At 39.3% G+C, this 144,179-nt stretch overlaps 1 protein-coding gene and 1 non-coding gene across 2 annotated transcripts; both read right to left on the bottom strand.

Moving 5' to 3' along the window:
- Positions 1-6,598: 6,598 nt before the first annotated feature.
- On the bottom strand, positions 6,599-6,670 carry TRNAS-GGA. Its single transcript has one exon. It is a non-coding gene; the product is annotated as a tRNA-Ser (tRNA).
- A 14,968-nt stretch (positions 6,671-21,638) lies between these two features.
- On the bottom strand, positions 21,639-76,728 carry DHX15 (DEAH-box helicase 15). The gene is made up of 14 exons (XM_040237937.1): positions 76,460-76,728; positions 68,771-69,206; positions 63,846-64,039; positions 49,798-49,957; positions 47,896-48,114; positions 42,171-42,338; positions 32,649-32,735; positions 31,524-31,673; positions 31,022-31,130; positions 30,320-30,511; positions 27,231-27,353; positions 25,747-25,937; positions 23,393-23,562; positions 21,639-22,203 (listed from the first exon to the last, which is right to left on the bottom strand). Exons 1-14 carry the CDS (start codon positions 76,528-76,530, stop codon positions 22,086-22,088), a joined length of 2,388 nt encoding a protein of 795 aa, XP_040093871.1. The 5' UTR covers positions 76,531-76,728; the 3' UTR covers positions 21,639-22,085.
- Positions 76,729-144,179: the final 67,451 nt, after the last annotated feature.

Genomic DNA, 144,179 nt, shown 5'->3' on the forward strand with positions numbered 1-144,179 from the left:
TTGAAGCTGAAACTCCAATACTTTGGCCACCTGATGCGAAGAGCTGACTCATTTGAAAAGACCCTGATGCTGGGAAAGATTGAAGGTGGGAGGAGAAGGGGACGACAAAGGATGAGATGGTTAGATGGCATAACCAACTCAATGGACATGAGTTTGGGAAAACTCTGGGAGTTGGTGATGGACAGGGAGGCCTGGCGCACTACAGTCCATGGCGTCGCAAAGGGTCGGACACGACTGAACAACTGAACTAAATTGAAAACTGAAAAGAATTTAAACCAGTATATAGAGGATTACTCAGTTAAACAAATTCAAGTCAACTTGAAATAAATTCATCAAAACACAAACCAAAAAAAGAGAAAAAGAGAGAAAAAAGGAAAGGAGGAGAAAATTAAGAGAGAGAAAAAGAAAGAGGAAGGAAGGAAATAGAGTCCACAGGGACAGATGGTGAGACCCACGGCTGGCTCTGAACCCTGCCTTCTCCAGGTCAGTGAGAGGCAAGAGGAGACACGTAGGGAACCAGCTGCTGCCACACAGCTGGACGTGCAGGCCTGCCCCCGAGTGGACCTGTGGTCAGCGCCAGAGCCCAGCAGCCTATGCTGACCGCATGCCTCCGCACATACAATAGCAACTACAACTTTCTGTTGCTGGTGAGTTAAGTGTAAATCCTTCCATACATAAGTCCTCCTTCCAGTATGTGTGAATCCGAACTGGCCCTAGTGGCCTGCCTGATCAAGACAATGCAGCAGCAAGACTGTTGTGGCACCTCTGAGGCTGGGTATTGCAGCGTCCGTCAGTTTCTTGGGACACCTTCTTAGAACCCAGCCCCTCTACTGTGAGTACTATGCAGCCACGTGGAGCTCCAGCTGAGCTCCAGCCATGTGAGAGAGCCACCCTGGAGAGAATCTGCAGGCCCCAGTCAAGCCGTCTCAGCCACGGACCCCACCACCACCACCACCACACCACCCAGCCAAGGCTTCCCTCCAAATAACCTGACTGGCCACGCATGGAATGTGGTAAGATGGTTGCTTTAAGCCACTGAATTTGAGGCCATTTTTAAAAGAGCAACAGATAACTGGAGCACAGTTTTACTGAGCTACTGCTATATGTCAGGGATCAAAATAGGTAAGTGCTCTTGTATGTTATTTGCTGCCATTTTCACTAGAGCCTCCATGAGGTAGATATTTAATCATAAATATGTCAGAATTAAGACTTTGGCCTTGGGTGAACTACGAAACTCACCCAGAGTCACACAGCAACCCTGTTTTCTCTGTCTTGAAAATCTTGAATGATAGGAAGCTCTTGAGGGGAAGAATCCATGAAATATGCTAGGGATATAATAGGTGGGAGACAAGCAGTGAATGGTGAGTTTGTGTGGGTTGCAAGAAATACACCTCAGATTCTGCCTTAAAATAAAAGTTGTAGGCAATGGAGAGTTTTCATGAAAACATGTGCTCCCTCTGGCTGCAGTTTTATCACCGCTCGGTGACTGAATAGAAAAATGGAGGGAGAGAACGTTTTCACAATATTACAAACGTTTTCCCCTTTAAATTCCCAAGGCTGGCACACCAACTGCACCCTGGCGTTTGTCTTTAATAACAGCACCCGTGCATTTAGCACCTACTACCTATAGGCGTCGCTTCAGGTGCGTCACCTGTCAGGTAACCACAGGCACATTTCTTTACATTTGTAAGTGCTTTTGAGTTCACAAACTACATTTACCCACATGCTCATTTCCTCGTGAGAACAGACGCTTTTCCTGGGGAGCAAACAGAGCCAAATTAATCAACAGATAATTAATATTTATCAGGTACCACCTATGTGATTGAGAAATATGACCCTTCCTTGCTTCCCTCCCCCAACTAGCGAGCTGATTTCCTCTTGCTTTCTTACTTAACAGCTTGCATTGTAATGGCATATGCATGCTTCCTTCCTGAGTCTATAAGCTTCTTTTGCATATACGAAGAGCCTAAGCGCCATGGCTGGAGAGAAGAGCAACCACCATTAGTCGGAAGGATGGATAGATGGATGCATGCATGCATGGAAGGATGGAAGGACTGTATGTCTAAGTGGTTAAGAATAGTTGAGACCTGTGGAATCACCCAGTCCTTACTACAGTATTGACATGTGATTGTGGGCTGGTCTTAACCTTTCCAAATGGAGATTCTATTACTTTTATAGAGTTGTCGTTGTTGTTGTTGAGTCTCTCAGTCATGTCCAACTCTTTGTGACCCCATGGACTGCATGCAGCATGCAAGGCTTCCCTGTCCTCCACCATCTCCCAGAGTTTGCTCAAACTCATGTCCACTGAGTCGGTGATGCCATCCAACCATCTCATCCTGTTGCCCCCTTCTCCTGCCCTCAATCTTTCCCAGCATCAGGTTCTTTTTCAATGAGTCAGCTCCTCTTTGCATCAGGTGGCCAAAGTATTGGAGCTTCAGCATCAGTCTTTCCAATGAAAATTCAGGGTTGATTTGCTTTAGGACTGACTGATTTGATCTCTTTGCTGTCCAAGGGACTCTCAAGAGTCTTCTCCAACACCACAGTTCAAAAGCATCAATTCTTCAGTTTGCAGCCTTTTTTATGGTCCAGCTCTCACATCTGTACATGACTACTGGGAAAACTATAGCTTTGACTCTGTGGACCTTTGTCAGCAAAGTGATAACTCCATAGAGTTACTGGGGATTAAATGAAATAATACATATCTCTTATAGTGGCTGATACATTATTAACTCTCAAATGCAGAAGCTCGGAAGAGGAGGAGGAAGATACTTCAGAGGGTAAAGAGCTGGAAGAAGAGAAGAAAGAAGTCAGCCCAGGGAAGCACCTGCCTACTATGTATGAGCAACAAACAGATGCTTCTAGACTCTTCCCCTAGGTATTTACACATAATGTGATATCTGCTCTCTTTTCAACCATTTCTTTCCTAACTTGCCAGGTTGACTGAGGCCAACCAGTCCCCCTGTAAAGCATGCTGACAATGCCCAGGGCCCATGAAATGCTCAGAGTGGGTTTGCTCTGCTTGAGTTCACCCACATATTCCCCAAAACTGAGTCACTCTTTTGTTTCCAAGACCTGTGGATGGCAGTTTAATTTATTCAAACAACAGACACTGAGCACCTGCGATGTGTGGGCACTGTTCCATGCTCTGGTGAGTAACACAGAGAAGGCCTGCCCTCAGGGACCTTCTATTCCAATTATACTTCTTTTATTTCATACTTAAATCACAAAGTAGGAAACTAATGAAAAACGAGTGAGAAAAAGAAGTTCTCGTTCCTATGAAAACCAGTAGAAATGTTTTGCCATGACTGAGGAGGCCTAAGTTGCTAGAAGAATGTGTGCTAAGTCACTTCAGCCGTGTCTGACTCTCTTTGCAACCCTGTGGACTGTAGCCCGCCAGGCTCCTCTGCCCATGGGATTCTCCAGGCAAGAATACTGGAGTGGGTTGCCACGTCCTCCTCCAGGGGATCTTCCCGTCCCAGGGATTGAACCCATGTCTCTTGTACCTCCTGCACTGCAGGTAGATTCTTTACCGCTGAGCCACCAGAGAAGCTACTGAATTTGGTGTGGACCAGACAATCAGATAGTGTTAGGGAAATTGGTGAAAATCCAAGATTCACCCTTGCAGGTGTATTCAAGTTCTTGCTGGTCTTTAAAGAAACTGAAAACAGAAGTTAGAGATGACTTCAGTGTATGGCTTGTGCAGACAACAAACAAGAAACTTGAACCAACAGATGTGGACTGGTGGGACACTGGTGAGGCAAGCGAGGAGCCCAGGGTGCAGATTCACAAGAGGACTTGCCGTCAACACTGTGCGAGCACAGAGTGGCATCTGACAGTGAGCGCCTCCTTTTATTTTGTGCCCTAAGTATCTCGCTTTAGAGAAGGAAATGGCAACCCACTCCATTTAAGAACTGAGCTCCGAATGGAGAGTCTGTTGGAAAGAGAGCTTCTGCAGGATCAAAAATATATATTCAGAGAACTTTCTGGTGGTCCAGTGGTTAAGACTCCACGTTTCCAATGCAGGGGGTATGGGTCTGATTCCTGTTTGGGGAACTAAGATCCCACATGCTGGGATGCCCACATGTGATGCAGCCAAATATGTATATATTCAGCTTCTATAATACTAGCAAGCATTTATCGGGTGTTTCCCATGGATCAAGCAATGCTCTAAGCACACAGTGTGGTAACTCATCAATCCTCTGCTTCGTTCCAGATACCAGTGTTGTTATTCCTATTTTGTAGATCAGGAAACAGGCACGATGAGCGTAGGTGCCTGGTCACAGCATCTGGCTGCAGGGTCTCATTTCTCCGAGGAGCCCCTCACACTCAGAGGCCACGTGAGCCATGCAGGGCTTGACCACCCCCACCTCATGCTCTACCAGCTCCCCTGTCCAGACAACCAGCAGGGTTTCACCTCCTTGGCCACAGCGACTGGCTCAGGGATGGGTACAGAGGATCCCAGCAGATGCATCCTGAGGCCAGGGCTCCCAAGAAGAGCCACTGTCTTCTCTGTTGAGACAGCTGGCAATGAAGTTGATGAGATATCGGTGGCGTACCCAAGAAAAGCCTAAAAAAGCCAACAGGGAGAGGAAAGCAGGAGCAAGAGGAGAGGAGAGACCGAGTTCTGAGGCCATTGTCTGAGCTTTGGCTGGAGCCTACCTAAAGCCAACGTACCCTAGATTTTTCTACTGTGCGCACCAAAACAGTCCCCATTTTACTTAACCCTATTTGAGCTGGGTGTTCTGTCATCCACAACCAAATTTTTTCTAATTAAAAAATTTCTAATCACAGTCTCTTTTCTGAGTTCTTTGATCTTTGAATGAGTATTTGTTAAGAACTTAATAGGTATCTGGCCCAAAACTATATGCTCCAAGGGAAATTATCAAGTGTAAGACACAGTACCGGGACTTCCCTTGTGGTCCAGTGGCAAGACTCTTGCTCCCAATGCAGGGGGCCCGAGGTTTGATTCCTGGTCAGGGAATTAGATCCCACATGCCACAAAGATCAAAGATCCCATGTGCAGCCACTAAGATGGGCACAATCAAATAAGTTAAATAAATAAATGTTTTATAAAAATTTTAAAAAGACATACTTCCTGCAAACCAGGAACTTACTCTCTCAGTGGGAGTGATATGCCCATCCTATCCACCCTGACTCCATCAGATGTTCGATAATATTGAGCTGTTGCAAGACAGAGAGTACATACTGAATGTAAGATGGGATATCACTGCTGAGAAAGGAATGGGCTGGAGTGGCCTGAAAAGGTAAGGCTGGGTCTTGGAGCACAGGGAAGATGCAGCTAAAAGAATAGGACTTGGGCAGGAAAGAACGGAAGTGGCAGACCCCCAAAGCAGACGCTGAGATGACAATGCAGTACGTGTGTCTTATTTGGAAGATGATTCCTAGAAATACTGGTAGGAAAGTGGGGTCAGGGAAAGGAAGGAAGCCGGTTAAAAGGGTCACCATTAAGTTCATCACTGCAAGGGCACTGGGGCTCTATCGAGTGTGAAACATGTTTGAGAATCACCCCAGCTGTGGAGCGGAGACAGAAGTATTTATCTGCAAACTTGCCATCCCATACTAGCTCAAGGCTGCTCTTGGGGCCATTGCCTTGCTACTGGAAAATCAGGAACAGCCTGGGCAGCTGGGCACAAGTGGTAGCCCCACAGGTCTGCGACAGCCACCCCTCCATCTGCCTGCCTCTGCATCGAGCCAGCCCAGCCAGGACTCTGTCCCCAGTGGTATCATAAAACCTGTCAAGTATCGTGCTGAGACCTGGGCTGTTCGGGGCCAGCTCAGAGTGGGAGAAGGGATGTGGGGGATGGGGTACTATTTTTTTTAACCCTAGAACCTAGGGAATGTTTCAGGAGTCATATGGCAAAAGCCGGGAGTGAATCCAGATAATGCCCCCCAACTCCCTCCCAGCTCTGCTGATCTCTGAGGGTGAATTAGAACGAAACAAATCTGCTTCTCCAGGGAAGCCCAGGTGAGCCATCAGATCACCTGCCATTGAATTCATGTTTGTCCTCTGCCCAGCACAGTGGCCCAAATCCCCACGATTATGGTTTTAAAAGGCTGCTAGCATTGGATAGGTACTTCTTTCTCATTGGCAAAGTAGAATTACTGCTGATTTCTTATGGGAACACACGGTGTGTTTGAAGCACTTGATTTAAGCAGAGTACCCTCATCTTAAGGAAAGATTCAAGGAAGAAATCCACGAACTACACTAAGAATACAAGCAAATGGGGAATGTCATTTAGGAAGCCCTTGAGAGGATTCATATCATAAGCATTATCTTCCCTTCATTCAACGAGTGTTTCATGGAGTCCCTACTTTGTGCCAGGTAAAGTGAACAAAACAAGCTTCTGCTCTCATATATAAATAAATTATGCATTTGAATGTATATATTGTCAGGTTATCAGTGCTATGAAAAAAATAAAGTAAGGAAAGGGGAGATACAGTAATAAGTAAGCAAAGTCACTCAGTTGTGTCCGACTCTTTGTAATCCCATGGACTGCAGCCCACCAGGCTCCTCAGTCCATGGGATTCTCCAGGCAAGAGTACTGGAGTGGGTTGCCATTTCCTTCTCCAGGGGATCTTCCCAACCCAGGGATCGAACCTGGGTCTTCCGCATTCCAGGCAGACGCTTTAACCTCTGAGCCACCAGGGAAGCGGTAGAGACCCAGGAAGGTACAGAAGGTGGAGGAGAAACCCAGGCAGGTAACTGGCAGAAGGGCATTTTAGCAAGAAGGAACAAGAATACATTATTATATTGATTTACAGCTTTTACATAAAGCATGTGATGATGGTTGTATTAGCTTCCTATTGCTGCTGTAACAAATTACTACAAAATTAGTAAAATTAAACACATTACTGAGACTTCATTGGTGGTCCAGTGGTTGGGAGTCTGCCTTGCCATGAAGGGGACGTGGGTTTGGTCCCTGGTCGGGGAACTAATCCCACATGCCACAGGGGCGCCCATGAATCACAATGAGGATCCTGGATGCCATAGATAAGGCCTGATCCAGGCAAATAAATGAATATTAAAAACAAACACCACCACCCCCATGCTCCCTGAAACATATTATCATCTTACAGTTCTAGAGGTCAAAAGTTCAGAGTCTTAACAGGCTAAAATCAAAGTGTCACCAGATCTGTATCCCTTCCATAGCTTCCAGGAGAAAACCTGTTCCTTGGACTCCTCTAGCTTCTAGAAGCTGCCTGCATTCCCCGGCTTCTGGCTCCTTCCTCAAATCACTCCAAACTGTGTCCGGCTCAGTCATTAAATCTATTGTTCTGTGACCCTCTTGCCTCCTTTGTATAAGGATTCTTATGGTTTTAGTGGACACACCAAATAATCCAGGATAACCTGACCTTCTCAGTTCAGTTGCTCAGTTGTGTCTGACTCTTTGTGACCCCATGAACTGCAGCACGACAGGCCTCCCTGTCTGTCACCAACTCCCGGAGTCCACCCAAACCCGTGTCCATTGAGTCGGTGATGCCACCCAACCATCTCATCCTCTGTCGTCCCCTTCTCCTGCCCTCAATCTTTCCCAGAATCAGGGTCTTTTCAAATGAGTCAGCTCTTCACATCAGGTGGCCAAAGTATTGGAGTTTCAGCTTCAGCATCAGTCCTTCCAATAAACACCCAGGACTGATCTTTAGGATGGACTGGTTGGATCTCCTTGCAGTCCAAGGGACTCTCAAGAGTCTTCTCCAACACCACAGTTCAAAAGCATCAATTCTTCAGTGCTCAGCTTTCTTTATGGTCCAACTCTCACATCCATACATGACTACTGGAAAAACCATAGCCTTGAATACACGGACGTTTGTTGACAAAGTAATGTCTCTGCTTTTTAACATGCTATCTAGGTTGATCATAACTTTCCTTCCAAGGAGTAAGCGTCTTTTAATTTCTTGGCTGCAATCACCATCTGCAGTGATTTTGGAGCCCCCCCCAAATTAAGTCAGCCACTGTTTCCCCATGTATTTGCCATGAAGTGATGGGACCAGATGCCACGATCTTAGTTTTCTGAATGTTGAGCTTTAAGCCAACTTTTTCACTCTCCTCTTTCAGTTTTATCAAGAGGCTCTTTAGTTCTTCATTTTCTGCCATAAGGGTGGTGTCATCTGCATATCTGAGGTTATTGATATTTCTCCCAGCAATCTTGATTCCAGCTTGTGCTTCTTCTAGCCCAGCGTTTCTCATGATGTACTCTGCATAGAAGTTAAATAAGCAAGGTGACAATATACAGGCCTTGACGTACTCCTTTTCCTATTTGGAACCAGTCTGTTGTTCCATGTCCAGTTCTAACTGTTGCTTCCTGACCTGCATACAAGTTTCTCAAGAGGCAGGTCAGGTGGTCTGGTATTCCCATCTCTTGATTTTCCAGTTTATTGTGATCCACACAGTCAAAGGCTTTGGCATAGACAATAAAGCAGAAATAGATGTATTTCTGGAACTCTCTTGGAAAGATATAGTAATATAAATAAAGAAAATAAGCAATAAAAAGAGACTGTGATAAAAACAGAGTCTAGCCAACTGTCCCACCCATCTAGGAGTCCCAAATTGCATGGGTGGCCCTTTAGGTCTTGTTATATTGAACTTTACCTCAGAGTGACTTTTTTAAAAGGCCAGTGAGAAAGGTCAAGGTGCAATGGAGAGATTTACATTTTCCCTTTTAAATCCAGAATAAGAGTAATTAACCCTTAAGCTGAGCAACTAGACTTGGGCAAGTAGGTACTCCTAACCAACTTCTAGGTTTAAGCTGAAATTTAGGCTTAAACCTAGAGTTTAAGGTTGTATATTATCACCCTGCTTATTTAACTCATATGCAGAGTACATCATGTGAAATTCAAAATGCTGGGCTGCATGAAGCACAAGCTGGACTCAAGATTGTCAGGAGAAATATCAATAACCTCAGACAGGCAGATGACACCACCCTTATAAGCAAAGAGGAACTAAAGAACCTCTTGAAGGTGGAGGAGGAGAGTGAAAAAGCTGGCTTAAAACTCAATGTTCAAAACACTAAGATCATGACATCCAGTCCCATCAGTTCATGGCAAATAGATGGGGAAGCACTTCTTCCACCTTGAAATAAAAGCAAGGACAAACCTAGACAGCATATTAAAAAGCAGAGAATCACTTTGTCAACAAAAGCCTGTACAGTCAAAGCTACAGTTTTTCCAACAGTCATGTATGTACAGACATAAGAGCTGGGACCACAGAGAAGGCTGAGTGCCAAAGAATTGATGCTTTCAAACTTTGGTGCTGGAGAAGCCTCTTGAGAATCACTTGGACTACAAGATCAAACCAGTCAATCCTAAAGGAAATCAACCCTGAATGTTCATTGGAAGGACTCATGCTGAAGCTGAAGCTCCAATACTCTGGTCACCTGATGGGAAGAGCCAACTCATTGGAAAAGACCCTGATGCTGGGAAAGATAGAAGGCAGGAGGAGAAGGGGAGAACAGAGGACAAGATGGTTGGATGGCATCACTGACTAAATGGACATGAGTTTGAGAAGCTCTGGAAGATGGTGAAGGATAGGGAAGCCTGGCTGGCTGCAGTCTATGGGGTCACAAAGAGCCAGACACGACAGAAACTGAACTACAACACAAAGCTGAAATTGTCACTGTACGTTAAAGTAGCCTTCTGTACTCTCAGAAACAATTTTATCACCTGCTGATGTGACCCAAGCCATTCAGTATCTCTCAGCCTTACTGTCTATATTGAGCAATAATAATAATACTCAGGGTTCTTCTCAGTGTTACTGTTGGGACTCAATGTGTTCATTTGTGCAAATCAGTCTAGCACAGTGGCAGGAACAGAGAAAGGCCTCACCAAATAGGAGTTCTCCATCTTTCCCATGAATGGTCATGCTCAGTTAGTGGACATAGGGCATGATTCAAATATATCCTTGAAGGATTCTGGAACTAGCTTTTCCTGTTAAAGAGTTCAGAAGTTTGTTAAATACAATCACAGGGCTTCACCATAAGCCTTGTTGACTGAATTAGGCTTGTGCATCAAATTGCACAGTCTCGCAGGTGACTGTATCCAAGCTCACTCTGCTCGCTGCACAACGGGCCAAAAAGTTGGGTGTTGAGACAAGGAATAACAACTTTATTTATAAAGCTGGCAGACCAGGAAGATGGCAGAGTAATGTCTCAAAATAACTATTTTATGGGGTATGGATGTCAGTTTCTTTTACAGAACAGAAAGGGAGAGGAGGTGAGGAAGTAAAGTTTTTCTTAAAAAAAGGCAATTAATCTTGCAAATATCTCCTGGAATGGCAAGCCTTAGGGAGGGGATGTGTCAACATCCAGGTAGAGAGGCAAGGTTCCCTGAGGCAGGCCATTCTGTACACAGTATCCTTTTAGTGAATAACAGCAACTGAAAGTAAAGGTTAAAGAAACAGATTTTCCCCTGTAAAAACCAGACCTGGAAGTTTTGTATGGATACTAGCAAGAGGAGCTAAATTATTGGTAATTAGAAAGAGTCCCCATACCCTAGTAGCTTTTACACACACAGATTTCATTCTTGCTCACCTGCATCTGGGGTCAGGTGGTAGTTTTGCTTTCTGTGGCCTCATCCTGAATCAGGGCCATGGCAGAAGGAAATGGACTCACACAGCGACTGTGCTCTTAACAGCTTCCAGTTGCACTTCTGCCCTGGCCTAAAGAGACCAAGTTTTGCTCACATGGCCAAACCTAACTCCAAGGGGAATGAAGAAAACTACCACCTGACTGTAACCAGAAATATCTGGAGAATCACATTAATGACTGGGGCTTTCCAGATGGCTCACTGGTAAAGAATCTACATGCCAATGCAGGACGCTCAAGAGGCGCTTTTCATCCCTGGGCTGGGAAGAGTCCCTGGAGGAGGGCATGGCAACCCACTGCAGAATTCTTGCCTAGGACATTCCATGGACAGAGGAGCCTGATAGGCCACAGTCTACAGGGCCACAGAATAGTCAGACACAACTGAGCACACATATTAAATTATGGCAATAGCTGCTATGAGGCTCGGTCAGTTCCAGGGATTTTTGTCCTATGACCTCGGTATAGGGCTCCACATTAATGACTATCACAAGGATCTTACAAAGCTTTCATCACAATGATTACTCAATTCTCACAATATCCAAGGTAAAAATTAATTAATTAAATGTGGTAATTCAATGATAAGCCATCAGTAAATACCAACAAAAACAGAAAAAAAACCCAGAATAAAGTCTGGGCAAGTCAGCCTACTATTCTGAGTCAAGTACCTGGAACAGACGAAATGGAAAGTGTTGCTCACCTCAAGAGGTGTCTGCCCATCTCAAGAAGAGTTTGCCTCTTAAAGTATGTCTTTGATAATGAGTGAGATTCTCATTTGATTCTGATATTGTTTTGTAAATGGCCCCTGAATGAATGCCAACCATATCAATTCTCAGCTTAAAAATTGTGATCTTTCAATATTGTAGGAAAAACTGGTTAATATTTCTCCTTGAAGTAGCCCAGCATGCATTTCAAGTCTGAATTTGTTAACAGTATTGCTTGTTTTGTTTTGGTTTTTTGGCCAGGAGGCATGTGGCATCCTAGCTCCCTGACCCTACACTGAAGGATGAAATCTTTACTGGACCACCAGGCAAGTCCCTCAGTGTGCATCTCTAACAGGGTAACTTGCAGAGATTTAATTTGGACTATATAGTGATTTTTGCCTTAAAGTTTGACTTGAGTCTGACCCCGGAGTGAAAGATGAAACTCCACTTTATCCCTCTCCAAAAATCCCTGTCTCCTCAAGACAACTCCTCTGTGAAGGGACTACTTAGCTGCATCTCCAGAACCAGGTGGCTCTCTGCGTCTGGCCACTTGGCCTAGAATCTCAGCCACCTCGTCTACCCTGAAGATGAATGTGTGACGCAGGAAGCTAAGAACAACTTCTACGTTTCTTAATTAATATTGGCAAGGAAGTATTTTGGTCTCAAAGCTTGACCATTGGGTATCAGGCTTACGGGGCAAAGGAAAATAGAGATGGTTTATCAACTCCACTTAATTATGCCAATAGAATTCAAGTGAGATTTTTCTAAAGGACAGAAAATCGGCTGGCCCAAGAATGTCAGTATTTCAGGGAACGCTCACTAAACTTTCCATCTGATTAAATCAATAAATATCTCTTCTACATCTGCTCAAATAATTCATTTGACAGCACAGTGGTATGACCTTAATCCTCTCCTGATTTAAAGACTAAAGGGGAGTGGCCAACTTCTATATATGAAGCAATTCTAGAGACAGGTAACTGGAAAGCTTCCTGCAACAGAACACCTGGGAATGCAGAAGAAAAGTACTTTAACAACATCTTTTTCAATGCATAACCAAGTTTAGGAGGAAAGGGGGAAAATCCCCAGAATGGGGCTGGGATAAAACAAAGCGACTGACAACTCAAGTAAAGATCGCATGAGTGGGTAGCTTTGACATTTGACAAATTTGGGAAGACAAGGACAGGAGGAATTGGGACTAAGGGATGGAGCACAACTGTGATTTACACATTAAGTCCTGGCCTCCAAAAATGCAGGTCTCAAGTGGCACATCTAAGACAAGGAAGCTCAATTTTGCACTGGCTGGGGGTAGGGTAAGGTATTACGGGAAATAACAATGCTGTAGAGATAAGACATTGGGGCCTGCTCTCCCTACCTTTCACTTCCACTTTCAAGGTTTAAAACTCAGCTCTCCCTTATTAGGTTTGAAATCTTGGGCAGGTTACATAACCTCATAGCACCTTATTCTCCTTGGCTGGGCTTTGGTGAATGATTGATAAATTTAGTTTAAGTGCTTAATTAGCATACTACTTGGTACATAAAAAAGTAGTGTTCAAAAATGGTAGCAGTGTTCAGAAATCAAAATATGTCAGAACTGTGTTTTTCTTCCAGAGTTTCAGATTTTTTCCTTAAGTAAAAAGGAAAAAAAGATACGCATTGTCTCGAAGTTGGAAAGGAAGTAACTCCATCTTTAAAGGACAAAGATTTCACATCCCTCTGAGATGCTAGTCAAATAATTAGAAAAAAAAACCAGCCTGAAATTAGCAAAGGTTTGAAACTACCTCCATTATGAAATTACTAAAATAACAAACACACAAAATGTTTTAGTAACTTTCATCAAAGTTCTCTTAATGCCACAGGCATAGTTTAAAAACAATTTTTGTTTGGGAAAAGCCAAAAAGTCAAAAGTAATTATAAAAATAAAACCAGCATGTATATAATTGCATGGAGGGAGAAGCCCTCACTTGGAATGAGAAAAGAAAGTAACAAACTGAATACCCTTGAAGCAAAGTTGGTTACCTCAGGGCCTTGATTTTCTTTGAAAATGAGGGTTTAAAATCAATGACTTTTCAGGTCCTTTCTAGCATTTCCTGATTTTGACAGCTGTTACAATTGCAACAGAAAGTACTATCCATTTGTCCCTCCCATTCCACAAGAACAAAACACACAGTATCATTTTAAGAGTCAAGAGGCAAATTCTTGTTTTGAATTTTCAAATGCTGCATGACTGCTAAGGTTAAAACTCCTCTCTTTCAAAAATCGAAAAGGTTGAATCATCAGAGGATAAAACCCATCACTACTGCAAACCAAAGTGTATTTTCAACTTAGTAGAAAATCTGAATTGACAAAGCATGCAAAAATCAGCTCCAATAGCTGCAGACTGCCTCTATGAGTATCCTGGTAAATGCCTAGTAGTTTTAAGTGTTTATTGTTTATGCTGCAGAAAGCAATGAGGCTGGAAGTATGAATGTATCTGCCTAGAAACTAGAATAGAATCTTCATTCAACAGGGAGTTTCCTCCAAGTAAAAATAACACAACTAAAAAATTACAAATTCTTATCAAAAGATTTAATTGTTTTTTCACAGGATTCTTTTTCTTTGGCCAGTGGGGGGAGGGGAACGACAAGTAACACGAGTTTAAATCACCAACTATCAATCACGTATTTGCAAAATTTTCAATTTTTTAGTCACCAGATTTACAATGTTTCTCCACACACACATACAGTGAAAGTCACTGTCCAAATAACTTTTGATGTAAAGTGGAACTTAGAAAAATCACTTAAGAAATCAAATCTTTTGTAATAGAAATACTTTAAGCACAGCATTCATACATTTGACAGTAGATTCTAAATGCTTATCTAAACAGAGGCAATGCAATTAAGGTGCCTTCACTCAAAATGGTGTCAGAAGGCATCTACCCTATTTACTAGCCACTGATAAGTTATGACAACACTATTTCATAGCCTGTCACTGTATTTCTTAACCCCTATGCCCAAGCACTAGGATTCAGGGTATCCTCATCACGAAGGACTTATCTCAAGTCTTAGTTCAGAACAGTAAAATAAATAAATAAAGATTGCAACGACACATCTAGAAACTACATAAGGACTTGGAAGTAAAAAAGGAGACAGGGAAAATTGAGGAACTGTCACTTACCTGTTTTTTAAGTTTTCTATTTTTAAATAAATAGCAAAACTAAAAACACTAACTGAAAAAATAAAAACCTAGCAGACTTAAGAGAATCTGTGGGAAACCCAATGGCCATGGAAAACTTTTAGACCACTACTAGGTAGGTCTTTGTTCCACTATATTGTTCAGACATAATAATACATATGAAAATGGTGACAGAACTTGTATTTACTAATAAGATGAATCTGGTGAAAGACACAGTATTCCCTTTCACAATTAAGTTTTAAAAAGATGATTCTTTAAATATAAGACATATATAAAAGCTATGAGTATTAATACAAAATAAAAAAATTTCCTTACTTATACCTTTAAATATTATTTTCCTCTCTTCCCTTATGGGACTGGGGGGAAATGCTAGAGAAGAAAAACTGGTTTCTGCCTAACAGTTCAAAAAGTCTTCTGTAAGTCTAAACACCCGTCTCCTACTTGCCTGGCTGTGCCTAAATCCTGTCAAGAGAGTAAAAAAAGGAAGATCAAAACAAATAAGGCCTTTCCCTGGACATTTCAACTGCATTTGTTCACAGTGCATAACATCCTCAAGTTCTCTTGTAGACAAATACATAGGTCATTTATTTGTAATCAGATGCTGACTTCAGCAGATGACAGCACAGGATCTGAAACACTATCACAGACACTGCATTATTAAATATAATGTGGATTGTCCATGAAAAGTTTGTGATTCCTTTCAAAACATTCAATGCACTCTTTCCAGCTACTTCCCTGTAAACATCCTCTGGCATGTAAGAAGAGAACATTCATGCTACTTACACCTTCTTGTTATATTCACATGTATCCATGTTTACAAAGGGGAATCTCTTTCCAGGTGATTTTAAGAATCCTGAGTCAGGGACTAAGCAAGACAGACCTCTGGAAGGTGATCACAATAAATATTTCAGAGTTCAAGTAAAGAATGGAGCTTTACTCAGGACCCACAAAATATCCAATTATAGTTGTATTAACAGCAATGGGATAGGAAAAGCTGCTCCTTACAGGCATTTCATTTAGTTAACCCAACCCTTTGGCGAAGTATTATAACCAGTTCTCCCCTGAAAAATGAGGGAACAGTTTAGGTTAAGTCACATCCAGTTATATTTCAAACCCAATCAGCTCATTGCACCTTATTCCCCAGCCCACATTCCTTGGACAGTTGGATTTCTAGCCTGGTGATTAAAAAGAAGGCAGTCTAGGGAGTTCCCCCAGCATCAGTGAGGAAGGAACAATGCAAACATGAGAAAGCCAGTGGTTAGATTTTTAAAATATCTGCTGATACCTTACTGCATACCAGGCCTAGTGTGAGGTACCAGGGATAGTGACATGTGACAAGGCCCTCGACCTTAAGTCACTCACAGTACATCAGAGAAAAACAGCCTTAAAATACTCGCGACTCCAGGGAGAGAAATGGGAAAGACAATCATCATAATGGCTCCAAATGACGGGGAAAAGCAGTTTGCTGTGAATATGTAGGAGGGAATATGATTCACTTTGGTTTGGAAATAATTCTTAATTCAAAAACTCTCTCATTCAACAATGACTAACAGAGGCCAGGTGGGGCGTGCAAATGACAGAAAACGTGTTTTCCTACAGGGAACAGCCACAACCCCATTGCAGATTACCGAGTGCCAGGCTAAACCTCAGGTGGGCCTGTCCTTGCCTCACTTCAGAATATTTTGAAAAACCTTTCTGAACAACGGCTCTAGCTGGTTTCAAATACTAGAAGGTCACACAAAACAGACGAGCAGGCGGAAATCTGGCTCTTTTGGCTACCAGTTTGCAGTCTTTACCTTAAATGTATGTAAACTGGCTAATCCAACAACTTTCTAGATTCCCAATTCTTATCTACCCGTAACTGCACTATCCAAACTGTTTTATTTCTTTGTCTCTCACTCCCCAGTTCTTTGATCAAATGTTCTGTACTTGCAATCTTTGTCATTTCTCTCTTTAGGTGGCAACTGGGATCTCAATAAAACGACCTGAATGAAGCTAAGACTCAGTTGGCACATCGAGCCATTTCATTCACTTGTACCCCAAACCAGCTCTTTTAGGGGATACGGGGGTATACCACATGGTATTTGAAATCTTAGTTCCACAAGGGATCAAACTGGAGCCCCATGCAGTGGGAGCACAGTCTTAACACAGTGGAAGCACAGTCAGGGTAGTCCCTAAACCAGCCCTCTGTAAGGATTTCTTTGCTTCATCATTACCTATCTTGTGCTCTTTCACTCTTATTTTTCTGTTTGCCTTCAGTCTTCTTACTTGGATTATATTATTATTTTCTAAGTGGTTTCAGTGTCCCCCACCACTTCCAATCTATCCTCTCTAGTGAATTTGGATCCACTTTTAACCTAGCCTTCGAAGCCCTCCCAACCTAAATTCATAGACTCATCTGTCCTCACACTATAGTACAGACATCATGCTCCAGTCAAGACAGAACACTTACCGTTCCCTTAATACACCGTTGAAACTGGCCCCGAATACCAAGAGCACAAATCATGAAAAGAAGAAAAAAAAGAGGATAAATGGGCCCCCCCCCGGGGGGGTGTGTATGCTCGACAATATTTACAAGTTCTGCTGATTTTCGAAAGAAACTCTTAAGAACATAAGAGAAGTTAACAGGCTTGGAAAACGTGTAAATTATATACCTCATCAAGAACTGGGATCCAGAATAAGAACTTAAACTCAACAATAAATTTAGTGATTAAAAAGAACTAATGATGTAACCAATCATTTCACCAGAGATATGAAAGGCAAACGTGTGTGTGCTCAGTTGCATCTGACTCTCTGTGACCCCACAGATTGCTGCCCACCACGCTCCTCTGTCCATGCCAATTTTCCAGGCAAGAATACTGTTTATCATTCTTACTCCAGGGGATAGTCTCGACCAGAGGACTGCATTTGCGTCTCCTACACTGGCAGGTGGATCTTTACCACTGTACCACCTGGGAAGACCCATGAATGGCAAAAAGGCATGTAGAAAGATACTCAACTTCTCCAAAGATTGGTTGCTAGTGGAATGCAAATGGAAACCACAAAGAGGGATTACATACCCACCTAAATGGCTAAAATTTAAAATGAAAACAGGTAATTACAAAACACAAGAATGCAGAGCAACACACATTGATGGTAGGACAGCAAAATAGCATCGTAAGCACTTCGAAAAACTGCTTAGCAGTTTCTCATAAAATTAACCATGCACTTACCATACAACCTAGCAATGTTTCCTAGGTAAAACTTCCCCGCTAGTGGTAAAGAACCCACTTGTCAATGCAGGAGACCTAAGAGACAGGTTTGAGCCCTGGCTTGGGACGATCCCCTGAAGGAGGGCATGGCAAACCCACTCCAGTATTCTTGCCTGGAGAATCTCCATGGAGAGAGGAGCCTGGTGGGCTACAGTTCATGGGATAGCAAAGAGTTGGACATGACTGAAGCAACTCAGCACACACACACAAAGCCATACAAACACCTATTTGCAAATAGCTTTACTCACAATACAAAGGCTGGAAATAACCCAACATTCCAGCAACAGGTGAATGCATAAACAAATATGATACATACATAACGGACTACTGAATATACTAATATACACAACATGGATGAACCTTAAAAGCATTATGCCCAATGAAGGCGAGTGTTAATGTTGTACACAACTCTTTGCGACCCCATGGACTTGTAGCCTGCCAGGCTCCAAAACGGCAACCAGTTTATGACCTTCTGGAAAAGGCTAATAAACTAAAAGGACAGGAAGTCTGTTGGTTTGCAAAATCTTGGGGAGTTGAATAAGGGGATTAGTGAACAAAGGGACAGGGGGAACACTTTGGGAGTGATCAAAATATCAAGTATTGATTGTGGTGATGGTTATACAACTGTATAGAGTTGTTAAGCTTCATCAAACTACACCTAAAAAAGATAATTTACTGTATGTAAATTTGTCTACAAAATACTCAGTGCCTGTTGAAATCCTAGTATTTGTTTGACACACAATGAAATGTCCGCCACAAAATTTTGATTAACCCCAAAGTTATGAATGAATGCCTAGAATCTAGCTTTGAGTGAAGAAAAAAAAAAGATCTAAAACTTCTAAAAGGGAGATTTAGCATATAAATTTGAATTTCCAGCTTGATTTAAAATATCATTAGGCACTGTCCAAGACAGAGCCAGGGATGTGAGCTTATTTATCCTAGGCCTTCACCACTTCCAGTGACTTACACCTAACCATTTAACTTACTGGGCTGCTTATTTACTTCTCTTTCCTCAATACTCGACTAGTCCTTAAACTATCTTTTCTTTTTGATACCTATTAGCTCTTTCATCTTTACCATATTCATTATACCTTGCTTTTATATTATATATCTTTGAACACATTTTTAAAACTCCAACCAAACCATAATTTGAGACAATATCTGAATTACCAAATCTATTTTTATAGACTCACACAATGCCTTCCAGAGTTGGTACTTAATAAAATGAACATGATCAGTATTACTAAGCAATTAATATAGAAATTCTCTGAAGGAATACCATGAAAATGTCTATTATGGAGAAATGTTAAAAAAAGTTATAAACGTAGTTTTCCCATTTTTATCATGAATTCTCAATCTGGTTTGACTTACTACAGTCTATTTTTAATTATAAATAAAGACTCCACACACACACACACAACCAGCATCTTTTCAAACAGAATAAAATAGGCCCACACATTAAAAGAATGCAAAAAACTTGCCAAATACAAGTAACTCCCAGATTTGGGTTAAACTTAGCATATGACTGACAGCAGTATTTAAGAAGCAATTTTTAAAATGTCTAACCTTATAAGGTTATTTAATGGGCTATAAATGCATTTAACGTGGGGTGAGGTCTCCAAATATTAACATTGTGAGCCCCGAGCCACATCCAAAACTATCATGTAATAACTAGACACCATAAATTTATAGTGAGATTCACAGAAGCTAGAAGGTTATGGTTGCATGAAAGGGTAACAATCTTTTAAGTTGCATTAACAGAAGCAATGGCATGTCTGGTCCCCTGGAAAATAGATTCCACTACACTCTGCCCAGTTTAGACCATAGTACTGACTATAATCCAGAAAACACCTAGCAGAAGTTAAGCAGGAATGTTTAAAGGAGAAGGCTGAGGGGAAACAGGCTATTCAGCCTAAATAATAAAGATGACAGTTAACTCAAATAACTAAATGGTATCATGCGTAACAGCCAGATGTATTTAACGTTACTCTGGAATTAAAAACAATTAGAGAAACAGTATTCAGCTCAGCATTTCAAACAGAACAATTAAGATGTCTTCTAAAGTAATGGTGTCTCTAAAGCATCTGAGCAGAAGGGATGGCCATTAAAATTATTGAGAAGAGAAGCGCAACTGTTTGCAGGTACCTTACAAACCTAAAATCCTAGGACTAAATCATATAGCTTTTATTTGGGGGGATTCTAGCTCAATGGATTGATTACAGGGTTATGTTTATTTTATCCTGTCCTATACCCAAGTTGTCTTAATTCTCTCACCATTTACAAGCAAAGGCTCCATTTGCTGCTGGTCTTCCTTCCTTATGCTACACAGTCTGCACTCTATCTAGGGGTTCTGAATTCACTGTTGGTTGAATCCAGGGATGTGGGACCTGGGTTAACAGAGGGCCAACTGTATCATGCCATTTAATACAAGGGACTTGAGCAACCATGGATTTTGGTATCCACATGGGGCCCTAGAACCAATCCCTTGCAGATACTGAGAACTATATTCACAACAAAAAATAGTTCTATTTTACTATTTTGAGAGATAAGGAGATCTCTCAAGAAATCTTCAAAAAAAGGTTTTTCTGAATATTATGGGGGGAATTTTAATATTTTGGTAGGCATGATAATAGAGAATAAAAACTCAGTTGCTATAATGATTCCATGTAGCCACTACCAACACATATTCACCATTTATACGATACAAAGAATACTAGCCATTCCTAGAAGCTCTGCCAAATAAATAACCAACACTGTTCTACACATTGCTCTGTAAGAAAACATAATGGTCAAACTCCAGATTTTAAAAAGCACAAGGTTAAACAATACACTAGAAACCTATTTATTATAAAATCAGATAATTTATAAAGATATGCAACTGATTTACCAACTGTATACTGTGGTATAATTTGATTAATGGACAGCATAGGCATATAATGTTGCCAACAGTTAACCCCAGGATAAATTTAAACAAAACCTAAAATATTATTTCAGCACATATATTACTCCACAGGAACAAAACTAGGCACTTAATAGAAGTATCCCAGTAGTGTGAAAAACTCTCAACTTTCCCAATTAACTCCCTTAAACCATACTAGATATATGCCTCAAAATAGTATTTAAATTCCAACTATGTACACCTATAATTTACTTTAACATTTAATATTTGTAATGAGTGGGAAAGGTAGAAGAGGTGAGTCTGGGCATTAATGAGTACAGTATGCATGCTTTAAGTATAAGGAACTGATTTATTACTAGGGACCCTTTGATAGGACTCACCCTGAAGAATAGACCTGACCCTAAAGATGGTCACACCTACCCTCTGATGGGTCATTTGTGGATAAAATAGTCTATACCTGTCACAGAGAAGGAAATTCACATTTTAACACACTATACTCATGACTCTGTACACTGCACAAAACATCCAACATTAAGAATTCAATAAACTGACCAACATCTACAATATCACTTCCTATTGTCTATTTAACACAAACATTTGTTTCAGAGACTAGAGTACATAGAATGTCTAAGTAAAACAAAAAGATCTGCTATAAATTTGGTAACAAAATAAATAATCAGTCTTATAGAATGAACCTTATGATGAAAACTATCATTATTCTGTCTTTGGGTATCCAATTCTGAGTTAAAAACCACATACTTTATCCCACTAGATCAGATCCTAATTAACCTAACAAAGTGCTACAGTATGTCCTTTAAAACCTAAGAGCAAAAAAAAATAAAAATAAATAAAAATAAAAAATAAAACCTAAGAGCAGCCCCTGTGGAAAGACGCTGAATATGGAGTCACAGTACACTTACAATTTAAGGAAACAAAAAAAAAGCCCCACACTTGGGAAGAAAAGAAGCCATACTTAGACTAGAACAAAAATATTTAAGTGCTGTGGCCGAAATTAGTATAAATAGACTTTATTGAAGTCAGTGCCTCTGTACCGAGACAGAAGATTGTGTCTACATAAGCACAAGTTGTAACATTTCACAACTTCTAAAAGGAATGTCAACAATTACAACGATCATGCATACCATGGTCGATAATCACATTTTAGAAGCATTTTCAACCATTTCTAAAGAAATGCTTATAACATTGTTATATATAGAACTACTTTCAATAAACTGCAAAACATTGATCGACTTTTCCAGTATGAGCTACAGTGTCAACACAAAAGGGAGGCATAAATGTTTAATTTATGAAATCAGAATGGAATATTTACTGTAAAGAAAAATTAAAAAGCTTTCAAATAAAGGCCATTATTGAACCAACATGAAGAGCACAACTTGAACTTTTCAGTTCGTTCATCTTTTAAAGCTGTCCTCTGAATAACTTCAGTTCTAAGCATTGAATTTCAGTACTGTGAATATTCCTTGGATTGCAGTTTGGCAATGATGCGGTCCAACTGTCTCTTTGCTTCACACTGTGGGAAATTGCTCATGTCATAATATTGAGGGGCAATTTTCACCAACCTGTCCAGAAGGAGGGGAAAAATCACCAAATTAACAATTAGAGTACTGGAGCTTCTGATAGGATAGGCATTATTCATTAATACACTGACAAATGCAAAATAATAAATCCAAGCCAATGTTAAAATTACAAATGCCTAATCCTTATAAACATCACTTTTAGAAATGCGTGCTTCTTAGTAAGCTGCAGATTTTCTGATGGTGGACTTTTCATAAACTTAAAAAACAAAAAACCACTCAAATTCTTGTAAAAAAAAAAATACTCCTTTCTTTTACATAGACATTAACATAAGGTCATAAGTTTCTTCACTCTGGAACACTATTTTGATCTACCTCTTTAAAGTTACAACATTACAAGTTCCATACAACAAACACACTGATATTCAAATGACTGGATCTTCTCATTTTCTAAGTTTTAATAACCATAAATGTAACTCTATACCCCAAAGAATAAACCTGACTGAATCTTTTTAAACATTTAGCCATATAATTTTCTTCTCAACAAAGCATTTAAGATAAAATGGTAATGTCCTACACAATTTAAGTGTCAAAAGTCACAAATCAGTGGAGGAAAGAAGCCTCAAAATATACAGCAAGTGACATCAACTAAAGTAAGTGCTTTCAGTCCCACCATTCTTGGCTGACATTTCCATCATAAGTTACAAATAGATTCTGGCCCCTGAAAAAAGTCACAAAGGGGGACTGCAGTGGGTGGGTAATTTTGCTTAAAGTCAGTCAGTTCTGATCACATCTCGTGAATCAAATATGCAATGATACAAAAAGAGGTGCAGTTTTTAATGCTTGCTTTGCTTTTAAAGCACCAACATAGAAATAAACAATAACTGAGAGCTGAAATACAAAGATTTTGACTACTGGAACCTGGAGACCAAGTTAATCACAACAGCAAGAGAATGGCTTCAAAGATACTCTTCATGTTAGTCAAGTTTAACTTTGTCTCCAAATTGCCCATGCCCATGCTAACAATTCTACCATCCTCTTTACAAAGCAATTATTTTTAAGAGATAATCACACACCATTTTGTGCCCCAAATCTATACACAGGAGTATACACCCTAGCTGGGGAACACCCGAGTTCCCCAGAGTGAACGGAAGAACAAGACAAGACTCTCTTCAGATCCCATTCTCAGCAAAATGGTAACGAAAACTTTTAGAATGGAAGACACCGAGCTTACCATTCGGGCTTGATGTCTGTACACGTCCGGATGTAATTCTTTGTTGTAAGAACAAACTCATTATAAAGCACCCATTCAGGCTTGTGGTCAAGGACAGTAGAGGGATGCAACTGAACCACTTGGTTATCTTTCACAGTTAAGTAATGCCCTGTTCGTTCTAAATGTGCCACCTGAAACCGAAACCCAGTAAATTAATACAATGCTTCTGACGTGCTAGTTACAAAAGTGATATAAAGCCTATATATCTATACCTATATAATCAGGGAAAGGCAAGCCTCACCTATTGCTTTTAATCTGATGGCTAGACTTATTTACCACTGCCTAATAAAAGCAACAATCAGCAAACTACAGCAGGCTAAATCCAACTCACTGCCTACACCTTTAAGGCCTCTTAGCCAAGAACAGTTTATAAACCTTTAAATGACTGGGGGAAAATATCAAAAGAAACACTTGGTGATGCTGGAGTGGAAATCACATGAAATTCAAAATGGTAAGTAAAGTTTTTTGAAACATAGTATGCCCATTTGTCCAAAGTTGCTTTTGCACAACAAGGGGAGGCAGAGTTGAACGGTTTCAATAAGGGACCTAAATCTGGTCCTATCACTTCATGGGAATAGATGGGGAAACAGTGTCAGACTTTATTTTTTGGGGCTCCAAAATCACTGCAGATGGTGACGCTTACTCCTTGGAAGGAAAGTTATGACCAACCTAGACAGCATATTCAAAAGCAGAGACATTACTTTGCCAACAAAGTCCGTCTAGTCAAGGCTATGGTTTTCCCAGTGGTCATGTATGGATGTGAGAGTTGGACTGCGAAGAAAGCTGAGCACAGAAGAATCGATGCTTTTGAACTGTGGTGTTGGAGAAGACTCTTGAGAGTCCCTTGGACTGCATGGAGATCCAACCACTCCATTCTAAAGGAGATCAGCCCTGGGATTTCTTTGGAAGGAATAATGCTAAAGCTGAAACTCCAGTACTTTGGCCACCTCATGCGAAGAGTTGACTCACTGGAAAAGATCTGATGCTGGGAGGGATTGGGGGCAGGAGGAGAAGGGGACGGCAGAGGATGAGATGGCATCACCAACTCGATGGACCTGAGTCTGAGTGAACTCCGGGAGATGGTGATGGACAGGGAGGCCTGGCATGCTGCGATTCAGGGGGTCACAAAGAGTCGGACACAACTGAGCGACTGAACTGAACTGAACATATAATAGTGAATAAACTCAATTTCACTCAATAAATATTTACTAAGCACCTACTAGATGGCAGGCACTACACTTAGAAAAGTCCCATTTCTAATGGATTTTAGTTTTAAGAGAGAATTAGAAATCCATAATGCTTGAGTAATAGTGAAAATCCTAACTCTGATAAGCACTGAAACTTCAGAATAAGGTGCCACAATAAACATTCTGTTATTCTGATCTCAAACACAGACAAGGCACCGATCTCCTTTCATTCTGCCTCCACGCACTTAATGGCCACTCTATGTATTGGGCTCATTTGGCCTTAAGGCAGGCCACATCTTACTTATTATACATAGCCAAAGGAGAGAATCAAAGAACAAGCGGGATATTTAAAAGATAACTAAAATCAATCTCATTTCAAATAAGGGACTGATGTGTTTTCATTTTTTCACCACAAACACTTTCATTTTGAAAAACATAACTGGTTTCATGTCCCTTAAACTATAAGAATTACCTGACAAGTTTTAACTTCAGCTTCCAATATAAAACACTTAAAACCAAAAGAAATATTTAAAACTTATTTTTCATCTTAAATCATTATTCCATATCTGACTTTCCTAGGACCCACGTGTCTTATTATAAATACCAAAGATTGCACTATAGGATTGAGCATACAACAGTTGCTTATTTAAATTTTAGGGTGATTAGTTTCCACAAAGGGAGGAAAGTGAACTGTACTTCTGGATCCATCCAGAAAACTGCTTCCTTTCAGCATTCCAGTGCAATTATACATCTCCAATTAAGATCAAGATTCAAAGAAATTATTTGATACATTTATCCAAAGTAAAAATTTGCATTGAAGAAATGGCTAATAAAACTCACCTGAAAATAGCCAAGGTATCTATTTAGTATAAAAAGACTCCATTATTTAAAAAGTGCTTGTAAAGTTGATTTCTACATAACTGGATCCCTAACTATGCCATTTGGTAAACTTAGACATGCAAAAACTTGTCAGTATATTAGTTCATTCAAGAATCTGGACAAAAAATTAAAGATTATTTATAGGCATTCTTTAACTGAATTTTGTGTTTAAGTGGACTCCAAGCACTGCTTATAGACAACAAATATTAAGTAAGCATTTAATTATGTACTCCTGTACGGTCCACATACCTGCATAAAATACCCAGTAACCAAAGCTTTTCTTATATTAATATAATAGTCCCTGCTTGTAAAATCAGTACTTCGACGAGGCAAATTAAATCTGTCCATAATTCTTGATAGCTGCTGGCGTACATTATCTGCTGACATCAGGGACCTGTAGTTAATGAAGTTGTCATAACACCACTGAACCGACTCATGATCTACAAAGTTGGAAAGAGGGAAAGTTAAGAGGAGACATGAATCATCCAAATAGGTGTATTATCTAATTAAAAAATAAAATCAGTATCAATAGCAAACTAAACCAAAAAGGGAACTAAACCACATCATTTTTATAAATTAATCATAGTCTTAATCAACTTTACTAAAAATCTGGAGTCAAGTTCAAAATTAAAAACAGCACTAAGGTTTCTGGCTACTGAATGACAAAACAATGATTTTGGAAAAACTATTTTTAAGTTATTTTACCCATAGAAATCTACCTGGCTGTTTTCAACAGATAGTCTTAACAGGGGTGGATTCAGAGAATCTGGGAAAATGCCATGTCTTTCTCATTTTCAAAGAAAAACAGGCTTAGATTAGGACTCAAATACAGCTTAAAAGTTATAATACTCTCTGAAAATATGATATAAAGCTAGAAGAATATCTCATCATGTAGCAATAGCATCATATTGAACCATCTTTCTACTGGTGGGCATTTAGGTATTTTTCATTTTTCTTTACTATCATAAATAACTGAGATAAAAAACTTGAATCGTATCTCTGTCCAAAGAATACTAAAAGAAAATTTCACGGATTATCTATAGGTCAAAGGGTATGAATTTGTCAAGGTTGGTAACATCAAATCTACTGCTCTTCATAAAGGTAACATGTATTTCTATTCCCACCTCTGGTGTTAAGACTGCTGCACTGCACTAGACCCACTTCTACACAGCTAAAGACTATTTTTCTTTAGCCTTTGCCAATTTTATAAGTGACGAAATGGTACCTCTCAAATAATAATGCACATTTACTGAACTGCAAGTAATGCTGAATAGCCCCCCACTCGAGTTTATGAACCACTTACAACCTGGTCATTCACATTTGTAGCCTATTTTCCTATTTGTTAGTTTACTTTTATATAAGAGCTATTAGGAAAAATATTAGTAATAACTCTGTAAGTAATACAAAACTATTCACACAAAAGGTAAAGTTTTTTTTTTTTAAAGTATATCAAAAGCCGTATGTTTGTGGTAAATTTTATACCAGCATTTCATTTTTACTGCTCTTTATTTTCCAGCTTTCTAGTGCTTTCCTCCTGATTATAAAAATAAACAACTTTGGAAAAGATGGGCAATTTTTATTTTAAATGCTAGTCAGGAGTTTTTTCTCAAGTCCCTTTGGGTTTCTAATGTAAAGTTGTCACAGATAATAAATGAAAGGGAGATGAAGAAATACCTTACATGCTGCAAGTGACGTTTAGACAGAAGAGTGCCTTCGATCTCATTTATACTTACTTTGTTTAAAAGCATGGTAGACATTTAGCAGTGTCAGATGATCTCCATCTATGTGGGCAAATCTCATCTTGGCCTCATCTGCAGCTTTCTTGGCCTCCGTGGGACGAACAAAACACTGTGGGACTAAACAAGGTTGGTATGGGCCCAACACAAACGCCCATATCGATGAGTCACGCATTCACAGACAGAGGAACAAGGCCTAGCTAGGTCAGTTCACAGAGCATAGGGCAGGGCAGGATGGCCTCCAACTGCATCTTGGACTGTTTACTACCTTGATTTGGTACATCAACACCTAACCACATCTGTAAGACAAGAGGGTTTCAAAGCTACAGAGTACCTGATTATTTTTAACTAAATCTAAAAGTAGGCATCAAAAACAGCTATTCTGAAGGCCATCAAGATACTAAAAGCTCAACTTATTGAAAAAACCAGTGCCGATAGCTCTACCAATAACCAGAATTATGGTGTCAATAGCCTTTTAACTAAACAAAAATTTTTCAAAAGGTCATCCATTCAATCCGCTGAATTCCCCACTGTAGGACCTAAAACAACTTTCCAACCAGTCTATTGCCACATTTCTATCGTAATTCTTCCCTAGTGTTGTGGCTATTACCAGCTGGTGGGTATCACTATTAGCACTGGTGAGCAGAAACATATGCAACATAAAAAATATCATGAAATCTTGGGTTTTGATGGTAGCAGTAGTGGTGGAAGGTTAAACCGCCTTTGAATTAAGAAAATTCAAAAAGGCTAGGAATATTCAGCCTAGTTTTCCAGCATTTTAAGAAAAAGATTAGCAAATAAAGTCCCAAGTTCTTTTTAAAAATTGTTATTTGACTCAAAGTCCTCATATAAAAGCAGAATCCAATATTTTAAACGTTGACAATTAGTCTGAAACAGTCATTATGTCAGGGTCATCAAAATGAACTACAGTATTTTTTAAGAGCCTCAATTTTAAATCACATAAAACCTGAAGTTGTTACAAAGTGTGTTCTACATTTTTTCAAATACAACTTTCCTTAATTCACTTTAGCAATTCCATAGTTATAAAAGCAGTATGAAAATAAAAATATTTAACAGCTTGGGACTTTGTCAACACATTTTTAAAGCTCTTAAAACCTTGTCAATAAAAAAAATTATAAATCATCAGTTCAGATAGAAAATAGGAATAATCAACAAGATCAAATACAGTATCAAATTACTCTTTAGCATCCATACAGTTTCCCCTTTAAAATGATTCCAAAGAAGCCAAATAGAAACAATGACACATAATCACAGTAAATATTGTCTTGCTTAATGTAACTGAAGCAAGGTAACAGATACAAATACAGAAATCTCTCATAGCTGTGAACGTTAATGTGAACTAGCTACCAGAGTTAAATAATTGGGTTTAAGAAGCACTCAATAAGGCCCCTGATTTTTTACTATTTATATCAGGACCCCTAAACTCCAGAAACTCCTTAAATGGTAAACAAAGCATTACAAACTAAGCAAACTGTTTTAGTTGCATGACTTCTTAATCCTTTAACACTCCCGCCCTCCACAAATGCCTTGCTTTATAACTAATGTACATAAATGTTCACTCTCTTGATGTGCTAAAGACAACTAGTTATTCCCATGCTTTGCAGAACCACCACAAGTAAGAGATGTAGATGGGAGATCTCAACTGCATCATAATGACCAATTTTTTAAAGGGCTAGCTAGTTTTCTAAACTCGAACAATGCTAACTCTATAGTATGTCCAATAAAAGAGAACCTAGAAATAGAAAAACTAGGTAGGTAACAAACACAGTCTGTTAACTCTTACCCCACACTCTCTAAAGCTAAAATGTTGGGTTAAGTACAACCAGGAGAATCTAACAAAAATCACATATATAAGAAAAGGCAGACAACAACCTACCACCACCTCCGCAAGAAACTACAATTTCATTAAAATGATTCAGTACTGCCCTGCCCATCTGCTCTGAGTCTGATCAATCATAACTGCAAGAAAAAACATTTTCACTAGTTCTTAAATTAAAAATTCACATCATTAAAACACACATCTAACCTAAGCCAAAAAATTTATATTTAGAAATTAAAAAAAATTCTTCCTTTAATTTCATGTAAGAGTTTTAACTATTTGAGGTATTTAATTATAAATAAAACCAATAAGCCACCCTATGACTGGAAGTCAATTTTCCCCAGTACTGAAATTAATATTATAGAGTACTTTGACAGTCAGTAAAAACTTAATACGCTTCCTATTTTTAGCTGTAAGATTCAGTGTACATTTCTATGTTAATAATATTTCTGTGTTTTGGAAAATCTAAATTCCAAGTTACTATTTGTGAATTTAATGTTTCAGCTATTAATGAAAAACAGTCGTATTTGTTCAGCTTAATGTTCTGATTTTTAAAATTAAGCAATTTTACCTATTAAACATATTTCTTTTATCAAGTGTTTTCCTGCCACTGTAAAAGAATTACCATCAGATTAGATTTTAAACCTAAAACTATACATTACTACTTCTATTTATTTGATACTAAGTTTAAAATAATTATTTGACTGCCACTGCAATACAGTTTATACATGAAGAAAAAGCTTACTCTTTCAATGATGTCTTGGTTTGTCTCAGGCTCACTTAAATAGTGCCAGCTACTAGAACAAAGTTCTTCCTGAACTTTCAGCAATAAACTGCAAAACTGATGGACCTACCAAAGAACTCAGTTATAGTATCTTCAGACTTATTCTTTAATTTTTTGGAGCTATAATGTGAGGCTTGCGGGATGGAACCCACACCCCCTGCAGTGGAAGCACAGATTCTTAACTACTGGACCACCAGGAAATCCTGGACCTAACCTACTCTTTTCTTACTGATATTTTAATCTGAGCCAATGTTTTTTACTACATTTTGTGCACAATGCTTTACTTTTGTAAACAGTATATTATTATGAAGCTATTTTTCAAGATATTTAGCAAACAAAATAAGTCCCTTAAAACATCTATAAAATTCACTATCATACTAAAAATTAAAAAACAAACCCAAAAGTGAAGTCCACCCAAACTTTGAAGAGCTGGGCTTTTTTTAGTTCCTTTCCCTCTATTACCTGACAACATAGCAGTAATAGATAGGACCTCATTAGAACAGTTGTAGTCACAACTTGCAATAACCATTTTAGCGAGCTGTGGATCTAGAGGAAACTCGGCCATCATGGATCCCAATTCAGTCAGATCTCCATCATCGTTTAAAGCAGCCAGATAATTCAAAAGTTCTAGGGCTCTCATCAGAGTTTCAGGAGCTAGGAGGAAAAGGCAATCTATTAAGACAAGCTGCCTTAACAAGCAAAAATGTGACAAAGCACAAACTATTAGAAGCAATCTCATTTTTCATTCTACAGTGGACCGAACGTAAAACTCAAACTGCCATCAAATTCAATTACAGAGATCTAGCAAACTATGAATCATATAAAACTGCAAAACTTGCCTGGACAGTAAGTAAATGTCACCTTAAGTACATTAACTGTTAACTCAACAATGTGTTTATCAAATTATTTTGCCTCAAAAAAAAAAGAAAAACTTTCCCATTTTCATGCCCTGGCAGTAACTCACAAAATAATTTAGTTACCCTGAAAGATAAGGGGGAAAAAAGACAATTTGCTATTTTCCCACTCTTTCAGACTTAATGCCAACACACAAAATTTCTCTTGATGTATTGTAAGGGAAAGGTAAAATGTATTTAATATATATAAGGAATAGGATAGTCAATTTTGGTTAAAAAGATTGATGAAACACGCTTTGAGAATTTATACCTGGTGGATCCATAAAATCAAAATGCACCAAGTCATCAATACCAAGTTTCTTCAATTGTAACACAACTGATCCTAAATTAGAACGCAAAATCTCAGGGTAGGTATTATCCTAGAAAAATACAAAAACATTTGTTTAGTTGAATATCCCATAATCTTCTTGCATATGGAAAAAAACATATCTGTTCTCATCCTTAGCTATTTACTTTGGTATTTCTTCTAAATGACTGACTTAGACAGGAGAAAAGTATTTGTGGACTAAAAAGGAATCAGATACTTCCTGTAAACTATCTTTATAGGGTTCGAAAGGTTACCACTGCTGCCCAATTCGACTTAGAACTGTAACAAAGGGTTGTATTGGTAGACTACAACCATATATTTCAGGGAAAACCTAAACAGCTTATAGTGCCGAAAGACAAGATAAAGTAAGTGAGGTAATTTTCTTCTGGTAACAAGTTTAACTTAACCTTCCAAAAACAGAGTAAGGACACAGTAAAACCCTTACCTGCATCTCTGTTTTGTAAGCTTTCTCTGTATAAAGTCGGAAGCACTTTCCAGGTCTTGTTCGTCCTGCTCGACCAGCCCTTTGTTGAGCTGAAGCTTTACTAATGGCTGTCACTAAAAGGGACTCAACTCTGATTCGAGGATTATACACCTATTGGGACGTAAATAACATTACAATTCATCCTCCAGTTAAACACAAAACTGTGATCTAACAAAAGTATCCAAAGCCCAAAATAAATCCCAAAATAAACAAAGTAGTATTGATGACCAGCATAAATCATGCTGGGGCAGAAACAGAACTCATCATTCCTTAACTTTCTTTCAGGTATTCTGACTCCAGCATTCTGAGATTCAAGCTAACATGAAAAGTCACTTAACACAGAGGTAGCTCTACTCTTCCTAATTTAAAATACTTTCAGTTTTACCTTACTCTTATATGGTGGATAGTGCTGAAGGTTTTTGCCTGAAAAAAAAAAACTTGTCAATTTCAACACCCAATGTTCAGTGTGGACATCAAGAAAATATTTTGAACTCAGTCCAGAAGTCAGTTATATGCTGCCAATTTAAAGAATTGTTTTCCATCAAGAACGTGAATACTATGCACAATAAATTCTCCCAAATATAAAACATAATCAAATGCGATCAAAGATCTTAGGTAAGAAAACAGTTTTATTTATTAACTGAGTAATCCCTTAATTTGGCTAAAGTGCTTGGGTACTCAGCACTGCTGAACTAGAGGTTAACATAATACTTTTTTTTTCCCAAGTACTATGCCTGATACATAATAGAAACTAATTTAGCCGACTGAGTGACTAATAGGCAGGGATGATAATCCTGTACTTTTTACTACTCCTTACATGAATATACACTCACATATGAAACACTCAGGATCACCACAGAGAAACAAAGAAACCAATGAAAAGAAAAACAAAAACATAGGATTATAAACATGGGCTCAGAATGTGAAACCCAGCTAGAACCAAAGGCTCAAATCACAGACTTCTGAAAATGAAACACAAATTGGAAAATAATTCTAAAAAGTAAACTTCAGGCATGAAACAAGTAAGCAATAAGTACTATTAAACGAACACTAATTTATAAAGTACTATAGTACTAAAATACGTACCTTTTGTTTTGCAAATCCAGGATCAATTACAAACACCACACCATCTATTGTCAAAGATGTCTCTGCAATGTTAGTTGACACAACTACCTGTTAAGATATGAACAGTATTTAACTTAAACTACAAGCCAAGTACAATTCAAATAATAAGATTAGTCATTAACTTATACTAAACAATCAATTACAAACCAGTAAATAAACAGGAATTAGGTTTAATCTTTAATAACCAATGCTATATAAAGACAAATTAATATTAAGAATTCAAAGTTTCATTTAGTTCATCATACCACCTTCCTTTTTCAATAAAAAATCTTCAGGTTATTACTTGACTACATTAGGTTTTAATTATTCAAATAGCAGAACAAAATCAAAAGAAAATAACTCATAAACCAATAACTTTATCTCACAGAAAGTCTGAGAAAACACTTCTTGGTTAATATTCAAACTGTACAACATGTACATGTTTCAATACTTTCAGGCAACATTTACAAAGGAAAACTATATCACCAAAAGTCAACTAAATATTTTAAATGAAATGGCATTTGGGGGTGAAAATCTCAACTTAGAATCCAGTAAGAATTGGTGTATCATCAGAATTGAACATAGATGTTCTGGAAATCTCAGAGGGGGTATCACAGCATTCAAGGAATCTTAAGGAATGATTTGAACTTTTTATTGAAAGTGAATAAGGGTCAAAGCATTTATATACTAACATGATTGTTTTTTCATGTGGGTATTTTATGCTTTAGAAAATTAGGGACCTGAGAATGACATGTCACACAATTTTTTCTTTTTAAGCAATGGAAAAATGGGATCTTCATTAGTATTTTTCTCAGAGCATCTGATCTGAGGAAGATTACTGCCATTAAGGTGGAGATGCCTGAATATGCAAGTAGTTGACACAGAAGATGAATCAGAGTCTGCTCTTAAAGCTTTTTAAAATCTGCAAAGAAAGATTAGAGGTGGAATGGAAGTACAATGACATAAAAAACATGCCATAAGAATTTTAAAGGATTTATTGCCCAAGCAAAGACAAGGAAAACTTACTCAGAAAATGGCATTTAGGAGAGCTGTTGAAGATAAGGTGGGATCTACCCACAAGGGAGAAGTGAAGAACAGTAGAAGGTTCTGCTTAAACAAAAGCATGTGGATAAGAATGCCCTTAGACTCACATTGCCAGGTAATCTTGGAGGTTTAAAAAGGCTACTAGAACATCATTAACAGGATATTATGCAATTATTTACATGTCTAAAACCAAAATGCTCCCTTTTTGCACTGATCAGCTGAAAAGAATACTAACTAGCAAATGAACAGTAAACTGTAAGTGGTCTGATGCTAATGAAATATATTTTCCAGAACATTTCAAAGACATGAACATTCAATAATGAGAGCTGAAGCAAGCATAAACAAGGTCAGGAGGTGAACTTCAATTAGTATAAACAGAGTTTAATATTCTTCTACAAAGTCAGTGTGTTGCAGTGGGAAGGTAGGTATCAAAGACAGGAATCAAATCTAAGTAGCTAAGAGTGGAGCGGTTTTAACACACTCAAACTTCAATTTCCTTTTATAACTTGCATACTAGTCAGCTGAGACAGAGCCCTTATAAACTACATAGAATCACAAACCACACGCTTGTTACTATATGACAGGTCTTGTGGCTTTCTGGAATTCTGGGGTAAAAGCTGTAGTTCTGGAAAATGTACATATAAATAGAAGTATAAAACACGTATTTTGGGGAAAAAATACACTTCACCTATTTCTTCTAGAACAAAATGCAATCAATGTAATAAAAATGTACTGGTGCAAATAATTTTTGTCCATAAAAACTGGTGTTCACATGTTCTCTCTGGGTCTGTGTGACAAATTGTACAACATCTACCAAGAGGTGTGGATCTGTGATTCCACAGATATTAAGAATCAGGTGATGTTCACATCAACTTCGGCAAGCTCTGGGTCATTACTGTTGAGTCAACTGACACCCAAAAGTTAAAATTCTGAAATCCGAAGTGTTAACAAAGACCTAGAAAAGCACGGCATTTAGGTTTTTTCCAACTTTTTTAATTAAAAAAATTAATGGGCTAGAAAGCTTTAAGACAATAAAATAATTTCTTGAGTAGAACCTCCCTGCCCCATGAGAAGTGGGTTTTGGGACAAAAAAGGGAAAAACTCTTAAACTGTACAACTTTGAGCTGCAGATACAGTACTCGCTAAGGCTAAATAAAACATGCATACGTACACACTCAGCCCCCTCCCCGCAAAAAAACAGACAAATAAATGATACAAGTTATCTAGCTGCCTTGGAACCTTAACAGTAGGGTGAGACAAACCCTAAGTATTTTCTAGATGTATTAAGTGGCACATGATCTATTTAGTTAGGAAGCGGTCACAACACAAAGTGGTCCTGAATTTGTCAAAAGAATACATATGCTACAAAGCTTTCTAGACTATAGCTTGGCAATAGTGTTCAAAGACCCTTAAAGAGTGTTCAAACCTCAATGACAAAGGAATTATTTCAGATAAATAGCCCAGTATATAAACTCTATGATAAAAAAATCAAAACAATGCCAATTCTAATCTTTTTATATTAAATGTGTTAAGAATAAACTCTCATCTAGATTTATCTCCTTCCCCCTCAATAATCTGCTTTTTAATGGAATTCACGTTGCTTTATTTCAATAATTTCATTTCAAAGTACTTGAGATGCTCTACTTGAATTCTATTTGGACACAATAATGCATTTAGGTTAAAGAAGTGTGGGTTTTTAGTCCCTAGGGAACTCGGTGGGATCTCTAATTCAGTGAGGACATTAGCTTATTTGTTTGTAAATATTCCAGCAGTACCACACTAAGTTATCTTCAGATAGTGGATCATTAAGCCTCTCTTTAAAATTAGAGCGACATCTCCACAAGGGCCATTTCTCTTTTTTATTGAGCAATGTATGCTCTGAGCCACGTTAATTAGTAAACTGTGAGATAAGATACAGAAAAATCAGCTATCTGTATGGACAAAATTAATGAAAATAAAATAAAAATAAAAATAGTTGCTGGATTTAATAACACCAAATCTACAAAACAGCAAATATAAGTCTTAGTCAAAAAAATGCATACGTAATTTATGCATAAGTGTTAATAAACTTAGAAAGCAACAGAAGCTTTAGCTTAAAGTTAAATATCTGAACAAATATCAAGAATGATTAATGATTAAAAGAGGTAAAGTACCCACCCTCAAAAATTTATGTGTTGCATTCTCAACTTTTCTTGACTATTAGAAAGCTTGAAAGTCTACCATTGATGCTATGCTAGAACACCAGGCAAAAAAATCTCAATTATTTGTAAAAGGAATGCTAGTTAAGTACCCAATGCGCATAGAAGTTTATCTTTAATATAACCTACATTTTAAAACTTTAATACTAAAAGGCTGTTTTGTTAGTTTCATCACTATCAATTAGAAACTATCTTGCATAAATTAGTACAACGAGGAGTAAGACAACAAATGAAGTACTACTTTACAAAATGTGATCCAATATAATTTAACAAAAGTATGAATCAAACAGTATTTTAAGTAATTGGAAGTAGACCTTAAATCCCTAATCTTTCTACATAATTTTATTTATCTTTGTGCTTTTGGTCAGTTGTTATTTTTTTGAGTACAGTTGATTTACAGTGTTGTCTTTCTGCTGTACAGCAAAGTGAATCAGTTATAAAATACATGCTGTTGCTGCTGCTAGGTCGCTTCAGTCAGGTCCAACTCTGAGACCCCATAGATGGCAGCCCACCAGGCTCCTCTATCCATGGGATTTTCCAGGCAAGAGTACTGGAGTGGGTTGCCATTGCCTTCTCCATAATATACATATATCCGTTCTTGTTTAAGATTCTTTTCCAATACAGGTCATTACAGAGTACTGAGTTCCCTGTGCTATTCAGTAGGACATTATTAGTTACCTATTTTATATATAGTAGTGTGTATATGTCAATCCCAATCTCCCAATCTATCCCTTCCTGTAGTTTTAAATTAATTGTGAATATCAATCAGTGACAACATTCCTGAATGAAAAGTCCCATTCCAGTAACTGGCACAGTAATGTTTAATTAATGAATTCATGATAGAAGAATTAAGCCTTGGCCTTTACAAATAGAATATTACCAAAGATATAGCATTTAAAAAAAGAGGACAGGAAAGCAGCAACTGAATACCAGTTTTTCCTTTTCCATACCTTCATATAACCTGTGTGCATCTTCATTACCTTTCCTCTTTCCCCACAATCTCATCAATCCTTTTTCCTACTTTAACTGGACCTGCCAGGCCCTGGGTCTGATGGTCACTTACTCATCTTGCCGGCCAGTCAGTGCTTGGCCGTAGTGCATTTCAATGGTCTCAGGTTTTCAACTAGTACTATCTCCCATAACCAGCTTCAAAATATATGACTGGATGAGTAAACCCTTCTCTATAAACTTTTATAAAAATCGTTCATTATCCCTTAAACACACTGGGCTTCAAAGTGTTTTCCCTCAGAGTATTATGCACCACTGCCAAGGCAGGTGCCCCCTCCCACTGGGGTCATCCAGGGAGGCTATGAGAGTGCTCCTTAGACTTCTAAGATGAAGCTGACTCATGCCAGGAGATAACATGATGTCCCAGCAAGAGATCCTATAGCTTTAGCTGAACAAAAAACATAATTAGTGGATGATGAAGTAGCACAGTGGCTCTTAGTTTTGATTCTGAATTAAAAGCTGGAGATATCCCAAGGTAAACCAAAGCCCTGGAACTCCAGTGGCCTCAACATCACACACATATACAACTGCTGCTGAATCACTCTTTTTAGAAAGACAAAATTCCTCTAAATATTCTAGGATTTACAAGAACATGAAAAGCAATAGCTTAAACAACAAAACAAAGCAACAACTAATTCTATTCCGTGGGCTTAAACTGTTGAAAAGTCGACAAAATGTATCGTGTACAGAACCGGCAACAGACTGAACCTAAATTCCTACTATACTAGTATTAACAGAGAAAAGAAGAGCTCAAATATGAAGTTAAGGTGGGCCCCATCAAAGTAACTCAAAATGGAATGAAGAGAACTACATGAAAAGACAGACACAGTAAACCTTGCTGTGTTTACTCCAAGTAAATAAAATCACCATTTTAAAATTAAAAGCAGATATACAAAGTACCCATGATTTCAAGAAAAATTAAACCATCCACATGGAAGATGCACTAACTCCACTTTATTATAGAAACAACTACTTTTATACACATCAACTGACAATGAAGTAAAAAAACTGCAGAGAATGAGTACTTTTCAGTCAACAAATCACCTTAACAATTATATACTGAAGTTATCACTTAAAATTTCAAAAGTTCCCCCCCAAATTCTGAATGCAAATAGTAACAGAAAGTATTTTAACATGTTCTAAAGACAGTACTATGACAAAAACAGTTGCAGCATTCAACATAATGAAGCTAGGATCAGACTTTTTTAAGTCATGTTCACAGTTTTTGATTTATGATTAATTCTAAACCTGATTCCCCCCCACCTCAATCAATCTCCTGTTAATTTATACTCCACTAGGGTCATGCCAAGATGAAGGACAGATATGGTATGGACCTAACAGAAGCAGAAGATATTAAGAAGAGGTGGCAAGAATACACAGAAGATCTTCACAACCAAGATAATCATGATGGTGTAATCACTCACCTAGAGCCAGACATCCTGGGATGTGAAGTCAAGTGGGCCTTAGAAAGCATCACTACGAACGAAGCTAGTGGAGGTGATGGAATTCCAGTTGAGCTATTTCAAATCCTGAAAGATGATGCTGTGAAAGTGCTGCACTCAATATGCCAGCAAATTCGGAAAACTCAGCAGTGGCCACAGGACTAGAAAAGGTCAGTCCAATCCCAAAGAAAGGCAATGCCAAAGAATGCTCAAACTACCTCACAATTGTACTCATCTCACACGCTAATGCTCAAAATTCTCCACGCCAGGCTTCAGCAATACATGAACTATAAGCTTCCAGATGTTCAAGCTGGTTTTAGAAAAGGCAGAGGAATCAGAGAGCAAGTTGTCAACATCCGCTGGATCATCGAGAAAGCAAGAGAGTTCCAGAAAAACATCTATTTCTGCTTTACTGACTATGCCAAAGCCTTTGACTGTGTGGATCACAATAAACTGTGGAAAATTCTGAAAGAGATGGGAATACCAGACCACCTGACCTGCCTCTTGAGAAACCTGTATGCATGTCAGGAAGCAACAGTTAGAACCGGACACGGAACAACAGACTGGTTCCAAATAGGAAAAGAAATACGTCAAGGCTGTATATTGTCACCCTGTTTGTTTAACTTCTATGCAGAGTACATCATGAGAAATGCTGGGCTGGAAGATGCACAAGCTGGAATCAAGATTTCCGGAAGAAATATCAATAACTTCAGATATGCAGATGACACCACCCTTATGGCAGAAAGTGAACTAAAAAGCCTCTTGATGAAAGTGAAAAAGAAGAGTGAAAAAGGTGGCTTAAAGCTCAACATTAAGAAAACGAAGATAATGGCATCTGGTCCCATGATTTCATGGGAAATAGATGGGGAAACAGGGGAAACAGTGGAAACAGTGTCAGACTTTATTTTGGGGGGCTCCAAAATCACTGCAGATGGTGATTGCAGCCATGAAATTAAAAGATGCTTACTCTTTGGAAGGAAGTTATGACCAACCAAGATAGCATATTGAAAAGCAGAGACATTACTTTGCCAACAAAGGTCCGTATAGTCAAGACTGGTTTTTCCAGTGGTCATGTATGGATGTGAGAGTTGGACTGTGAAGAAAGCTGAGCACCAAAGAATTGATGCTTTCGAACTGTGGTGCTGGAGAAGACTCTTGAGAGTCTTTGGACTGCAAGGAGATCCAACCAGTCCTTCCTAAAGGAGACCTGTCCTGGGTGTTCAGTGGAAAGACTGATGCAGAGGATGAAACTCCAATACTTTGGCCACCTCATGTGAAGAGCTGACTCATTGGAAAAGACCTTGATGCTGGGAGGGATTGGAGGCAGGAGGAAAAGGGGATGACAGAGGATGAGATGGCTGGATGGCATTACCGACTCGATGCACATGAGTTTGGGTGAACTCTGGGAGTTGGTGATGGACAGGGAGGCCTGGTGTGCTGGGATTTATGGGGTTGCAAAGAGTCGGTACGACTGAGTGACTGGACTGAACTGAGGCTCATGTCTCAGACTGTAAAGCATCTGCCTACAATCCAGGAGACCCTCCAAGTTCAGTCCCTGGGTTGGGAAGATCTCCTGGAGAAGGAAATGGCAACCCACTCCAGTGTTCTTGCCTGGAAAATCCCATGGACAGAGGAACCTGGCAGGCTACAGCCCATGGGGTCACGAAGAGCCGGACACGGCTGAGCGACTTCATTTTCACCTTCCGGCTCATGCTGCTTATCGTTGCAGTAAGTTCTTTCAGTTTGAAAAATGTATCTGGTTCATTTAACTTTTGAACAGCCAAGTAAATAATTAACCAAGATATATTTCAATATCTGTAATTTTTCATCAAACTGTTAAGAAAAAAGACAGCAAAAAAAAGAAAAATTTTTGACTCTCCTAGGCCTGTATACAGAAATAAACAATAAATTCCAAATTTGATTGACATGTAAGTCATAAGTGAGTAGTATTTCCCAACGTTTTTTCCTACATGAATAGACTCACGTGTATAGTGGTTGCCACGAGGGGTTACTTTGTTCTAGAAATGTTAGTACCCTGTATACACTCAGTTTAATCTGTGTCAATCATCTTCCAAGGTGATAAAGGTAATCATTTATATGCACTTTAAAATATAGATTTCAAACTTTAAAATCAGATTAAGAATCGTACCAAAAATTACATGCAACTTTAAATAACCTTACATAAATGTCTGGGATTTTTAAAAACCAAGCTGACCCTATTGTTCTAGTGGTTTTCAAACCTTTTACAGCAATGCAATCTTATTTTCAAAGGATCAGAATCCCCAACTCAAAAAATAAAAGCATAGCTGCCTGTATCAAACTCAAATCTCCACTGTATCCATTCCCCAACAAAGCACGCAGAAACAAGGTTGGAATACCCCTGGCCTCAGTTCCTGTGCCAGGCAGATATCCATATCAATGGGATCCACAGTTCCTACCCTCAAGAAATCCACATTATTTATTCAGTGTTATTAGTGCTACTGTTATCAGAAATCTGTGTAGTCAACAATGACATTTAAGTTATGCTGGTTCCAAATCAGGAAAGGAGTACCTCAAGGCTATATATTGTCACCCTGCTTATTTAACTTATATGCAGATTATGTTATGTGAAATGCTTGGCTGGATGAAGCACAAGCTGGAATCAAGATTGCTGGGAGAAAATATCAATAACCTCAGATAAGCAGATGACACCCCCTCTTATAGCAGAAAGCGAAGAAGAAACAGAGCCTCTTGATGAATGTGAGAGAGGAGAGTGAAAAAGTTGGCTTAAAACTCAATATTCAGAAAACTAAGATCATGGTATCTGGTCCCATCACTTCATGGCAAATAGATGAGGAAACAATGGAAGCAGTAAGAGACTTTATTTTGAGGGGCTCCAAAATCACAACAGATGGTGACTGCAGCCACGAAATTTAAAAACGCTTGCTTCTTGGAAGAAAAGCTATGACCAACCTAGGCAGAATATTAAAAAGCAGAAACATTACTTTGCTGACAAGGTCTGTCTGGTCAAAACCATGGTTTTTCCAGTAGTCATGTATGGATGTGAGAGTTGAACTATAAAAACAAAGCTGAGTGCCAAAGAATAGATGCTTTTGAACTGTGGTGTTGGAGAAGACTCTTGAGAGTCCTTGGACTGAAAGGAGATCCAACCAGTCAATCTTAAAAGGAAATGAATCCTGAATATTCACTGGAAGGACTGATGCTTAAAGTGAAACTCCAACACTTTGGCCACCTGGTGCAAAGAACTGACTCATTGGAAAAGACCCTGATGCTGAGAAGGACTGAAGGCAGGAGGAGAAGGGGATGACAGAGGATGAGATGGTTGGATGCCATCGCCAACTCAATGGACATGAGTTTGAGCAAGCTTCAGGAGTTAGTGATGGACAGGGAAGCCTGCCATGCTGCAGTCCATTGGGTTGCAAGGAGCAAGACACAACTGAACAACTAGACTGAGCAACTGAGCAAAAATTCTAGGGAGAAGCCAAGGAACTGAAGAAAATAAGTACTCTGTGCCAAGTGATTTAATGGGGAGAAAGACATTTGGCCACCTTCCTCACCCTAAGCAACCTTCCATTTGCTAAGGAAGAATTTCCCAGGGATATGGTAGCAGTACCTGTCAAAAGATATGAAGAACTCTACACAAATACATTTCCTTCTATTTACTTTGGAAATACAGATAATTATGTAGCATACAATTCAGATCACAATCACCTGTAACTTATTCCTTGAATTGTAATTCAATACAATTTGATATCTCACAGACAAATCTTTCAGTATCAATGCAACGTTTATACAGAACATTTCAATGTTACCTTTCTTCCAATTGCTCCATTCTGTTTTTTTGGAGGTGGAGGTTCAAAGATGCGTTGTTGCTGCTGAGGTGGGAGTGTGGAGTACAATGGAATGATTTTGATGTCACCGACTTCAGGGCCCAAATCATCAACCTCACGCTTTATTCTCTTACAGGCTTCATCAATTTCCTACAAAATAAAAGTTTAAGTGTGCAAACAGAATGAATACACACTGGAACATTTTAAGGATTTACTATAATCCAGTTCTATGCAGCTTAGTCATCACAATTAATTCAGCAAATTTCATTGGGATTTCAGAAATAATCAAAGAAACTTTGATTTCTCTAGTCACATAAACACACAATTGCCTTATTGACATTCCACGCCCTTTTTTCTTAAGAGTCAATGTCCTAATTATTTCTCAACAAATTGTACTAAAATTGAAATTTCTCACGCAGGAATATTTAACTGCACTCATAACCTTTTCAATTTTCACAATCTACAAGAAATTGGTGTGCAAGATATTTTAAATAAGCCAATTAGGCTTTAATGTCACGTATCACTAATGCAATTATATGGAAGATTTGCTTCATTGTGCCTAATGAGAACACACACCTCTACAGTATCAACATAGATATTTAAGAACCAGGTTAACCCAAATATCTTAAAGCCTCCTCAAAGATCTCCCTAATACACAAAACAATTCCAACACATTTGCATTTAATTCCAGGTTTCAAAAGAGGACACAATGAATACTGGGAGGATGTGAGAGACAGAGAGGTAGGTGAAGGCTCTAGGGGATGGGAAAGGGACTTTAACATGGGAAGGGAGCTATATTTAAAAATTTACAGAAATTTTTAAATTCAGTTAAACTCAGAAGTACGCTAAATGATTTGGCAGTATGGCCAATATTAATTAGAAGTTACCCTTATTGACAAATTATCTTTTATTCGAAAGACAGAACAATTTTTAAAAATTTACCAAGTAAAATTATTGTATATTATAATCAAGCTAGAATAATTTTCCTTAAAATGATTTAACTAAAGTACAACTCTGTTTCCGTGTTAAAAGAATATACGTAAGAACAAAAAAAAATTTAAACAAATTTAAAACATTTCAGCTTTCTGGAGTATTGATAAGGTCTTAAAAACTGACACAGAAAATTACTAAAGATCTTATATACCTATTTCCTTTGAGGTATACAGTTTCCAAAAGAAATGAAAGTTTGCTACTCATTGAAAAAAAAAAAAAAGAAACAAATATTTTTACCAAAAAATTGCTTTCAAATGCTGTATCTAGATTAGAATGCCCCCTGCTGGTATACAAAAACAAAATTAGATCTTTAAAAAAAAAAAAAACACAAACACAATATAAACCCCAAACTACATATATAGTTCTTAAAAACATATATATATATCTCCTATAGGAAAACTGATGCCAAATTCAGAATATTTTTCAATTCTGTTAATTTAGAAGTCACCAAATACCAGATTTTATATAGAAAATTAAGAGCCCCAAACGGTACATTTGCAGACTCTAGAAATTTTAACAAGATTATTCCAAATTTATTTGAAACTATCTGCTAAGCATGTATGGAGCTGAAACAAAATCACTACTGCATGTGATATAATGAGAACGCTAAAGAGTGGAAAAAAAACCCCACACTGTTTGTTTTTATGTAGACAAAGTTCTAAACATTATTTTTTTAAACTTGGCAACAAAATTTTCCCTAAATTTAACTGAACTTTCAGAGTCAACCTTGACAGTTCGAAAGACCAGAAAGCTCACTGACATTCATCAGCACAATGCAATCTTCCACTTAGTCATGACTGAGACAGAAGTTCAAGAGTTTCTGAATTGAGCAAAAGACTTTCAGCTCTAAAAGCATCAACATGTATGTTAGCAAATTAATTTAGACCCTACTGAAGAATCTAAACTCCTACATGTTGAAAAGACTAATTTTACTCAGTGAAATTAAAGATGAAAGAATGTATTGCTTAAAGAATGAAGAGTTCAACATCTTGAAGTATTTACTTAAAACAATTCATATTTCAATTACAATCATTGTTATCGAACTTGGTAGCACAGCTCCTCTAGGGCGTTCTACTAGGAAACCCTAGGTTTAACGGATTAACAACAACAAAAATCAACATTCACATTTTCCAAACCTTCACTAATTAAAACTGGTCTTTCCCCTCCCAAATTAACTCAAGGGACTATAGAAACACTATTGTTTACATGATCAAAATGGTAATATGGTTGTCATTTTTAAGTTTTGAGATAGCTAAATTTCATGGGTACTATTCAAATTTATGGAAATGGGGTACATAACCCCCAGAACCTATCACTTAACTGACCAAATAAAAATAACAGGCTCACAGACATGAGGAAAATAGTAACACTGCTACCTCCTCCTCAAAGGTCTTCAAATTCCTCAAAACTAGCTAGTCAGATAAAAGAAACTTAAAAATGGAACAGGATACATGAGATAATTGGAGCTTATTCCCTTCCTTTCCCCAGCTGTGGGAGAGCTGCCAAAGTATCAGCCACAGAAATTCAACTCACAGAAAAGCATTTCAGGTCCTCACCAGAAGGCCATCTGATATTTCTTATAGAATTCTAATGTGCCTGAGTATCTGAACATAATGATTATTTTGAATAGCCATTAAAAAAAAAACATGCTACTCACTCTAGAGAAAATGAGAAACTAGGGACCAGACACCAAAGAACAAAATGAACACAAATGCCTCAACACTGCAAAATATAAAAAAATCCTTCCATTCAAAATGCATACACAGACTAATAGAGAGGTTTATTAACACACTGTATTTCTCAAAAGAACAAGTATGATTCTTTACTGGGAATGTTTGCAAACTGGGGGAGTGCATCTACATCTAATGGGTAAAGGCCAGAGCCACAATAAGCACCTTACTACGCATGGGGTTCCCACAGCAAAGAATTTATCAGCCTACAACATAAATAAGGACTTCCCTCGTGGCTCAGACGGTTAAGAGTCTGTCTACAGTGTGGAAGACCAGGGTTCGATCCCTGGGTCGGGGAGATCCCCTGGAGAAGGAAATGGCAATCCACTCCAGTACTATTGCCTGGAAAATCCCATGGACAGAGGAGCCTGGTAGGCTACAGTCCATGGGGTCGCAAAGAGTCAGACATGACTGAGCGACTTCACTTCACAACATAAATAGTGCTAGAAAAAATAGAAATAGTATTGGAAAAAAATTAAGGATAAAAAAATTACTAAACAGTTATAGTTCTTAATGCAACAATATTTAATTAAATATTACATATCAAGCATCCCTGTAGAATCTGAACAGCAGTTAAGAGTTCACATTTTCCTGGAGGTTAGGCAGTCACATAGCAGACCACTGATTTTGATTATGTGAAAGAACTAGGGCAATTTCCCACTATACTGTTTAGGGTGGTGTCACTAATGTACCATGGACATTAAAATAGCTAAAACATTCAACTGGAACAGTGACTTTTAACCTAAGAGAACAGAAAAATGGCCTTTAGAGCTTGTTAAAGACGCAAAGGAGAAGGTAATGCCACCCCACTCCAGTACTCTTGCCTGGAAAATCCCATGGATGGAGGAGCCTGGTGGGCTCCAGTCCATGGGGTTGCTAAGAGTCGGACATGACTGAGCGGCTTCACTTTCACTTTCATGCATTGGAAAAGAAAATGGCAATACACTCCAGTGTTCTTGCCTGGAGAATCCCAGGGAAGGAGGAGCCTGGTGGGGTCACACAGAGGTGGACACGACTGAAGTGACTTAGCAGCAGCAGCAAGGATGCAGATTCTTACAGTATTTCATCTGTAAATTTCATCTGTTTCAACAAGCCTGAAACAGGGCCAAGAACTTGCTTTAACAAATTCCCCTACCCAAGGCAGGCAATCCACTGACCACACGTGAGAAAAAAATGTTCTAGAGCAGGGATCAGATTTCTTACTATAAAGGGCCAAAATTTTTTAGGCTTTCCATCCATATACCACCTCTGAAGCATATTCTTTGTTTTCATAGAAACCCTTAAAATATGTAAAAACAGTTCTTAACTAGCAGACCACACAAAAACTGAAACAAGAGGGTCAAGCACATGTAACTAAATTAATTAAAATTCTATAAAATTAAATTTTAGTTCCTCCTCTCACTAGCTGCAATGCAAATACTCAAGTCCATTATATTGTTGCAGCTACAAAAACTAATAGCATAGCATCTGGTTTCATTATTTCATGGCAAATAGATGGGGAAACAATGAAAACAGTGACAGACTTTATTTGGGGGGACTCCAAAATCACTGCAGATGGTGACTGCAGCCATGAAACTAAAAAATGCTTGCTCCTCAGAAGAAAAGCTATGACAAACCTAGACAGCATACTAAAAAGCAGAGACATTACTTTGCGGACAAAGGTCCATCTAGTCAAAGCTATGGTTTTTCCAGTAGGCATGTATGGATGTGAGAGTTGGAGTATAAAGAAAGCTGAGCACCAAAGAATTGATGCTTTTGAATTGTGGTTTTGGAGAAGACTCTTGAGAGTCTCTTGGACTGCAAGGAGATCAAACCAGTCAATCCTAAAGGAAACCAATCCTGAATTTTCATTGGAAGGGCTGATGCTGAAGCTCAGGGCTGTGGCTTCCTGATGTGAAGAGGAGCTAACTCATTGGAAAAGACCCTGATGCTTGCAAAAGACTGAGAGCAGGAGAAGGGGGCAATAGAGGATGAGATGGTTGGATGGCATCACTGACTCAATGGATGTGAGTTTGAGCAAACTCAGGGAGATAGTGAAGGACAGGGAAGACTGGGTGTGCTGCATTCCAATGGGTTGCAAAGAATCAGACATGACTGAGCAACTGAACAGCAACAACTATATTGAACAGTATAGATATAAAAACATTTCCAGATGTAAAGAAAGTTCTAATGGAGTAGCACTGTTCTAGAAACTTACTCAGAACAGACTCTCAGATCAGACCCTATACCTGACCTAGCGAATAAAAATCTGCAAGATTTCCAAATGACTGGCATGTATATTAGTTTGAGAAGGACACTGTAGAAAATTCACAAAGCCTATTACAACAAATGACAAAGTTTCAGAAAACCTCTAAAAGAGTTTCTTTTATCCAGATAACTCACTGAGTTTATTTAAGCCATCAAAAATTTCATAGCACACCTGTAAACATCCTGATGGAAATGAGTTTAGAAAATGCTGCATATGAGAATAAAATCCCTATCTTAAAAATGATGTAAAGTCTAAAGAATTTCAGTGATTCCTTCCAATTCTCAATAAATGCATGCAGGAAGACAAAAACAAAACACAAACACTTGTTTTGATGGTAGATGAGCACCTGAGTTACCCAAATTCCCTTACAAACTAAATTACTGCCTAGAGTAACCAGATTTCATTCATGGCTCAGAATGGCAAATTAGCACAAAACCACTTGCCACTCAGGTCTCAACAAAGTTGAGATTAAAACTGCTAAATCTTGAAATTCTAAAAGCATTTAATATTCTCAGGATATCAACTAGAACACAAAGGCTAACAGCATAAAAGGGTATATTCCTAGAGTACACAGATAAAGGGAGTTATATATTTCATATATAAATACAATCATGCTGAAGGAAAACTTTATAGACATTGGGATGAGAAATACATGGTTAATACATGTTGGGTTCTTACATTTAAAGTTGTTGCCTAATAGAAATAATATAAATAAGGAACCAAATAATGACAATACCTCTTGACCAGTTAAGAAAAGTAGCAGATCTCCTTCCTCCTCTTCGCACATATGAATTTGGATCACGGTTCGAATTGCCGCTTCAAGATAATCTCTCTCTGGTTCAGGAGTATAAAAGATCTCAACAGGATGTGTACGCCCAGGAATAGTTAAGAGAGGACAGTTATCAAAGTAAATCTGGAATTTTCCTGCATCCAGAGTAGCACTCATAACTATAACCTGAAAAGAAAACAGTAAATTATTTGAAGCTGTCTTCAAAGATTATAGAGAGATGAGTCATGTTTACTGCTCCATATACATCAACTACAGTGTCTCTAGTGGCTCAGAGAGTAAAGAACTGGCCTGCAATGCAGGAGACTGTGGTTCTGTCCCTGAGTCAGTAAGATCCGCTGGAGAAAAGAAGGACTAACCACTCCAGTATTGTTTCCTGGAGAATTCCAAGGACAGAGGAGTAAGGCGGGCTAGCCTATGGGGTCACAAACAGTCAAGACATGACTAAGCAACTAACACTTTCACTCTTCATATATCAGTTACGCCTTAAAAATTGTGATAAAAATATCAAATATAGAAAAGCTGAGCTACAGTAAATTTACATTTTTAAAAAGTAGGAATAAACCTGATAACCAATAAATAAACTATCGTGTACTTTCATGAAGCAACACCTTAAAAACCAAAGTTTATAAAATTACATAAAAGGAATTGATAAAAGACATTAATATGTAATATGACTGTTACTATGCTATTAAAACAAAAACATGACAACCTCGCACACAGGGAAAAACAAAGAAAGCAAAAAATAAAATAAATCAGTGGTACAAATATTTCTCCATTCTTCCAAATCATCTTTACTAAACACAAGTTCTTCAGAAAATTTTCTAAAACAGAGGTTTTCTATACTACTGAAAAAGCCACAGCAACAAAAGGTTGTTCAGGTGCCGGCTGCATGACTGTGTGGTCACCCTCTCTTTATTTAAGTTATACATGACAAAACCCATTAAATAGAAAGCTCTCCCATTAAACATTCCACTATAGAGTTCTTAATTCCTACTTTTGAGTTCCTCCCTCGAAATTTCAATAGCTCATAACATTTAATCAGTAATATTACTCATAGTTATTCAAATATATTCTTTAAAGTATACATTTAATTTTTATAGTAAAATCAAACTCAGTATCAATTTTTTTAAGACCCAGAATCTTTCTCCCCAGTGTACAAACCTCTGGAACACATACAATAACACTCAATACTAAGTTCCATTGAACTGCACACATACAATGCAAAAAGGGAATTTCATAAAATTTGGGAGACAAAAATGTCCACAGTCAGTCAGTTTTAAGCCCTTATCAACACAGTAACACTGGCCAGGGTTTAAATGGTGTAACGGACGGCAGGCAGGGGTGGGTGGGGGAAGAACCAAGACCCTAGGTTAAGGGAAGGCATTTCTGAGGAGCAGTATGTTCTGGATACAGTTATTCCACTCTCCAGCATTATGAGTTAGAATGAGTTTGTGTTAGGACAAGAACAGGGATTTGATCCTTAATGAAGGTGTCCCTGTACTTAATAAAAGGCAGGGTGAGCACAAGGTTTAAAAACACCATGACATAAAATCATTTAAAATGAAACAAAAAACTGGGTGGACTATATAATGAAATGATTAAAAACATACTACTAAAAAGTAGAAGTATATTTAAAATCTAAAACAAAGACACAGCAAGAAAAATTAAAAAGAAAGTATAAACCACTACTGGTACTCTCCTTATTTGCTTTTATAGGTGATTATTTTTGTAGTTGTAGTGATCAGCATGTACTCCCTTTTATATTTATTTATATATATATATATATACACACACACACACATACATACATAGGGTTTTTAAAGAACCAAACAAATAAAACTAATTCACCTTTAAATCTGATCTCTGTCTAACAACCTCCTTCAGAACACCCATGAGAATATCTGTAGCCAATGTCCTTTCATGAGCCTCATCAAGAATTATTACACCGTAACGCTCCAAGAGAGGGTCATTCATTGCTTCACGAAGTAGCATCCCGTCAGTCATATACCTATATTGACAAATAACATGTTGGTTATTTAGTGCATTTAAAGTTCAAGACATAAATATGAAATGCAAAGACATCAGATAAATATAAATTAACCCTTGTTCAAAACAAATGTGTTATTTCATAATCAATTACAAAATTAAGCATCCATAAAAACTTACTGAATGTATCAAACAAGTTATATATTATCAAATTCTGTCAAATGAGACTGTAATACCAAAATGCACTGAGAAACAATGTTAATCTGATGACAGAATTAAACACATTTCACACAAATGCCAAAGTGAAAATGGTCACTTAAATAAATTTCTTAGAAACAAAATAAAACTTAAAATATTCAACTTGCAAAACAAAACCAAGAAACCATTTTAAATTGCTTTATCACATTACAGCACTAAACTGTTGTTACTTCTTTAAAACTGCACTAACTTCCCACTTAAGCTAACAGGTTCAAAACGGCTGAGACAGCATGAGTCTACCATCTTTTTTTCCTCAGTCCCATCTAATTCAATAAAATGATGGTAAAGAATCAGAAAAAAGGAATACATTCATGGAATGAGGAGCAACATTATGCTGTGGAAATGCTGATAAAATTACTGAAAAGACAAGGCATATAGCATTATCTGTATCAAGGAACCGAAGAGGAAAACTAGGTTTAGGGATGGTTTGAGAGAAGACAGCTAATACAGAATCCAGGCACTCAGATGAAGGGTGGTGTGAAGAATGATTTGTACAGGTCAGTGAATCTCCTGTCTGTTCCCTTCTGGCTGCTACTGTCACTAATACAAAACATCCTGCATTTGGCACTTGGACAAAATGAAGTCTGCCTGCAAATGCTGAAGCCACAGGCCATTCAGTTAAATACAAATCCACGGTTTTATTTACGTAATAAAACAAGTATAAAAATCTGATGTCATCATTTATGACTTCACTGTTCTGGCTCTATTTTTCACAAATTAATCTAATCTTTCAAGGACCAACTTTGTATTTTTAGCCAAAACCATCTGCTGAAGCACTAAGTTCAACAAAATGACAGTGTACAACCCAAGTGAAGCCTTCTCTTTATTCTGCCTAAACTTAGTTGTAGATTCAGCTACTCTAGTCTCTAGATGTTTTCAAATATCTTGATCTATGAGGACGCTTGGTAATTTCTCCTGCCTGCAGGTGTTATTACTGACACGAGCTAGGCAGTCCTTTTGCACATTTTCTCAGTAGCAAAACATTAATACAGTTTCATATACTTGTGGATAATTCCCTTAGTTTCAACAATATTCTGTCTTTTGCTTTGCAAGGCAAAAAAAACATGGACTGGTCACTCTTTGAACAATATCTGCTTAAACACTATCAAATTTATACCCTGTTGCTGTTTCCAAGCCTACTCAATTCAACATGGAATTTTAGTGTAGTATTTTTGAAAATACTGTAATTAACAAATGAACTCAACATATGTAGTTCCAGAAATACGTATTACTTATGAGAACTGACGATATGTACAGCTAGATCAAGTTCAATCACTGACCATCACCTAACTTCCACCTGTAAGACCCTCAACAGACTGTAAAATGCATTCTAATGTCACATATTAAATTGCGATTAAAAAGTCACTAAGTATCAAACTTTCACTTGAAAACCCCTTTAAAAAACAATACCCCTTTATTTTGATCTTTGCTCAACAAGCTTCAGACCACCACAATGTGATGATGGCATCCAAAAGTAGAGCTGACCCAAATACTCATTCTTTCATATTTTTCTAAGAGGGTAATGGTTACAAATGGCAGCTTATAGTTATAATTAATGAGCTATTATTTGCTCTTTATTAACAATTATGCATTATCACCTGTACCAAGTTAAATCGTCAACTAAACCCAAATCCTAGGACTTCCAGGTTTTAGAATCAGAATTAACATAGTTAAATTTGCTGCTTTCCCAGGGAGTATTAGCAGTTAACTTTTCCAGGGCTTTAAAATCAGTGGAACAGCCTGCTAAGACTAGGTATCAGTATACTGATTCCCAATCTCAGGCCCCTCAGACACTGACATACTCTCCTCAAAGTCCCATGACTTCCCTGGTGGTCCAAAGATTGAGAATTCGGCTGCCAATGCAGGAAACACAAGTTTGATTTCTGGTCCAGGAAGATTCCAATATGCCCAGGGGCAAATAAACCCAAGCACAACTAGTGAGCCTGTGTTCCAGAGTCCCAAACCTGCAACTACTGAAGCCTAAACACCCTAGAGCCCTTGCTCCACAACGAAAAGCAACTGCAATGAGAAGCCAGAGCACTGCAACAAAGGTAGCCCTCACTCACAACTAGAGAGAAAGCTCTCGTACACAAGGAAGAAAAATTTTAAACAAGCCCAGAAAAAGAGAAGAGAGCTTATCACCTGATGATTTGCTAGATATATGAAACCCTTTCCCAAAAAACCAAAGTAACCTGATAGAATTAAAAAAAAGGGGGTGGCGGCGACAAAAAAAAAAAAAAAGGCAGAACCAGGTTCTGATAGCCCTATGAAGACCCTAACCATTTTCCTTTACCTAGATCAAGTTTTACTACCTTTCATAGTAGCAATTAAATATTTACCCAGACTAAGGGGTGAGCCATAAAAATAGGGTGTCACAATAAAAGCGGTAATTACATAATTTTGAAGTTTTAGTAATGGACTAGTAACCAAAATTTCCCAGGACAGCCAAACTCTACATTTTACTGGGTATCCTATTATCCACAATGTTTCTCTAACTGTCTTGGGAAATACTAGCTTAAAAAGTCATCAGTTTCATCTAAGAACTTGTTAGAAATACAGAACTGGCTTCACTTGGGATCTACTTGATCAAAAAATTTGCATAGATAGCAACCTTTGTTTGCTTTCACATTTTCACATTTTGATGCTTGCTAAGCTGCAGAAAAGTGTTAGTCACTCAGTCATGTAACCCCATGAACAACAGCACACCAGGCTCTCCCATCCATGGATTTCTCTAGGCCAGAAGCCATTCCCTTTTCCAGGGGACCTTCCTGACCCAGGTATCCAATCCAAGTTTCCTGCATTGCAGGCAGATTCTTTACCATCTGACTTATTACGTGCTGTCTATTTTATATTTACTTTAGACTACAGAAATGAAGTTAGACAAAAAGCAAACTCAAGCAATTTTTTATTCAAGTACAAAATGGGTTGTAAAGCCGCAAAGACAACTTGCAACATCAACAATGTGTTTCACTCAGGAACCACTAAAGAACGTATAGTGCAAAAAAAAAAAAAAAAAAAGAACGTACAGTGCAGTAGTGGTTCAGGTAATTTTGCAAAGGAGACGAAGCCTTGAAGATGAGGAGCACAGTGGCCGGCCATCGGAAGTTGACAACGACCAAATGAGAGTAATCACTGAGCTGATCCTCTCATAACTACATGAGAAGCTGTCGAAGAACTCAACTACGACCATTCTATGGTCATTCAGCATTTGAAGCAAACTGGAAAGGTTTGCTGAAAAAGCTCAGTGAATGGGTACCTCATGAGCTGACCACAAATCAAAAAAATTGTTCTGAACTGTTGTCTTCTCTTATTCTACGCAACAATAGCGAACCATTTCTCAATCGTATTGTGACATGTGACAAAAAGTGGATTTTATACTACAACCACCAATGACTAGCTCAGTGGTTAGACCAAGAAGCAGCTCCAAAGCGCTGAAGACTCCCAAAGCCAAATTTGTACCAAAAAAGTCACGGCCACTGTTTGGTTCCTGCCCATCTGATCCACTACAGCCTTCATGGAATCCTGACGATACCATTACATCTGAGAAGTACGCTTGGCAACTCAATGAGATGCACTGAAAACTGCAATGCCTGCAACTATTAGTCAACAGAAAAGGCTCAATTCTTTGCCACAACAACGCTCAACTGCACGCTGCACAACCAACACTTCAAAAGTTGAACAAATTGGTCTACCAAGTCTTGCTTCATCTGCCATATTCACCTAACCTCTCACAAACCAACCAGCACTTCTTCAAGAATCTCGACAACTCTTTGCAGGGAAAGCAGGGAGGCAAAAAGTGCTTTCTAAGAGTTGAAGCATGGATTTTTTTTTTTATACTATAGGAATAAACAAACTTACTTCTCGTAGGCAAAAATTTATTAATAAAGATGTGTTTGAGCCTAGTTGCAATGACTTAAACTTTGTCTGAAACTGCAATGGTATTTTAAAAATTATTATTTTTTCCACTCATGATCTTTTAAACTGAGGTATAATTGATTTAGGACTTCCCTCAGAGCTCATCACTTCATGGCAAATAGATGAGGGAACAGTGGAAACAGTGGCTGACTTTATTTTTTGGGGTTCCAAAATTACTGCAGATGGTGACTGCAGCCACGAAATTAAAAGACGCTTACTCCTTGGAAGGAAAGTTAGGATCAACCTAGACAGCATATTAAAAAGCAGAGACATTACTTTGCCAACAAAGGTCCATCTAGTGAAGGCTATGGTTTTTCCAGTAGTCATGCATGGATGTGAGAGTTGGAGTATAAAGAAAGCTGAGCACAGAAGAATGGATGCTTTTGAACTGTGGTGTTGGAGAAGACTCTTTAGAGTCCCTTGGACTGCAAAGAGATCCAAGCAGTCCATCCTCAAGGAGATCAGTCCTGGGTGTTCACTGGAAGGACTGATGGTGAAGCTGTAACTCCAACACCTTGGCCACCTGATGCGAAGAACTGACTCATCTGAAAAGACCCTGACGTTGGGAAAGAATGAAGGCAGGAGGAGAAGGGGACGACAGAGGATGAGATAGTTAGATGGCATCACTGACTCAACGGACATGAGTTTGGGTAAACTCTGGGAGTTGGTGATGGACAGGGAGGCCTGGTGTGCTGCGGTTCATAGGGTCTCAAAGAGTCAGACATGACTGAGTGACTGAACTGAACTGAACTAAAGGAGCTGAGATGGTAAAAGTATCTGCCTGCACTGCAAGAGACCCAGGTTCAATCCCTGGATTGGGAAGATCTCCTGAAGAAGGAAATACTTTCCCACTCCAGTATTCTTGCCTGGAGAATTTCACAGACAGAGGAGCTTTGCGGGCTACAGTCCATGGGATCGCTAAGAGTCAGACACGACTGAGCGACTGACAGACACATAGCTGATTTACAATGTTATGTTTATTTCTGCTGCACAGTAAAGTGATTCACTTATATATACTTTTAAAATATATATTCTCCATTATGGTTTACCACAGGATATTGAATATAATTCTCTGTGCTATACAGTAGGGCCTTGTTTAAGATATGCATTTTAAAACAGCACCATAAAAATGACTGTCAACCAGGTAGCAATATGTCTGAAAAGCTGAGAAAAGCATCTTTGATTCCAAAAAGAAATAAAAATGGCTCGTAAGTACATGTAAAGATGCTCAATTTCATATAAAAGAAATGCAGATTAAAATCATAATGAGATTTCACTTTTTAACTTACAATATAGACAAAGATAAAAATGTTCCACAACAAAGTGTTGGCAAGGCCATAGAAACAGATACTCATTTGCTCATCCCTTAGTCAGAGTAGCTAAAATATGGCAACAGCTAATAAAATTCCAACACACCCTGTGACCCAACCAGTTTCATTTTTAAGAAACTCATTTCACAGATATACTCACCTGAACATGTGTGAAAAAAATGTGTGTACAAGTTTATAAGAGAATACTAAGGACACCAACTGATTTTAATAAAAGAAACTGTAAATTCTGAGTGTCCATCCAAGGAATTAAACTAGCAGTCATTAAAATGAATGAAGAAACTTTACACTGTTCTAGAACAATCTCCAGGGAAAATATAAGTGAAATTAGCAGCCATATGTCTTGAACCAGCCCTACTATTAAAGCTGAAGTTTAATATGTTCTGAAAATCCTAGTTATGTGCTGTTATTCCAATCCTGTTGGGGTTTTGGTTACCTTTCAAAGTATAGGCTTTATTCTGGCATGACTAAACACACAAATAAATCAAAACTGTTTCTAGAGGATCCAAAATTCATTCAGCATGACCAAAAGAAATTCCTGGTATCTATTTCACAGATTGAGTAAAACCTGAGTAATTAGATTTACTACCTTACAAATACTTACACATAAATGATTCTACGGAGCTGAAGAATGAGGATAGAGAGAAATAACAGCATATAGAGTGATTAAGGACATATCCTTTTTGCAAGACAAACCTTGGTCAAGTCCCTGCTTTCTTACTGGTGTTCTACCTTAAATAAGTTCAACTTCCTCTAATGCTGCATTTGAAAAATGAGAATACAGTGGCTATCGTTCACATTAAATAAAACAATATATATAAACCACCTAAATGCACCAACTGCCTGGCACTTGGTTAAGTATTCAATATAGTAGAACTGTACACTACACTCTTAACTAACCTTCACCTAATGAATGAATCCTTGGGAAAATCAATCTTACTCTACAAACATATTAGAATAAACCACACTTCTGTCCCTACCAACTGGGCCAACACAATCTTATGTTACACAGTGATAACCTTTTAGGATAGAAAAGAGAGTTGTATGTACGTATCCTAAGTTATATGCTTCAAAAAAGCTTGAAGATAAATCACATACAAAAAAAACATCAAATGTGAGATAACTATAGAGGAGTGAAAGAGGACTTCCAGAAGACTGAACTCTTAAAATTCCAGAAAAGCAACACCTGGGTATTTTCCAAGTGTCTCAGTTTAATCTCCCTTTAACAACTAGACAATTTACTAAGTAATGGAACTACAAAGGGCCCATATTCAAGGAAATGGCATTGGTTCTACACTAACAGATTGATAAATGAACATGTTAAGTTTTAGGTTAAAATAAAATGTTTAAAGTTCACATAAAATTTCTATTTACCATTAAGTTTTTAGACTAATCCATTACAATCCAGTCAAGTGACATCTCTATTAAAGAAAAGCTACCTACAATAAAACACCTACACAAACAGGTTTGTGTGTGGCCATTTCTTCACACTTATAATGGATCAAGACTTCTCAGAGACCATGACCAAAAGTAGTACTTAATGCAATTTTCTACATGTAACTTACTTTTTGTTTAAAGCCCCTATCAGCAGAATACTCCTCTGAATGACAACAGTAAGGAACAAATGACAAGGCTAAAACAGCTTGCATTTATCAGGGATAATATTAGAAGACAGAACCACATATAGTGATTTTATAAAATATTGTTCTTTTCACCACCAAATATGATGAGTCTAAATACCCTAGCCATCCTTCACAATATCAACACTATGAAATGGTTGGTCATCCCCCCAAAAGCCAACAATTTTTAAACATGTCTAGAGTGAAAGCTATTATACTTACTGAACAGCTATTGGTAAAACTCATCAAATTACCTTCACCCATCAAAACGACTGTTTTCATCAATTAGCACTTCCATATGACATGGGTACAAAGAGTTGATAATGTTTTTTAAGTATATATACAAGTCAGTTTAAAAAATAAAGTTTTTTTTTTTTTTACCTCTTTCAGAGGGCTTCCCTGGTGGCTCAGACGGAAAAGAAAATGCCTGCCATGTGGGAGACCTGGGTTCGATCCCTGGATTGGGAAGATCCCTAAAGAAGGGAATGGCAATCCACTCCAGTATTCTTTTGCCTGGAGAATCTCATGGACAGAGCCTGGTGGACTATAGTCCATGGGGTCACAAAGAGCTGGACACAACTGAGCAACTAACACACCTCTTTCAAGTGATCTGGCTATTTCTGGACTCACCTCTAACTTACACAGCTCACATACAATCCCCTAGCACAATCTAGGTTTACATTACTGTGTAGAAAAATAAAGGTGGCAGCATCCAATCTGATTTGAAGATGTAAGAAACTGCTGTGTTCCAACAGCAAAGATATCCATTATTAAATAATGGTGAATAAGAATAAAATCAATTACTGAGCTTTTTCTTTCAATGTCCAATATTTGTTTAATAGACTATTAGGTTGTTAGAACAAATTATTAGAATTTTGAGTTATTGCTTAAAGGGCTAGAGTACCATGAAAAACTCCTGACATTAAGCATGCTATAAACCAAAGCAGCATGAGAATGTCTACTCTACTTAAAATCCAACTTATCCACCTAGTTAACTTGCCTATCTAGGTCTCGCCATTTTTCTCAGCTCAAATGAAGTACTTCCTCTTCTGTGAAATCATTTACACAATTCATGTGACATTCAAACTACCTTAATTGCTTCACAGCATACCTCCTCTATCAAGTCAAGAAAGAGTCAATGACACTGACATAGCTCCTTAATAAACATAATGCTCCTTTCATCTGTAAAAGGATAAAGATTTATACAGGTTCAAGTGTAATTTGACATTCTCAGCAAAAGCATTACCCCATATGAGTAACACTAATCTCACTATAGCCACAGCACTATGTAGCATTATATTGGCTACAATGAGAACAAACCACTAGATGTGAACAGTCACATGGAAAGGTGCCATATGGTACTCTGAATAATGTGGAATCTAAAATGCTTTAATGCAATTCTAACACTTATAAAAAGCCAAACAGAAAATATCACATCTTATTTATCAAATACATAGCTTCCTAGTTATTAACTTACATGTTGAAGATCAGCAGCCTAAGCATACAGCTTTATTTTGGCAAACACCCAAAATACATTTGGTATGTGTTTCAGAGTTAGAGATCTAATCAAGCAAAAGAAACACCTAAGAAATTAACGAGAAATAAGGAAACGATATGGCAACCCACTCTACTATCCTTGCCTGGAAAATCCCATGGACAGAGGAGCCTGGCAGGCTACCGTTCATGGGGGTCACAAAGCATTGGGACACAACTGAGCCACTGAGCACACAAGGAAATTAAATCATTTTTTCAAAATATACTGCTTATTCCTCACACTGTCATAACTTTTGAAGGAAATGATCTCTTATCTTTACAACAGAATTTACAGAAAGCTACGATGGACGAGTACGTCTTAGTATTTTCTTAAAAGGTGTTGGCACTATAAGCAAAGAGAGACTTCTATAACTAATCCCTTGCAAGTGCTTTAAATACAAAGGTCAAATGTAATACTATATGCAGACCTTTAGGAAATCAAGTTAGCTTTGTATGAATTAAAAGTCAACAGAATTTTTTTCTAAGGTGACAACAGTGATTTTTTAAGTTTCTATGACAGGAACTTCTGAAGTGGTAAACAACCACATTTATTCTTTACACCTACTCCTTTCTGAAGATCCAGTAAAACTACCTTTCCCTAATTCAGAGATACACTTGAATTAGAACAAAGCCCACCATATAACAGATGCTCGATAAATTAGTTTATAATTGATGTTTATATAATAATCTCTAAAGACCAGATTTGTTTCCACATCTTACCTTCAGCCCTCAAAGAATATTTGGATTCATTCATTCATTTTATATTGACAAGTAGTATCAATGTTTAATTCAAGCTAAAACCCCCACATTGTAATTCAAATACTGTATTAAAAGGGACTATATTAAATTAGCTTTGTAAGTCCATTTTAAATTAACCAGGTTAACTGGTTAACAAAATACAACAATTTCTCACAGTGAAAATCTACCACCACTATCAGCAGCAGCAAGAGAAGAAATGTTGACTTAGCACTTGCTATGTTACAGGTATTATTCTAAGGGATACACACAAATTACATATCTGATCTGAGAACAATCCTAAGATGTAGCTGTTATTGTCAGCTCCATCTTCTGAAAGCAGTAAGCTCAAGGAGGTTAATTAACATGGACAAAATCACAGACAGTAAGTGACAGATTAGGACACAACTAGGCACCATGATCCTAGAGTCTGTGCTCCGCAATCTATTTCCTTTTGATTCTTTTCTCAAGTCAAGTTTTTAGAACAAGACTGCCTTGTTAGAAATTCACTCTGGAAACTCTAAGCAGTCATGCAGCTGGTCCTCTGAACTGTTTCCTGAGGTCCCAAAGAATCTGCTATGGCAGTGACTGGTAAATCCTCCCCAAGTAGCAACCTTAGAGGTTCTGTTATACTAGGCTCTTGTATTTGTTATGTACTTACAGATTCTCTTTCATCTTCTCACCTTGACTGCCTTTTGGAAATTAAAAAATTCCCCAAGTTTCTGAACCATGTTCTGTGAAATAGTACTTCTTTAGCTGGCTTGTTCAAAACATCTCTCCCTCAGGTTTTACAAAGGGTTTATCATATCTTAAAACCCAGGCTGTTTATTTCCCCCATCACTCAATCAGATCTAGACTATGCCCTATCTTAATTGTTCTTGATTTTCCAGCAGCTTGTCCTTAAGTTATATAAAAGATAAACATCTCAAGATGCTTACCTACCCTTACAGAGCTAACATCACGTGTCCTCCAAGAAAGAGCTGCAACACTTCCTGCTTCATACACATTATCCCAGATTGAGTTCTTAACCTTCTGACAAATTCCAAAACTGAAATGAAACTGATACTCAAAAGCAAACGATTCAGAATAAAAGGTAAATTACATGCACCAAATCAACCTATCACTGTACCTTCTCCACCAAGGCAAGTTTAAACAATCAAGGAAAATGTCTTTCTGTGAAAACTACCCTTTCCACAATTATGTTCACTGATAGTCTACATTATAGTGACAAATTTTCACACTCCTCTGCTGCCCCTTCCATGTCATTTTTTTTTTTAAAATAAAGGATCCATGAAGAAGCATACAAACTCCCTTCCCAACGGGCTTATGTTACAATCAGGTTAAGAAAAAGAATCAAACCAATCTCTGATTATCCATACTGTCTATAAACCAGTCCTGAACCATCTCAAAACTGATCTGCCTTAGAAATGCTGACTTACACAAATCAGTGTAAGTAACATGAAGTAACATGAAGACTACAGTGCCTTCAAGTAAAAAGTATGCTTTTCATTCAGAAAAAAGGGTTTTTAAAAATGATGTTCCATGTGCCTAAAAAGTCTGTACCCCTATTGCTACTCCTGGCAAACCACTACTTTTACTTTAGCTCTTGACTGAAATTCTGCCTTCTCTTTTCCAGCCTCAAGTGAATTCTCAAGTCATGCTTTCAAATACATTCCAAAATTCTTTCAAAGCCTAATCATAATTTGAAAGTTTATATTTACTGTGTATTTATGTGGACGGGGCCAGTTTTACTACTATAGCGAGCACTGCCCAACACACAGAAGGTACTCAGTTATTAGCTGACTGAATGAATGGCTAGACATCACTTGCATAAGTTAAAGCTACTAGGTTCCCCCGGTATCACATTCTCTTAGTTTTATAATTTGAGGAAAAAACAAAAAGGAAGCACATCACCAAAATAACAGTGAAATTAGCTACCAAAATAATAATGTAAATATTAAATATTTTAACTACCTCATTGAGGTACGCCCCCTCCAGTAACTTCCATTCCAAGATGGCCAAAGGAACATACATATATTGCAAAAGGAATACTTTAGGAGAAAAAAAAAGATGGGAGCAGGCAAACACACAACGAATTATAAAAACCATTTAGCAGTGGTGGTTTTGAAAAGTTAACTTGGCTACTGGGACTGGATAGCTATTTAAAGCTAGTTTAACATAGTGTGCACAAATTTACACTAGATCCAATCCTCTAACTAGAGCAATATTAAGACCTAGAATGTAGACACGTGTGTGTCCCAAACACTGGAGAAACTATCTTTGGACCATTAGCGTATAAAGATGAAACTGAAGTAGTCTCAAACAAATTAATTAGTAAACCAGCATTTATAGTGTACACAATGAATCAGGAAGCATATGGTTAAATTTTCAGCTTCTCAAGCAGAATCTTTATGAGTTAGTCCTCGTCACCATCCTTCTACAGTGAAGATTAAAGGCTTCTTCTGGCTACAAGTAGATCCATAGGCATTTTATATCTACACATGAAAACAGTTAATGGAGGACTCAAATAGTTGTCTGATAGCTGTCTGATGTATTCACTCTTCCTACCCAATTAACTACGTAACTAATTCTCATTAAGTTAAAGCTTTAGCTATTTTGAACATCTGGGTTCTCAAAAAACGAGTTGATGGATGACTACACAAAATATATCTAGGGATTCATAAGACACTGCACTTAATAAAACTCTCCCATTAGTTAAAACTACCACTTACTCCATACTAATAGGATGTGATATCACTTAAAGACAATACTAGGTTACCTTCTAGCTCTTCAGAAGATTCCAGAAGAGATTTCAATAAGCTTACCCTATAAGAATTAAGGTTTCTTTTTAAATTTAAATAAAGCCACTAGAAACCATTTCGCAAAAAAAAATCACAATGCCAAAGATAGAGCTCTCAAATCTGTTGTCATTCATTCCCTATTAACTGAACCCAAATCTTTCCCAAGCATGCATCTTTTGAAAGCCTACCAATAAACATTTACACATTTTGCTCTAACATTGCATGTAACATTCTCATCTCCCAATTCCTAAATTCTGCTCTCCCTGCTCAACTTAAAAAAAAGCTCAACGCACAGTAAATCAAATGTCAATTTATTGTTTCTCCTAAAGGTGAGCAAAATCTGCACTTTATTATCCTCAATTCCTTGACATTATCTAATCTTAAAATAATAAAAAAAATAAGTTTAGATTTTAGGTAATGCTTTCGTCAATTATACTGTATTTACATCTGATAAATACCATGACTGTCACTAAAAATTTATTCAATAAAGATTAAGGTTTAAGTCAAAAACACACCTCATAAAGTCATAAAGACAAGCTGACTGAAGTAAACACTTAAGTTCAATTGCTATTAACAACTAATTAATAATGCAATTAATTAGAAATTATAATAAATCAAAAAAAACTAGAAGAAACTGAGATGGAATTTGAAAGGCAGCAAGGTTTTGATTATGGAAAAAAATGTTTAAGTTGTGATAGCACCATTACATTTAGAGAAATCTTATTTTTGAGACAGATGCACTGAAATATTTACAGATCAAAAGTATATGATGCCTAGGATTTGCTTCTTATTTGGGGGGACAAAGAAATGGGTTGAGATGGATGAAACAAGATGAGTCAACTTTGAAGATGCAAGACAAATAAATATGAGTTTATTACAGCATCATTCTACTTTTACATACATTTGAAGTTTTCTGTAAAATACACAGCTTCCCCTGTAACGCTGTATGTATCTCTGCCATCAAAGACTCCTGTTGCTGTCTATGTAACATCTTACCCACCACTGTCTTTTAAATACAACCTCAGGGACAAGACTGTATCAAGACAAAGAACTCATTTTAAAAAAATGAACTGTCATACGCATACACACGGAATAAACAAAAGAGTTTCAAAAGAATTACCATCAGGCAACAAACATCACACTACTTATGCTGAACCCAAGTGTGAAGATGAAGACTAGAAATCAGGGAAGTTAAAGCATTAGAAAGCAGCTCAATATGGTTGTCAATCATATTAGAAAGACGTTCAATACGGTGTAACGAAGAGGTTTTTGAGGAGACTCTAATAAGAGTATATTACAAAAGATTGCTCCTTTTAGTTCAAAACACATCCATGGTAACACTAGTGTAATTAGTATCAAAAGCCCTCTACCCCAAATAAATCATATCCCTTCCCATACATCCTTCTTTCTACAAATATTTTTCCTTTACTAAGATACATCATCTACCTTTCTGTCATATTTAAATGATACACTTCACCTAAGATATAGCACCAAGTAACTAAAATCTGACCTATGAAATTCATGTCTACTGAACAGCTATATATATTACTAACAAAAAAAAAGAATCCATATTAAAAAGTCATCTGGTAAGCATCAGAATGTTTAATCTGGATTATTTTAAAACTGGATAACTTGAGACTCCACTAGCAAGGTCTGCTATCTGGTGGCAGAAAACTAAAAGCAGAGGGGAAATAGCGTCCATTTTTAAAGACAGTACTTACTTAAGAATGGTTTTTGCACTACTGCAGTCTTCAAATCGAATGGAGTAACCAACTTCCTGGCCCAACATCACATCCATTTCATCAGCAACTCTCTGAGCCACACTCATTGCAGCCACTCTCCTGGGTTGGGTACAGGCAACTCCTCTTTTGGGTCCTGGTAATGATCGCATGTACTCCACACACCACTGTGGAATCTATCAAATAATTTCACATTTAAATTAATTCTACTCTGCCTACACATCGAGTATGTTTAACACGAAGTGTTTTATCTCATTCTAATAATTTCAAAATTCAATTTAGGCACATCACAGTTATTATTTATGACTCAAAAAAAGCACACCTTGGTGAGCTAGGTACACTGAGCTGAATATGCTGTATAATGTTCCACCACCAGGCATTTTTCTATACACGGGGAAAAAATTCAACTTAGGAAAATTCTAAGTTTCTAACAAATGTTAGTTCCCAAAAATATTCTAAGAAACTGTTAACTTAAATTCTTATACAATTTCAGTTACAAAGTAATGCACATAAAAGTAGAAATAATATCTATTTGCAGTTATAAAGTTGTATCTTTCAATTCAATTCAAATTTGTTATGTTAGGGATTTCCCCAGCAGCCCAGTGGTTAAGACTCCACTCTTTCAATGCAGGGAGCACAGGCTCTATTCCCGGTTGGGGAACTAAGATCCTACATGCTGTGAAGTGCATTCAAAATGTTAAGGAAAAAAAAAGCTAAGTCAAGAGAATCTAACTCCTATCCCTTTCCCCTCAGAAGTATACACAACAGTAACATCCTAAAGGTTAATTTTAGGAAGATCTTAAAAGTTAACTGTCAATCTCAAACTCAATAGAACCTAGAGAAGTAGCAACAGCACTTCCCTGAAAGAGTGCAAGGAAGGGTACAGAAGGGGCGGGGGAGGGGGGAGACCAACACATATAAACAGCTGGTTGTTGCCACGATGACAGTGGCTGTTTCATTATCAACAGGAACTCAGAGATCCTCTAATTTAATGGTTCTTTCTCTACCCACCTACCCGAAAAAGAACCACGGGAAAAATCTTAAGTGCTTACTGCATTCAACTGGAACCCACTGCTACAAAGACACAGTGGGTCTCCATCAAAGCCCTCAAGTCTATCTGGTTTTAATGTTACAGGAAACATGGAGTTTTTTTGGTATATAATTTGTACAGTGTATTTGAAGAACACTGGTTTTTGTATTATTATTGCACTGTAGACAGGTTTTCTGCAATTTTAGGATAACCGCTGTCATTACAAGTATCTGAAAAGGGAAAGGAGAGATTATGCTGCTTCTCTAGGAATGTAAATACACAGATCTTAAAAACTTAAAATGAACAAAAATACTAAACTAAAACAGAAGGGCATCTCTGGGCTTGTAAACCAACAGATCGAAGTTTATGTGGCTTTCCAGAAAAGTTTTATATGTATCTTCATTTCAGCGAACCGCCTAAAAGGCAAAATATACTTCATATGATCAAACAAAATGAAATTCAAATAAACATTCGTTGGTCAATTAAAGTCATTAAAACTTAATTCAGAATTCTCAAAGCAAGAACATTCACAGATTTTTAAATTCACTCTAGTGAAACAAATAGCTTACTTCCACTTTAAAAATGAGAGGATCAACCTTGGCCAATTCGTCAGTTTTTGAACTTCTGATCTCAGGACCTCTTTATACTTTTAAAATAACCCAGAATGCCCAACGACTAATATATTCCTTGTGTTAGGAAATTAAAACTGAAAACTTGTTAAAATATTTATTAATTCCTTAACAGTAAAAACCCATTCTATGTTAGCATTAACAGTTTCTACGAAGAAAGTACATCCTAAAAAAATAAAATTTAACAAGAGACTACACTGTTTCAGATCTGCTTATTTCTAATGTCTGGCTTAACAGAAGACAGACTCTAACTGCTTCTATTTTGAACGTACTACAGTATTTGTTTTGTTTGAAGTATATGAAAAAAATCTCAGGAACTCTGAAAGGGTTTCAGGAACTTCCAAGGATTTCTAGACAAGATTTGGACCCTGGCTTCATCAACATATTTATCCATATTTCTAAGAATAGCATTAAGAAGGGAACTACATCATAAAATATGCTACTGACTTGCTCAAGCCAAATATCAGTTCTAAGCCATCCCTTCCCTCAGCTTCCCTTCCTCCATTGGTGACCATCTACCTAAAAACTGATCCATAGCCCTCAGTCTTCTTGTTTTATATATCATCCTAAGTGATTTTGTTTATTCTTCTGACATACATCAAATGTCAATCCCAACCCTAGTACTACACCTGACCTTATCATTTCATTTGAAGAATGGCTAAGTTTTTGGTATCCTGAATCCAACAAGTTTAAAACCAAAACCACTTCTCACCTTTCTCCAAATACTTAAAAATCCCTCCCAAGTCTCCTACTCAACAATAGTAACATCTTAACTCCAACCTTTTTTTCTTCTGGCTACACAGCATGGGAGGTCTTAGTTCCCTAAGCAGGACTGAACTACTGCTCCCTGCAGTGGAAGCATGGGGTCTTACCCACTGGACTGACAGAGAAGTCCTCAATCTGTCCTTTATTCTCCATTCTACCACCCTATACAAAATCAAATTGTTATGACTTCCTACAAAGCCTGTCATCAACATTCTCACTAGACAGGACATTTCTGTAAAATTTCTTGTCATTTCCCTTCAACCTAAAGGTTCTGCTGGCCCCTTGATCTGCACCAAGAAAGCTACTGTTTCAGTCTCCCCAGCTCCACCTCCGTCTCCAAACACACACTATACACTCTGGCCAGGGGATATGCTTTCTCTTCTCTCTAAACATATGCCCTTTCTCATGCTGTCCCTTTGGCTGAATTAGCTTTAGTTTTTTATTTGACTACAGTATATGCATACCAAATTGCAATGTGCAATGTCTTCACTATGAATCTCAGTCAAAAGTTAAACTACAGTAGATTTTGTTTGGAGAATTTCATTTTCTGATAGGCACACACACAAAAAAATTACTCAAAATGGCTGACAACTCTTAATGGTTTTGAGTCAAAATTCAGTAGGAGTATGCCAAAAAAAGTATTTGCATGAAATTCATTATTTGAAGAGTTCCCTTCAAATGCCCTGCAACCCTAAGTATCCAAGTATCTTAAGTATTAAAAACAAACAAAAAATCCCAAATACCAATCCAAATAATCACAAACCTCTTGTTTTGAGTTTGCTTGACCTTCTTCTCCATTAACTGCTTCTAAATAAGCTCATCTCTGAAATAATGTTAAGCATATAAGACCCCAGAAGGGCAAAATGAAATAACTTTGGCTATGAGACAAAGGTAAAAAGTTTTAAATACTGAACCGAACCATATCTATTATGTAGTCTAGGGCAATCAACTAAACTTCTCATAAATCTAAATCTCATTTTGCTCATCTGTAAAATGGTGATTAACAACTTCCTTCCATGACTGCTGAAAAAAATGAGATAATACAAAGTACACAGTGCCTGGCTTTACCCAACTGCTGATTAAACAACTACATAAACCACTAAAATAATTATTAAAAACATGAAACTAATAAGTTCAGAGTTACATCATTCCATGTATTTAATTCTTTAAATTTCTATAAGGTGATTAAAAATAAACCAACAGTTTTAGTTTCTAACATCAACACTACATTTCCTCCACTTTAAAAGAAATATCAAAATAAATAAATAAATAAATAAAAGAAATATCATATTCACAAAAGCTCAGTCTTTTAAATAACAAAAACTTTTAATTTGGGTTGCTACTGTAGTCTTCAAAATGTCTCCATGAAATAATTAACAATTTGTGTCATGTAACCTTAAAAAAAGGTTATCTTGTAAATGCAGTACACTCAAATGTGAACACCTATCACAGATAAATAAATATGGAAAAACAGGCCAGTAGGAAACAATGTAATTATCTCAGCATGATGAATAATGATTAAACTCATTCCACCATTTTCCTGAATTTTCCAAATTTTCTACAATAGCCAGGGACTGCTATTTTTATAAAATTTAAGAAATGTTCTGATAGGTCAGGATCAAGCATCTCACTTCTCAAGAGAATGCAAGTTAAAAATTACACTGAAATACCACTTTCCACCTATCAGATTTGCAGAAGTTCAGTAGTACACTCTAGTGGTTTCCCAGATCTGTTCTAATATATGCTCATGGAAGGTTAAACTATGTTGCCTGTTGCCTATGGAAGGCTATTTGGCTGTATGTACCAAAATTACAATTAATCCTGCTCTGACCCAGCAATGTCTGGAAATTTATCTAAAATATATACTTGGCCATGCAAAACAACCATCAGAAACAGCCTAGATGTCTATGATATGGGCCTAGCAAATAAGGGCTCATCCATGTTTGAGATATCCTAAGTATATTACTAACACAACACTAATATGTGTGTTTAGTTCAGGGGTGGGAAGGATGGGGACACTAACAGATGGAGGTCATAAGTAAAGAGATCTTACTTAGCTCTTCTACTTTTTAAAAAGAATAGATATCATTCACATAGTTCAAAACAATTATAAAAACAAAAAGCAATGAAAATGACAAAAACAAAAATCACTCCAATGGTTCAGATCTCTTCACCTTGGCACCCCCAAATATGTATCACCCCAAATTCAAAGTGGGTGGGAGAGTATCACTGTCATAATTTACATAATAAAACGGGGGGGTATCAAAACCAGCACTGCTGTTTTCCCAAAGAGACTCAGGAAAATAGGTACTCCCTACACAATCTCCACCCTGTAAGTCACTAAAAAGTGCTAAATACAGAAAGCAGCTATGCCTCCAATATTCTGACAGCCCAGCCAATGAGAATAACTGCCAGGACCAAATTCACAACACTTAGTAAACACAAACATTAATAAAGTACATACATGGTATGCAGTAACTCACCTGTGTTGTTTTACCAGACCCAGTCTCACCAACAAGTACAAAGGACTGATGTCTAACCAGAATATCTGTAAACCTATCCTTGTATTCCCAAACAGGGAGCTGAAGTCGTTTCTTCAGAATATCATAGTATCGAGGTGTGTGGGGTAAGTTGGTAAATGGATTAATGCACTGTGGAAGTGACGTGTGTCCTGCATGTCCGGTGTGTGTTGAATGCGCAGAATGTGTCGAATGTGTTGAATGTGCCGAGTGGGTTGAGTGAGCTGAATGGGAAGCTTTTAAAGGTGGTAATCCAGCACTGATAAGCATAGCATTTGTCGAAGCTCGCAATTCCTTCTCCTTTTCTTTCTCCCTTTCCCGCTCTCTATCTCCTCTATCTCTTTCTCGGTCTCGATCTTTAGACCTATCTTCACGGTCACGGTCACGATCCCGATCCTTCCTAAAAATAGAAAGAAAAAAAAAACAACTTACAATTCAGATTCCAAATTCTATGCAAAATGTTCACAGCAACATTATAGTCACAAGAAAGTAAACGTCCAACAACCAAATAAAAAAACTGATATAAAACCCAAAAGTATTAGAAACAATGAAAAAGAACTTTTAATCAAGGATTCTCCATGCCTCATTCATAACCATCTTTCCCTTCTTTGATGATGATTCAAATTCTGCTAAGAACAGTCTCTCTCCACTTTTACCCATCAGCTGAAATAACACAAGAACTTGTTTTGCAAGTAAAATCCTCTCTTTCTTAGAAGTTAAAGAGTAAGGGCAGTGTGGGAAAAAGGCAGGGACAAATCAGGCAAAGAGAATGGCATCAGTCCTTCCCAAACTCTCCTTCAGGTTATGTGAAAATGTATTTTTGCAGTGAAAGTGTATTTAAAACTTAACAAGAAATAAATCTTTTATTGCTTCTGCCTCAAAGATAATTCCACCTCACATTACAGTCACACAAATATTAGTTGGAGAACTAGTAAGTTTGTTTTCTTAAGTTATAGTTTCCAAATTTTGTTCAAAAAGCATATATTACTCTATAAGAAAAACTAAAACTTTTTACTCTGGTTTTCACTGTTTACTTGTGCATCTACCATTAACAGTAATAGTAAAACATTGAAAGTACCCTGTAAAACCTATGTATACATTAATCATCCATAAAGTGAAAAGTAACCCCTTAAAAAAAAAAACATTGGTTATTATTAAGTTATTTAAAATTTTAAAATTACACAGATGACTACTATATTAATCTTAGGTCATTTAGTCAATTCTATTATCTACTTTTAATTACTAACTGTTGTGTCTTAGTCACTAATTTGGGTACAACTCTTTTGACTAGAGACGATCCATAATACAGTAAGAATTTTAAAATTATCTGTTTATTAGTTCTGCTAATCTAGTGTGTGTGTGTGTTCTCAGTCATGTCCCACTCTTTAAGACTCCATGGACTGTAGCCCGCCAGGCTCCTCTGTCCATGGAATTTTCCAGGCAAAAATACTGGAGTGGGTTGCCATCTCCTACTCTTGGGAACTAGTTTATTTCGGACCAAATTCTACAGCAGACAAATGTACAAGGTATTTGGACTCAGACTTGAAACAGTGAGGCAACATGGAACCATGAAACAAGCTGCAAAATATGTCACTGTTCCTTATCCACAACACACAAAAGTCATGAATTTCCAATGCCCCAATTATCGGCAGCAGACAAAGGAAGACCATTCATTCTCTGTAATAGCATATCGGCTGGACAACAGTTACTCCCCTTAGAAGAACACAGCTAAAATGCTGAACCCAGCATGAGTTACGATGGTTCCCCAATTACAAAAAATGATAAGCTGACCAATTTTATTTGTTCTTGTCCTTTCGAAAATAAAGTTCTATTCAACAGAAACTTGCCTAGAGAGAAAAATCTTATTATACATACACAAATATTCACACAGACACACTTTTCACATAAAATCTTTTAATACATGTATCTATAAAAAGTGGTTTCTCCCTTTTCCCATCCCAGTGTTCACCTTTTACAGAACTATAAGATAAACAAGCTAAAACTGAAACTTCTCATCCCATCTGGCATAAAAAGAAAGAAATCAAAGGAACCTAAAGGATAATCCACCTAGCATACAAAATGAAGCCCCACCAGTGCAGAACTTAAGCTTCCTGGCCTATCTTCAAAATAAACCACCAACCATCCTTTCTTTGGAACTCTGCATTCAAGTGGGTATATTTTTCCTTTTATCCTTTGCTTTTCGCCTCTCTTTTCAGGGCTTCCTTGGTGTCTCAGAGGAAAAAGTGTCTGCCTGCAATGCAGGAGACCCGGGTTCGATCCCTGGGTTGGGAAGATCCCCTGGAGAAGGAAATGGCAACCCACTACAGTACTCTTGCCTAGAGAATCCCATGGACAGAGGAGCCTGGGGGGCTACAGTCCACGGGGTCGCAAAGAGTCGGACACGACTGAGTGACTTCACTTCACTTCTCTTTTCACAGCTATTTGTAAGGGCTCCTCAGACAACTATTTATTTGTATCCGGTCCCATCACTTCATGGCAAATAGATAGGGAAACAGTGGCTGACTTTATTTTGGGGGGCTCCAAAATCACTGCAGATGGTAATTGCAGCCATGAAATTAAAAGATGCTTACTCCTTGGAAAGAAAGTTATGACCAACCTAGACAGCATATTCAAAAGCAGAGACATTACTTTGTCAACAAAGGTCCATCTAGTCAAGGCTATGGTTTTTCCAGTGGTCATGTATGGATGTGAGCTGGACTATAAAGAAAGCTGAGTGCAGAAGAATTGATGCTTTTGAACTGTGGTAATGGAGAAGACTCTTGGAGATCCAACCAGCCCAACCAGATCAATCCTGGGTGTTCATTGGAAGGACTGATGTTGAAGCTGAAACTCCAATACTTTGGCCACCTGATGTGAAGAGCTGACTCATTTGAAAAGACCGTGATGCTGGGAAAGACTGGGGGCAAGAGGAGAAGGGGACGACAGAGGATGAGATAGTTGGATGGCGTCACCAACTCAATGGACATGAGTTTGAGTAAACTCAGGGAGTTGGTGATGGACAGGGAGGCCTGGCATGTTTTTCAGGGGCCTTCTTCACCAGAAACTTCATTACCAAAAACAACCACAACAGAGGAAGGAATAAATACATTCTGAAGACAAAAAGATTAACTGCTGACCACATACTGGGGTTTAACCCTGATGTAAGTGTAAAAGGAGCACCGAGATCACAGTTGCATATCCACCGGAAAGGTATAAGCCTCAGTGTACTAATCTGCAAAGTGAATAGTATTAAGAGTCTCTTAAATTAAAACAAGAAAGCAAATTCAATCACTTTGAAATGTTGCCTATGATTCTAACTCTCTACCGTCAACAGGACAGGGAAGATAAAAGGCCAGTTAAGGAGGGCTCAAACTCACCGCTTCATAAATATATGTAGGATATTGTATATATGCATGTTTCCTTTTTTAAAACAGGTACTTTTACTAAGGAGTTTGTTATTTAGAAAATTTACTAATTGAGGTCTAATGCTTAAAAAACCAATTATTAAAGCAGTGCACTATAATCACTTATCCACAATACTGACAGTAAGAGACAACAGGACACAGTTGTTGAGCACAGGGTTCGGTATTCTATATCAGCTTAACCCTCAGCCTCAGCATTAAGCTAACTATATAACCAGTTATTTCTTTCCTCATCGATAAAAATCTCATGGGGTAATGCAAGGATTAAATGAGTTAATAAAAATAATGTGCTTAAAATAGTGCCTGGAACATAATAAATGTCCAATGTAATACCGGTTATCATATTTTTTAATTTAAAATACCAGGTTAAAATTCTACATGGAATAACAAACGCTCTAAAGATGTAACCTGTTTATCCAAGTATTTTAACTAAGCACTGCTCTTAATCTGGCATTCTCACTTTCCAAGGATATATTGGACTTTGAAGATATATTACTAAATACAGATAAGGATGTTCATCACACTTTTTACTTCTAAGGTTGGAAAACTACCCAAAAAATCAATGAACAGGAAACTGGTTAAATAAATTATGATACTCCTTTACAAGTGGAATACTATGCAGCCAATGAAAAGAATAATGTCTATCTATTCCACAGCTTATGACACATTTCTGGGTGAATTTAAAAAAAAAAAATCAAAGCCTAAATAATACATATTAAAAGGCAGCAATGGAGAAGCAGACATAGAAATCAGACTTATAAATACAGTGTGGGAGGGAGAAGTTGAGATTAATTGAGAGTAGCATGAAAACATATATATTACCCTATGTAAAATAGCCAGCCAGTAGGTATTTGCTGTGACACAAAGAACTCAATCCACTGCTCTGTGAAAACCTAGATGGGTGCGATGGGGCAGGAAATGGGAGGGAGGTTCAAGGGGTGGGGTGGGGTGGGGTGGGGGGACATATGTATACCTGTGGCTGATTCACGTTGATGTATGACAGAAACTAGCACAATATTGTAAAGCAAGTATCTTCCAATACAATTAAAAAAAAAGATCTTACTGCTATCAAATATTATAGTTCATACATGTGAATAAATATGCAGAGACATAAGTAAAACAAATTTTCATCAAGAGATTAAGGAAGGGGATGAAGGCATCTGAGAATTTTTTGCCTTTTACATTTTTATGAATGGACATTTCTTGTGTTCCCTGGGGCAAGTTACTTAACCTCACCTACATCACAAAACTTAAGTGAAAAAAACATATACATATACATACACATATAGTACCTAAAGTATTTCAGGAACTATACATATTATTTTATCACTATATTTGCTTCACATTTTTAACAGAAAAAACTTATCAGGCAGTAATAACAGAAACAAATATTAAGATGAAAAAGTCCCTGCTGCTGCTGCTGCTAAGTCGCTTCAGTCGTGTCCGACTCTGTGTGACCCCATAGACGGCAGCCCACCAGGCTCCCCCGGCCCTGGGATTCTCCAGGCAAGAACACTGGAGTGGGTTGCCATTTCCTTCTCCAATGGGTGAAAGTGAAAAGAGAAAGGGAAGTCGCTCAGTCGTGTCCCACTCTTCGAGACCCCATGGACTGCAGCCTCCCAGGCTCCCCCGTCCATGGGCTTCTCCAGGTAAGAGGACTGGAGTGGGGTGCCACTGTCACTTGGTTAATAATTTTACACAGAAAATGTTGTGAATAATGGAAAAAAGAAAGTCAATATGTAACAGAAACCTTCAACGCCTCTACCTGACTCCAAAACTAAAATATAGCAAGAGTATACAAAGCCAAATACAGTTTAGGAGCATGAATCTGAGGTATATTCTCTCACTGAAATTACCTTCACTTCTCAGGAATGGGGAAAATGGGACATCCATGTTTGGCAGTGGAGTTCACAAGACCGACAGGCCTACTCTCCCAGGTAAAACCACCTGTTAACTATAACAGGGCTTAAAAAAAAAAAATGCAAGGCTGCATGATAGTCAACAAAAGTAACTTTTAAAATTATTAAGTGGGGTGGGGGTGGGAATCCCAAGCACTTATAAACACTGTAAACTCACTGCTAGATAAAGTTCTATGAGAAATGACATTCAGGTGACATACTAATTACTATACAAATTCCCCACCAAAACATCTCAGAACTTGAGCTTTATTTCAAAGATGAACTCTCCTGCATCTACAGGTAGATGTCGTTTATAATACCCAGGAGAATCATAAGTTCACCATCAAAGACCTGAGAAGTTCATATTTTTACTAAAGATGCCAGATTTACAAGAAAAAGGGCGCAAATCCATGTCCCTATCATGGGACCACTAATCCCAAGCATTTGAATGGTGCACATACATCATAATATATGTGAATTCATTCATTTACAATGTATTTTTTTCCAATTTCAACTCTGTGAAAGAGATTAAGACGCCAAGTTGCACCTTAGCCAGATGACAAGCAACTTATTTTTGCTTCACAGGAACAAAGAAGCAGGTGTTCCCTACTTTACTAACCCAATATAAATGTCATTAAAATAGGCTGTAATGACTCTGAACTAGTCATAGTCTGTGTGCTGTATTGGAAAATGCAAGAAGCAAACTGAAAATCAAAAGATCAAGGTTCTAAATTCAGCTGTAAATTGAAAGGTTGCACAAGCCACCTTAACAACTCTGGGTCTTCATTCCTCATCCCTCCAATCCCTTGAGTGTAAACAATTATACTCTCTTTCAAGTCACTTCCAGGTCTAAAGAGTTTGTAAAATTTTGCTGTGTGTTATGGGGGGGAGGGGGGAGGGTCCACTGCCGAAAACGACAAAGCTGACGTTAACACGGCAAACTAAAAAATTTACAAGATTAAAATCTTACATACTTATACTTTCCGTATTCAATACATGAAAAGATATCAAAAAGTACACCCTATCCTGGCTTATACTCCCCAGACACCTCAATCAACCCAAAGGAAGGGCTCTGAGTGAAGAGAAATTCAAAAGTTATACAGACTTGACACAGCGATTCTGCACAAGTATACACACAATAATATGCAAAATTATGCAAAGTATTGAAGGTATCCAGACTTTCAAGTCTCCTGCCTGAATTATTCGAATAAATCTCTGTACATCAGGGAATAAACTACACACTGAACAAGAAATTATTTTCGTGCAATTGCGAAAGTCAATTGTTAAATTTCTCTGCATTTTGAAGAAAAGGCCGAGTAGAAAGAAATCGGAAAACTCCTGTGTATTTCAACTCCCAAGCAATCTGCCCAAGGGCGACATTTTGCCGTTTTAAGTACCAGACACTTTTGAAAAGGACCTTCTTGTTTCAAAAGCTACTTATGAATGAGGGCGGGGAAGAGGGACAGAAAAAAGAACTCACAGGAAAAAAAGAGAGAGAGAGACTATCTTCTAATATCTATCCCAGGGATAACCCTGTAACTACCGTTTCGGCCAAAGCAGGAAATAAAGGAGATGGCGGGAGCGTGGGCAGAGAGCGGAAGTTTGCCTTGGACCTACTTTGAAGTGTTTGAATGGACCGAGGCACGCGCTCTCCCGCCAAAGTATAAACTCAGCGGCCGCAAATCACCAGCTGCTGCCCAAAAGGTATATTCCAGTTTTCTTTTCTCACGGCTGGCCCTCTACTCTCCCATCCCCCGGTAACTCCTCGTCTGCACGCCTCACTCAACTTCCACCACCCCCACCCCCGCCTACACCAGAATCCACGCGCTTCTCTCACTTTTCGGCCTCCGCTTCTCCCCTTGCTGGGCACTCAGCCTCCCGCCAAGGCCCTCTCCCAGACCCCGCTGCCCGAGAAGTACCTAGTGCCCTTGGAGGCGACTACTCCTGCCGCGCCCTCCCCCACTCTCTCCTCCGGATCCAGGCCTTACCGGGAGCCCAGACCACGAGGTCCGCGGTTCCCTCCCGTCCGCTCCCCTCGAAGTGACTCTCGCTCGACTCCGCCCGGGGAGGAGGCGCCCCAGTGACCACGCCAGGCCTCTCCGCTCTCTCGACTGGGCCGGGCGGCGGCCGCGCCACTCAGCTCCCCGCGCCCTTGCCGGGCCGAACGCCGGGAGTGGCACCACTCTCCCGCGCCCCGCCGCCAATGACCCGAGCCGAAAGGGAAACAAAGCGTCGGGCCCCGGGGTCCGCTCGGCCTTGCCCTCCCTGGCCCGTCCGCCGCCGGGACCCCAACAAAGCCCGAGCCCTTGCCTCGCGCCCCCGGCCTGGCTTACCCATCGGTCCCCGCACGCTTCTTGCCGGAGGGGTAATCCTCCCCCAGGTCCAACCGGTGTCGCTTAGACATTTTCGAACTCTTCGAGCAGGCGGTTATGAAGGAGGAAAAAAAGAAACCCTCGCGGCCCTATCCGCGCAGTCGAGGGCACCTTCCAAACTCTGGAGAACCCCCACCCCTCCCGCTACAACAGCCTACACCGTGCGGCCGGAACCAGGAGCTAAAATGGCGGCGGCGACGAGGGCTGGGCCTGCGCGCGCGCTTCCGCGGTATGATGTGCGTGCTTGCGTCTGTAGTGCGCGCGCACGCAGCGGAGGCGGGAACTCCAGCCCCGCCTGCTGCCTCGTAGGCCCGCCCTTACTCCTCCGTGCCTGGCTTCTTCCTCTTGCCACCACTTTCAGCCCTCTTGGTGGGCTGCTAGTGTGTTGAGCCTTTGGGTCGTTCATGCCCTTCTGATTTTTGAAATTGAGAAAAGAGAAAGTCTAATGCTGGGTAGGTGGTTCTATCCATTACCCTGGCATTAGGAGGGCAGAGCTAGGACTGGAACTCAATTATAACTCCAGGTCTGGACCTTGAAACTGCTGAGCTCAGCTGCCTTGAGGAAACTGAAGTGAGAAAATGTCAAACTTACCGTAATCAGTTTTGCCTTCAAAAAAAAAAAAATTGTGTCAGGGTATAGTTGATTTAACATTTTGTCTTTAAAAAGAAAAAGAAAGAAAAGGACAATATGCAGTCTATTGATGTTTTTACTGGAATAGGGAAAGTTGGCAACAAAGGCGTAACTTTTTCCTGCATGCCTATTATGTGCTTCTAAGGGATTCTTGCCCACAGTGATAGATATAATGGTCATCTGAATTAAATTCACCCATTCCAGTCCATTTTAGTTCAGTTCAGTCGCTCAGTCAAGTCCGACTCACTGGGACCCCGTGAATTGCAGCACACCAGGCCTCCCTGTCCATCACCAACTACTGGAGTTCACTCAGACTCACGTCCATTGAGTCAGTGATGCCATCCAGCCATCTCATCCTCTGTTGTCCCCTTCTCTTCCTGCCCCCAATCGCTCCCAGCATCAGAGTCTTTTCAGTGAGTCAACGCTTTGCATGAGGTGGCCAAAGAATTGGAGTTTCAGCTTTAGCATCATTCCTTCCAAAGAAATCCCAGGGCTGATCTCCTTTAGAATGGTCTGGTTGGCTCTCCTTGCAGTCCAAGGGACTCTCAAGAGTCTTCTCCAACACCACAGTACAAAAGCATCAATTCTTCGGCGCTCAGCCTTCTTCACAGTCCAACTCTCACATCCATACATGACCACAGGAAAAACCATAGCCTTGACTAGACAGACCTTAGTCGGCAAAGTAATGTCTCTGCTTTTGAATATGCTATCTAGGTTGGTCATAACTTTCCTTCCAAGGAGTAAGCGTCTTTTCATGGCTGCAATCACCATCTGCAGTGATTTGGGAGCCCCCAAAAATAAAGTCTGACACTGTTTCCACTGTTTCCCCATCTATTTCCCATGAAGTGATAGGACCAGAAGCCATGATCTTCATTTTCTGAATGTTGAGCTTTAAGCCAACTTTTTCACTCTCCTCTTTCACTTTCATCAAGAGGCTTTTTAGTTCCTCTTCACTTTCTGCCATAAGGATGATGTCATCTGCATATCTGAGGTTATTGATATTTCTTCCGGCAATCTTGATTCCAGCTTGTGCTTCTTCCAGCCTGACATTTCTCATGATGTACTCTGCATAGAAGTTAAATAAGCAGGGTGACAGTATACAGCCTTGACATACTCCTTTTCCTATTTGAAACCAGTCTGTTCCATGTCCAGTTCTAACTATTGCTTCCTGATCTGCATACAGATTTCTCAAGAGGCAGGTTAGGTGGTCTGGTATTCCCATCTCTTTCAGAATTTTCCACAGTTTATTGTAATCCACACAGTCAAAGGCTTTGGCATAGTCAATAAAGCAGAAATAGATGTTTTTCTGGAACTCTCTTGCTTTTTCAATGATCCAGCAGATGTTGGCAATTTGATCTCTGGTTCCTCTGCCTTTTCTAAAACCAGCTTGACCCCCTCTCCATCCCCGCCTCTCGTCCATTTTAGTTAGCTGATTTTTAAAATGTCAGTGTTCATTCTTGACATCTCCTATTTGCCTGCTTCCAATTTGCCTTGATTCTGGGACCTAACATTCCAGGTTCCTATGCAATATTGCTCTTTACAGCATCGGACATTATGTCCATCACCTGTCACATCCACAACTGGGTGTTGTTTTTGCCTTGGTTCCATCTCTTCTTTCTGGAGTTAGTTTACTGATCTCCAGTAGCATATTGGGCACCTACCAACCAGGGGAATTCATCTTTCAGTGTCCTATATTTTTGTCTTTTCATCCTGTTCATGGGGTTCTCAAGGCAAGAATACTGAAGTGGTTTGCCATTCCCTTTTCCCGTGAACCATGTTTTGTCAGAACTCTCCACTATGACCCATCCATCTTGGGTGGCCCTACCTGGTATGGCTCATAGTTTCATTGAGTTAGACAAGGCTGTGGTCCATGTGATCAGATTGGTTAGTTTTCTGTGATTGTGTTTAGTTCTAGAAGGTCTTGTAGGTCCATAGTCAACAAAAGAATCCAAAGTGCAGTACTTGGATGCAGTCTCAGAAACGGCAGTATGATCTCTGTTCATTTCCAAGGCAAACCATTCAATATCACAGTAACCCAAGTCTATGCCCTGACCAGTAATCCTCAAGAAGCTGAAGTTGAATGGTTATATGAAGACCTACAAGACCTTCTAGAACTAACACCCAAAAAAGATGTCCTTTTCATTATAAGGGACTGGAATGCAAAAGCAGGAAGTCAAGAAACACCTGCAGTAACAGACAAATTTGGCCTTGAAGTACAAAATGAAGCAGGGCAAAGGCTTAAAGAAAACACACTGGTCATAGCAAACACCCTCTTCCAATAACACAAGAGAAGACTCTATACATGGACATCACCAGATGGTCAATACTGAAATCAAATTGATTATATTCTATGCAGCCAAAGATGGAGAAGCTCTATACAGTCAGCAAAAACAAGACCAGGAGCTGACTGTGGCTCAGATTGTGAACTCCTTATTGCCAAATTCAGACTTAAGTTGAAGAAAGTATGGAAAACCGCTAGACCATTCGGATATGACCTAAATCAAATCCCTTACGATTATACAGTGGAAGTGAGAAATAGATTCAAAGAACTAGATCTGATAGACAGAGTGCCTGAAGAACTACGGACTGAGGTTCATGACATTGTACAGGAGACAGGTATCAAGACCATCCTCAAGAAAAAGAAATGCAAAAAAGCAAAATGGCTGTCTGAGGAGGCCTTACAAATAGCTATGAAAAGAAGAGAAGTGAAAGGCAAAGGAGAAAAGGAAAGATGTACCAATTTGAACCAGTTCAGTTCAGTCGCTCAGTTGTGTCCGACTCTTTGCAACCCCATGGACTGCAGCACACCAGTTCTCCCTGTCCATCACCAATTCCCGGAGTTTACTCAAACTCATGTCCATTGAGTCGCTGATGCCATCCAACTATCTCATCCTCTGTTGTCAATGCAGAGTCAAAGAATAGCAGGGAGAGATAAGAAAGACTTCCTCATTGATCAGTGCAAAGAAATAGAGGAAAACAATAGAATGGGAAAGACTAGAGATCTCTTTAAAAAAATGTAACAAGGGCACTTTTCATGTAAAGATGGGCACAATAAAGGACAGAAATGGTGTGGACCTAACAGAAGCAGAAAATATTAAGAAGAAGTAGCAAGAATACACAGAAGAACTATACAAAAAAGATCTTCATGACCCACATAATCACGATGGTGTGATCACTCACCTAGAGCCAGACATCCTGGAATGCAAAGTCAAGTGGGCCTTAGGAAGCATCACTATGAACAAGGCTAGTGGAGGTGATGGAATTCCAGTTGAGCTATTTCAAATCCTAAAAGATGGTGCTATCTTTGACAAAGGAGGCAAGAATATACAATGGAGAAAAAATAATCTCTTTAACAAGTGGTGCTGGGAAAACTGGTCAACCACTTGTAAAAGAATGAAACTAGAACATTTTCTAACACCATACACAAAAATAAACTCAAAATGGGTTAAATATCTAAGCATAAGACCAGAAACTATAAAACTTCTAGAGGAGAACATAAGCAAAACACTCTCCGACATAAATCACAGCAGGATCCTCTATGACCCATCTCTCAGAATACTGGAAATAAAAGGGAAAATAAATAAATGGGACCTAATTAAAATTAAAAGCTTCTGCACAACAAAGGAAACTATAAGCGAGGTGAAAAGACAGCCTTTGGAATGGGAGAAAATAATAGCAAACGAAGCAACTGACAAAGAATTAATCTCAAAAATATACAAGCAACTCCTGCAGCTCAATTCCAGAAAAATAAACGACCCAATCAAAAAATGGGCCAAAGAAGTAAACAGACATTTCTCCAAAGAATACATACAGATGGCTAACAAAAAGGTGCTCAAGAGAAATGCAAATCAAAACTACAATGAGGTACCATTTCATGCCAGTCAGAATGGCTGCTATCCAAAAGTCTGCAAGCAATAAATGCTGGAGAGCATGTGGAGAAAAGGGAACCCTCTTACACTATCGGTGGGAATGGAAACTAGTACACCCACTATGGAGAACAGTGTGGAGATTCCTTAAAAAACTGGAAACAGAACTGCCATATGACCCAGCAAACCCACTGCTGTGCATACATACTGAGGAAACCAGAATTGAAAGAGACACGTGTACTCCAGTGTTCATCACAGCACTGTTTATAATGGCCAGGACATGGAAGCAACTTAGATGTCCATCAGCAGATGAATGGATAAGAAAGCTGTGGTACATATACACAATGGAGTATTACTCAGCCATTAAAAAGAATATATTTGAATCAGTTCTAATGAGGTGGATGAAACTGGAGCTTATTATATGTGTGAAGTAAGTGTATGGATGTGAGAGTTGGACTGTGATGAAAGCTGAGTGAAGTAAGCCAGAAAGACAGTATAATAACGCATATATATGGAATTTAGAAAGATGGTAACGATATCCCTGTATGCGAGACAGCAAAAGAGACACCAATGTGTAGAACAGTCATTTGGACTCTGAGGGAGAGGGTAAGGGTGGGATGATTTGGGAGAATGACATTGAAACATGTATATTATCATATGTGAAATGGATCGCCAGTCCAGGTCCAATACATGATACAGGGTGCTCAGGGCTGGTGCCCTGGGATGACCCAGAGGGATGGGATGGGGAGGGAGGTGGGAGGTGGATTCAGGATGGGGTACACATGTACACCTGTAGCGGATTCATGTCAATGTATGGCAAAACCAATACAATATTGTGAAGTAATTCAGTTCAGTTCAATTCAGTTACTCAGTCGTGTCCGACTCTTTGCAACCTCATGAATCGCAGCACGCCAGGCCTCCCTGTCGATCACCAACTCCCAGAGTTCACTCAGACTCATGTCCATTGAGTCAGTGATGCCATCCAACCATCTCATCCTCTGTCGTCCCATTCTCCTCCTGCCCCCAATTCCTCCCAGTGTCAGGGTCTTTTCCAATGAGTCAACCTTCTCATGAGGTGGCCAAAGTATTGGAGTTTCAGCCTTAGCATCAGTCCTTCCAATGAACACCCAGGACTGATCTTTAGAATGGACTGGTTGGATCTCCTTGCAGTCCAGGGCACTCTCAAGAGTCTTCTCCAACACCACAGTTCAAAAGCATCAATTCTTCAGCACTAAGCTTTTGTCACAGTCCAACTCTCACATCCATACGTGACCACTGGAAAAACCATAGCCTTGACGTCAGACAGACCTTTGTTGACAAACTAATGTCTCTGCTTTTTAAGATGCTGTCTAGGTTGGTCATATCTTTCCTTCCAAGGAGTAAATGTCTTTTAATTTCATTGCTGCAATTACCATCTGCAGTGATTTTGGAGCCCAGAAAAATAAAGTCAGCCACTGTTTCCACTGTTTCCCCATCTATCTGCCATGAAGTGATGGGACCAGAATCCATGATTCTGGTTGGTCATAACTTTCCTTCCAAGGAGTAAGCGTCTTTTAATTTCATTGGTGCATTGGCCTCCAATTAAAATAAATAAATTTATATTTTAAAAAGCATTTCAGCACCATTGTAGCAAATAAATAAATAAAAGATGGTGCTGTGAAAGTGCTGCACTCAATATGCCAGCAAATTTGGAAAACTCAGCAGTGGCCACAGGACTGGAAAAGGTCAGTTTTCATTCCAATCCCAAAGAAAGGCAATGCCAAAGAATGCTCAAACTGCCACACAATTGCACTCATCTCATATGCTAGTAAAGTAATGCTCAAAATTCTCCAAGCCAGGCTTCAACAGTATGTGAACCATGAACTTCCAGATGTTCAAGCTGGTTTTAGAAAAGGCAGAGGAACCAGAGATCAAATTGCCAACATCTGCTGGATCATTGAAAAAGCAAGAGAATTCCAGAAAATCATCTATTTCTGCTTTATTGACTATGCCAAAGCCTTTGACTGTGTGGATCACAACAAACTGTGGAAAATTATGAAAGAGATGGGAATACCAGACTACCTGACTTGCCTCCTGAGAAACCTGTATGCAGGTCAGGAAGCAACAGTTAGAACTGGATGTGGAACAACAGACTGGTTCCAAATAGGAAAAGGAGTACGTCAAGGCTGTATATTGTCACCTTGCTTATTTAACTTCTATGCAGAATACATCATGAGAAATGCCAGGCTGGATGCAGAACAAGCTGGAATCAAGATTTCTGGAAGAAATATCAATAACCTCAGATACACAGATGACCACCCTTATGGCAGAAAGTGAAGAAGAACTAAAGAGCCTCTTAGTGAAAGAGGAGAGTGAAAAAGTTGGGTTAAAACTGAACGTTCAGAAAACTAAGATCATGGCATCTGGTCCCATCATTTCATGGGAAATAGACGGGGAAACAGTGGAAACAGTGTCAGACTTTTTTTGTGTGTGTTCCAAAATCACTGTAGATAGTGATTGCAGCCATGAAATTAAAAGACGCTTACTCCTTGGAAGGAAAGTTATGACCAACCTAGACAGCATATTAAAAAGCAGAGACATTACTTTGACAACAAAGGTCTGCTCCTTGGAAGGAAAGTTATGACCAACCTAGGTAGCATATTAAAAAGCAGAGACATTACTTTGCCAACAAAGATCTGTCTAATCAAAGCTATGGTTTTTCCAGTAGTCATGTATGAATGTGAAAGTTGGACTCTAAAGAAAGCTGAGCACCAAAAAATTGATGCTTTTAAACTGCGGTGTTGGAGAAGGCTACTGAGAGTCCCTTGGACAGTAAGGAGATACAACCAGTCCATCCTAAAGGAAATCAATCCTGAATATTCATCGGAAGGACTGATGCTGAAGCTGAAACTGCAATACTCTGGACATCTTATGTGAAGTATTGACTCATTTGAAAAGACCCTGATCCTGGGAAAGATTGAAGTTGGGAGGAGATGCGACGGACATGAGTTTGAGTAAACTCGAGGAGTTGGTGATAGACAGGGAAGCCTGGTGCGCTGCAGTCCATGGGGTCACAAAGAGTCAGACACAACTGAGTAACTGAACTGAATTGAAATCCTATGTGCTTCTGCAGTATTAACCCTACTGCTGTTCTCATTCTTACAGTAACCCTGCAAAGTTGGTGTTATTTTATAGACGTAGACACTAAGGCTGAGAGACGTTTTGTCACACAGCCTTTGCAGCTCTCTCTAAAGCCATGGCAAACTTGGGGTAGAATGACTAAGACTTTTGTGACTCTTTCCCCACTAAGAGCCTATCTGTGTGCTCAGTTACATTCATTACCAGAAGAAGTACACAAGGAAAAGATCTGTAAACCAACCCAAGCCAGGTGAGTGTAAATAAAAGACACATTTTTCATTTTCACCCAGACCTGTATTAAACAATGTATTCACTGTTTTGTTATACTACCTTCTTCCATATTCCAGGCAACTTCATAATTCCATCTTCCCAAAACTTTTTATCTTTTTGAGAAGAAACTGTTCCAGGCACCTTGTACAGTCTTCTAGGGAATTGAAATTTTTTCCATTATGAGAATTTTGTAAAGGCCAAAATAAATGGAAATCCAAAGGGACAGTGCCTGGTGAATATGGCAGATGAATCAGAACTTCCCAACCAAGCTGTAACAGTTTTGCCTGTCATCAAAGAAATATGTGGTCTTGCATTATCCTAATGGAAGATTATGCATTTTCTGTTGACTAAGTGGAGTGCCGCTTTAAGTTGGTCTAATTGGGAGCAGTACTTCTTGGAAATCATAATTTGGTTTTCCAGAAAGAGCTCATAATAGAGAACCCTTTCTCAATCCTACTAAATACACAACATCACCTTCTTTGGATGAAGACCAGCCTTTGATGTGGTTGTTGATGGTTTATTTTGCTTGCCCAACTATTTCTTCCTTTCAATATGATTGTACAGTATCCACTTTTCATCTCCCATCACAATCTGTTTTAAAATAGAACATTTTCATTATGTTTATGTAAAGAATCGTTTGCAGAAATACGATCAAGAAGTTTTCCCTGCCACCCTCCCTGGCTTAACTTATGTGGAATCCAAACATCAAAGCATTGAGCATAACTAAGCTGGTGCAAATGATTTTCAATATTTAATTTGGATATTTTGAGTATGTTGGCTCCTTCCTGCCTGATATAACGTTGATTCTTCTCAATGTCTCGATCTCCATCAACTTCATCTGGTCTACCTAACCATGGAGTGTAGTCCAGTGATAAATAATTTCGCAAGCCACTTCAACACATTTTTCTTCGTATACTGTACAAATCATTTTTGCATTTCAGTTGTGTTTTTACTTTTCTTGAAATAACAAAATATAATATGCCCAAAATGTTGCCTTTTTTCTTCCATCAGCAATATTAAAATGGCTACACAAAAATTCATCAGTTTTGATAAGTTTTTTTTAAAATGCATGCTGATCTGACAGCTGTCACAATACAATCTAACAAAATTGTTTTGAATGATGTTAAAGACAACTAAGCACTATTAGAGCCATCTTACAGAAGAAAGTGAATGAACCTTTTGGCCAACCCAATATTTTGTGCAATGGTTATATGGATGCCCTGGAAGACCGTATTTGGGTTCTTATCCAATCCTCAGAATTGAAATCTTTTTTTGGGGGGGAGTACCAAATCTACTTTCCAAGGTCACCACAAAGAAAAGTTAATATCTTCATTTATAAAATATTCAGTACAACTTTCTACCCTGAAAGTACATTAACAATATATTGAGTTTTGTTGGAGAGCATGATGCAAAATCTCTGAATTGCAAACCTAAAAGGGTATCTAGCTTATTTTATCTTTCTGCTTCATTTTCAAATGAAGAAGCCTAAGCCATAGATTATGACCAAGTTCACCAGTTAGTATCAAAGTCAGAATTAAAACCCATATCTCATTCTTGCAATTCCAGGCTCAGGTCTCCAGTTTCCCAGTTTGAGGGCTACTATATAAGTGCCCTAAAAATGTTCAGAAATGATGAGGGAAAAATTAGAATTCTACCTGCAGAAATGTTCCACCATAAGAGGCATCAGCCTCTCATGAATATGCAAGGAAATTTGGCAAAGGAGGAACTGAAATCAAGGTGATAAGACTTCTTCCTTAGGTCTAAGGTGTGTTTAAAGAAAACTAACCAGTGGTGTTGCGACCTGAATGACTGGAGAGAGGCCGTTTTTCCCTAAGGATAATGGGCTTTCTGGAATCTACAAGGGGAGCAAAGGACCAAAATCTCCCAGGGTGTTTACATTCTCTGTGAGGAGGAGTAGAATTCTGGGTCTGAGTGATTCGCCATGGATTTTCAGGCAAAACAGTCCTTAGGATGGAGATCTGTCCTCTAGCTCCCTTCCAGCTTTCTGGAAATGTTGCCAGAGGATATTTCCATTACTTTTACTCTACCAAACAACTCTAGTCTATTTGGTCTATGGCCTGAATTTACTCACCCAGAGGAAATGTCTTCTGCAGCTAACCAGCTCCAGCTGTCAAGCCAGAGGTGTCTCTCAACCTAAATTAATAAGTAATATTCGCCAACACATATAAAGCACTTATCAGGTTCCACTGGATCCTTATAGCAACATTAAACTGGGTGCTGTGAATTAGACAGGTTTGACAGGTTAAACACAGGTGCTTTGTTTACAGGTGAGGAAATTGATGTACCAAGAGGCTGAATATTGTGGCCAAGATGACAGTTTTGGATTCATCCCAGGACAGTCCATGTGCTTCAGGGCTATGCAGTACTGCTGCTAATTAAATGGGTATTTACATCCCACATTATTCTCCTAGAGTTTGGTTATTGAGTTAGGTTTCCCAAGTCAGACAAATTCAATGTGAACTGATAATCTGAAGTTTCTACATTGCTGAAGGTAAGGGCATATTTACAGAGCTCTTAATAGAGGGATCAGCATTTAAAACACTTGAACCCCATCTGCTCCCCGAGCCATGATTTTAGCCACTAACCTGCATCAGTATTGTCTATTCTTAATTACTTCATTTACTTATCACTCAACAAATATTTATTACACTCCCATGTGGCATTTAATTAAGTGCTGGGAAAAGGGGAAGAACAAAATAACCATAGTTCCTGCCCTCATGACACTTACCAGAAGGAGAGAGGCAGGTATTAAATAGCTAAACACACAGGTAACTATATCTGGTAAGTATTTTTAGGCCATCTAAAGGGAACAAGTACTGTGAGAGCATATAACAGGTGGCCCTTATCTAGAGTGAAGGTTAGGGAAGAACTCTCTGAGAAACAGACATTTAAAGACCTAAAAATCAGTAAATGTTGGCCAGGTAAAGAGGTAGGGAAGTGTTCCCAGGCAGAGGAAGCAGCCTATGAAAAGACTCCAAAACTTTAAAATATCAGGTGCAATCTACGGAAAGGCAATGCCAAATAATTGCATTCATTTCACATGCTAGCAAGTATATGCTCAAAATCCATCAAGTTAGGTTTCAGCAGTACATAAACTGAAAACTTCCAGATGTTCAAGCTGGGTTTAGAAAAGGCAGAGGAAGCAGAGCTCAAATTGTCAACATCCATTGGATCATAGAAAAAGCAAGAGAATTCCAGAAAGACATCTGCTTCATTGACTACACTAAAGCCTTTGACTGTGTGGATCACAACAAACTGGAAAATTCTTAAAGAGAATGGAATAACCAGACCACCTTACTTGCTTCCTGAGAAAGCTGTATGCAGGTCAAGAAGCAACAGTTAGAGCGGGACATGGACAAATGCACTGGTTCAAAATTGGGAAAGAGTGCATCAAAGCTGTATATTGTCACCCTGCTTATTTAACTTATATGCAGAATACATCATGCAAACTGCTGGGCTGGAAGAATCACAAGCTGGAATCAAGAATGCTGGGAGAAATATCAGCAACCTCAGATATGCAGAAGATACCACTCTAAAGAGGAGAGTGGAAAAGCTAGCTTAAAACTCAACATTCAGAAAACTATGGTCATGATATCTGGTTCCATCACTTCATGGCAAACAGAAGGGGGAAAAGTAGAAGCAGTGACGGATTTTATTTTCTTGGGCTTCAAAATCACTGCAGATGGTGACTGCAGCCATGAAATTAAGACACTTGCTTCTTGGAAGGAAAGCTATGACAAACCTAGCATATTAAAAAGCAGAGACATCACTCTGTCGACAAAGGTCTGTATAATCAAAGCTATGGTTTTTCTAGTAGTCGTGTACATATATGATAGTTGGACTATAAAGAAGAATGAGCACCAAAGAATTAATGCTTTTGAATTATGGTGCTGGAGAAGACTCTTGAAAGTCCCTTCGACAGCAAGATCAAACCAATCAATCCTAAATGAAATCAGCCTTGAATATTCAAAGGACTATTGCCGAAGCCGAAATTCTAATCCTTTGGCCACCTGATGCAAAAATCCGACTCACTGGAAAAGACCCTGATGCCGGGAAAGATTAAAAGCAAAAGGAGAAGGGGCTGACAGAGGATGAGATGGTTAGCATCACCGACTCAATGGACATGAATTTGAGCTAACTCCAGGGGATAGTGAAGGACAGGGAAGCTTGTGTGCTACAGTCCCTGGGGTCACATAGAGTCGGACGTGACTTAACAACTGAGCATAATCCACAGACAGAGAGAACATGAGTGCAATGAGATGAGAAAGACATGATCCTGCAGATTCAAGAAGGGGCCGTTTCACACAGAGCCTAAGTTGTTATGCTAAGGATGTTAAGACTATCCATCCCCAGGGCAATAGGAAGATGTCAAAAAGATTTAATTGGGAAAATGATATGATCACTTGTGAGGATTTGCCAGGATCAACCAGCCAATCTCACTCTTTGACTCTTTAGCTGCAAAATGCTTATAAATCCAAAAGAATCTTCAGTACTTTGTTTAATGACTCTGTTCTCTCTCTTCCATTTAGTAAAAAGAATTACAAAGTGTAGCAGGCACTGTGACTTGCCTGGTAATTCTGCTTCAAGATTGAACAGCATCCCTCAGTTTCTAGGAATGCTACCTGGTGATAGCCCTCAGCTATCTGCTCTCTTCAGGAAATTTCCTTAGTTAAAGAGAGCTGCCCGAGGGCAGCTTGAAGACATCTTGGAAGTATAAACGTCTGATCCCCCTGCCCAACTTGGAACAACAGTGAGCTTCAGAGCATCAGAACTCCCTGTGGGATCAGCTGAGGTTGGTATCATTTAGAATATTATCTCCTGTACTGCCATGTATTTTGGCCACTAAGCACCCAGAGTTAGCTCAAAACCCATGATTTAAGGGCACAGTGTCCAATAAGACTGCGCTTACTCCAGATGTTATCCACAGGCTCAGGGACCCATAGGCCACCTGTACTTCTGACTGACAAGCTACAATTTTAGGATTTCCCACAACCTTCTCAGGTTCAGTAATTTGAGGGAATAATGATTCATAGGACTCAAGAAAGTGCTACACTTATGATTACAATTTTATTATAAAGAGTACACATCAGAACTAGCCAAATGAAGAGATACCTGGGGTGAAGTCTGGAAGGGTCCTGAACACAGAGCTTCTGTGCCCTCTCTCTATGGAGTCAGGACATCTCACCCTCCTGACACATCAGTGTGTTGTTCATAAAGCAGGAAGCTTCACTGAGCTTCAGTGTCCTGACTTTTTATTGGGGTTTCATTACACAACCATAACTGATCGAATCACTGACCCCATGATTGAACTCAGTCTCCAGTTCCCTTCACCTCCCTAGATGTCCAGAACTTGGGTTGATATCACATGGCTGAAAGTCTCAACTCTTTAATCACATGGTTGGTCTTTCTTGATGACCAACCTTCATCCCAAATCATCTCATTAGCATAAACTCAGGTGTGGTCCAAGGACCCACTATAAATAACAAACTCACTCCTGTCCCATCAGAAAGTCCAGTGGTTTAGAAGTTACCTCCCAGGAACCAGGGACAAAATCCAGTCAAATTATTATGCAACAGCCTCATAACCTAATTTTTCACTCTGTCTATCCTACTCTTATGCCTTTCCTTGCACTAGTGTTCTTAATAAACTCCCAGAATACTGATCTTTGCTTCAGAGTTTACTTTTCATGGAACCTGATTTAAAAGCTTTGGAACCAGAAATGGTCCAAGAAAGCAGCTACAGTGATTGAATATTGGAGTTGGCCACCAATTTCACTGGCTGGCAATAAATCAGTGATGGCAGGTGAAACAGAGCTACCGCAAAAAAGCAGGACAATTGTTAAAGCTTTCAATCATGGTATACTGGGAAAGATCAGGTACTGTTGCCAAAGTATAGGGGAAATAGTATCTATAAAACCCTTGGGATTTGATTGGCTATTGCTAAGTGGACTTGATACTTTGAAGAGAGTTTATGAAAGGCTGAGTATGATTAATCTGCAATTCAAAGCTCAGTGTGAGCCCCAGAAGACCTTCTGGAAGCATATAAAGAAGTTCTCATCTCCTGCAGTGGGAAGACAGAGAAAACTGAGGATCATCCTAGGACTTAACTGTAATACTCATAGAAGGCCAAGCGGAAACTTCCAAAGAAGATTAAACTCTCCACTTGCACAGGTTAGGTCCATTTCGAGCCTGGGAAAGAGTGGGACCCTGACACATGGGATGAGGACATTTAGTTCAATATACATGAAAAATCTTAAATTCTTTACAACCTGCTGACTTGGCGAAATGCTCCACTGTGTCTATTAAAAGCTAATGCTCCTGCCTTGTGAATACGGAGAGGCCTTCTGTGCAAGATAACATGTACCTCCTTCAGGATGCACCACCACACTCCCTGCTGACCACTAGGCAATGATTAGAGTTTAGTAACAGACATTCTGCCTTTTCTAAAACCAGCTTGAACATCTGGAAGTTCACGGTTCACGTATTGCTGAGGCCTGGCTTGGAGAATTTTGAGCATTACTTTACTAGCATGTGAGATGAGTGCAACTGTGAGGTACTCTGAGCATTCTTTGGCATTGCCTTTCATTGGGATTGTAATGAAAACAGACCCTTTCCAGTCCTGTGGCCATTGCTGAGTTTTCCAAATTTGTTGGCATATTGAGTGCAGCACTTTCACAGCATCATTTTCCAGAATTTGAAATACCTTAACTGGAATTCCATCACCTCCACGAGCTTTGTTCATAGTGATGCTTTCTAAGGCCCACTTGACTTCACATTCCAGGATGTCTGGCTCTAGATGAGTGATCACACCATCGTGATTATCTTGGTTGTGAAGATCTTTTGTGTGCAGTTCTTCTGTGTATTCTTGCCACTTCTTCTTAATATCTTCTGCTTCTGTTAGATCCATACCATTTCTGTCCTTTATCGAGCCCATCTGTGCATGAAATGTTCCCTTGGTATCTCTAATTTTCTTGAAGAGATCTCTAGTCTTTCCCATTCTGTTCTTTTCCTCTATTGCTTTACATTGATTGCTGAGGAAGGCTTTATCTCTTCTTGCTATTCTCTGGAACTCTGCATTCAGATGCTTATATCTTTCCTTTTCTCCTTTGCTTTTCACTTCTCTTCTTTTCACAGCTATTTGTAAGGCCTCCCCAGACAGCCATTTTGCTTTTTTGCATTTCTTGATGGTCTTGATCCCTGTCTTCTGTAGAATGTCATGAACCTCAGTCCATCGTTCATCAAGCACTCTATCTATCAGATCTAGGCCCTTAAATCTATTTCTCACTTCCACTGTATAATCATAATGGATTCGATTTAGGTCATACCTGAATGGTCTAGTGGTTTTCCCTACTTTCTTCAATTTAAGTCTGAATTTAGCAATAAGGAGCTCATGATCTGAGCCACAGTCAGCTCCCAGTCTTGTTTTTGTTGACTGTATAGAGCTTCTCCATTTTTGGCTGCAAAGAATATAATCAATCTGATTTTGGTATTGACCATCTGGTGATGTCCATGTGTAGAGTCTTCTCTTGTGTTGTTGGAAGAGGGTGTTTGCTATGACCAGTGTGTTCTCTTGGCAAAACTCTATTAGCCTTTGCCCTGCTTCATTCTGTATTCCAAGGCCAAATTTGCCTGTTAATCCAGGTGTTTCTTGACTTCCTACTTTTGCATTCCAGTCCTCTATAATGAAAAGAACATCTTTTTTCGGTGTTAGTTCTAAAAGGTCTTGTAGGTCTTCATAGAACTGTTCAACTTCAGCTTCTTCAGTGTTACTGGTTGGGACATAGACTTGAATTACTGTGATATTGAATGGTTTGCCTTGGAAATGTACAGAGATCATTCTGTCATTTTTGAGATTGCATTCAAGTACTGCATTTCAGACTCTTTTGTTGACCATGATGGCTACTCCATTTCTTCTAAGGGATTCCTGCCCACAGTGGTAGATATAGTGGTCATCTGAGTTAAATTCACCCATTCCAGTCCATTTTAGTTCGCTGATTCCTAGAATGTCGACATTCACTCTTGCCATCTCCTGTTTGACTACTTCCAGTTTGCCTTGATTCATGGATCTAACATTCCAGGTTCCTATGCAATATTGCTCTTTACAGCAACAGACCTTGCTTCTATCACCACTCACATCCACAGCTGGGTATTGTTTTTGCTTTGGCTCCATCCCTTCATTCTTTCTGGAGTTATTTCTCCACTGATCTCCAGTAGCATATTGGGCACCTACCAACCTGAGGAGTTCCTCTTTCAGTATCCTATCATTTTGCCTTTTCATACTGTTCATGGGTTTCTCAAGGTAAGAATACTGAAGTGGTTTGCCATTCCCTTCTCCAGTGGACCACATTCTGTCAAAATTCTCCAAGCCAGTCTTCAGCAATACAGGAAGCGTGAACTTCCAGATGTTCAAGCTGGTTTTAGAGAAAGCAGAGGAACCGGAGATCCAATTGCCAACATCCGCTGAATCATTGAAAAAGCAAGAGAGTTCCAGAAAAACATCTATTTCTGCTTTATTGACTATGCCAAAGTCTTTGACTGTGTAGATCACAATAAACTGTGGAAAATTCTGAAAGAGATGGGAATATCAGACCACCTAACCTGCCTCTTCAGAAACCTATATGCAGATCAGGAAGCAACAGTTAGAACTGGACGTGGAACAACAGACTGGTTCCAAATAGGAAAAAGAGTACGTCAAGGCTGTATATTGTCACCTTGCTTATTTAACTTCTATGCAGAGTACATCATGAGAAACACTGGGCTGGAAGAAACACAAGCTGGCATCAAGATTGCCGGAAGAAATATCAATAACCTCAGATATGCAGATGATACCACCCTTATGGCAGAAAGTGAAGAGGAACTAAAACGCCTCTTGATGAAAGTGAAAGAGGAGACTGAAAAAGTTGGCTTAAAGCTCAACATTCAGAAAACGAAGATCATGGCATCTGGTCCCATCACTTCATGGGAAATAGATGGGGAAACAGTGGAAACAGTCTCAGATTTTGTTTTTTTGGGCTCCCAAATCACTGCAGATGGTGATTGCAGCCATGAAATTAAAAGATGCTTACTTTTTGGAAGGAAAGATATGACCAACCTAGATAGTATATTGAAAAGCAGAGACATTACTTTGCCAACAAAGGTCCGTCTAGTCAAGGCTATGATTTTTCCAGTGGTCATGTATGGATGTGAAATTTGGACTATGAAGAAAGCTGAGCACTGAAGAATTGATGCTTTTGAACTGTGGTGTTGGGGAAGACTCTTGAGAGTCCCTTGGACTGCAAGGAGATCCAACCAGTCCATTCTGAAGCAGATCAACCCTGGGATTTCTTTGGAAGGAATGATGCTGAGGCTGAAACTCCAATACTCTGGCCACCTCATGCAAAGAGTTGACTCATTGGAAGAGACTCTGATGCTAGGAGGGATTGTGGGCAGGAGGAGAAGGGGCGACAGAGGATGAGATGGCTGGATGGCATCACCGACTCGATGAATATGAGTTTGAGTAAACTCCAGGAGTTGGTAATGGACAGGGAGGCCTGGCGTGCTGCAATTCATGGGTCGCAAAGAGTTGGACACAATTGAGTGGCTAAACTGAACTGACTGAACTGAACCGACATTTTAAGGCTGATAATATTGGAAAGCAACCCCAAAGAAGTTGTAGAAGCTAGATGACAAGTACTAATAGAAGTCAGGGAAGTATGCATAGGATTGAATTCTGAAGGTTCTGGATAAAAAGAGAAGAGAGAGGTGGAACGTAAAGTCAGATGAGGGAGAATTTTATCCATTGGGGATTACCTTCCCAGAGGATACAGGCTTTAATACTCAGACAAGAACCCCAGGTGATGGCATGAACACACTTAAGATGTCATCTAGAAGCAGGGAAAAAGCAATGGCCCATGCTACACCAAATAAGGTAGAAATGCTGGAACTGCTGTGGTTGACAGTGTAAGGGGGGGATTAAACAGCTCAGATAAATGAGCATGCTAGCGCAAAAATCCTTATATAGAACTGGAAAACTAAGAAGAATATATTTCACAGAAAAGTCTAGAGGATATACCACTTATCAAATCAAAAAGAAATTTTCTCGTGAGAGGCAACAACATCACTCATAAATTCAGTGGTGACTCTATTTGGAGTCCAGGACTGCAGGTAGAAGATGACATTTCAGTACTGGGCTTCCTGAGAGAGGTAGAGACAATAGGACCCTGTAACACAGAGACCTTATGGTGACATTTAAATATCCGAAACCAAGTGGATGCTACAAGGCAGGAGTGTAGTCAAAGGGGCCTGACCCACAAAATTATAGAGGTGGTAAATAGAACAAGGCATCTAGGGCAAAATAGATGGGCAACCATCAGAGAAGTCCTCAATCTGAACAACTCAAATAAATCAAGGCTGGATGATCAAGAAGTTGAAGAAAGTTGCCCCAGTGAAAACTTGCCTGGTTTCTTTCTGGACCTGAACTATGTCAAAACCCAAATTCTTCACAATGAGTAAAGCAAAGCAGAAAGATGAGTTTATTGAAAGGCTTTTGACCTGCAAGCTGGGACACTCAAGGTTACCAAGAAATGAGTTCAAGTTGCTTAGATTAAAGGTTTAATTTTCTGGTGGGGGGTTGGGGAGGATAAATACAGAAGTTATTTGACACTTTTAGTGGACTGGTTGCCTGGTGGTCTTCTGCCTTAGCTCAGGGTAGCTGAGTCCAAGGAATAAGGAAATCTGAAGATGGCATGAACACACTTGGCATTTGAGGACTGGCTGGCATCCTCTGCTGATTTCTGAGAAGAGCTGTAAATTCATGCATCTTAAGTTAGGTAAGGTGAAGTTAGATAAGTTTCCGTCTTCTTTAACACACCTGAATTAGCCAGCTCCATTTTGTCCCTAATATAAGTAGCTCCATTTTAGTTTTGGATTGACAACCAATTTTTGGACCTGGAATACATTAATTAAAGGAGAAACATGTCCCTGGGGGAAAGGACTACACCATCATAAGAATGTACACAGTAATAATTCCCCAGTAATTGAGTCCTTTCCTCAAGGGATCTATAACCAATTGCTTATGGCTGGGGAAAGAGTACCTAATGTTTGGGGGAAAATGTACCCAAACATTTCGAGGACAATTGGATGCAGCACTTGAACTGACATTGATCCCGAGAAACTCAGTCTTTATGGAGTTTGTTAGACTGGGGGCAGAGAGGGGCCTGGGATGGAGGTCTAGCCCAGGTCCAGCTTGTAGTAGTTTTACTGGATTTTCAAACGCACCACTTGTCATGTCCCCACTCTACAAATGTACCCTTAAGGGTAGATGTCCTTGGTATTTGCACAGCCCCCTATACTGAATTTTTGGCCTGTAAGGTATAAGAACTATCATAGTGGAGAACACCAAGTAAAAGCTTGTGAAACCATACCCCCCACCTCAGACAAGGTACTAGATAAAAAACAATCTGGGGAGGAATTTCCATCTACACCACCACCATGTGAAGAGCTTAGAAGTTATCACTTCGGTTCTTAGAAGAAAAAGCTGAACAAATGGAAAGCCATTGGCTTTTATTGAAACCATTAGAACGCTGAGGTTGCAGGGTAAACTGCCACCCTGAAGTCTGAAAAAACTGACAAGTTCAGAGAGTCATAGCAAAGATGTGACTGTGAGGAGCAAGAAACTCTGGAGCCTTAATGGTGGGAGCACTGATCTCAGGGGTCGTTTTGACAGTTGCTAATGACTGAGTGGGGACTATCTAGAGAGGGAGAAGCTCTGCTGGGCCTCAGTCTTGGCTGTGCTCCCACACCACAGAGAGTTTTACCTCCAAAAATCTCACCAAGTTTTCATAATAAAGAGCCAAGAAGATACTCTTATGATTCTGGAAGAGACGGAGGAAGAGCAGCCATTGTAAAACATGCCCAGAACATTCTCCATTACAAGAGTTTACTTTCCAGGAGAGAAGACTTTACCTGAGCCTTCTCACCTGCGGGAGAGCATTTCTCCCACTCCAACCCCTTCTAACCTTTCTGAGTGTTTTTTTGTTTTTTGGTTTTTTTTTTACACTATGAATACTTTTTATTCTCTGTAGTTTTTTAATGGAGCAATATATTGTACTTTTCTCCACATGTCAATAAATATAAATCTACATTGGCATTGAATGGCTAAATAATATTCCATTTTATTATTTGGGGGGGTGGGGTTTTTTTATTTTTATTTTACTTTACAATTCTGTATTGGTTTTGCCATACATTGACATGAATCCACCACGGGTAAAAAGATTTATTTATTTGACTGCATTGGGCCTTAGTTGTGGGATGGCAATCTTCATTGTATCATGTGGGATCCTTTGTTGTGGTGCACAGACTCTGCTTGTGGCACTGGGCTCAGTAGTGGTGACGCAGGCTTAGTTGCTCTGTAGCACATAGAATCCTAGTTCCCTGACCAGGGATCAAACCCATGTTCCCTGTACTGCAAGGTGGATTCTTAATCACTGGACTACCAGAGAAGTCCTTGTTTTTTTTTCTTTATATATATACATTTGAAGTATATTGACTTGCAATGTTTCAGGTGTACCAGAAGGAGATTCAGTCACAGATGCATTTATATTATTATATATATATATAATATTAAAATATATTTTTTCAGATTATTTTCTGTTAGAGGTTATTATAAGATATTGAGTATAGTTTCCCACACTATGCTGTAAATCTCTGTTGCTTGTTGCATTTCTGCTTTTTAAAATTAGAAATCTAGCATTCTATTCATGTTAAGTCAAACAAGTGGAATCAAAATGTCAAACATTTTTTAGATAAGCAAAAATTCATACATTTTCTAAAATATATATTATGCATACTATTTTTTTATATGTATACAAAACTTTACTACAACACTTGATAAACTCTTGCTAAAGAACATCAACAAACAACAATTTTTAAAAAACCCAGAAGAGATAGGGAAATTGGAAAGCATAAACTAAATGAGCATGCATACTTATTTGTGTCTGACTCTTTGTGATCCTTTGGACTGTGGCCCATCAGGCTCCTTTTGTCCATGGGATTTTGCAGGAAGGAATGCTGGAGTGAGTTACCATTTCCTTCTCCAGGGGATCTTCCTGATCCAGGGACTGAACCAGTGTCTCCTGTGTTTCCTGCAATGCAGGCAGATTCTTTACCACTGAGCCACATGGGAAGCTGGGTAATATAAGTAGAGAGATGGGAACTTGAACAAAGAGTGAAAAGGAAATGCTAAAAGTCAAAACTGTAACTGAAATGAAGAATGCATTGCAAAAAATATTAACAGAACTTCTTCAGGGAAAGACAGTTATACATCCATGTCCATAAAGCATTTCACAGTACCCAAAAGGTGGAAATAACCCAAATGTTCAACGATGGATGAATGAATAAAGAAAATCTGGTGTACTTACACACAATAGAATCTTATTTAACCTTAATAAGGCATGAAAATCAGACCATCTATAATGTAGATCAGTCTTAAAGACATTATGCTGAATGAAATGAGATGTTGAGAGTTACGGAGATTAATAGTGGTGGAGGTTGCACATAATGTGAATGTATTAAATGTCACTGAACTGTATACTCAAAAATGGCTGAATCAGCAAATTTTGTATTGTATAGTCATCCTTTGGTATCCAAGAGGGGGTGCTTTTGGGACCCCTGTGGTACCAAAATCCACAGATGCTCAAATCCCTTATATAAAATTATGTAATATTTGCATATAACCTATGTACATCCTCCTGTATGTTTTAAATCATCTCTAGATTACTTATATTACCTAATACAATGTAAGTGCTATGTAAATAGTTGCAAATACAATGTAAATGCTATGCAAATAATTGCCAGAGTGTGGCAAATTCGAGTTTTGCTTTTCGGAAATTTCTAGAACTTATTTTAATATTTTTCATCCACTGTTGGTTGAATTTTGTGGATGTGGAACCCACAGATATGGGGAGTCAACCATATGTATTGTACCATTCATATTTAAAAGGAATGAGAGAAAACAGGTAAATGTGGTTGCCTCCCTAAGAGATGGCTGGGTGATGATTCTCATCATGTTGGTTGGTTATTCTGTTGCTAAGTCATGTCTGACTCTTGCAACCCCATGGACTGTGTAGCCTACCAGGCTCCTCTGACCATGGGATTCTCTAGGCAAGAATACTCTGTTTAATGCACCATTCTGGCCTCTACAAAATCCAGACAAATCCTGGAAAATGGCAATGGACTATCACAAGTCTAACCTAATGGTTAGCAGCTGCCATGTCTGGTATGTTACCTTTGCTAGAGCAGATTAGTATGGATGCAGGTAGATGATATGTGGCCAGTGATCTGACAAATGGACTCTTTCTATCCCTATCAAAAGGAGAATCAGAAATAACTCACATTCCTTTGGACTGCACAACAGTGTTCACTTATAGCCTTGTCCTTAAGCTGTGTTAACTCTCTGTCCTCTGTCATAACATTGTCTAAAGAGACATGAACCAGCTGGACATTGTGCAGAATATCACACTAATCCAGTAAATAGATTACATCATGCTGGACAAAATGAACAAGAAATTGCTGGGATACTAGCTAATATTATAAATCGGGGTTTTTCTCCTTCTCAGAAAGCTGGTTGTTATTTACCAGTACACCACCACTCAGCTCACATCTCTTACTGCATGGGGGAATCCTTGATGATCAGTTAATATAGGGAGAAAAAGCCTGAGCTTTACTCAGAAATGGCTCAACTTCGTTTGCTGGTGCAAGTTAGAAAAGAGTGATGACTGCCCTGCTACCCCACCCAATATGGGCTTGAAAGGTAATGGTGAGAAGAATGTCTCCCACCTGGTCGACCACTTCACTTTATGTGGAAAGAAAAGTGGCTGAAATTAGAATACACAGGGACTTGTAGGCAGTGCTGAATAACTTGGCCATCTGGTCAGGGGTCTGGGAGCAGAAAGCTTGGAAGGTTGGAGAACAACTAAAACAAGGGTAAAGCCATGTGGATGAATACATGGAAGTGAGCAGAGAGTATAAAGATCTTAATTTCACATGTTAATGACAGTCAGAGAACATCACAGGAGAGGCACTAAAAAAAAAAAAATGCATATCCCAGTTGATACAAGCCAGCCTCTGTCATTAGCCACTCCATTGCTTGCATGATGGGCACGTGAACGGGGTTCCCATGGTAACAGGAATGAAGGTTCTTCATGAATGCAGTGGCACAGGGCTCCCTTAAGGCTGGTCAAGCTATCACCGTGACTGAATGTCCAACTTTCTTGCAACAGAAACAAATGCCATAGTCCCTCTAAGAGACCAAGCCACCACTTGAAGACAAGTTAACTACTTTGGTTACCATCTACCCTTTCCCAAGAATAGACATATGTTCTAGATGTGGATTTGCTTTTCCTGTTGGCAGTGCCTCAGCCAGTACCATTCATTATTCAAGTGCATATAGAATATTTAATCCTCTAGCATGAGATCTCACATACTACTGTGTTACACAATGGGACCCACTTAACATTAAAGGACAGTTGGAATGGGCGCATGATGGTGAAAATACATTGTTCACATCACAAACTGCAATATCCAGAAGCCACTAGCCTGATAGAAGAGCCAACTCAGAGACAACTCTTTATGACAATGGCATGCCATCCTCCACAATGCAGGGCACATTCTAAATAAATGACCCTTATGTGGCGCTGTTTCCGCAAGAGGTAAAATACACAGGCCTAGGAATCAAGAGGTGAAAGCAGGAGTTGTCCTGTTTTCCTTCACTCCAAATGACCCACTTGGGGAATTAATGCTTCTTATTCTTGAAACTCTGGTTCTGAACAGTCAAGAGTCTTGGTTACTAGAAGGGAGTACTGTCACCATGGCCACCACCTGGGCTCTTAAAGCTCCTCATGCCAATAGATCAGAGGACAAGAAGAGGAATCACCATCCTGGCTGAAATAATTGGCCCTAGTCACCAGGAGGACATAAGACTTCTATTAGACAGTAGAGGCAAAAAATTACTATGCTTTGCACCCACGTGATCCAGTTGAGCACTTCTTGGTACTGTCTGGTTCAGTGTTGATAGTAAATAGACCAGTGTAGTAGCTATAGCATGAGAACAGTGGGGTGACTGGGGACCTAGACTCTTTGAGAGTCTGGATCATACTTCCAGGTAAGCCACCAGGATGCCAGAAGGTGACACCAGAGGGTGAGGATAAAATAAATGGCCAGTAGAGGAGGGAGATGAGTACTAGTTGCAGCACTGAGACCTACTGTAGTTGTGGTGTCTGTAGTTGATCCCAATGGTGTACTTCCTCCCCGAGGTAACCTGTGTCTAATGACTGGACTTTGGCCACCTGATGCAAACAGCTGACTCATTGCTAAAGACCCTGAAGCTGGTTGGATGGCATCACCAATTCAATGGACATGAACTTGAGCAAACTCCAAAAGATGGTGAGGGACAGGGAAGCCTGAAGTGCTGCAGTCCATGAAGTTGCAAAAAGTCAGACATGACTTGGCGACACAACAATGATTGGACATCATGGAAATATATAAATCCTGGTTCCAACCATCATGATCTAGACCAAATTGGAGTGTTACCCTCACTTTGGAATTCCTATTAGGATCAACTTAGACCTTTCATGGGACTAATAACCAAACTTTTCTTTCTGCCAAATTCTACTTTCTTTCCATTGGTATTAATCCCTGAAGCAATCCCTTGTAAACTTCCTATATGCTAATCTCAGTGTCAAAATTGCTTCCCAGGAAACCCAGTTTAAGATACCAGATTACCAGATTGATTTCTTTATTTTCAGTATGAACAACCTGCAAACAAATTCTAGATTGTCAGAAAGCTTGAAAATCTTATATGTACATTGATCAGTTCATTCATTTAACAGATATTTATTTAGCACCAACTGTATATCAAGAGCGCGGGTGGTTGTGACCGGTGCACTAAGCGTGGCCGAGAGGAGCTACCCCACGTCTGAGGTCAGGGGCAGAAGCCGGGAGGACCCCATGCCCGAAGGGCGGTGGCCAAGAGGAGTTACCCCACATCCGAGGTCAGGGGCAGCGGCCGAGAGTGACAGGTTGCGACGGCGCAGGGATGGCGGAGAGGAGCTACCCAAGTCAGAGGTCAGGGGCGGCGGCTAAGAGTAGCCACCCCGTGCCAAAGGCCAGGGGCCAGGGGCGGTGGCCGGTAGGAGCAACCTCGCGCCCGAGGCCAGGGGCAGTGGCCGGGAAGAGCAACCCCACGTCCAAGGAGCCGTGGCTGTGTGGGCGCAGGGGGTCTAGAGGAGCTATCCCACGATGAAGGTCAGGAAGGGTGGTGGTGAGGAGATACCCCTCGTCCAAGGTAAGGAGCAGCAGCTGTGCTTTGCTGGAGCAGCCATGAAGAGATACCCCATACCCAAGGTAAGAGAAACCCAAGTAAGATGGTAGGTGTTGCAAGAGGGAATCAGAGGGCAGACACACTGAAACCATACTCACAGAAAACTAGTCAATCTAATCACACTAGGACCACAGCCTTGTCTAACTCAATGAAACCAAGCCATGCCCCGGGGGCAACCCAGGATGGGTGGGTCATGGTGGACAGGTCTGACAGAATGTGGTCCACTGGAGAAGGGAATGGCAAGCCACTTCAGTATTCTTGCCTTGAGAAATCCATGAACAGAATGAAAAGGAAAAATGATAGGATACTGAAAGAGGAACTCCTAAGGTCAGTAGGTGCCAACACGCCACTGGAGATCAGAGGAGAAATAACTCCAGAAAGAATGAAGGAATGGAGCCAAAGCAAAAACAATACCCAGCTGTGGATGTGACTGCTGATAGAAGCAAGGTCCGATGCTGTAAAGAGCAATATTGCATAGGAACCTGGAATGTCAGGTCCATGAATCAAGGCAAATTGGAAGTGGTCAACCAGGAGATGGCAAGAGTGAATGTCGACGTTCTGGGAATCGGCGAACTAAAATGGACTGGAATGGGTGAATTTAACTCAGATGACCATTATATCTACTACTGCGGGCAGGAATCCCTCAGAAGAAATGGAGTAGCCATCATGGTCAACAAAAGAGTCCGAAATGCAGTACTTGGATGCTATCTCAAAAACGACAGAATGATCTCTGTTCGTTTTCAAGGCAAACCATTCAATATCACGGTAATACAACTATATGCCCCAAACAGTAACGCTGAAGAAATTGAAGTTGAATGGTTCTATGAAGACATACAAGACCTTTTAGAACTAACACCCAAAAAAGATGTCCTTTTCATTATAGGGGACTGGAATGCAAAAGTAGGAAGTCAAGAAACACCTGGAGTAACAGGCAAATTTGGCCTTGGAATACAGAATGAAGCAGGGCAAAACTAATAGAGTTTTGCCAAGAAAATGCACTGGTCACAGCAAACACCCTCTTCCAACAACACAAGAGAAGACTCTACACATGGACATTACCAGATGGTCAATACCGAAATCAGATTGATTATATTCTTTGCAGCCAAAGATGGAGAAGCTCTATACAGTCAACAAAAACAAGACCAGGAGCTGACTGTGGCTCAGATCATGAACTCCTTATTACCAAATTCAGTCTGAAATTGAAGAAAGTAGAGAAAACCACCAGACCATTCAGGTATGACCTAAATCAAATCCCTTATGATTATACAGTGGAAGTGAGAAATAGATTTAACGGCCTAGATCTGGTAGATAGAGTGCCTGATGAACTATGGGATGAGGTTCGTGACATTATACAGGAGACAGGGGTCAAGATCATCCCCATGGAAAAGAAAAGCAAAAAAGCAAAATGGCTGTCTGGGGAGGCCTTACAAATAGCTGTGAAAAGAAGAGAAGTGAAAAGCAAAGGAGAAAAGGAAAGATATAAGCATCTGAATGCAGAGTTCCGAAGAATAGCAAGAAGAGATAAGAAAGCCTTCTTCAGCAATCAATGCAAAGAAATAGAGGAAAAGAACAGAATGGGAAAGACTAGAAATCTCTTCAAGAAAATTAGAGATACCAAGGGAACATTTCATGCACAGATGGGCTCAATAAAGGACAGAAATGGTATGGATCTAACAGAAGCAGAAGATATTAAGAAGAAGTGGCAAGAATACACAGAAGAACTGTACAAAAAAGATCTTCACCGCCCGAATAATCACGATGGTGTGATCACTCATCTAGAGCCAGACATCCTGGAATGTGAAGTCAAGTGGGCCTTAGAAAGCATCACTATGAACAAAGCTCGTGGAGGTGATGGAATTCCAGTTGAGCTATTTCAAATCCTGAAAGATGATGCTGTGAAAGTGCTGCACTCAATATGCCAGCAAATTTGGAAAACTCAGCAGTGGCCACAGGACTGAAAAGGGTCTGTTTTCATTCCAATCCCAAAGAAAGGCAATGCCAAAGAATGCTCAAGCTACTGCACAATTGCACTCATTTCACACGCTAGTAAAGTAATGCTCAAAATTCTCCAAGCCAGGCTTCAGCAATATGTGAACCGTGAACTTCCTGATGTTCAAGCTGGTTTTAGAAAAGGCAGAGGAACCAGAGATCAAATTGCCAACATCTGCTGGATCATGGAAAAAGCAACAGAGTTCCAGAAAAACATCTATTTCTGCTTCACTGACTATGCCAAAGCCTTTGACTGTGTGGATCACAATAAACTGTGGATGATTCTGAGAGGTGCGAATACCAAACCACCTGACCTGCCTAATGAGAAATCTGTATGCAGATCAGGAAGCAACAGTTAGAACTGGACATGGAACAACAGATTGGTTCCAAATAGGAAAAGGAGTACGTCAAGGCTGTATATTGTCACCCTGCTTATTTAACTTCTATGCAGAGTGCATCATGAGAAACGCTGGACTGGAAGAAACACAAGCTGGAATCAAGATTGCCAGGAGAAATATCAATAACCTCAGATATGCAGATAACATCACCCTTACGGCAGAGAGTGAAGAGGAGCTAAAAAGCCTCTTGATGAAAGTGAAAGAAGAGAGTGAAATAGTTGGCGTAAAGCTCAACATTCAGAAAACGAAGATCATGGCATCTGGGCCCATCACTTCATGGGAAATAGATGGGGAAACAGTGGAAACAGCGTAAGACTTTATTTTGGGGGGCTCCAAAATCACTGCAGATGGTGATTGCAGCCAAGAAGTTAAAAGACGCTTACTCCTTGGAAGAAAAGTTATGACCAACCTAGATAGTATATTGAAAAGCAGAGACATTACTTTGCCGACTAAGGTCCATCTAGTCAAGGCTATGGTTTTTCCTGTGGTCATGTATGGATGTGAGAGTTGGACTGTGAAGAAGGCTGAGCACTGAAGAATTGATGCTTTTGAACTGTGGTGTTGGAGAAGACTCTTGAGAGTCCCTTGGACTGCAAGGAGATCCAACCAGTCCATTCTGAAGGAGATCAACCCTGGGATTTCTTTGGAAGGAATGATGCTGAAGCTGAAACTCCAGTACTTTGGCCACCTCATGCGAAGAGTTGACTCATTGGAAAAGACCCTGATGCTGGGAGCGATTGGCAGCAGGAGGAGAAGGGGACAACAGAGGATGAGATGGCTGGATGGCATCACTGATTCAATGGACCTGAGTCTGAGTGAACTCCGGGAGTTGGTGATGGACAGGGAGGCCTGGCGTGCTGCGATTCATGGGGTGGTAGCAAAGAGTTGGACACGACTGAGCGACTGAACTGAACTGAACTGTATATCAAGAACTACTCTAGATGCTAAGATTCTAGTGATAGAAAATGAATTAAAGAGTCCTTCCTCTGTGAACTTATGTTCTAATGGAGGGCAACCAACAATAAGCATGAAACGAATAAGATAATTTCGGATGTTGATGAGTGCTGTGAAGAAAATAACACAGGATAGTATGCTAGGGAGTGACTGAATATGCTAGAGGTGTGACAGGCTCCATTGAGAAGGTGGTTAAGTAAAGCTTCTCTTAGAAGATGACATCTGAGCCCAGATAAGAGGAACCTAGGGCTTCTTAGGTGGCGCAATGGTAAAGAATCTGCCTGCTGATGCAAGAGACACAAGAGACACGGATTCAATCCCTGGCTGGGGAAGATGCCCTGGAGTGGGAAGTGACAACCCACTCCAGTATTCCTGCCTGAAAAATTCTATGGACAGAGGATCTTGGCAGGCTATACAGTCCATGGGGTTGCAAAGAGTCAAACATGACTGAGCGACTGAGTATTTACACACCTTTTAAGAACTTGGTAAGACTGTTCCAGACCAAAGAAAAGAGCATGTGTAGGGAAGGAAATTAGTATTAGCATCTAAAATATATGAGACCAGAGTGGAAGGAGGTGGTGATTAAGAAGGAATGGGCTAAGAGGAGGCCATTGAGCATAGACAGAGGGCAGTTTGTATAGGACCTATGGGACATTGAAAGGAATTTCGGATAATTCTAATCTCAGTGGAAATCCATTAGAGGATTTTAAACAGGGAATAGTATCATCTGTCTTACTTTTTAATAAGTCACTTTAGTTGCTGTTGGAGAATCAGCTAGTGGGAAGAGAGGCAGAGTGAGAGAGTGTTGTAGAAGCTGGTGAAGTAGGCCAGGTGAGCAATGATGGTGAGTCAGCATGAGGCAGTAGCAATAAAGCAGGTAAGATGTAGCTGGATTTGGGATCTATTTCAGAGGCACAGCACACAGGACATGCTAAGGGATTGTCTCAGCAGAAGCTCGGGATAACAGGAGAAGAATGTCTGATCAACTGAGTGGGTGGTGAAACTGTTTATGAAGATGGGATGGACTGCGGGTTGAAGGGAACGAATCAGGAGCTCTAATCTGGTGATGCTGAGACACGACACAGAATGACTGGTAAAGTCGTGAGTTCTGTTACACTGCCCAGGCCCCAGAGACAGGGTTCAAGCTGGTAAAAGGCCACCTCTGGATTGCCAGACAGTTTACTATGAACATTTGAGGTATCTGGGGTAAAAGAAACAAAGTGAAGCTGCTCAGTTGTATCCAACTCTTTGTGACCCCAAGGACTGTAGCCTACCACACTCCTCTGTCCATGGGATTTTCCAAGCAAGAATACTGGAGTGGGTCCCCATTTCCTTCTCCAGAGGATCTTCCTGACTCAGGGATCAAACCTAGGTCTCCCACATTGCAGGCAGATGCTTTACCATCTGAGTCACCAGGGAAGTCTCTCCTTTCCTGTGGCACATACACCTTGTCTCTCTTCCCTCTGTGGACACTCTGTGATGGCTCTGGTCCGGGTTTCTGGGGACGTGGACTCGAAAGAGTCATATTGCCTTTGGGCTTTTGACCTCCCGCGAAGTGGGTGAGTATTGCCTGAGAAGAGCCCTGGGCGAGCCTGTAGCGCAGAGCTCAAGGCAGGAGCCCTGGCTCCCTGGGTCTAAGGGAAATCTCATTCTAGGCTCTAATAATGTGTACCAGTTTCCTCCCCGTCTCCATCATGATAACTGTATAAATAGAGTAGTAGGAAGCTCAGGATACCTTGTTATCAGCTCCATATAGGTGCCAAATTATTTAAGAGGCTAATAAGAAGAATGGTGGAGAAGGTGATGGCACCCCACTCCAGTACTCTTGCCTGGAAAATTCCATGGATGGAGGAGCCTGGTAGGCTGCAGTCCATGGGGTCGCTGGGAGTCGGGCACAACTGAGCGACTTCACTTTTACTTTTCACTTTCATGAATTGGAGAAGGAAATGGCAACCCACTCCAATGTTCTTGCCTGGAGAATCCCAGGGATGGGGAGCCTGATGGGCTGCCGTCTATGGGGTCGCACAGAGTCGGACACGACTGAAGCAACTTAGCAGCAGCAGCAGCAGCAAGAAGAATGGGGACGTCCTAGGTGGTGCTAGTGGTAAAGAACCCGCCTACCAATGCAGACGATGAAAGAGACACTGGTTTGATCCCTGAGTTGGGAAGATCTCCTGGAGGAGGAAATATCAACCCACTCCAGTATTCTTGGGCTTCCCGGGTGGCTCAGACAGTAAAGAATCTGCCTGCAATTCAGGAGACTTGTGTTCAATCCCTGGGTTGGGAAGATCCCCTGGAGAAGGGCATGGCAACCCACTCCACTATTCTTGCCTGTAGAATCCCATGGACAGAGGAGCCTGATGGGCTATGACCCATAGGGTTGAAAGAGTTGGACACAACTGAAATAACTTAGTATGCACGCAAGAAGAATGGGAGCCAATAAAGAAAATAAAAATGAACAGAAAGTGAGGAAGGCAAGCCCATTAGACTGTGAGAGACTGAAGAACCATGGCCACATTACACCCAAGCTTAGATCTTCAACACAATGCCTTACTAGGAACTTTCTAGGTGTCTGAGGACATCGTCTCTCTCCATCCCCAGCTTTAAACTATTTTAAGGCACATCTTTCTCTTGATAAAGTACCAATGAGGAAGATTTCACCACTTTCACCAAATCAATAGAGCCTGCCTTCCACTAGTCCCAGTTTTTCAGTTGGGTGAAATAGGTGTCACTGTGCAACCAACCTTTCGGTTTTTGCTCTCCTGGATCTGCATGCCCACAGAGTCTGTTCTCCCTCTCCACTCCTGATCCTCAGAGGAAGCTTACAGAAAGAGAGCACCCACACTGCTCTCACCCACCCCAACCTGTTCCTCCAACAAGAGGAGGGAGGCCTGTAGTTTCCAAGCTGTGCTACCTCCATTCAAAAAGGAAAGAAGTATTAGCCTCACTATCAATCTCACATCTAAAATACAGTTCTTGGTCAGTTCTCCAAAGCCAGTTTTCTAAAAGCCAACTCACCAAAGGCTGATACACTGAATGGCCCATTCTCCAAACTCAAAGCACCAGGAAAGAGTCTGGCATGGATTATTTTTCTGTGTCTTCCATGTCTCTCCTTAACATGCTCGTGCTTTCCTCCACTTTCTTGAACATATTTGTGATTACTCTTATAATGCTATCATTTAATAATTTTATCATCTATGTTATTTCTGGGTCTGTTTTATAGATTGATTTTTCTCATCTTTTTGAATTCCATTATTCTGCTTCTCTGCATGCCTAGTAAATTTTTGTTGGATACAAATGGTCTGAATTTTGTCTTGTTCAATACTGGTTATTTTTTGCTCCTTTGGATAAATTTGTGTTCTGTTTTAGGACACAGTTAAGTTGCTTGGAAGGAATTCAGTCCTTTTGAAACTTGTCTTATTTATACTTTGCTAATTGTGTTCAGGACAGCTTTTAGTCTAGGGCTAGTTCTGGAGATTGTTCTGCCTGATCTTTTCTGGTGGTCTTTTCCTAGCCTCATGTAGTTTTCTCACATATAGTGCTTGTGTCCCCACAAATTCATGTGTTGAAACCCTAACCCCCAGTGTTATGGCATTTAGAGGGGGTCTTCAGGAGGTGATTAGGCTTAGATGAGATTATGAGGGTGGGGCTTTTATGATGGGATTAATGCCCTTACAAAAGGAGGAGGATCCTGGGCATCTCAATCTCTCCCAGGCACCAAGGAAGCCCATGTGACAGTATAAACAGGAAGAGAGCCCTCACCAAGAACCCAACCAGACACTCTGATCTCAAACTTCCAACTTCCAGAATTGTAAGGAATAAAAGTGTGTGTTTTTTACTTTACAATATTATGTTAATTTCAAGTGTACAACATATCTATTCAATATTTTTATAGGTTATACTCTACTTAAAGTTATTTCAAAGTAATGGCTATAGAGAAATAAGTGTCTGTTTTTTAAGCCACCTGGTCTATGGCATTTGTTGCAGCAGCTGAGCTGACTAAGACACACGTACTGAGTCCCAGGTTGACTTCTTAAGAGAACTCTTTGCAGATCTTTCGAGTTCTCTCCACATGGCTCTTCACTCTCTAGCCTGACCCACAAATTCCAGCCACCTGGACCTCCTTGGGGGTCAGAGACTACTCTGTTTAGGTGCTCCTTCCTGGGCTGTAGCTGAGAAATTCTCTCTAGGCAGTATGCTCAGACAATCTTAGGGTTCACTTTGCTTGTTTTCCTCTGTTGGCTGTTCAATGGCTGAAAACTGATGTTTTACATACTTTTTCTTATTTTCTAATTTCATTGCATACAGAGGAGGCTAAATCCAGACCTTGTTGTTTCATCATGGCCAGGAGCATAAGCCTTACAGTATGTTAGTAAACTAAGTTTATACTGTAGATTCAATGTTCCAATATCTAGTAGGGAAAATCTTCCCTCATTTTTCTTTTTATTTCGAAACTTTCTTTTCCATATGGCTCCCTTTCTCTTTCACAGGGATTGTATAGCTAGGTTACCCAATTCCCTTAGAAAATCCTATTTGATTTTGGATTGATATTGAATTAAATTTATATTCTATATAATAATATGAGATACAACTGATACCTTTATGCTTGCATATACCTTGCCCTTGGATGGGAGAAATTAATATCATAAAATACTACTTCTCAGCTGCTGGATGCTTGTTGATAGCCTGGAAAGGGAGGATGCATGATACAATTGGACTGGGCATTTGAAGACCCAGTGGAGAACAGGCTGGCCAATGCAACGTTCATAAGCTGGAAGGCAGTGGAATCCTACTGGATGAAAACATTGAAATTCTAAACTGTAAGGAGACAGAGTGATCTCTGAGATAGTTTTCTTTTTAATGAGAAAACAACATGGAGAGAAGTATATATAGTATGTATATATATATATATACATATGTTTAGGAAATGGGAGATACAAATACATATATACATATTATATATATATATAACACACATGTGCATAAATCCATAACTACTTAAATTTTAAAAATACAAAGTTAATTAATTATAAAACCATTTTAAAATGATTTCCTGTGGGGAAGTAGTAGACAAGCAGAGAGAGAAGCTGGGCTTTTCTCAATATACCATGCTTTTAGATCTGACTTTAAAACTGTATGTTTTACACAACTGTACGTCAAACTTAAATTTTTAAAAAGCAATCTCTAAACACTGAAAGCAAAATAAAACAAACCCAACCCAACCAGAATCAGGTTGGTGGCACAGCTACCCAAAGAGAACCAATTTAAAGTGACTTTTTAAAGCACACTATTTTGATAGCCCATCCCTAGTGGGATATGCCCCACAGACAAAAAAAAAAGAATTGCAAAATAAAAATCTTAAGCTGCTCTGAGAAATTCCACATTTTTGTGGCAGAATGGAAACCATTATTTTCAGACTAAAGTGTATGCAGAGTGGCCTGAAGGAAATGGGCAATTCTGCCAGAATTTCAACAACTGAAATTTTTTGTTGTGATAGAAAGGATTTCAATGAGTTTAGTAATAACATTGTAGTCTTTAATTTGAATTTAAACTGTTAGTATAAATTCATGACATATAATCTTACCAACAAATGCCATTTTCTTCTCGGTCCACTGACAAAGTCCAGAAAAACTGATTAAGCCTTTAACATCAAGTGCCCAGATGGTGGTACCAAATTCAGTTTCACCTAGAAGGCCAAAGGGCCCCTTGGATTACAGCCTTGACAGATCTAGGGTAGGAAATACACCACCTGCCTGGAGTTACTGAGCTCCCTGCTCTCGGGTGTGACTTTAAAGAGTCCCAGGGCTATGTCCAAAGGCCTCCAAGCCAACTTGAAGAGACTCCCACAGTCCACTGAAACATAAGTAATATCTTTAACAGACTGATGTATCCAATATGATTACACCCACTAGTTCATAACAGAGCAAACAAAAACAAAACTTAGTGGTCACTTTCAGAGGATTCTAGGAAATCAGCTCATCCAAAATCAATCATTTATCTTGTAGTTTTTTGTATAACACGTACGTCAAGGTACCTAAGTAGTGAAAACACTTTCATAGAAGAAACTTTGAAAGCTGCTTCTGTTAATAATGCAGAAGGAGTGGTGGAGTCAAAACATTACCACTGTGCAAATTCTAACAAATCCGTGGGTAGAGGAGTGCTGAACAACAAAGAGACAACAAGGCACCCTATGCCATCCTCCGCAAAGAGTATTTCCCAGAAAGTTGAACCCAACTCTGATCAGACTTCTAGATCTAACCACCAATAGGCAGAAACTACTGCGGACAAAAGAATACATTAAATGACACCACAGAGATACGAATATCAAAGTGCAGGCTGGGAAACGGTACTGGAAAAAACCAGTTTTCTTCAGTAATTGCAACAAAAAAGTGTGGAGGAATCTATAGATCCAAAAAAGACTTAAAGACCTTGTACCACCAACTGCAATTTATGACCTTATTTTGATCCTGAGTCTAACAAATAGACTAAATAGTCTATTTGAGAAAATTGGGGAAATTTAAACAATGACTCACTCCAGTATTCATTTATAAACAATGACTAGACATTTAATTATCAAGAAATTGTTAATTTTTAAGATGTGATAATGGTATTTCTTTTTAAAGAAATAAATACTGAAACTCTTATAGATAAAAAATAACAATAGTACCCCCAAATAAATATAATAGAATTCCACTTATTATCCTAACAGGTTTTTTGAGAGGTGGTAAAATTATTTAAAAATATAGATGGAAATATAAATCCCTGAATAGGAAAGAAAACTATAAAGAAGATAAATAATGAGAGAGTTGCCTTCAACTGAAAGCCACTGTAATGAGAATCACTGTAATACAACCAGCACGATATTGGCATAAGAGTAGACAAATCAGTGGAACAGAAGAACGGATCCAAAAATAGATCTCAGTATATATCATAATTTAATATGTGACAAAGGTAGTATTTCAATTCTGTGGGAAAGAATGGTTTATTTAATAAATAGTGCTGGCATAACCAGCTATTCATCTAGAACAAAATGAACTTGTAGCCCAATTTCACAACAAATCCAAAAATAAATTCCAAGTGGATTAAAAACTTAAATGTAAACAATAAATCTTAGAAGAACATTTAGGTGGCTACATGGAAATAGAGGGGATAGGAAACACCACTTTAACTAAAACCAGAAACCGGAAGTATAAAAGATAGACATATTTGATTACCTAAAAATGGAAAACTTTTATATAGCAAAAGATATCATAAATGAAGTCAAGATTAAAAATAGGCATTTAGAAAAATGCATATAATGCAGGAGGCTTCCCAGGTGGCTCAGCAGTAAGAATCCACCTGTCAATGCAGGAGCCATAGGAGTAGTGGGTTTGATCCCAGGGTAGGGGAGATCCCCTGGAGGATGGAATGGTGACCCACTCCAGTACTCTTGCTGGGATAATCCCATGGACAGAGGAGCCTAGTGGGCTACAGTCTGTGGGGTTGCAAAGAGTCAGACACGACTGAGCAACTGAGCATGCAAACTCAACAGCAGTCAGAAAACTGCAAATTAAAATAATAATAAGAGGTTACATCCATCAGACTGGCAAAAATTTAAAAGAATAATATTATCTATTGCAGTCTCATGCATTACTTTTGAAAATGTGAATTGTTACTGCCTTTTGGGAAAAAAAAATCTAATAGCATCTATTAAAGAATCCACATACATTTTGACCCAATGATTTTACTACTGGGAATGTAGCCAGTAGAAATAAAAGAACCAGTATGGAAGGCTATATATAACTTGCTTATTGCAGAATTATAGTAGCAAAAATCTAAAAGCAAAGTGAATATGCATCCATAAGGAAATGGTTGAATAGATTGTGCATGTATCTGCATCATAAAATACTATGAAGCTACTAAGAGGAAGGAATCAGAACTGCTGCTGACACATAAGGATTTCTTCATGATGTTGCATGATCATGAAGGCACGATGCTGAGAACTGTGTATGCTGTGGTTCCCATATATAAACTAGTATATGTTTGTGTGTGTATATTTATGTAAATATATACATTTATACAGACCTCAGTTTGCTTATGGTTACATGAGCTTGGGAAAAAAGCATGGAATGCTCTGAAAAACATTGTTAACAAGGGCTATGCTGGGTTGAGGGTAGGGAGATTAGATTTAGGTTGAAGAGGATTAAAGGAAGAAAAAGCTATAGAAAAATTTAAAACTAGTATGATGATATTAAATGTATATATATGTATATATAATTACACACATTAGTATGTATATACATTATGTATACACAAGTTATATACAAGTATAATATGTGTGTCTATATATTAAAAGCAAAAGCTGGAGTTAAATCTATATCAATATATCTGCAGAGATGTCCATGATATGTCGTTAAATTTTTAAAAGCTAGTAATGTGTATGGCATGATTCTGTTTGGTCAAAACAAAGCATATGTAAGCAAACCACTGGAACTGTGGGCTGTATAACTTGTAATACTGAATAAGCCATGAACAAGATGTAAAGGGATAAATGCCAATTGTTAACACTTGTTACCTCAAAGGGTGTTGAGGTGGGAATGAAATGATGGTTAACTTTTTGTTTACACATCATTGTACTGGTTTTCTTATTACAATAAAGCCATATTGCTTGATAACTTGAGGAACATCAAGCAGAGGGAACAAAGAAAAAATGTAGTCTTCCATTGAGAGAGCATATTATCTTTCATTATATATTTAAGTCTTTTTTTTCCCCTTAGAGTTTCTTGATAATTGTTGTTTTCTTAATCAGAAATGAGTGTTTCAGGTTTGTCAAATGTTTGGGGGGCATCTATTGAGATGATCGTCTGGTTTTTCTCCTCTAATTAAATAGTGCTATTTTCTCTTCAACATCTGTACTCTCCCACCTGATTTTATTCAGTTTCATGGCTTCAAACATCATTACATGTGCTGCTGTTGCTAAGTCGCTTCAGTCGTGTCCGACTCTGTGTGACCCCATAGACAGCAGCCCTCCAGGCTCCCCCGTCCCTGGGATTCTCCAGGCAAGAATACTAGAGTGGGTTGCCATTTCCTTCTCCAACGCATGAAAGTGAAAAGTGAAAATGAAGTCGCTCAGTCGTGTCCGACTCTTAGCGACCCCATGGACCGCAGCCTACCAGGCTCCTCCATCCATGGGATTTTCCAGGCAAGAGCACTGGAGTGGGGTGCCACTGCCTTCTCCGATTACATGTGCTAACTACCCCCAAATACATGTCTCCAGCCCAGACTCTCTTCCAAACCATAGATCCTAGAAAACTACCTGTTGATATCTCCTTTTTTAGTATTATCATTTTTAATTTATTTAATTGGAGGCTAATTACTTTACAGTATTGTAGTGGGTTTTGCCATACATTGACATGAATCAGCCATGGGACATCTCCTCCTGAATGTCTAATGACATCTCAAACTTAACATGCCCAAAATGAAACTCACAAACACCTCCCCCTCCTCCCCCAAACCTCCCAAAACTTATTCTACATGCAGGTGTCCCTATATCAGGTGAGGACAACCACAGCGAACTAGTTCTCAGGCCAGAAAAAATGTGTCATTTGTGATGTTTCTCTTTCACATTCTACACTCAGCGCATCAGGAAATTCCATTCATTCTACCTTCAAAATATATTAGAATTAACCACTTTCATTACCAGCAATACTTCCATCCTGGTCAGAACCACCACATTCTCTCACCTGCGTTACTGATCTTCCTGTGTCTGTTCTTGACCTTCAACAGGACATGCAGGGTCAAGTCATGCAAAGGTTCATGAGACCATATCACTCCTTTGCTCAAAACTCTGCACTTTTCCTTCCCTGCCTACACACTTCCCCTGACACTACCCCCAATTCATTTAGATTAAAACCCAAAGTCCACACAAGGGCTACACGGTCCAGCACCCTGTGACCTCTTGACCTCATCTGCTACTTTCAGCTCCCTCCAGATTCCTAGAACATTGTAGGTATACCGCTCCCGCACTGGAGCCTTCACACTCACCATCCCCTCTGTTCTCAACGCCCTTCTCCCAGATAGCTGCTTAGCTAACTCTCTCCTCCCTTCAACGAGCCCTACCTTGACCACTTTATTCAATATCCAGCCTCCTACTCCCTCAAGACATATCCCTCTTGCTCCATCTACTTTTTCATCTTCCATGCATTCATCCTCTTCTCCATACTGAAACGTTTATCTTTATCATCTGTCTCATGCCACTCGAACACAGATCCAAGAGGACAAGAACTTTATTTTGTTTACTGGTGTGACAAAATGCCTAGAACACTGCCTAACACATAATAGATGCTTAATATTTGTTGAATGAAAGAATGAATTCATGAATTATATTAGCTCTAAGCATGGAGCTCCCTTCAAGCCAGTTCCTTCAATGCTATGATTCCTCTTTTGTATGTGTTTTAAGCTGTTATGTTCTATAAGGTTTTTAAATTTCTCTTCAATATGACTCTTTTAGGAATCATTCCAAATTTCTGGCTCATTATTGCAGACTTTTTTTTAAAATTGTTTCCCCATACTATTGTAGATTTATTTCCTTTTAAAGTAACACTATGATGATTTCATAGGATTTGGTGAGGAAGGAAAGGCAGATATTTGTGCTCCCTCCTCCCATCCTCGACCTCAGAGAATTAGGAGTTTGTTAGTTTACGTCAGTCTCTCTGAGCCTGATTGAATCTGAAGAACTGAAATTACTGCACTGCAGGCCCTAGTGACCCCATCAATACAAAGTAGCCTTATGAAGGCTGGCTTGGCCACCAGCTGCTCTTCCTCTAAGATCTTCAGCTCTAGCCTTTCAAACCTAACACTGCTCTCATTAACCAAGATATTATAATTATTTTTTCAATTCAGAGAGGAAATGAATTGCATAAAAGCTAGATAATAAAAATCAGGTTCTAATGTCTGACACCACTTTTTTTTTCTTACTAATCGGCTCAATCTTAAAATCAAAGATATCCACCCACATCCTTAGGGAACTCACTGAAAATCTTATGCAGCTGAAAAATTTCTAATCTCCTTTTGCCATGGCTCTACTAGTCAATTAAAGACTTTTCAAAATGTAAAATATGCATTTTTATGTCTATTTTTAAAGTCACTAAAGACCAGATTTTGACCATTGATTTATATGCTGAATATGCCTACCCTATGAAAAGAAATTCGGTTAATTTGGGAGTTCTAGGAGTGTGCAAAACTATTTTTAATCTAACTTTCCTACCAGCATAGCATTTAAAAACCACAGAAAAATGTGCTTTTTAGTCCCTCATTTAAAAAAATTTTATGTTTTCAATGCTCTAGGTTTTTTTCAGTTCAGCTCATTTGCTCAGTCATGTCCAACTCTTTGCGACCCCATCGACTTGCAGCATGCCAGGCTTCCCTGTCCATCACCAACTCCCGGAGCTTGCTCAAACTCATGTCCATCACATCAGTGATGCCATCAAGCCATCATATCCTCTGTCATCCCCCTCTCCTCCTGCCTTCAATCTTTCCCAGCATCAGGGTCTTTTCCAAAGAGTCAGTTCTTCGCATCAGGTGGCCAAAGGTTTGGAGTTTCAACTTCAACATCAGTCCTTCCAATGAATATTTAGAACTGATTTCGTTTAGGATGGAGTGGTTGGATCTCCTTGCAGTCCAAGAGACTCTCAAGAGTCTTCTCCAACATCACAGTTCAAAAGCATCAATTCTTCTGTGCTCAGATTTTTTTATAGACAAACTCTCACATCCATACATGACTACTAGAAAAACCATAGCTTTGATTAGATGGACCTTTGTTGGCAAAGTAATGTCTCTGCTTTTTAATATGCTGTCTAGGTTGGTCATAACTTTTCTTCCAAGGAACAACCATCTTTTAATTTCATGACTGCAGCCACCATCTGCAGTGATTTTGGAGCCCCCAAAATAAAGTCTCTCACTGTTTCTATTTTTTTCCCCACCTATTTGCCATGAAGTGATGAGACTGGATGCCATGATCTTAGTTTTCTGAATATTGAGTTTTAAGTGAACTTTTTCACTCCTCTTTCACTTTCATCAAGAGGCCCTTTAGTTCTTCTTCACTTTCTGCCATAAGGATGGTGTCATCTGCATATCTGAGGTTATTGATATTTTTCCCAGCAATCTTGATTCCTCTTGTGCTTTATCCAGTTTGGCACTTTGCATGATGTACTCCACATATAAGTTAAATAAGCAGGGTGACAATATACAGCCTTGAAGTACTCCTTTCCCAATTTGGAACCAGTCTGTTGTTCCATATCCAGTTTTAACTGTTGCTTCTTGACCTGTATATAGATTTTTCAGGAGGCAGGTCAAGTGATCTGTATTCCCATCTCTTGAGGAATTTTCCAGAGTTTGTTGTGGTCCACAAAGTCAAAGGCTTTGGCATAGTCAATAAAGCAGAAGTAGAAGTTTTTTCTGGAACTCTTGGTTCAGTTTTTTTAGTTTTATGTAATTTGATGGCCATGAAATTAAAAGACGCTTACTCCTTGGAAGGAAAGTTATTACCAACCTAGATAGCATATTCAAAAGCAGAGACATTACTTTGTCAACAAAGGTCTGTCTAGTCAAGGCTATGGTTTTTCCAGTGGTCATGTGTGGATATGAGAGGTGGATCATAAAGAAAGCTGAGCACCAAAAATTGATGCTTTTGAACTATGGTGTTGGAGAAGACTCTTGAGAGTCCCTTGGACTGCAACGAGATCCAAACAGTCCATTCTACAGGAGATCAGTCCTGGGTGTTCTTTGGAAGGAATGATGCTAAAGCTGAAACTCCAGTACTTTGGCCACCTCATGCAAAGAGTTGACTCATTGGAAAAGACTCTGATGCTGAGAGGGATTGGGGGCAGGAAGAAAAGGGGATGACAGAGGATGAGATGGCTGGATGGCATCACCGACTCGATGGACGTGAGTTTGACTGAACTCTGGAAGATGGTGATGGACAGGGAGGCCTGGTGTGCTGTGATTCATGGGGTCACAAAGAGTCAGGCATGACTGAGCGACTGAATTGAACTGATGACTATGTTAGATTCGGAGGAAAAGTGTTCACTGTGAGCCCATTTTTCCAAGACTAAATATGAATTAACATAGATTAAAAAATCACAAAACTATAATGGAAATTATCTACGTATTTATGTAACAGAGCCACAAGACATGCAGGATTTTAGTTACTTGACCTAGGGTGGAACCCATGGCCCCTACAGTGGAAGTGAGGAGGACCACACTCTTTCATCTTCCATGCATTCATCCTGTTCTTCATACTGCCAGGGAAGTAATTAAAAATTACTATTTTTTTTAAAATGTGACTTGCCCTTTGACTATTAATCTCAGCCAAGATTGAGAAGAGAGCTTGAGCTGTCAGCCAAGTCAGCACCCTACCTCTCAACATCCCAACTGTCAACTGGATAGACTAGGTTTTTTTAATTTATTTATTTATTTATTTTAATTGGAAGCTAATTACTTTACAATATTGTGGTGGTTTTTGCTATACATCAACATGAATCAGCTATGGGTGAACATGTGAATAAACCAGTTTTCTGAGATCTTTCTGTTCAATAGACCTATGTTCTTGGCCTCCTGTTAATAGTTTTATCCTTTTCCCCCACTTTCTCCAAGGTACACCAATTAAGAATTCTGGCTTGTAAACCATTGGTATAAATGGTTTCTATTATCTGGAGAAAACCTATGGGAATGGAGCCCCTCATCTTATTTTGGAGTTTATTCCAATATTCTTGCCCCCGATAGTAAATAAGTTCTTTCCTGTGCCCATCCAGAATGTTTTCCTTGACTGTCAAGTCATTTTCTCTTAATTAAAATTATTGGCCATGGAAAATCATTGCTCATCATCCTCTGTATTATCCTTAGAGACAATGCTCAAGATCTCTTTTTGCCCTATTCTAATTTTTACTTGTGAAAAAATGGAAGCTTACTTTTAATTTCTCATCATTTTTGGATGCCGTTCAGCAATTGCATGTGTTTACTGAAATGTGGTCAAAATGGGACCCCATTTACTAGATCTTTGTAGAGATGGTAGATTTTGAAAGATTGAAACAATAGGAGAAATTAAACAGGAAATGACAGATTTAATGGTCTAAAAATTTTCAATTTCAATTCCATGAAAATTAATAAAGTTGGCTAGGAAAGTATTTCCATTACATTAAAATAGTAAAAAAAAATTCATGTCTATACAATATAAAGAATTTACTTTTATGAAAAATCTGCTTATATATAAGATCCAATTTTTAATTAATAATTGTGCCCATTTAAAAAATATTTTGATTATTTTCATTTAAAACCATCTTTTTGAGTAACATCAAGACTCTGGTAGATATATGAATCATGAATAGACAATATTCTTATTAGCCAACAGTCACTTTTCCTCAAAATCTAGTTGATATGTCATATCTTGGCAGTCTTCAGGAAGCTTCAAGAGAAAGTAAGCTCTTCTTCAAACCTGTGATCCTATATTCTGTGACACACTGTACTGCTTATGTTGTAACAGTCACGATATTATTCTGCAATTATTTATATAACTGTCTTCTTCCTAGAAATCTCCATAAGATGACAGAGAAGGGACAGTATTTTGCTTCATTATCTTTTCATTGTCTAACATGGTGTATACTACATGCTGTAGGTGCTTCAAAATTGCTTATAGAATGAATTAATTCACGTTAACATAAATGTAAGTAGTAATTATAGAATTACAGAAAGGTCTTCCTTCTCAAGCTCTTAATCAAAGGTCTACAAATACAATGCAATATTATCTTTTCAAAAAGACTTTAATGTATTGGTGGACATATGTTCTTTTTACCTAGGAATTTAAAAATATGATTATTAAAAGAAATGAAAAGGTAAGAGTGCTCCTGGAAATAATTTATCCAAGTATTACAAGGACAGTCAGTTTACAGGGTTTTTAAAAATGTAATGCACTCATTCTGAAGTCCATCCAGAGAAACAAGTAAGAGAAGAGCCAGATAAAAAGAAATAATGAAGGGAAATGGCATATCAAATATTTAAATGTTTCACTAAATTACACTAATTAACATGCTATGGACTGTTATGGAAACAGAAAGATTCTATTAAATAAATAGACTGAGAAATTCAGGGGTTATCAGAAGGATGTATAAAATTATTTTATAATAAAGTTAGCCTTTGAAAAGTAGTGGTGGAAAGGTGGTCTCTCCAATAATGTATGTTATGAGAAATGGAAAGACATTTGGCAAAGGTCATCTGAATCTCTACCTCATTTCTTTTACCAAAGAAAATTCAATGGCTTAAACGTTTAATGCAATACAATGACAACAATAACAAAAACCCCAGAAGAACATGAGAATAAATTTTTAAAAAGTTGGAATGAGGAAGGCTATACTAAGCATGACATGATATTATGAAACCACAAATGGTTAGACTGATTGTTTAAATTTTTTAAGTTTGCTAAATCTCCATGCAGCAAAAAAAAGCATACAAAACAAACAGAAAACTCTCCACAGATTAAAAAAGAGACAGGCAAGGAACAGAAAGAATAATGTTTGTAATACATGAATTACTAATCTATTCAATAGGCAAAGAGTTCATACCAATCTATATAGAAATGATTAATATTCCAATAAAAAGATGGGCAAAGGATAGGAACACAAAATTCATAGGAGGATAGTAAATGGCTAATAAATCTATTAAAAGGTAATAAAACAGTATCAAAGTAAAACAATGAAGTTCCATTTTTTACCTATTAGATTAGTAATTTTAAAAAAATCGATGACATACACTTTTGGCTACAGAGAAAGGAGATAAATACTCCCCCCACCAAAACTGGCAGAGGGTGAGAAGATGCATAAAATATTTAAAATATTTGAGAGGGAAATTTGGCAATATTATAATATTTGAATTAGAACAAACAAACAAAAATATGTTTAAGGGCTTTTGTGGTAGCGTTGTTTGAAACAATAAATGCTAGATGCAACCTGAATGTCCATCAGTAGGGAATTCCATTATCACAGAGCAATACAATGAATCTCTGTGCACTCTATGCATATAATGGATCTCTACATTCTCAAAGAGAACATACTAGAATAGAGTATGAAAAGGTGTGTCTTATGTCATTAATCAGAAAAAAAGCAAGTTGAGGGCAATGAGAATAGGATCCTATTTGTTTTTTAAAGAATATTTATAGCATGCATACTTTTCATATATTTATATAAAAAGCTATCTGAAAAGATAGTTCTAATGAGGTGGATGAAACTGGAGCCGATTATACAGAGTGAAATAAGCCAGAAAGAAAAACACCAATACAGTATACTAACACATATATATGGAATTTAGAAAGATGGTAACGATAACCCTGTATGCAAGACAGCAAAAGAGACACAGATGTATAGAACAGCCTTTTGGACTCTGTGGGAGAGGGAGAGGGTGGGATGATTTGGGAGAATGGCATTGAAACATGTATAATATCATATAAGAAGCGAATCGCCAGTCTAGGTTCCATGTAGGATACAGGATGCTTGGGGCTGGTGCACTGGGATGACCCAGAGAGATGGTATGGGGAGGGAGGTGGGAAGGGGGAGTTCAGGATTGGGAACATGTGTACACCCGTGGCGGATTCATGTTGATGTATGGCAAAACCAATACAGTATTGTAAACCAAAATTTAAAAAAAATTTTTTTAAAAAGAAAGAAAAAGACATACAGTTTATTAACAGTGGCTACTTCTGGAAATGGGATTGAGAGGTGATAGTTATGAGACTTTTTTTTAACTTTCTTTTACTTTTTATGAATATGAAGTATTATGTGTTTGTAATTAAATTTTAAAACATTGTAAAATAATGCTCACTTTTTTACATAGCAGGCATTAAAGGCCCTTTGACAATTAGGCAACAGGTGATGAGCCACTGAATGGAACAAGTCTTTGGGCATAAAATCTAAGAGGATATCAAAAAACCCAGAAATCAAGATGAGTGATATTTTAACACACTATTTTAAAAATATATTTTATTGAACTATAGTTAATTTACAATATTGTGTTTTCTTTAGGTGTATAGCAAAATGATTCAGTTATAACTACATATTTTTTCCAATTCTTTTCCATTGTAGGTTATTATAAGATATTGAATATAGTCCCCTGCTCATATAGTAAGTCCCTGTTTCTATCTATTTTATACATCATGGTGTGTATCTGTTGATCTCATACTCCTAAGTTATCCTTCCTCCCACCTCTTTCCCCTCTGGTAACCATAATTTTTTTTTTTTTTGTCTGTGAGTCTGTTTGTAAATAAGTTTGTTTGTATTATTTTTTAGATTTCATATATGGGATATCATATAACGTTTGTGTTTCTCTCTCTGACTTCTTCCAGTATAATACCTCTAGGTCCGTCCGTCTTGCTGCAGATGACAATATTTCGTTCTCTTTTATGTCCAAGTAATAGTCTATTACATGTATACCACATATACCACATCTTCTTTGTCCTTTCATCTGCTGATGGACACTTAGATTGCTTTCATGTTTTGGCTATTGTAATTAGTGCTGCTGTGAACACTGGGGTGTATGCACCTTTTGAATTACAGTTTTTGTCTTTTCTAGTTATATGCCCAGGAGTTGGATTGCTGGATCATATGGTAACACTAGTTTTAAGTGTTTTAAGGAACCTCCATGCTGTTTTCCATAGTGGTATATTCCCACCAACTGTGTAGAAGTGTTCCCTTTTCTCCACATCCTCTCATTAATGCACTATTTAAAAAAATCAAAGTTAATGTAAAAAAGTCTATTATGAACGAAATATCAAAAATTTAAATGAAGTCCTGCAATTGCATGATTCACCTCACTTACCACCCCCAATCCTGGTCCTCTTGCATTCTGTCTTTTTTTTTAATGTTATTGTTATTTATTATTGATTTTTTAAAGAAAAACTTTTTACTTTGAAATAATTATGCATTCACAGGAAATTTCAAAGATAGAATCTGTGTGTTCTTTACTTAGTTTCCCACAATGCTTATATCTTACATTACCATCAGTCAGTCAGTTCAGTCGCTCAGTCATGTCCAACTCTCTGCGACCCCATGAATTGCAGCACGCCAAGGCTCCCTGTCCATAACCAGCTCCCAGAGTTCACTCAAACTCGTGTCCATTGAGTTGGTGATGCCATCCAGCCACCTCATCCTCTGTCGTCCTGTTCTCCTCCTGCCCCCAATCCCTCCCAGCATCAGAGTCTTTTCCAATGAGTCAACTCTCCACACGAGGTGGCCAGAGTATTGGAGTTTCAGCTTTAGCATCAGTCCTTCCAATGAACACCAGGACTGATCTCCTTTAGAATGGACTGGTTGGATCTCCTTGCAGCTCAAGGGACTCTCAAGAGTCTTCTCCAACACCACAGTTCAAAAGCATCAATTCTTTGGCACTTAGCTTTCTTCACAGTCCAACTCTCACATCCATACGTGACCACTGGAAAAACCATAGCCTTGACTAGACAGACCTTTGTTGGCAAAGTAATGTCTCTGCTTTTGAATATGCTATCTAGGCTGGTCATAACTTTCCATAGTATAATGTTAAAACCAAGAATTTCAATTTGGTACAATGAATGCATGTTTTTCTGTGTCATTTTGTAGCTGGTGTAGACAGATGTAACCACCACTACAACTGAGATACAAATGATTCCATCCCTTGAAAGATCTTTCTCCTGCTTTCCTTTACAGTCACACTCATCCCTTCTCCTCTCTCATCCTTAATTTCTAGCCAAAACTAATCTGATTCCCATATCTGTAACTTTGCTATTTTAAGAATAGTATATAAATGGAATCGTACAATATGTGACCTTTTGAGATTAGGTTTTTTAATTCAGCATAATGACCTTTTAAAATTCATCTGAATTATCACATGCATCAGTAATTTGTTTTCTTTGTGGAGTAGCATTCCATAGTATGGATGTTACCAAGCCATTGTTCAACCATTCACCTATTGAGGGAAGTTGCAGTTGTTTCCAGTTTGGGGCTGTTACAACTGCTATGAAAAATCATGTATTGGCTATTGTGCAGAGGTTTTCATTTACTCCTGTGTTATATTGGAAGTGTATGTTAGTTGTCTAAGAAACTGACAAACTGTTTCTTTGGTACAGAGTGGCTGTACTGTACCATTTTGTATCTCCACCAGCAAGTGATCCAGTTTCTCTGCATCCTCCCTAGCATTTGGTGTATGTTAGGGGCTGAATTATGCCTTATACGTTGAAGCTCTAACCCCTGGTACATCAGAATGGGATTATATTTGAAGATAGGGTCTTTGAAGAGGTTAAATGAGGTCATTGGTGTGGACTGTAATCCAGTATGACTGGTGTCCTTATGAGAAGAGGTTAGGACTAACCACACACAGAGCAAAGACCGTGTGAAAATGCAGGGAGAACTCGGCCAACTATAAGTCAACGAGAGAGGCTTCAGAATGAAATCAACCCTGCTGACACTGAGCTCTTCAACTTCTAGCCTCCAGAATTGTGATAAATAAATTGCTGCTGTCTTCAACCATCCAGTCTGTGGTATTTGTTATGGCAGTTTTAGTAAACTAATGCAGTATTGTCACAATTTTTTATTTTAACTGTCTGACAGGTGTGTAGTGACATCTCATTGTACCATTAATTTGCATTTTCCTAATGGCTAATGATGTTGAACATCTGCTCATGTGCTTATTTGCCACTTGTATATCTTTTTTGGTAAACTGTCTCTTCGTGCCTTTTGCCTGCTTTCTAATTGGATTGCTTGTTCTCATAATGTTGACTTTTAAGTGGTCTTTGGATATTCTACAAATGAGACCTTTATCAAATACATGATTTGCAAATATTTTCTCCCAGTCTAGAGCTTGCCTTTTCATCCTCTTAATAGGGTCTTTCACAGAGCGAAGTTTTAATTTTGATGAAGTTCAATTTATCCATATTTTTCTTTTATGGGTTGTGCTTTGGGTGTTATGTCTAAGAAATCTTCATTAAGTCCAAGGTGCTAAAGACTTTCTCCTGTATTATCTTTTAAAAATTTCATAGCTTGACATTTTACACTTAACTCTGTGATCCATTATGAGTTAATTTTTTTTAATGAGATGTGAGGTTCAGGTCAAATTTCATATTTATCTTTGAGGGTTTTGTTTTATTTTGATTATGGATAGCTAAGTGCTCTAGCATAATTTATTAAAAAGACTGTCTTTCCACTATTGGATTGCATTTCACCTCTGTAAAAAATTACTCGCCTGTACATATGTGGGGCTATTTTTGGGTTCTCTATATTCATTCTTTCACTGATCTATATGTCTGTCCCTCTGCCAAAACCACACAACCTTGATTACTGTAGCTCTATAATAAGTCTTGAAATCGGATAGAGTGATTTCTCCCATTTTATTCTTTTTCAGATGGTTTTAGCTATTCAACTTTCTTTACCTTTCTATATAAATTTTAGAATTATCTTGTGTATCTACAAGAAATATTGTTATGAATTGCATAAAAGCTGTATATCAGTTTAGAGAGGGTTGATATCTTTGGTACACTGAGTCTTCCAATCGATGTATATGGAGACTCTGTTTACTTAACTTGTCTTTGATTTCTTTCACCAGAATTTTGTAGTTATTAGTAGACAGATCTTGTACATGTTTTGCTACATCACACCTAAGTGTTTCACTTTTGGGGTGCAATTGTTGTATTTTAAATTTTGGTTTCCACATGTTTGTTGCTAGACTATACACAATTACTAGAATCTCTGCTGCTGCTGCTGCTAAGTCACTTTAGTCGTGTCTGACTCTGTGCTACCCCATAGACGGCAGCCCACCAGGCTCCTCCGTCCCTGGGATTCTCCAGGCAAGAAGACTGGAGTGGGTTGCCATTTCCTCCTCCAATGCATCAAAGTGAAAAGTGAAAGTGAAGTCGCTCAGTCGTGCCCGACTCTTCGCGACCCCATGGATTGCAGCCCACCAGGCTCCTCCATCCATGGGATTTTCCAGGCAAGAGTCCTGGAGTGGGGAGCCATTGCCTTCTCCACTACTAGCATGTAATTCATTTGGGTATGCTGATCTTGTATCCTTCAACTTTGCTAACATTGCTTATTAGTTCTAGGAGTTTTTGTCGAATTCTTGTGATTTTTTTTTTTTTGTAGATCATCACATGATCTGCATATAATAGCAGTTTTATTTCTTCCTGTCCGACTGTTCCTTTCCCCCTGCTACAGAGTCTAAAATATCCGGCGCTATGTCAAATAGTGTTATCTTCTTCCTCAACTTTTTGGGAAAAACATTTAGTCTTTCATTACTAAGTGTGATGTTAGCTGTAGTTTTTTGTAGATATCCTTTATCCAGTGGAGGAAATTCTCCTATATACTGTTAATTTCAGGAGAGTTTTTATCATGAATGGGTGCTCAATTATGTTGAAAGTTTTTTCAGCATCACTTTTCTCTTTTAGCCACTTAATAGCTCCACTTGTTCGTCGTGTGCAATCCTTCTTACATATATCTGGGTTTTATTTGCTAATATTTATTTTTAAAATTTGCATCAATATTCATGAGAGATCTTTGCAGTTTTCTTTTCCTTTTTTTCTTGTACTGTGGTTGGTTTTGGTGTCAGGATAATACTACCTTCATGGGATGAATTGGGAAGTGTGTACTCTTTTATATTTTCTGGAAGAAACTGTGGGCACCAGTGTTCTCCTTGCCTTGATTTTTTTGCATTAGTGATCTTTTTAAATATTTCATTTTAATATTATTTGTCTTGATTACTGAGTTTTTGGTGTCACCTTTAATTTTGCACCCAGGGAGAGTGCCTCACTTCCTCACCCTACTCCAAGCACATGAGCCATAAAAAAGTTACATTTAACCCAACCATCCCACCTGTGAAATGTCATTCTGAGGAAATTATTCAGAAGGGAAGAAAAAGTATGTTTACATATATGCTGCACTGTGCTTAAATTGTGTAAAATTATGAAAATTTTATGAGAGAGTTTAGATTATAGGTAACTTTTTTCTTAACTAAAACATTTTTGATACTTTCATAGTAATGTTTTAAAAGTAAATGCATTTAGTTTTTTTTTACAACTTTAGTAATTATTTTACTATTCCAAAATATAGCAGAAATATGACTGGACTTTTGCAACTCAACACAACTGTGTAATAAAAAAGGCACTTTCCCATCTACACCATCCTTGAGGAAATGGCTTCAGTAGCTATAATAAATTCTTATCAACTTCTGGTAACTTTCTTTTGCCTGTAGAAGAAATCAAAATGAATCAAAAAGGGGAATTTTCTCTCCAAAGAATAAATCTCTGGATTCATATACTTTTTCTACTTTATCTTCTTTACCTCAAATGGTAATATTTCCCCTTCTTGTCTGCTCTGGCCCTACACACAGAATTCAAGTTTAGGGTGAGGAAATGGAGTGACAACGGGATGAAACCCAAGTGAGGCACTTCCCTCAGCCATCTGTACAGCCACTTACCTGGTTGAGGCCCCCATCACCTCTCCCTGGGGATATTGGAACAGCCTCCAATTGGCCTCCCTGCCTCCAGCCTCATTCTCTTCCCATTCATTTTCACACATCTATTACAGTTTTTAAAAATACACACATTTTCTTATGAGACTTCCCTGTTTAAAGCCTTTTGTGATCCCCTCGTGTGTAAAGTAAAACACAAGACCCTTCATAGGCCCAGTCACTCCAACCAGTGTACTTTTTCTATCTCCATCCTCATAACACCAAACTCTAGCCATTGAACTACTCTGAGTTTCCTGAATAAGTCAAGTGTTTTTGTTCACTCATGTAATTTTCCTCTAATTTCTACCTTCATTACTCCAATGACAAAAATGTACCTATTTTTAAAGACAAACTTTAAAAGTCACCACTTCAGAAAGCCAATTACTTTCCTCCTCCTCTTGTTTCACAAAAAATGTCTCACTCCCTTTGTCCTGTCCCATAGTCCTTTACTCTTTCACCTGTGACCTTATCTTCTTAATCCATAAGTTAACACATTTTCTGATAAATTTAATTATACTAATGAGGACAATCAGACAAAATACTTAATTAAGATGACATAGCACATTTGACAATATATTGTAATTACAATATATTCAAATATTCTTAAATCATGCCCTCCATAAGCACACTTGATGGTATAATGTCATCTTGATTTTAAGACACTGTTGATTTTAAGATGCTATATTTACTTAGTAATACATTTTTTAAAAGGCTATTAATCTACATCAATCTACATTTTTTAAACAAATTTATCCAGATAATTACATTTTACTTTTTTTGTTTAGTGTTACAGAATCTGAGTGTATGTCTTCAACATAATGAGAGAATCTGAATCACATCTCATCACGTACAGTTTGCATGGCATCGTGGGTGTATCATGATCATTTTGTAATCTGTGCTGGTGATAGTGACCTCTTTAGCATCCTTAGGTAAGATCATTAAGTATGAAAGTATATTAGACATTATCAAAGTTCTGTCATTGTTTCTTATTTGGTTAAACTCAGAGTCTTGGTTGCCATTAATTAAATAATATATTGCTTATTGCTGGAAGTTAAATGATTTCATTTTAAGTGAGAAGAAGCTTTGAACAGAAACTTGTAAAGCCTGAGTGCTGTGTGAACTGGTTACACCTGTCTCTCCTGGGTTTGAAAGGTCTATCAGCTATTTCTGAGAGACTTGGCCGTTTCTACAGTCCTTAACTGCATTGCTTAATGAAGAGAGGATTTTTGTTGTTGTTGTTTTGTTCATTTATTTTACTACTTCATCATAACATAATTTTTTGGAAGACACTTAAGCAACAGTTGGGAATTTGAAGTTCAGTTAAAATTTTATTGTCAATACAAATAATGGTAAGAAAAAAGTAATATACTCACTGTGCTTCACTAAACGCTCCTGTGTTCAGGCCTTCTCACTTGTATTATCCCAGGAAGGGGCAATCCACTCTTCTACCTGGTGGCTGGTAGGAGAACAAGAATTGGCACTGATTATAAAGGCACATTTCAATTCCAGAAATAGCAAAACTTAACAAATATTTGCATCTATCATCACAAAATTAAGGTTGTTGTTTATGTGTTTGTGTCCTTCACAAAACTATGAACCCCTTAGTTCTGCTATTTTCTCCTTCTTATCTGTGTTCCTAGTGTCCAGTATGGTACTTGGTATGTAATATGTGCTCAATAAATACCATGGAATGAATGGGAAAATGCAAACTATCAACCAGTCAGATAACTAATAATATGTGTTCATATATCAGTTATTTAGTTGCACTGACATAGGTTTGAAAGGGGTGATTATCAATCTATCCTTCTTTATTTTATGACTTGTGATAGAGATGTTTTGTTCCTCAATTTGAAGAATGTTTTTCTCCAGTGCAAGAGGAAAAAGTCACATAAATGGGTAGAATTTCCTCACTTAGACTGTCCCTGACTCTTTGGAATCTGCTTCTATTTCTCTGATAGGGAACGGTTCACAAACAAGCAAATAACCAAGTAGCAAACCAATATTAATAGGACATTTTAGAAATATCTGATATCATTAGGTCCAGAGATGATTTTTCAAGGAAACATGTGCTGAAGTCTATGTTTTTTTTATTGCACACAGGTACTCATGTCGTATCTAGGTTGGTTAAACTGTTTTTTTGGTTCATATAATGGAACTAAATAAACCAATATTTCATGATGCTATTCAAAGAACTTTCTCAACTGTTCAGCTTTTAGGACTAGATGCATTGTCTACCCAAAAGCTCTCCAAAGAGGGAGGCATAAAAAGCCTGGGTGTAAGCAGGGTGTTCTAGTTGTACATTGCTCTAACAAGCTATCTTGAATATATTGGCTTTAATCATTAATCATCTAATTATATCTCACAATTTTGTACATGAAGAATTAGGCTGGAGTCAGCAACAGTGCTCCATGTGGCATCATATAAGATCCCTTGACAATATTTGGCTGGAGCTGGGCTGGCCAGGAGGGTACCAATGGCTTTGCTCACTTGTCTGGTGGCTTTGTGAGTCAGATGAAAGGCTCAACTCAGCTATGACTATCCATTGAAATGCCTATGTGTGGTTTTTCTATCAAGGTTCAGTTCAGTTCACCCACTTGGTCGTGTCCAACTCTTTGCGACCTCACGAATTGCAGCACGCCAGGCCTCCCTGTCCATCACCAACTCCCGGAGTCCACCCAAACCCATCTTCATCGAGTCGGTGATGCCATCCAAACATCTCATCCTCTGTCGTCCACTTCTCCTCCTGCCCTCAATCTTTCCCAGCATCAGGGTCTTTTCAAATGAGTGAGCTCTTTGCATCAGGTGGCCAAAGTATTGGAGTTTCAGCTTCAACATCAGTCCTTCCAATGAACATTCAGGACTGATCTCCTTTAGGATGGACTGGTTGGATATCCTTGCAGTCCAAAGACTCTCAAGAGTCTTCTCCAACACCACAGTTCAAAAGCATCAATTCTTTGGCGCTCAGCTTTCTTTATAGTCCAACCCTTACATCCATACATGACCACTGGAAAAGCCATAGCCTTGACTAGATGGACATTTGTTGACAAAGTAATGTCTCTGCTTTTTAATATGCTATCTAGGTTGGTCATAACTTTCCTTCCAAGGAGTAAGCATCTTTTAATTTCATAGCTGCAGTCATCATCTGCAATGATTTTGGAGCCCAGAAAAATCAAGTCTGTCACTGTTTCCACTGTTTCCCCATCTATTTGCCATGAAGCGATGGGACCAGATGCCACGATCTTAGTTTTCTGAATGTTGAGCTTTAAGCCAACTTTTTCACTCTCCTCTTTCACTTGCATCAAGAGGCTCTTTAGTTCCTCTTCACTCTCTGCCATAAGGGTGGTGTCATCTGCGTATCTGAGTTTATTGATATTTCTTCCAGCAATCTTGATTCCAGCTTGTGCTTCTTCCAGCCCAGCATTTCTCATGATGTACTCTGCATAGAAGTTAAATGAGCAGGGTGACAATACACAGCCTTGACGTACTCCTTTTCCTATTCAAGGTGGCCTCAGGATTACTGGTCTTCTTACTTGACAGCCCACAGCTATATGGTGGCACTTCCACCCTATTCTCTTGGTTCAAGCTTACCTACTGGAGAAGGAAATGGCAATCCACTCCAGTATTCCTGCTTGGGAAATCCCATGGATAGAAGAGCCTGGTGGGCTACAGTATATGGGGTCACAAAGAGTCAGACAGAACTGAGCAGGTAAGCACAAGCCTACCCAGATTCAAGAGGCAGGAAACATAGGTCCTGCCTCTGGATGGAAGGAGTTTCAAAGATTTTGCAACCTTGTTTTAAAACTGCCATGAGGGTGGCGGTGGGGAGACTCCAACAGGAAGCCCAGTGTGTAGGGGAAAAGACTGTATTCCCATCAAGCCTGAAGGGCATGGTGAGGCTGCAAGTGGAAGGATGAGAAATAAGGTCAGAATCAAAGCAGGAGAGTCAGACACTACTTGATAAGAGGAACTGTTGGCATCACATATTCTGAAGATCCATGAGCAGCAAGAGATGCTGGAGTTTAATAGTGTGTGGTATCCCTGATAGTGGCCATCAGAGGAACTCATGACCAGATAGTCGCTATTTTATGCTCAGACATCTGAGCAAGCTTGACAGTGTGGTCACTGGAAATCAGCATTTCCTCTTGTCAACAACTCAGTCCTTTTTCTGTTCCACAGATCCCTTTTTTAAACCCTGACCAGGGATCACTGTTTTCCGGCCTTTCCTTAGACAAAGGCTTCTGTTGAGTTCCCTGATCCCTGACTAGCTTAACCTTGGGGGCCATAGGCAGAGGGCCATGGACAGATCTGGGGCTTCTCTGGCTTCTTTGAACACCCAGAAGGACTTCCGTCTTCATCAGCAGATCTTTTATATGTATGCCCTGAATTCTGTCTTACCTTTATTATTTCATGCATATCCTCCGTCTCTTTCCTATTCCAGTTACCCTTCTGTTCCCATCTTCATGTTCCAGTTCATTCAGGGTTTTCTTAAGGCTTTCTCTGAACTGATATTTTTCACCCCAGATTTCCCCACCAGTAACTCTCAGAATAGTAAATTGTTGAATTGTCAGGAAATTTGCCAGCTGGTTGATTTCACATGGATAGTTTCAACTTGGCCACGATAGAGTGACTATAAACCAGCCCTCCCTATACCAGAACTGTTGTTAAATACTTACCAGCACATGATTGCTCACTTATGAAATGATTTTATTTTCTTACCTCTGCCTGAATTTAAATCAGAAATCACTATTTCCACTCGCTATGGAGTCACAAAACATTTGCATTTGAAAATATAAAATTGTTAAGACCAAGTGGCTTCACGTTCTCTAAACCCTGTCTGAAAAGTAAAGTGGTGATAACATCTTCCTCCAAGTCGTGATGGGACAAGACTGGGTCACGCCAGTCTAGGCTCAGCAAACACTAGATACTCTGGCTCTTATCTCTCTGCTGGTCCCCACCCCTTTCAGACTCAGGTTACTCCTTTATCCAGTGATAGTTTTTGGAGCTCTCTTGTTCTATGAAAAGCTGGCACTAGTGACTCATCAGTGAAGTATGTTTTAAGCTGATGGAAATCTTTATACTGGTGGGAAAAGTTCACAACAATCCACGTTCGTTTGTACTTCTGTGATGAACTGTGAAAACCAGGTCTTGTTCTGCAACACTAAACCCTGAGCATTTTGAGGGGATTCTGAATGTGAATTCTTGGATTGTTATCCATATTGTCATTCTTTCAGTTGGACAAAGCTGTTTTTCTGAAATACCCAGCTGGCACGTGTCTATATTCAATAATTTTGTAGGACCAGCTTCCCTTTGTGTTGAGGTCATTGTGCATTAAGGTCAGATATGAATCATTTGGGCAAAGCATGTTGTCCCCTCTTCTCCAGGGTCTGAAACACACATGTGCCATCCTACACATCCTCTGATATGGGTAGTGGCTGTTAACATGTTTTGCCCAATGGAATTCATAGCTGCTTCTTTCTGCAAGGCTAATTTCATTTGGAAAAGACATTTTTTTTTAATCCTAGGGTTATTACATTTGATGAGATTAATTGCCCCCGAGCTTTAAAAATGCGTATTTTGATGGCCAACAAGTACGTCAAGAAATACATGAAGTAAAACTATAAAGCAGGGGAAAATATCAATTATTTGTTTGACTTTAGAAAGTGTCAAGGTCCTTTTATTTGCTGCTTCATGGTCCCAGTGGACTGTTTGAATTTAAAGTTAGGTTTACTGAGGTGTAATTTACATGCAGGAAAATGTACCTTTTTTGGTGTAGAGTTCTATGAGTTCTGACAAACATGTGTTCTGTGTAATCACCACAATCAAGGTGTAAAACATCCCCAGGCCTCCTCCAAATTCCCTAGGGCCCCATGATGCTAACCCCCCTCTCCCACCCCCAGGCCCTGGCAATCACAGATTGGTTTACAGCCTCTAAAGTTTTGTCTTTTTCAGAAAGTTGTGTTAATGAAACATTATACTACATAGCCTTTTGAGTCTGGCTCCTTTTACTCAGTGAATGCATTCGAGATGCACCCACGAAGTGCCGGTACCGGTGGCTTGTTCTTTGTTTTTTGCTGAACACTATCGCATTGTGTGCATGTACCGGCGGCTTGTTTATCCATTCACAGTTGCAGGACATTTGGGTTGTTTCCAGGTTTGGGTGATCATGAATCAAGCCACTGTAAATAGCTGCATACAGATTTCTATATGAACGTAGGTTTTCATCTCCCTTGGGTCAGTCCTGTGTGCCTTTTTCTCAGCCCCCCAAACTCCTGTGGCTGCCTCACGCCTGCCTGCATAATCCTCAAAGCCCCAGTTTGGAGGGGCTGAGCACCATTTTCACTTCAAGTAGGGATGTGCGAGTTCCAGAGTAAGGAAGCAGTTTTAGAATTTAGGTCTATAGACAACTGACCTACCCCCTGAGGAGACAGGGAAATAAATTGGATGCAGAGAAATATATAGGTGGTTGATAGATGGAGGGAAGAGAGGTGGGCAAAATAAAGGAGCAAGCACAAGACACAACTCCTACATCAGGTGCTATAATTAAGGGCTTTTTCTTAATTAGCAGCCCAGCTGCCTATACAATTGACTTGTGTTTCTCTGCTTATAAACGGGAACTGTGACTCTCTGAATTATGATTTGCTTAAATCCACACTCTCGCCATTTGTGTGTAGGACCTAATGTATTGCAGCTGATAGCTGGACTAAGGCGAGATGATTAGGAGGTCTCCGGTCATGAGAGATTTCTGTTAATAATTCCATCTGAAGAACAATAATAGCTGACACCGAGAGCTTGCCATGTACCGGGTACTATTCTAAGGACTTTACGTATTTGAACTCAATTAATCCTCATGACAACCTTAAAAACTAGTGGTAATTTCCTCCACTTTACAGATTTTGCAGAATCTGAGGCACAGAGAGGTTGAGGACCATCCGTAAGTGGCAGAGCTGGAATAAACACAGGCCATCTGGCTCTCAAGCTCATTTGCTTACCCATGAGTCTTCCCTGCCCCGAAACTCCTGCCATGAAGAGCCAGGCAAGTGACATGTCTTCTCTGACCTTCAAACTGCCCCACAAGATGACTCTCGTTATCCCTATTTTATAGATGAGGGAATTGAGACTCAGAGAAATTAAGTAACTAGGTCGAGGCCCCCCTACTTGTGGGTCATGGAGCTGGGAATGGAATCTGAGTTAGTTCATAGGCTCTCCACCACCCCTCCCTGCCTCTTGTAAAATCCTTTGGTTTGCCTTGGACTTGACCTGAGTTGAGAGGCTGTCGAGGACATGAAATGAAGATGAATCTGTCCGAGGCTGTGTTAACCTGCTGTCTAGGCTCAGCACATGCTGCCTGCACATTCTTGCTGGGACCTGGCTCCTTGCAACCTGCTGACCACTGAGAGTTCCTCTCTGGGGATCAGGAAGCCAGTTGTAAAAATATTCTGATTTTTACCAGGGTTTTTCTCAAATAATAAACTCTTCTAGAAAAGTTGGGGGAAAACACATACACACAAATAAATATTTTTTGAGGATATATTTATGATAGATGTCTTCTTGAATTCATTTGACTCAAATTTCCTTAATAGGCTGCTTATTCTGGGCATCATACTTGCTCTAATTAGTTTTTTCATCATGTGGCGGTTGGTCTCTGGAGGAAGAGAGAGTTTGAAAGCATAAGCAGCAGCCATGGCTATAAAAGCACCAAATAAACTCGTCATTGCCTTGGCTGTGCTTCTGTGAAGTGGAGGTGAGGGCTGGTCCAGTCCTTACAAATCTCACCTTGCACAAAAATGCCCTGGCGTGGAGGATGCTTGGTTTTCATTATTCTATCATCTTTGGGCATCTTCTCCGAGTTTAGCTCTGCATTCAGCACTTTTGGATGCTTGCTATCTCCGGGCCCCACAGCTCACTTTCTGTACCCATCTGTCCCCCTGCTGAATTATGGGTTCCTGAGTGTAGGGAAATAAGTCATCAGGGATGAATTGGATCTGATTTTGTGTCATCCAGGAGTCTCTAGTTTAGTAGGAGAAACTGACATATATATAAATAATTTGAAAACATGGCACCCTGTGATAGTGCAATAATATTATAATAACGATGATTACATTTAAGGACAGGGTATCATGGTCCTGGCACTGTGCTAAATCCAGCACGTGTTTCTGTATATCTTTAATCCTTAGTGAAATCAGTGCTGTAGCAGTTATCTGCTATCTTAGTAAGGCTGCGTAACGACCATAAAACCTCAGTGACATGCAGCAACATTTATTTTTGCTCACAAATCTGAGCATTGGCTGGGAGCTTCTGCTTCTGGGGCAGCCGGTTGTTGGCCAAGGCATTTTGGCTGAGTGCTCTCGTGCATCTGGGGGTTGGCTGGTCTGAGAAACTCTCAGATGAGACGCTTTGCCTCCGTTTTACTCTGTCTTTCCTCCTTTACCAGGGCAGCTCTGGCTTATCCTTATGGTAAAGGCAGGATTCCAAGATCATGGAAGCTCACAAACCTCTAGAGGCTGAAACTTGAAACTGGCCCACAGTCAGTTCTGCTGTACTTGCACTTGGCCAAAGTAAATTTACAAGGGTAACCTAGATTCAGGGAATGGAGGAGAGGCTCCACCTCTTAATGAGAGGAGCTGTGAAGTTACTCTGTAAAGAGCATGGGTGCCAGAGCAGTGAAGAATTGTAGTAGACACTTTTGTAATCTACCATAGGGACTACTATCATCCCCATTTTACAGATGAAGAAACTGATGCATAAAGAGGTACCTAAGTTCCCACAGAAAGTGCATGCAGGCTAAGTTGCTTCGTAATATCTAACTTTGTGTGACCCCATGGACTGTAGCCCACCAGGCTCCTCCATCTACGGGATTCTTTAGGCAAGAATACTGGAGTGGGTTGCCATGCCCTCCTCCAGGGGATCTTCCAGACCTAGGGATGGAACCCACGTCTCTTATGTCTCCTAAATTGGCAGGTGCGTTCTTTACTGCTAGAGCCACCACAGAAAGTAGTGGCATCTTAAACAAAAGGGCTATGAAAGCACAGATGAAGAAAGAGATTAATGCTTTTAAGAAAGACTTGAAATCTTTCATATGAGGATGAATCAGAACTGGGGCACTGTAACAGATGCTGCTGATGCCTCACCCCAGTTCACACAAGGATCACCTCTGAGCACACCGGAAGCTGTTGGGAGTAGCTCACAGGCTTCTCACCTCAAAGGACTCTTAGCTCCTCTGCTTGAGGCTTTCTCCAAGGTCATCAAAGTTCACTCTTCTCCTTGCAGGGGAGCCAGCGAGTGTCAGAGTTAATGCCCTCTCAGGGGCAACCCTCAGCCAGCGTGGGGTAGGAGCTGAGGAGCCAACAACCCAGCTTCCCCATCCTGGGTGGAATAATTCCATGGCATATTTTACACAGTGCTTGAGATGATCCCCCTGGGGACCTTGCCCCAGGTTACTCTCAGGAGTAACCTACTCATTAACACACACCATATCACCCTCCTCTTTCAAGGAAGCCACCTGCACCCAAACCCTTGTCTTAGGATCTGCTTTTGTAGGGAATCAAAGGAAGACACTTTGAAGGACGGACAAGATATTGACAGATAGGGGAAGCCCTGTGCAGTGTTCCAGGCAGAAGATTTCATTTGATAAGGTCTTGAAGCTGTTCTGAGCTCATCTATTTTGTTTGTCCAGAAGTGCTTTTCAGAACCCAGGCCGATTTTGTAACATGTAGTGCACAAAGCAAACATGAGGGATACCGATGACCTAGTTACTCATTAGTCACCGTAAATTTTTTTCTTTCTCAAAAAATTAGCTTTCCCAGTCATAAAGGAAATGCAGGCACATTGTGGAAAAACAGGAAATACCAAAAGAAGTAAAAAGAAGAAAGACACATCATCCTACATATAGGCAACTCCTTCCTAATTTTTTTTCTGTATTTTCTTTTGATTTTTCTTCTATGCATATTTTAATGTTTCATGTATACTATTTTCTTCAGTTTTGGATTCTTCTTTTCCAGTTGTTATTAGAACAAAAGCATTTTAAGCATTATTAATACATCTCCAGAAATCTGAATTCTAATGACTGCATTATATTACAGCTCGTGAATGTGGCATAGTTTTACCTAATCAGTCCCCCAGTTCTGGACACTGTGTTTAAATTTTCTTTGTGCAAATAATACTATATTTACATCACTGTGTAATCACATTTTATGTTAATTTCAGATTATTCCTTTGAGGAATAGATTTCTAGAAATACAATTAGTAGGTTACAGGGTTTAAGCATTTTCACAGGCTTCTGGCCACCAAAATTTTAACTTTAACATTTAGATTTTGCCCAGTACAGATATCTATCTTAGTACCTGAAGGGTTTTTTTTTTTCCAAAACCTTATTCATATAAGCAATGTGTATTTATTGAACACCTGTTATGATTGGGTATGGTTCTCGGTACTAGAGATACCAGTGAACAAAACACACACAAATCCCTACCTTGGGTGAGTAAAAGTCCCAGACATTTTCTAATGAGTACTAGAGGGTAAGGACATGCTTAAAAAATGATGAGTGCATGTCACGAGGACCCAAGAGCCTGCTTGAAAGAATTCCCACCAGCAAAATCTGGGGTAATGTGAATACCAAATAATGAAAGAAAATAGTGAATTATAAATTATTAAAGAAATAGAAATTGATGAATCCACTGTAATGATAGGCAGATAAACAAACACACAAGGGAGAAGGGACAGCTCTTGCTTATAGTAAAATGCCAAGTTCCTGTTGGTCAGTGGGCTGCAAATGCTACAGTTGGAAACTACCATTTTATTACTATCATAATAAAGATTGGCTTAAGCAAGAATCATCAAGAGATTATACATCTAGGAGCTAATTTTCATATGGAACAGGAGATCTTCATGGTCTTAGGTGTCTCTCTAAAGACTGGTCATCAGCTGCAAAGGAAAGAACAGTAACTGCTCAGTGCAGAAACTGAACAACATCTTGACCAGATGATAAAAACTGATATCGCCCACGAGAGACAACAGTGTGTGCTTCCAAATGCCACTCATTGAAAAGGACACATGTCATTAATGATGTACTCTGGTTGAGAATACCTAACATGGATATAACTGTGAAGAAATAAGCAGACCAATCATTCCCAAATGAGGAAAGTTTTATTGAGAGAGAGGCAGGGGGTGAGAAAAAAACACTATAGCCTTCAGAAGTTTCAACGTCATAAAATACAAAGAAAGGCTGTCTTGGAGAAGACAAGCTATAAAGAACAGTACTAAGTCTATTGACATTATTGTGTCACTTATCAATTGGAATACCCTAAACACATTAGATTAGAGCATTTTATCAAAGTTAAATTTGCTGAAGTTGGTAACTATGTTAGAGTGATTTATAATATCCCAATTCTTAGGAAATACATACTGAAATAATTAGGTATAATAGAGAATGATGCAGGCAACCTACTCTCAAATGTTCAGAAAAGTATTATATAATCACCTAGTATGGTTGTACAATTAAAATAATCACATAGGTTTTATATGTGAGAGGGAGGGAGTAAATTATAATGCATCTGGATAAAATGCTGACAATAGGTCAACCTGGGGATAGGGGTCATGGGGATTCTTTGTCCTTGCTTTATGTTTACCACTTTTCTGAGTTTACAATTATTTTCCAAATAAAAATTTTGATCTCATAGAGCCCACATTCATTAAGATTACAAGAAGATTGGGTTCGAATCATGAGTCCACACACTGGAATGAAAACTATGTTCAAACACTTTACTCAACATGCAGTTAAGCATAGATAGCCAGCCTTCAAGCATCACCTTCTGATACCCTGTCTCTAGACTGGGATGAGGTCCTTAACCAGTGGGGATGGGAAGGTCCTCCACCTGTGCCCCACTTCCTGGTTATGCCTATAACGTCTCATCACCCTACTCTGCCTGGTGATATTTCTTGTTTCATGGCTATGTTAGCCAGGTTCCAACAAGGATAATGAAAACCTTCTCAGTATTTAAAACAGAGGGAGCTTAATGTGGGGAATTGGTTACCTGGGTGATGGAAGAGTTGAGAAGATAAATGGGAGATTGAGGCTGCCCAGAGATTTGCAATGGCAGAAAGTCACGGCCACTTCTGAGCTAGAGGAACAAAGGGGAAGGTAATGTTGCTGGAGTCCAGAGGCTGGGGTTCTTGACGGACACAGGAACCACGTCTGACAGGAACCACGTCTGACAGGAACCACGTCTGACAGGAACCACATCTGACAAGAGCTGGCAGCAAGTACAGTCCCTGCCTCTCCCTTCCTTCAGTTACTGTAGCCCAGGACTGTCTCTCTGTGGCTGAACCCAGGGTCAGCCGATCTCTCATTCTCTTAACACACACAACTTGTGGGATGTACAGGCGAGCAGGGAAAGGATGCAAAGTGGATCTTAGGATGGCCACTGCTATGCCCTTATAGCTATCTGCAGAAAGATCTTGGCATTTGCATCCACAATGTTTAGAATTCCCTCTATGTATTATGTCTAGGGAGGCTTGGCCTCTCTCCTGTCCTTTTCGTAAATTTTTGGTCTAGATTCTTGGGCCCATGGCTCTGTCTCTATTCTGAGCCCTCTGTTGGCCATGATTCCTTTCAAGCTGACCTGGGTCAGCCGTGGTTTCTGCAGCCAAGCAGACTCCCTTGAAGACCTGCATGGTTTCTGCATTAGTGTTTATATCATGAATGTACCTTTCAGGATGCTAATCATGCACTTCTCACCCTCTCTCTGGTTTAGTTGCTGTTTCCCAACCACTGCCTATAGTGACTAAGTGTCAGCGATCTAGAAGTCCCCAGTTCAGTTCTCTTAGCCTGCACTCACCATGTCTTTAAAGAATTAAAGATCAACTCAATTTCCTGTCTCACTTTTGCTGGAATTCAACATCGCTCCCAACCAACAGCTCTATTCTCTGTGGCTTTAAGTGCCTCCCAGTCACCTCAGTCTCATGTTGCCATTTGATTCTCAGTCTCCATTGTACATCCTCTGTCCTGTTTCTTTTCTACATCATCCAGTTGCTGTCTATTCTTAACATCAGGCAGGTCCTTGACTTTGAAGGCCATGTTTCAAATGCCACATTCTCATTGTGGCTAGAGGGAGAAATGAACCCCCATGACATTTAGGTTCAACTGCATTTGCAGCCAGAATTGCTTACTCAAGTACATGAGCTTTCCTAAAATTCCATGTTGACACAGGCATAGCAAATTTTTATTGAAATTTTGAGTGTATGAGGGTTGCTGTTAACTCAATGTAGCCCATGCAAGTGCATATACCTACCTAGACGTCACAGCTTAAACACTAAACATCTCTATTATGTCCATTAGCCTTTCTTGTACCATGAAGTTCTTGGCCAATCTTGCATACTGGATTCTCTGGTGGCTCAGATGGTAAAGAATCTGCCTGCAATGCAGGGGGCTCGGGTTCTATCCATGGATTGGGAAGATCCCCTGGAGAACGGAATGGCAACTCACTCCTATTCTTGCCTGGAGAATTCCATGGACATGGGAGCCTGGTGGGCCACAGTCCATGGGGTTGCAAAGAGTTGGACATGACTGAGCGACTAACACACACACGATCTTCCATTTAAAAACATGATCTACCCTCATATTCTCCATTCTTTTTTTTTTTAATCTCTTTTTTCTTATTTCCTCCATTTTAGAGGATAGTCTCCAAATCCAGCCATCTCCCTTTATATTTTCCTAGGTCAAGCAGTTCACTCCCCTAGCTACTGTCTCCAGGCAGGCCCCACCCTGAGTGCTAGCCTTCCATAACCAGAATGGCTTATCCAAATTTTCACTAAATAAGACAGTTCTCTCTTTCAGATACCCCACAACTAATGTATTTGTAGAGATGGGGTGGCAATGGGACTGGGAGGGGAGAACACAGGAAGTGGGGTTGACAAAGGTGTCCCTTGTGAAGGGGACAAAATAAACATAGTAAGTTTGAGAATAATCTGGACTATTTTCGGCTCTCCAAAATATCCAACTCACAACCTCTAATTCTGTGCTTTGTTCTTTTGGACTCTGAAAGCTTTTTGGTCTTCAATAATTCTCTATTAAAATGCAAATACCTACTGGGAGTTGTTAAGCCTTATCAGTTAATAGTTGACTCTTGCATAAGCATAGGATCCTGCTTTAATGGGGCCAGGATGGCAGAGGAATGGGGTGATTTTGTGGAAGGATGAATAGATTCAGAAAGAAGGGGAGAGAATATTTATCAAAGGGGTCATTTGGGGTCTTATATTTTGCCCAGAATGAACTCTGCTCACACTTATCTGTAGTCTTTTCCTTTGCCTTCTCAAAAGGAGCCATTTTTAAATGGTTGGTTCGTTTCCCCTTGACTTGAGAGTAAGTTGAATTAAGGAGGGATGCTGGAGCCTCTCTCGTCTGTCATGCCTGAATAAGAAAGAGTCAAAGTAATCCAAGGAAATAGCTACAACGGTGCCCCCTTCCAGTTTAAATTTAGCTCTGTTTGATGGCATCAGTGCTATGGCAAACGTTTGGCTTGGGGGCTGGTGGGTGGCAGCAAAGACTGGACGTGGCCCGGATGATGGGTGTGCTTCCTCTGTGGTAGGAGGTAAGCCAAATTCCTACCAGTGGACTTGCCAACCTGTGCACATTAGGAAGGATCAAATGAGAGCTGTGGACGCACACTGCCAATCATCCCAGCTCCTGGGAAACCGCAGAAAGCTGCACACACCTCCAGAGGACATGAGGCATCATGAGCTGAGTCCCCAGCTGCCTTCCTGCTTGAGGACCTTTTCCATCACCTGTGTGCTCTCTACCTACAGCGCATATCTGCTCTCCCCTGCTAGCTTGTGAGCATCTTCAGCAGGAGCCAAGGCTGCTTCATCTTCAAGAGCAAATCCAAAATGCTTCCAGAATAAGCTCATTCATGAAGAAGTGGCAGCAATGCAAGATCATTCCAAAGCAGAATGTGGAAATATTCCTTTCCTCCAGGATTCTGTTTTCCCTTTCAGTGGTAATATTACAATATATAACAACCAGGAAGGCACCAGCACCAACAAATAAGAATAGAAGCAGGCTTGTTCTGAAGCTGGGTCCTGGGCCACTGGCCCAGCAACAAGTTCCTGGAGCATCAAGTTCCAAGAGAGAGACAGGACAGGGCAAGATTTGCCTAGTTAGCTCAGAATGCTGCTGCTGCTGCTGCTAAGTCGCGTCAGTCGTGTCCGACTCTGTGTGACCCCATAGACGGCAGCCCACTGGGCTCTCCCATCCCTGGGGTTCTCCAGGCAAGAATACTGGATCCACCAATGTGGAAATGTTAACATAGGTATGTGTGCCCGACACACAGCATGATGGAGTTATAGTGGTTAACATTATCACTTGTTAGACTCCTGGAGGCCTGAGGCTATGTGCTCACGATCATCAAGTAGTTTTCCCATTTGGTGGTGGTCGGGGGGTTCACATCTCCAAAACAACCCAGGAAATTTGCATCAGATATTATCTAGGTACTTCAGAGAGGAGCTAAAGCAGAGGATATGGTGGAAGGCCTGTCCTGGGAAGGCCCAGTAGGGTTCTGCTCAGTTCCAGAAGCATTCTAATATTTTAACAACTTTATGGCTATCCTGGTGTGTCCTGCCTGAGTGCCAGCCCCTGCCCCTTTCCAGGCACTCTGCTTTCGGACCCAAAGCTGGGATGAAGCTGGGCCAATGAAAGTTCTACCTTGCACTGGCCTGTGCACTTTGGTGGGGGAGGAGTTGTCAGTGGGCTCAGTCCTAGGGAAGGTGTGAGGGTCATTCTGAAGACGACCAGGGCTTGGTGGCTCAAAAGGCAGTGTCTGGGGGCTTCCCTGATGGTGCACTGGTAAAGAATCCCCCTGCCAATGCAGGAGACACAGGTGTGATCCCTGATCCAGGGAGATCCCACATGCCGCAGAGCAACAAAGCCCGTACACCACAACTACTGAGCCTGTACTGTAGAGCCCAGGAGTCGCAATTATTGAGCCCGCACACCACGACTGAAGCCCATGTGCCTGAGAGCCTGTGCTCTGCAACAAGAGAAGTCACTGCAATGAGAAACCTGTGTGCCGCAACTGAAGAGTAGGCCCCACTCACCACAACTAAGAAAGCTTGAGTAGCAGTGAAGACCCAGCACAGCCATAAATAAAAAAATAAAACATCAAAAAAAAAAAAAAAAAGGCAGTGTCTATATAACCCTGAGCCGGCAGGACAGGCCACAGCCTTTCCTGAGGCCCAGCAGGCTTGGTCACAGTCTTTGGTGCCCAATTTCCTGTGGCCTATAACAGCTCCAGGGAAAGGCTTCCTGTGACACTAAGACATCAGTGTTCTATTCTGTTTTTTGCCTTGCTGATCCCTACTATTGAAGAAACAAAAGACTTCCCCTTCCCTACAGCTCTCATCCCCATGAAAACATTTGTGTTTTTTTTTAAGGCAAACTCAGTTCTGCAGCTTGCTAGAGCAAGGAAAGGCGCTGTTTTAGTTGCATGCACTTTAGATCCAGCTTAAGGCTCAGTTTTACTACATCTGTCCTCATTTATGCATCAGGACAGAGGTAGAGGAACCTTGACACTTGGGATCTTTGGGTGGAATCACAGACCT

Source organism: Oryx dammah, unplaced genomic scaffold (genome assembly GCF_014754425.2).
Source record: "Oryx dammah isolate SB20612 unplaced genomic scaffold, SCBI_Odam_1.1 HiC_scaffold_3, whole genome shotgun sequence".
In the NCBI taxonomy this organism is placed as follows: Eukaryota; Metazoa; Chordata; class Mammalia; order Artiodactyla; family Bovidae; genus Oryx; species Oryx dammah.

Bases quoted from the DNA above. Each gene is read 5' to 3' on its own strand.
- DHX15 (XM_040237937.1), bottom strand. From the start codon at position 76,530: ATGTCTAAGCGACACCGGTTGGACCTGGGGGAGGATTACCCCTCCGGC. The intron at 49,958-63,845 runs GTAAGTACTGTC...TTGTCAATATAG, and splicing joins AGTGCAAAAACCATTCTTAA to GTATATGACTGACGGGATGC. The intron at 48,115-49,797 runs GTGAATTAGTTT...TTTTCTTTTCAG, and splicing joins GACAGAGATCAGATTTAAAG to GTTATAGTTATGAGTGCTAC.